The sequence below is a fragment of the Schistocerca serialis genome, chromosome 5 (assembly GCF_023864345.2).
Source record: "Schistocerca serialis cubense isolate TAMUIC-IGC-003099 chromosome 5, iqSchSeri2.2, whole genome shotgun sequence".
NCBI classification, from domain to species: Eukaryota; Metazoa; Arthropoda; class Insecta; order Orthoptera; family Acrididae; genus Schistocerca; species Schistocerca serialis.
Window position 1 is genome coordinate 198,857,912 of NC_064642.1, and position 144,179 is coordinate 199,002,090.

General features: G+C 40.2%; 1 protein-coding gene across 1 annotated transcript; it reads left to right on the top strand.

Moving 5' to 3' along the window:
• The first annotated feature begins 12,683 nt into the window (after window positions 1-12,683).
• Window positions 12,684-119,102, top strand: LOC126480867 (isoleucine--tRNA ligase, mitochondrial). The gene is made up of 17 exons (XM_050104245.1): window positions 12,684-12,948; window positions 27,390-27,512; window positions 45,687-45,846; window positions 68,968-69,116; window positions 77,397-77,446; window positions 80,960-81,282; window positions 89,267-89,436; window positions 93,659-93,895; window positions 93,984-94,150; window positions 94,250-94,379; window positions 94,461-94,618; window positions 99,306-99,440; window positions 102,494-102,710; window positions 102,805-102,911; window positions 102,992-103,137; window positions 113,279-113,463; window positions 115,428-119,102. Exons 1-17 carry the CDS (start codon window positions 12,739-12,741, stop codon window positions 115,671-115,673), a joined length of 2,913 nt encoding a protein of 970 aa, XP_049960202.1. The 5' UTR covers window positions 12,684-12,738; the 3' UTR covers window positions 115,674-119,102.
• Window positions 119,103-144,179: the final 25,077 nt, after the last annotated feature.

Consider the following 144,179-nt stretch of genomic DNA (forward strand, 5'->3'; position numbering starts at 1 on the left):
CGCATATTTACGCATTAACAACAAAACATGAAAAAACTCAATTATGTTGTACACTGGTTTGTGATAGTCCATAAATTGCACAAAAATATTTATTTACAATGCAAGATACTTCTCATATTTCAGCATTTGTTTTATTTCCTTAGACAGAGTGTATTCTTTGCCAGAAGGATAGAGTGGGATGGCAGATTGAACTTTTTGGCTGCACTGCATCGAATTTGCACTCATAACAATTTATTATGGCAGGGTTTTTATTAAAAACATGAATTTAAATGGTTAGAGTGTGTAAGTAGGCTGTTTAGGTTTTTTTATTGGTAACGCCACCTCTGTATGAAAATCACTGGCTGTGCTGTGGGCAGTCTGTGTCGGCTTTGCATTGTTGTAATACTCGCCATTGTAGTGTTGGGCAGCGGCAGCTGGCTGTGAACAGCGCGTAGCGTTGCACAGTTGGAGGTGAGCCGCCAGCAGTGGTGGATGTGGGGAGAGAGATGGCGGAGTTTTGAAATTTGTCATGAACTGCTATATTTATATATGATGATATCAAGGTAAATACATTGTTTGTTCTCTATTAATATCTTTCATTTGCTAACTATCCCTATCAGTAGTTAGTGCCTTCCATAGTTTGGATCTTTTATTTAGCTGGCAGTAGTGGCGCTCGCTGTATTGCAGTAGCTTGAGCAGCGAAGATTTTTGTGAGGTAAGTGATTTGTGAAAGGTATAGTTTAATGTTAGTCAGGGCCATTCTTTTGTAGGGAATTTTGAAAGTCAGATTGCGTTGCGCTAACAAAATATTGTGTGTCAGTTTAAGCACAGTCCTGTATAATTGTTCAAAGGGGACGTTTCATATGTCGACCCTTAGCCTAGGATACCTCACTGGAATCTTCTGATTTTTTCTTGTAGTTTGTGTATTTAGTGTAGCTTTTGTTTATTGCTAGCGCGTAATTGTGGAGAGAATCCCCTTTGTAATTGTAGCCTTTCATTGTTGTACAGTAAAACAGTTGTGGCATGCATATAGATTTGCACCAAGTATTTCGCAGCTACACTTGCAATTAACTAGATATTATTTTCAGTGCTATGTTAATGTGTTCTCCTATTTTTGCACTTCAAATTGTGCTTTTCTGTGTTATCATGTGAAATATTGTGACAATTATGGCGTGTGAAAAACGTAACTCTAGGCTCCAAAGTAAATTGAGAAATGATAGTGACGACGAGCGTAGCTTGCCAGCACCACTGGGTAATGAATTAACTAATGTTCAAAGTAGTAATTTGGTAATTGCGCATAGGGAAATGGAGCGGGCGGCAAACAATGGTGTAGACAGTGAAACAGGTAGTGAACTGGGAAGCGTTATCGATCGATTGGTCGGCAACAGCTCGCCTCAGGAATCGGGAATGACAGAACACAATATTGCAAATACTGCAGACTCAGGTTTTGGGTTCTCACCGTTTTCTCAAATGAGTCAAGACACATTTTCTGCATGTCAAAATGTCAATGTTGCCGGTGCAAATTCACTGCCGAAAAGCACTGAGGAACATGTTTCAGACACCAGTGCATTGTTATTACAATTAATGCAACAAATGGGACAAAAGCTTGAAAAGTTAGACACAATGGAACAAAATCAGAGACAAACACAGCAAAAGTTAGACACAATGGAACAACACCAGAGACAAACACAGCAACAGTTAGACGCAATGGGACAAAATCTTCAAAAGTTAGACACCACACTTGAACAAACACGTGAAGATTTAACTAGTGAGTTACATAACATTGAATCGAAATGTCAAAAAGTCTGTAATGACATAAAAACACAAATTTGTGAGCATTTTCAACCCATTTTTTCGCGGCATGAAAATGTATTACAGAATCACGAAGCAGCCATAAAAGAACTGCAAACCATTGTTCATGAAAATCACAACACCTTGCAAGCTAAAATTGACTCAGTTGCATCTACCGATTCGGTTACGCAACTTGCAAAAACTCAAGAAAACTTAAAGGACACAGTAGATACGATTTCAACACAAATGGACACTCTGAAACTTGGTTCAGAAAAACACGCTGAGGAAATGTGTTCACTATCGGAGAAAGTAGCCGAACTTTCGGATAAGGTCACTAACTTATCTACAAAGGTAGATGATGATCTGAATGACACAAGACCTGTAGCCTTCACTGACACAGAAGAGTATGAACAAATTAGAAAATTCAAACAGAATCAAAATCAAATCAATACACAGTACAAAAGAGAAATCCGAGAAGTACAAGATCAGCTGACACAGGTAATACAAGAATTACGTATTTCAGAGGATACTCGCGCCCCAATACGGGAAGAGGGACACAGAAATACGGAACAGCCACAAAATAATAACACAGGGCATTTCGGAAGTTATGAAAGAAATTGGCAATGTGCACCGAATTTTGAGATGGAACGGCCGACACGACCTAACAGTGACCGATATGCGACTCGCCGACATGATGATTTTGACTATAAGCTGTTCATTACTACACGTAAATTCAAAACATTTAAGAATTCTGGCAACGACATTCATCCACAAGCATGGCTTCATCAATTCTCGCATTGTTTTCCTCCCAACTGGTCGTTACAACACAGATTAGAATTTATGTGTGGCTACTTGGAGAATGAACCAGCTGTAAGAATGCGATCGGTAATTCACGATTGCCACAGTGAAGGAGAGTTTTACCATGCCTTCCTCTCAGCATATTGGTCTCAAGCCACACAAGATCGAGTAAAACATAGCATCATGATGATGAAACACTTTGAACAATCTGAATTTTCCAGTCTTGTCAAATATTTTGAAGACATGTTGCATAAGAATCAATATCTTTCAAACCCATACAGCCCCTCAGAACTCATCCGCATTTGCTTAATCAAATTGCCTGAACATTTACGACACATTATTTTAGCAGGACGTTGCAAAGACGACATTGAAGCATTTCAGGGACTGTTACAAGAACTGGAAATTGACACAGACCGTTGCGGGATGCGAAAACAGGAAAACAATCACTACAGGTCACATACGTCACAATTCCGCGATGACAGAAACAATAACTGGACACGACAAGGCTATTCTTACAACGCAAATCGTGACCAAAACAGACACCACCCATATGACAACCGTTGGCAAAGTAGTAATAATTACAGAGAAAGATCGCATTTCCGTAGTAAAGAATATGACAGAGCTTACCTTAGAAACAGACAATATGGGAACCAAAATAATTATTATCGAGGGAGACAGAATAACTTCAGACGCAACAGTTCAGCGCGCAGTTACGATTCAGGGAGAAATTCTCCACCACTTAACCGACAAGAAAGAAACTACAGGAACTACCGACATGACGACAGACGATGTGATCGTAACGACAGACCTGAATTGCATCAGAACTGGCGAGCTTTAAACAGAGCTGGGCCCTCTCGGCAAGGCGAATTTGTAGAAGTTACGTCTCCTAATCCCAATAACGACGCGCGCCAACAAAGAGGCAGACAATGACTCGCGCCGCAGGCAGCCACCTGCGCCGGCTGGCTCAGGAAAAAATAACATAGACGCTAACATTAAGAAAAATTCCAGTATTCTTTAACGACGTATACCGCATGATAATTGCGTTGAAGTTGAAACGCTGCGCACTAGAAAGAGTAAAGGTTTACACCACATTTCACATGTAAAAGCGTTTATGGAAAGATAATCTGCTTTTTAACTTTGTCTTTGCCATAAAACTTTTCACTTCACATTTCTAGTATGCTTTGTCAGACTTAAGAATCTGTTAACATGCAACAATGTTTCAAGTTAAATATCCAGTCAAGAACCAAGAGAACTTATTTAAACAGAAATTACGAATGCACTGTTATAGTGAACAGATGACACAGTGTTGTATTTGTACATTCTTGCTTGTTAGTTGCACGATTACGTAACGACTATCAGGCTTACATACTTAGGACACATACTGGTACTGCTAATGAGATTTTAATGCAACATTTTGATTTACTTGAAAATACATTCTGGGTTTAATGTACTTTCTGTGAGATACCAGACGACACAGTGGTTAGTTTAAGTGACAACTACACGGTTTTATCACGACGCTTCTAATGAGTGACAATTTACAATGTTGCTTTTGTAGTGTTTCTGTTTTATTTCTACACAGTTTTTCTGTTTTATTCTGCAAAGTAAAACATGTTTTAGTAGTAACTTTTGTGGTATAGCTACAATGAGATTGCCTTTTCCGTAGCACAACAATACGTTACAGCACAGTACTTTCTTCATCATGGCAATAAGCGTAATAACTAAGATATCTATCTATACATAAAGCATTTCACTTTTGTTTATCATGAGGTAAGTACATTGACTTCTGCAGAACTTAACTTTCGGAGGACGATAAGTACGACACTTCCACAGAATTATCTTACAACAAGACGCACATTTAGCGCTACAGGACACGCATTTGAGTGATTAATTTTGTACTTAAAACATTTATTTTTAAAGATATTTGAAGTACAATGATACAAAGGTTTTCAGTGATACATTTCATTTCATTGCTGTAATCTGTAACACCTGAGGGTATAATTACATTAATCCTCAGGGGGGTACACACTTACTTTGTGTACCATGTGTGTGGCAACCACAAGGAACCCTAGCTAATATGGTATTTGCTTATACAACTTTACACATCGGTACCATATTTCTCTAACACACAAATTACACAGCTATCTGATCATGTAACTGAGAGATAAACTTTTTTTATTACATCAGTGACATATGTTTACGCAATTACAGAGTTGGATTACTTCACACTTACGAAATTGTATTTTGTCTGTACTGTGTGATCTGTTCATATTTTTTCGGAACCATTGTGATACTATGAGAGCTTTGAATGATATATTTGGTAAGGGAGCATGATTTTAAAGTACGTTTGAGGCAGATGACGCTTTTGACATGAGCAGAGAATTTTTTTCAGGCTTTGAAATTATTGGAGAAAGCTACGACGATTTTGAGACTTGACTGAGGTGCTATGATGTTATTATTACGATGACTATGTGTATTATGCTGTTGAGGTATGTTTATGTCAATAAGATGATGCTACCATATATGAGGAATGTGATTACGTGTTTATATGTATATGAATAATGAAAGAAGTTAAGGAATCTTGACTTGTGAAAAAGGATGTTGGAAACCGAGAATCGTACTTTAAGAGTTATGAAATGTGTGTGTAAATGCGTGAATGTATCACAATGCCGGCGAAAATTTTTTTGGACACTGTTATATTCATAGGATTTTGCTTCTACACACTTGTGAAGTAAATTTTCGACCTGCGAAATTTTCATATGAGACTGTCACTGTAGCGGAAACTGGTGTCGTAAATATTTCCGTAAGAAAGTTAAGTGACCACCTGCACGTAATGCGTCGTGGGCACACAGCTGTGTCAAACACCTGGAGAACAAGCCATTAGGGTGTGCCTTTCCGGAAGCACAGGTAGAAAAAAAAGAAAAAAGGCAGGCCTTTATCCTCGCCATTGACATTCCTTTAGAGAAAATATTGCAAATGCGACACCCTCATTACTTCCATTAACCATGCTATTGACATTTCCTTGTTGAAAGCATACTGTGGAGCTCGTAATTTATGATATTTACTGAAATGCCTAATAAAATGACAAGAAATATTTTTACATCTGCACACCTGATTATTACAAGCGTCTTTCTATGAGAGTTGAGAGAATTTCTACTAACTTATGAAATGTCACATGACTACTGAATGATATTTTTATGCTTTGCTTTTCATAGTTGCTTATTTCATTTGATATCTGGTTTCCAGCTGTGTTGCAGCATTGCTTTTATAAAATGAAATGCATTTGCTAATGTGAACACTTTCTGTCAGCAGATCTATTAAATAATTATTTTATGATCCACATTCTTTAAAAAAGGAGCACTTGGAAAGGAAAGAACAATAAGAAGGAACTAGTAACAGTAACACATAATTTTCTTTTCAAGTACATGGTAATATTTCTTTTTACAATCAGTTGTTGTGGTGCACCACTTTAATTACATAGATATTAAGATGTGAATATACATTTCCCTTATCTGCATTGTTGTTTTTACTGTAATATTTTTTCTGCTTGAGCTTTGTCATGTATAGATATAAGTTTTATATTTTTTATACTTTTTATATTTGCTGCTGCTGTTTGCCAGGCATAGTGCTACTGAATTTTAAATTGTGTTACTCTGTTAAGCTAATTTTACTACTGACTTATTTTTCTTGCTACTGTACATTGGCTCATATTAGTTGTAATGTTGCATTGCTTGGTAATTTATATTTACTGTAGCTTGCTTTGCAATTTTCCATTTTTTTTGCATTGCTGTTTGTGTTAATTTGTTATGTGCTGCTGCATTGCCTTGTCCCTTAGTTTAGTATCTGAGCTCAGTAGATTTAAGTTAGCTTAAGAGGAGACTATATAAGAAACTAACTATTATAAATTTATAAGAAATGCATTGAGAAGCTATCAGAAAATGGTCTGGCAAAATAAAAAGGATACTGTACAGTGGAGAAAAACTATTATTGACAGAGGATGTGAACAGAATACAGAAAGCAGAGAGAAAAACTATTTTTGACAGAGGATGTGAACTAAATACAGAAGGCAGGCTTAGATAGGACTTTTGGGAATAATGATGTATGAAGGGAGATCTCCAAGAAGCAAAGAAAGTTTTGTTTGCAAAATACTGCAATGAAACAAACCCTGTCCTTTCCTTTTGTATTATTCCACTATGTGTTTGGGTACCCTTGTGTATATATGTTCTTCCTGTCTTTATATGTTTACCTCATCAGACTTTTTTTGTAGAATTTTTCTCATACTCAGCTACATGAACTATGATGAGGAATACTGTTATCCTCAAATATAATTTGCGTTAATAATATGTTATTTACTTTGTAAAGATGTTAGACATTATTAATTCTGTTTTGTTTTAATGCTCATGTGTAAAGTTGATGTTTCAAAAGTTATTCTGATCTTTTATGTATTTACTTATGTCATAATTCCTGTAACACTGATGTATATGTTTATTTCTATTCTTTTGTAAAGCCCCTATTACTACAAACGTTATCTGTATTATTATGTTTATAATGGTGTTTCCTGTATCTTTGTAATTGTATTCTCATGTTATAAAATTGTAATTGTCACCATTCATCATATTATTAACTTGTTAGTTACATTTCACTGCACACGTTTCTGTTGGTCATAGTATATGGACAATATGTGAGAAGTAGGGACTGTTAGTGTTTGCACGTGTGTTAATAATTCAGCAAGGGACTGGATAACAGCATTGCTGGTTGTAAGGACAATTCCAAAAACTTTGTGAGTGCACAAGTGGTGGTTTATGGACTTGCTATATTATCCGCAAGACTCTTCAATGGTGATTGTGCACCTGCACAGTCACAACAGATGGCTGCTGGCTATCTCTTTAAGGACTACAGTGGGTCTGCATCTTTGATGACCCACCAGTACCATTATCTCTACAAGGACTACAGTGGGTCTGCACCTCTGGTGGCCCACCAATACCATTATCTCTACAAGGACTACAGTGGGTCTACATCTTTGATGATCCATCAATACCATTATTTCTACAAGGACTGCAGTGGGTCTGCACCTCTGGTGGCCCACCAATATCGTAATCTCTACCAGGACTACGGTGGGTCTGCTCTGTGATGACCTACCTACCAATATTCATCAAAACTTCGACTGACTCTGCAGTGGGTTTGCTCTGTTGTGAGCCAATACTTGTCTGCATGTCGAGAGTCAGCACTGTCTTTCCGTTGGAAGGACAACACTACTTCTTCAAGATTGCATGGAAATCCACTACTTCCGTGTGCATTTTATTTTACTGCTCAGACTTTGAAAAAAACACTGCAATTCAACGATCAGGACTATCTTTATGGACTGCGACAAAATTTTAGCTTTTGACCAACATTGTATCAATAAGTGTGTGCATTTGATTTCTTTGTTATTGTAATTATGAAAAATTTTTTCAAATCATTATTGGCCACTGCCCAAAAATATTTTGTAAAATTTTTTGTGGGGAGCATGGGGGCTATGTAAGTAGGCTGTTTAGGTTTTTTTATTGGTAACGCCACCTCTGTATGAAAATCACTGGCTGTGCTGTGGGCAGTCTGTGTCGGCTTTGCATTGTTGTAATACTCGCCATTGTAGTGTTGGGCAGCGGCAGCTGGCTGTGAACAGCGCGTAGCGTTGCGCAGTTCGAGGTGAGCCGCCAGCAGTGGTGGATGTGGGGAGAGAGATGGCGGAGTTTTGAAATTTGTCATGAACTGCTATATTTATATATGATGATATCAAGGTAAATACATTGTTTGTTCTCTATTAATATCTTTCATTTGCTAACTATCCCTATCAGTAGTTAGTGCCTTCCATAGTTTGAATCTTTTATTTAGCTGGCAGTAGTGGCGCTCGCTGTATTGCAGTAGCTTGAGCAGCGAAGATTTTTGTGAGGTAAGTGATTTGTGAAAGGTATAGTTTAATGTTAGTCAGGGCCATTCTTTTGTAGGGAATTTTGAAAGTCAGATTGCGTTGCGCTAACAAAATATTGTGTGTCAGTTTAAGCACAGCCCTGTATAATTGTTCAAAGGGGACGTTTCAAGTGTCTTTCAGGTTGAGATTCTGTTTATTATTACTGTGTCTCAATGCAATAAGTCCCTTTGTAATGCCCATGGTTAAATCATTGAAAGGCCAAGTGTCTGCAGTGCAAAAACGATTGCCTCCAGTTTTGGTCCCCATTGTTATTACCTGTATCCTAGTACAGAACTGGATCTGGCATTAGCTGAAGTTATAAGTCTGCCTCTATGATGTGATTGGCCAGTTGTAAGACAAATTTTGCTGCAGAGAAGTCTAATATCAGCTACTAAGCTGTAAATGATAAGGGGGGGGGGTGTTTTACATACCTGTCCTTTAAATCTTATTGTCAGACTGGCCTGTAGTTTTACAGTCTTACTTCACATACTTGCAGTACCTTATGTTCCATATGTAGTGACTGGTAATGTAGGCACCATTTTCTTTTCAGAAATCATTGTGGAAAGGCGGTCGAAACTGAAGCAAATTTGACTTCGGAATCAATTATTGCTACGTTATTTATGTCCCCTATTTGAATAAAAATAGCCAGTTGTCTTTTAAATGTCCTTAACTCTAGAGAGCAGTCAATTTAGCGACTACAAATTATTTCAATTGCATCTATTTAGCCGCCAACACATTATTTACTTTTCATTTAATCAGTGATCCCCAGTGTTGAGAACAAAAACGTGTAAATTCATGTAAGTCACATGAAGATTTCAGAAGCTGCAAACTAGTTGTGTGTTAAATAAAATCACCTTCTATTGTGACTGGTAGCAGCTACTGTTCTACAGCCTATGTGTCTGTGCATTAGTGTAGGCTGTGAGCTGAGTATATGGAACTCTTAACATTTTTCAAAGTAAGAGGGTTCCAGTTGCAAAAGAGCTAAATAAAATGATATCTATCTTCAACTTACTGACTCAGTTATCACTGATCTGGACAGTTACATTTTAAAATACATGCATATAGCATGTGTAGAAAATATGCCACCAAGATTTTTGTATAAAAAATTATTCATAGAACAAAATTTATCTACTGTTCCATTGCTTTATGTATTTGAAACAGCCATGTGGATGAAAATTATCAATGCTGTTTTGTTGAACAGACATACATGCACACATACATACTTGTAATATAGGATTTAGAAATATCATACATGTGCAAGACAACTTCATTTGGCTAACAAGATACCTATAAATGCCACTCGCATTTTACGAAACAGACTTCCAAACTGTGCAGAATGATAGACATTACTTCAAAGCTAAATAAAAATGTTGCTTAAGTAAGTATTTAGAGCTGAGTTATCAAAGAATTATTTAGAAAAAATTAGAATCCTCCAAATATTGAAAAACGTTCAGCTGAAAAAGTAACTAGTACTGTAAGATGGGTGAAGTGATACAGTTTGAAAATTAAAAATGTATTAACACATTTAATTTTTTTTAAATTTATTTATACCAGTGACTCATTAGATCTATGCTAGGAGTATCTGTCCATACAATCCTTTTTATTTTTGTATTTTTTTACCCATTATTTTTTTAAAAACCCCTTTTATCACTTCACCCCAGTTAAGGGGGTGAAGTGACACAACATGTGAAAAAGCTGCTGTATCATGTTCTGACAGTGTTGGGGTGAACTGAGACACATAGCATGTTTCTAAAAAACTATTTATTCACAAAAAATTATAAAAACATTTTTTTTGGAAACTGAAGGCAACCATAGTGAAGAGTTGCTGGCTTTGGGAGACATGCAATAACTTCATGAGGATATACAACACCTGACTCCTTGATTTCTGGCCATACAAAACAGTCTCTATGGCATCTCTACTGTTTTAGAAAACTTACTTCTATAACCTTATTACTAGCACTGCTGCTTTGTGACACACCTGAGACTTGCAAACAATATAACTTGTCCATTTTGTGATTTGGTAGTTTAGTTTCACAAGTGAAAAGTTTCCTACAGTGAGGGTCACGTAATCAGCATCTGTGATTGGCTCAACTACATCAGTTTCTTTCTCACTTTCTTCTGAGGCAGCCATATAGTATTCCTCATCCTCATCATTGCTGTCATGAAACGTTTCCAACTCTTCTTCTGATTCTGGTTTATCTTCCCCAACATTCTTGACACTTCTTCTTGGTTCAATGTGGAGCTTTTGCATCTGCCTGGTTATTTGTCTCAGTGATTCTTTCCCATAGCTTAGCTCCCAAAGCAGACCTTTTACAGATTCATCAATTTTTTCTTCAATACCAACAGGATTTGAGTTCACTCCTTTGTTAGGCAGCAGATTCAGTATTTCCTGGTGACATAGTGGAACAATGCCCATTTTTCTGAAACCACTCCTAATGTTGTCTCCACATCTTTCATTCAGCTCTTCAATGAGTTTCTTGAATATAGCTGGAAAGTGTATCTTAGACCAGAGAGCCTCAGCTACCCTGGTTTCTCCACATTTGGAGGAAATGACCCACTCTTCACCTGGTAGATTACTTTTGTAAGTCTTCACACTCCTGCCCTTGCTTGTCCAAATATCCTTTAACAACAACACGCAAATACATGTGTGTTAATGGAAAACCCCATTCTCTGAGAAGAAAGATTTTCTTTGAAAATGCAAAATGTTTAAATAGCATTGTAGGTTTGTGTTATTAGATAATTTAATTATAGTATAGGACACTTGACCTAGTTGGATTCTGCCTAAACATGGTATCTACAGTGTTGATACTGGTACTGTAATTATCTACAGTAACTGTTTAATAACTTAGAATGAAACTGGTACTTTACTGTACTTTAGCGCAGCAAATTAATAGGACCTACGTTTTAAAACAGACTCTTCCACAGAACTCAAAATTGTCTGCCCACTGGGAGAGTTTTGATGAATGTTTTTGCATTTTCGATATATTTTCATCTTGTCTATGTGATACTTTTCTGGAGCAGCACACAAAGTTAATTTTCCGCCTTTTACTTCATTCACAGCTTTACCTAAATCAGCATCATTGTACTGATTCGACGGTTTTGTCCCAGGGGGCCTCTTGTAATTAGGCAACTTTTTCTAGCCAAAACAATTAAAAACATTGAATTCGCAGAATTTAGGTTCAATGGAGTGAAATGATACATGTGCCACTTCACCCCAGGCAAGACAATTTCTTTTTAAAGTTTTAAAGAAACCTTTTTTTAAATGTGTAATAACAATAGCAAGTTAATGATCTTAGATGCATTCCTTATCTTTAACAAGAACTTCAGCTTTATTCAAATGCAGGATATGTGTTAGTTGAGTAAAGTTTCCAGTACTTTAAGGGGTAAAAAAAGCACAATATAACCTGTCAGAGTAAATGACACAACTGAGTTGCAAAATTGGCGGGAAAAATCAGTAGACTGTCACAGCTTTAGAGTAGACCTAAATGGTCAGAGAAACATCATTGTTGCCAACATTTACTTTTGTATTGCTAATACAGAGTTATAACAAAAGTTGTATTTTGTCTCAGTTCACTCCATTATATCACTTCATCACAGATTAAGGTACGTATTTTCGTTTCTGCATGAGACTGCAATATAGTACTTTATGTGGTTAGAGGCGATAAAATGATTGTGCTTTTCGTGACGTGTATCTGCTCCAAAAATTGTAGCTAAATTTATGCAAAATTTAGTGTTTATGAATTAAAATAAAGCTACAAATACGTAAGAATATCATTTCGGTTCACGTTGCACAAGCCAGAGTCTTCAGGCTGTAATGTCGTACCAGTCATGTGGAACGCAAGTCTAATCGTACATTTTAAAAACAAGCTGTGCTATTCTGTAATAACTGAATTTATTATTGGGTTATCGCGTGTGCACGAGAACGATTCACTAATATAGTCAAGATTGGAATGATTCCATTATTATGAAACGCCAAAAAAATTACATTGTGTGTAAAACTGGGTATAATTAATGCGTATGCAACTGAAGTTGGTGATTTCTGCACAATATCGGTTCAAACATCGAGTATCACAATATATCAAAGATGAAAATACAGACCAAGGGGGTTAGATGTTCTTGAAACTCTTTGGTATAAATGTGTATGTGTCTTTCTTTCAAAGTCTTTGCCAAGTGTAATTCAAATCCAAATGTAAATATTTTGGTTTTGTGATGTGCTATGCATCAAAATGACTGGATTTAATTATTTAGTGAGGAGGCCAGTGCATTATCGTTGTTTCAAGAAGTTGAACCGTTACAGTTCTTCTGATACAAGCGTCAAACATGAAGGAAAGGCTGTTAGAAAGAAGTATTCGGACACAGTGAACCTTCCTAATACTAAGTTTCCAGCAAGGATAGAAGGCAGAAAAAGAGCTGAGCGTGACAGGTTTATTTACGAAGTACGATACATATTACCTTATAAGCGTTAAAAAGAGGCTTATTATTAGCTATATACTTCAAATGTTTCTCAGTTGTTCTTGCTTGAAGCAACAGCCGTGGTGTAATGTTCGTACCGGTGAATTCTTCCTTCGTCTAGACTCACCTGAAAATGTTGTATCCGTATTGCGCACTTCATTATTTTTCTGTTATATTTGCGTCAATTAGGCTAGACTACAAGAGACATTATGTAGATACGCCTAAAGGCATGTTTCATAAGAAGAGAAACTGTGTCGTTTGTTTGGAATTGCAGCTGTTGGTAATTGCACTTGACATGTTAAAAGATGCTGAACAGCATTTATCTTAGTTGTGGGTGGCCCGGGAATGTCACGGTGGGAATAAATCATTTGCTCGAACTACAGTTGATTTTCAGTCAACGGAAATTGTGATTTGATACCCGATTACAGAACATTTCACCACCATAAATGAATAATACATCGAATATTATGATGGTGACTACATACTTCTTTAATTTCAAAATACTAATAAAGGGCGGAGAATTTGAATGTTCGAAGCAATTATTATATTATTAATTTAAAATTACTAATGAAGGACAGTGAATTTGAATCCCCACCAGAAGATGGTATGTTTTTATTTTCACCACTGTATTTATACTGGATAGGACTTTGTGATATTTTTGTGTTGGTTTACCCTGTTTGCTGAACTGCAATGTAGCTTTGAGTGTGAATAGTTATTTAACTGCAATATTCAAAAGGAAAGAACAGAATGATGCCTAATAAATGCAATTTACTTCTCTGTAATTGTTTTCGTATGACTGGTTTGATTCCCATCTCTGCATCTTCAGTCGGCATCACACGTTATTTAAAACTAATAAACCACTGTTGTTCTGTAGTTGTTGTCAAGGAAAGGGAGACTTATATAGATTTAGTACAGTGAAAAATCTTGGCTTATTCCTTTTGTCAGACACGATTTCTTTTTGTTATTGGGTATAATATTACATTATTGTACAGACAATTTAACTTTCTGGGATTTTCACATTTTGCTGCCATAGTGGTGGATGGAATTAAGGAAGTGTTTGCAAGTTATCAATATGATGCAGATATAAATGTTAGTGTTCACTACTGGTCAGTTTGTTACTTCAACCAGATTTTCTGCTTTCACATGCATTGAATTTGCCAATTCACAACCAAATTGTGACCTTCCACTGTAACCTAGCCTGGGCTGCACTACAGATCAGTATGTCACCACAACTAAGATTTCAGAGTTGGGCCAATATCACATTTTAACTGATAATTCCAGATACTATAACATGATAAAAAATATTACTGAAGAATTAAAACTGTGTTTGAAAAATGTGATAATGGTCCACCAGTGGTAATATTTAGATAATAATCTTCATTAGATACAAGTTTTTTTCTAAGTGATTGTCATTTGGTAGGGTGATCTGTGGTAAATTTGAACTGCTCACAAGTGTAGTTTGTATTTCACGTAGCTGACCATGGTTAATTTGTGCACTAGCTTGCTGGCCCTACAGTATTTTTTTTTCAGTTTAGGATCCTCTTACAGCCATTTCTCATCCAAGTAAAGTCCTCGGTGTCTACAGGTAGTTGTTAATTTTGGAAACATTTCATGTAATGGATGTTCTCAAAGTTTCCCATTCAGTACCAAAGATGCAATTTTGTGCTGAATTTCTTCTAATTTGTTCCAGCTCACCATTGGCATGCTCTCATAATATCCCACTACCAATGTATCACATGTATTTTTAGCGATTTCTTTCATTCCTTTGTCCTTATCCATTTTTAAGGAGGTTACCAGACCTCAGAAACATGTTCCACATATTGTCCTTTATGAGCACACTTTTGCAATCTGCACGATAGTTTTGTGCAGTCTGTTCTATCATTTGACCTTTACAATAATCTGTGGAACATTGATACTATGTTGTGGTAATTAAGAATATGCCAAGAACCCATAGTGGCGGTGGGGGGGGGGGCAGTTAGTTTCATAGAGCTTAGAGAATGATGGAATTGGTCACACACTTCATCCTGGCTCCTCTATGATTGGTGGAAGTCGACTGACTTCACACTGCTCTGGAGTGTTTACGCTCATTGCCAACCTTAGCTGTGTAACACTATTGTGTGCCGTAACAATAAATAACCGTTGAGAATATAGTGTCGATCCATTGTGGTGTTGTGCATAGTGGTTGTTAATATTATTTAACAAAAATATGAGCTAAGACGCTGTAGCTGGTGCTTTTAATGACTTAACCATCAACATCCATGTCAATTCTGTCATGAGCTGCCTGCTCTGGGAGGACAAGTTGGGGGTTGTCTCAGTAGCTAATGTGCTAAGAGCAGATTGCAAGCTTCCACTCATAGTACCCACTGCTCAGGGGCCAAGTAAAAGCTTGTGATCAGTAGTTGTGGTATTTCACAAGATATGGCTCTGTGTACTCTTGCTACTAGCCAGTATCTATTACCTACTGTAGTTTTCTTCAGACTGATACTGAATTGATACATATGCCTGTTAGTCAGAGAAGTTACACACCATCTACAGAATAATGATACAGGGCCAAGGCTGTTATGTCAGTGAGATTCTGAAATTAGTAGTAAGAAAAAGGTAACTGGATAATGAGCAAATTCAGTTCCAAGAAAAACTTCTGTCTCCTTTTTTGAAGCTGAAGTAACTGACAGTTATAGATCCACATATCTGTGCACCATTACTTTTTGTTGACAACAACTTAAGTGGATCTGATACCCGGTCAACATATGCCATCACAGCACTAGAAGCAAACAGGATTTTAATATGGCAAGGCAGAGACTAACAAAGACTAGAAACTCTCACGAAATAACATGTTAAAATTTTTCGAGTAACTTCTAGGCCACTGACCTTATGTTTCTAAAGTTAATATTTACACCTATGATTTACTGTTGGAACACCTGCTCTGCAAGATAGCAGAGCTTTTTGAAATAAACACTCTTTAACATGGCTTTTTAATACTATTGATACTGAAGTAAACTGAATTTTTAAGGGTCTTCCTGTAGGGAAAACCACTGCTGACAACTGTGTGTTGAATAGCTATGCACATATTCTCCTCTGAATGGTCAGTGTTTTCTTATTTTTTCCTGATTCATTCAGTCTTCGCGTATCACTTATTTTGAAATGCTCAGCTGCCACTGGCTGTTTCAATTCATGATGCAGGTCTTCTGTCTTTAATTACCTACTTTCTGCAATTTCTCCAGTTTTAAGCTATAGTCTACAAGCAGTAAATTATGATCAGAATATACATCTGCCCATGGAAATGTTTGCAGTTCAAATTGTGTTTTACCAAAACATAATCTATCCAAAGTCTTCTTGTATCTGCAGGTCTATTTCCGTGTGTACAACCTTCATTCACAAATCTTTTTTAAAAAAAGTGCTTGAATTAATTAAATTGTTATGTATAGGTCTAACATTCTACTAGGTTTAAAATGTATTATGTATAGGCCTAACATTCTATTAGGTTGCTTCCCCTTTCATTTCTTTACCTATGTCCATGTTCTCCCATTGTTTTTCCATTCCCTTATTTTTCCTGCTATTGAATTCTAGTTCCCAGACCACAGTTAAATTTTTGTCTCTATTAATGAATTGAACATTTTTTTATGACATCATACATTATTTAGTCTCATCATGATATGCAAAGCTAGTAGGCATATACACTTGTACTACTGTGGTTGTTATTGGCTTTGTGTCTGTGTTGGCTATGGTAATGTGTTCACTCTGCAGGTAATAGGTCACCTGCAGTCCTATTTTTTATTCATTATTGGTCCTACTCCTGTGTTATACCTATTTGATTTTGCATCGATAACTGTATATTCATCTAACCAGAAATCTTAACCGTCCTGTCTCTGCTCTTCACTACTTCCCACTATAGGGTCATTCCACACCAAGTGGTCTAAAACTGAAAAAAGTTCCCACCATCATGGTCTCCAATTTTCGTCAAATTTTAACTGTAGCTTTAGTCAAGTGTTGAAGTAAGTTTCCCAAGATTTCAGGCCTCTAGCTGCAATAGCTGCTGATCTAGACCCCCTTGTCTGAAGTGTACTTAGTCCGTGTGCATGCAACATAAAAAAAATGTCATATTTGGAGTCTAATAAAATCGAAACTAATTCATAAGAATGGTTAGTAAGATGCGACCCTGTACAGTTTTTTTTGCTGATTCCAACGAAATTATGTATAACATTACTCATGCAAACCCCGGTCAAATAACTCGACTCAAAGTATACTTCAAAATTTGTCGTGACACAACGCGACAAATTTTGACCAATATTAAGACTGCAATGATTTCCTTGCAGTTGAAGATATGGACTTGAACTTTTGGCCAAGCTTCATGCTTGTGCTAGACATAATGCAGCCGGATTTGCAATGATCCAGGCCATATGGTCGCCCTGCAGTATCTCTTCAAATTAGGCAGTGTCAGCACAAACGGTAAAATTTACCAAAGTTTCAAGCCAATTACTAAAAAATAGTTGGCCTGAATCTGCTTGTGAATAGTATCACCTAAAAGAGAAACTCTTGCTCTACAAGACTGACATTTGTTTTTTTTTTGCAACGCGACCATTAAGTACTCATTAACTCACATCAAAGTTGTTATATTTTGTATGCGCGATGCACTAATTTTTCTTCATTTCTAGGAATTTGAATCTTAATAGTCGCTTAGAATTACTGATATAATTGGATATTTCATTCGTGTTTTATTCAGTGATTGGCCAGTGAGAGATGTCAGAAGTTAATGAAGAAGAAGAATCGTTGGCCCCCTGTTCAATTGGAAAAGATGCTGCTGCATCGAAGTGCCATGTTATCTTCTATGCTAAGAAGACTGGATTCAAAGCGTTTAGTGATTTCACAGAATGTGACCAGAAATTGCTTGTTTCGCGTTCAGAAGCCAAACTTGACGAAAATTCCATCATTTGCTTCCACCATGAAGCCCTCTTCCTACATGAATATCAAGCGATGCAAAAGAAATGTTGCAATCCATTCAAGAAGAGGAATCACAATGTAAAAGCTGGACTTAGACTGCTTGATAATGAAACAGCTGCCAAACTTTGCCTGTTAAAGAAAAAAGAAGTGATTGATATAAAACCTGGTCAGAAGCTTTGCCCTCGCTGCATGTCGGCACTGAACCAAAAGCTAGAAGATTCATCATCACTATCAACCCAATCTGAACAAGATTTCACAACGGATGAAACTGAACCAGCCATCAACAAAAGTTTATCATTTATTGGTGCTTCACCATTGAAAAGAAGACAACTAAGTAAAAGAGATAAGCAAAGCTATGCAAAAAGAAAGATCTTGGATGCACAAAGTTTAATTGGGAATCAAATTGCTGCTGCTGTAGGAATCAATTACGATGAACAGCCAAGTTCAAGTAAAAGTCGCCCATGCAATAATTGTGCAGATCTTGATAATCTTATAGAAGAGTTGAAAGAAAAATGTAAAGTGTCAAATCGTAGGACAAAAGTTCAAATATTGACCTTGGTTCCAAGAAGCTGGACAATTAAAGATACGACAACAGCATTTAATGTATCAGAAAGAATGGTAAAGCAAGCGAGAAAACTGAAGAATGAGCAAGGTGTTCTAGCTTTTCCAGCAAATCGGCAAGGAAGGAAGCTTTCAGATGAAGTTGTTCAGAAAGTACATGACTTTTTTCAAGATGACGAATTCAGCAGACTTTGTCCAGGGAAGAAAGACTGTGTGCCTGTGAGAATTTCAGGAACAAAGGTGTACAAGCAAAAGCGGTTGTTGCTTTGCAATTTGAAGGAAATGTACGTGTCTTATCAGAAGCAAAATGGACCAGAAATTGGCTTCTCAAAGTTTTGCGAGCTTAGACCAAAATGGTGTGTTACAGTTGGCTCTGCTGGAATGCACTCAGTTTGTGTCTGTACAATACACCAAAATGTCAAGCTTATGCTCACTGGTGCATCAATCAATGAAGACTACAAGGAAATTCTTAGCAAAGCTGTTTGCAGCTTGGAAAACAAGGATTGTATGCTTCATCGTTGTGAAAACTGCCCTGGTCCAGAAGGTGTAGAAGCAGTTATTGCAACATATTTTGAAGATAATGACCCTGAAGAACTGATTGAGTACAAACAATGGATTCATACCGACAGGGATACTTTAGAAACAAAGTAGCTTTCAACAGAAGAGTATGTTGAAGATATTGCAGCAAAAATTTGGAACCTGTCTTGTCATCACTACATTGCCAAGCATCAAAGCCAGCACCTGAAAGCTCTCAAAACTGATTTGAAAGAAGGCGAATTCATAATACTAATGGATTTTGCTGAAAACTATTCATTTATTGTTCAAGATGCAGTGCAAGGCTTTCACTGGGAAAACAGTCAAGCAACAGTTCATCCATTTGTAGTCTACTACTGTGAAAACGAAGAGGTGCAATGTGTGAATCTTTGTGTTATTAGTGACTGCCTTCGACACGATACGATTACTGTCCATGTTTACATTGGAAAAGTAATCAATTACCTGAAGATGCAATTTTCCAAAATAAGCCACATCCACTACTTCAGTGATGGTTCAGCTGCACAATATAAGAATTTCAAGAATTTTCTCAACTTATGCTATCACAAAGAAGATTTTGAAATAACAGCAGAATGGAATTTCTTTGGAACAAGCCATGGAAAGTCGCCTTGTGATGGCATTGGAGGCACAACAAAACGGTTGGCAGCAAGAGCAAGTTTGCAACGTCCATATGAAAACCAGATTCTAACACCCAAAGATCTTTTCAACTTCTGCAATGATAATATCAATGGAATCAAATTCTTTTTCATCAGCAAAGAGGAAGTTGAAGAAGAAAAAGCTTCTCAAGAAGAAAGATTCCTGCAAGGGCACACTCTAGCTGGCACAAGAGAAAACCACCATTTTTTGCCCATTGATATGACGACAATTAAGGTCAGTAGAGTTTCTAATGATGCGACATCTTTTTTGGCCAAAATTAGTGCTGCTGAAGTAGTAGTTCAAGTCATGGATCTTCAGCCTGGGCAGTATGTTGCTTGCATTTATGAAAAGAAATGGTGGATTGGAAACATCGTTGAAATCTCAGTCGAACAGAAAGATGCTTTCATAAGCTTTATGCATCCTCATGGTCCTGCAAGTTCATTTTATTGGCCCTTAAGACGTGATACTTGCTGGATTCCAGAACAACTTATCATTGGTGTTATTCCAGCTCCATCAGTGACATCATCTGGTCGGCAATACAGTTTTCCTGAAAGCATTCTCTTGCAAATCAACGATGCTTCCAGAATGATGAAGTAACTGAGGAAGACAGGCTTGGGAACCTGCATAAAGAAACCCACAATCAGGCTTGGGATCCTGTGGTAAAGACACCCTGTAATCAGGCTTGGGAACCTGCAGTAAAGATACCCACCCGTGGCTGTTACTGCATGGCTATCGGGCGTGGCCCCTATGGCGATGGGGATGCTGGTTTTATTGTGATAACCAGTAATGGCTCAGCCATCATGGACCAACGCAGGGCACTGCGCACACAAAATATAAGATACTTTGACCTGAGTAAATAAGCACTTAATGGAAGCGTTGCAAAAGAAAAATATATCCATCTCGTAGAGCAAGAGTTTCTCTTTCAGATGATACTATTCACAATTAAATCCAGGCTGACTATTTTGTAGTAATGGGCTTTGAACTTTGGTAAATAAAGCCATTTGCGCTGACACTGCCAAATTTGAAGAGATTTTGCAAGGCGACTATAAAGCCTGGGTAGTTGGAAATCCAGCTGTATTATGTCCAGCACAAAGATAAGACTTGGTAAAAAGTTCAAGTCCATATCTTTATCTGCAAGGAAATTATTGCAGTCTGAATATTGGTCAAAATTTGTCGCATTAAGTCACGACAGAATTAGGGGTACACTTTGAGTCGACTTGTTTGACCGGATTTTGCATCAGTAATCTTATAATTAATTTCGTTTGAATCAGCACAAAAAACTGTACAGGGTCTCATCTTACTAACCATTCTTATGAATTGGTTTCAATTTTATGAGACCCCAAAAATGGCATTTTGTCTGATGTCGCGCGCATGCGAACTTACTACCCTTCAGACAAGGGGGTGTAGATCAGCAAGTATTGCAGCTAGAGGCTTGAAATCTTGAGAAACTTAATTTAGCACTTGACTAGTGCTACAGATAAAATTTGAAGAAAATTGGAGACATGATGGTGGGAAGGTTTAGACCACTTGGCATGGAATGACCCTATATCTAACTTCAACATATCCATTCCCCTTGCAAAAGTTCTGTAATCCACCTGAATGGTTAAGAATCTGATGTTCCACTCTACAGCCTATAGAAAACCAGATTTCTTTTTCCTTGTGGAAACTTCTTACCAAGCAGTTCTCACCTGGATATCAGAACAGAGGACTTTTTTTTACCTCCAGAGTATTTTATCCCAGAGGATGCATAATCATTAAGCCACACAGCAGAGTTGCATGCCCTCAGGAAATATAATGGATTCAGTTTCTCTTTGCTTTCAGATGTTCAAAGTAACAATATAGCAAGATCATGTGGACTAAGGCTACAAGTCCAGATCAGCCAGTCATCCAGTATGTTGCTATTGCAGGTACTGAAGAGGCTGATAGATATACACAAACACCTTTCTCTAAATACCAAAAAAATATACGTTTAGTGGGAGACCTGCTAAATCACACACACATACACACACACACAGAGATATCTGGTTTGATGCAGCTCTCCATGCTAATCTATCCTGTGCAAGCTTCTTCATATCCCAGTAACTACTGTATGATTTTGACCCTCCATGCTGCCTTCCAATACCAAATTGGTGATTCCTTGATGCCTCAGAACATGTCTTACCAACCGATCACTTCATCTAGTCAAGTTGTGCCACAAATTTCTCTTCTCCCCAATTCTATTCAATACCTCCTCATTAGTTATGTGGTCACCTCATCTACTCTTCAGCATTTTCCTGTGGCACCACATTTTGAAAGCTTCTGTTCTCTTTTTGTCTAAACTATTTATCATTCATGTTTCACTTCCATACATGGCAACACTCCACACAAATACTTTCAGAAAAACTTCCTGATGTTGAAATCTATGCTCTATGTTAACAAATTTCTCTTCTTCAGAAGTGCTTTCCTTGCCATTACCAGTCTACATTTTATATCCTCTATACTTGGACCATCATTAGTTATTTTGCTCCCCAAATAGCAAAACTCATTTACTACTTTAAGTGTCTCATTTCCTAATCTAATTCCCTCAGCATCACCCAATTTAATTCGACTACATTCCATTATCCTTGTTTTGCTTTTGTTGATGTTCATTCTATATCCTCCTTTCAAATGGCTCTGAGCACTATGGGACTTAATTACTGAGGTCATCAGTCTATCCTCCTTTCAAGACACTGTCTATTCCGTATAGCTGCTCTTCCAGGTCCTTTGCTCTCTCTGACAGAATTACAATGCCATCAGTGAATCTCAAAATTTTTATTTCTTCTCCATGGATTTTAATTCCTACTCCGAATTTTCTTTTGTTTCCTTTACTACTTGCTTAATATATAGACTGAATAACATTGGGGAGAGGCTACAACCCTGTCTCACTCCCTTCTCAACCACTGCTTCCCTTTCATGACCCTCGACTCTTATAACTGCTATATGGTTTCTGTACAAATTGTAAATAGCCTTTCGCTCCCTGTATTTTACCCCTGCCACTTTCAGAATTTGAAAGAGAGTATTCCAGTCAACACTGTCAAAAGCTTTCTCTAAGTCTACAAACGCTAGAAACATAGGTTTGCCTTTCCTTAATCTATCTTCTATGATAAGTCTTGGGGTCAGTATTGCCCCATGTGTTCCAACATTTCTACAGAATCCAAACTGATCTTCCCCGAGGTTGGCTTCTACCAGTTTTTCCCTTCGTCTGTAAAGAATTCATGTTAGTATTTTGCAGCCGTGGCTTATTAAACTGATAGTTTGGTAATTTTCACATCTGTCAACACCTGCTTTCTTTTGGATTGGAATTATTATATTCGTCTTGAGGTCCGAGTGTACTTCGCCTGTCTTATACGTCTTGTTCGCCAGATGGTAGAGTTTTGCCAGGGCTGGCTCTCCCAAGGCTATCAGTAGTTCTAATGGAATGTTGTCTACTCCTGGGGCCTTGTTTCAACTTACATCTTTCAGTGCTCTGTCAAACTCTTCATGCATTATCATATCTCCCATTTCTTCTTCATCTACATGCTCTTCCATTTCCATAATATTGTCCTCAAGTACACTCATGCTCATAAATCTAAGGGTAATTACAGAATGTGGTGCCACACAACGTGGCACTACACAAAACTGGTGCTAATTGCATAGGCACATAGGGAACACACAAATCACAGATCTGTAAGTCCACAGTGTTAGTGATAAATTGAGAAATCCATACTGAAACACATGTGCTACAAAAATCCCTTGTTTCCTGCACATGTACTCCGACATCAGTATGGGATATGATCACCATGCACACGTACACAGGCCGCACAACGGGTTGGCATACTCTGGATGAGGTGACTGAGCAGCTGCTGGGGTATAGCCTCCCATTCTTGCACCAGTACCTTTTGGAGCTCCTGAAGTGTCCTAGGGGTTTGAAGACATGCAGCAATATTTTGACCGAGAGCATCCCCGATGTGCTCGATTGGGTTTAGGTCTGGAGAACAGGCAGGCCACTCCATTCCCTGATATCTTCTGTCTCAAGGTATTCCTCCATGATGGCAGCTCGGTGGGGCTGTGTGTTATCATCCACCAGGAGGAAGGTGGGACCCACTGCACCCCTGAAAAGGCAGACATACTGGTGCAAAATGACGTCCCATTAAATCAAACCTGTTACAGTTCCTCTGTCAAAGACATGCAGCGGTGTACATGCACCAATCATAATCCCACCCCACACTATCAAACCATGGCCTCCATACAGGGCACTTTCAAGGACATTAAGGGGTTGGTATCTGGTTGCTGGTTCATTCCAGATGAAAACTCGGTGTGAATCACTGTTCAGTCTATACCTGAACTCGTCGGTGAACATAACCTAGGACCAATGTTCCAGATACCATGTACTGTGTCGATACCAGGCTTTGCGGGCTCTCCTGTGACCAGTGGTCAGTGGAATGCACATTGCAGGTCTCCAGGGAAATAAACCATGTCTGTTCAGTTGTCAGTAGACTGTGTGTCTGGAGACGACTGTTCTAGTGGCTGTGGTAAGGTCCCGAGCAAGGCTACCTGCAGTACTCTGTGGCTGTCTGCGGGCACTGACGGTGAGATATCGGTCTTCTTGTGGTGTTGTACACTGCGGACGTCCCGTACTGTAGCTCCTGGACATGTTTCCTGTCTGCTGGAATCGTTGCCGTAATCTTGAGATCACACTTTGTGGCACACAGAGGGCCCATGCTACGACCTGCTGTTTTTGACCAGCCTCCAGTTGCCCTAGTATTCTACCCCTCATAACGTCATCAATATGTGTTCTTTGAGCCATTTTCAACACACAGTCACCATTAGCACGTCTGAAAACGTCTGCACACTTACTCGCTGCACCGTACTCTGACATGTACCAACACACCTCTGCATATGCCGACTGCTGCCAGCACCACTGCGCGACAACCACAGGTCAAATGCACCGCATGGTCATACCCGAGGTGATTTAAACCTGCAAACCGCCCACCAGAATGTTGTCACACTGTATCAACATTATCCTTAATTCATGAGCATGAGTGTACATCGCACTTGTACAGACCATCTATGTAATCCTTCCACCTATCTCCTTTCCCTTCTTTGCTTAGAACTGGGTTTCCAACTAAGCTCTTGATATTCATACAAGTGGTTCTCTTTTCTCCAAGGTCTATTTAATTTTCCTGTAGGCAGTATCTGTCTTACTCCTAGTGTTATATGCCTCTACATCCTTACATTTGCCCTCTAGCCATCCCTGTCGATCTCATTTTTGAGACATCAGTATTCCTTTTTGCCTGCATTATTTACTGCATTTTTATATTTTCTCCTTTCATCAATTAAATTCAATATTTCTTCTGTTACCCAAGGATATCTATTAGCCCTTGTCTTTTTACGTACTTGAGCCTTGCTGCCTTCACTATTTCATCTCTCAAAGCTACCCATTCTTGATCTACTGTATTTCTTTCCCCCATTCTTGTCAATTGTTCCTAAATGCTGTTCCTGAAACTCTCTACAACCTCTGGTTCTTTCAGTTAATCCAGGTCCCATCTTCTCAAATTCCCACCTTTTTGCAGTTTCTTCAGTTTTAATCTACAGTTCATAACCAATAGATTGTGGTCAGAGTCCACATCTGGCCCTGGAAAAGTCTTACAATTTAAAACCTGGTTCCTAAATCCCTGTCTTACCATTATATAATCTATCTGAAACCTTCCAGTATCTCCAGGCCTCTCCCATGTAAACAACCTTCTTTCATGATTCTTGAACCAAATGTTAGCTATGATTAAGTTATGCTCTATGCTAAATTCTGCCAGGCAGCTTCCTCTTTCATTCCTTACCCCCATTCCACATTCACTTACTATGTTTCCTTCTCTTCCTTTTCCTACTATCGAATTCCAGTCACTCGTGACCATTAAATTTTCATCTCCCTTCACTATCTGAATAATTCCTTTTATCTCATTATACATTTCGTCAATCTCTTCGTCATCTGCGGAGCTAGTTGGCATATAAACTTGTACGACTGTGGTGAGCTTCGTGTCTGTCTTGGCCACAATAATACATTCACTACGCTGTTTGTACTAGCTTACCTGCACTCCTATTTTTTAAATTCATTGTTAAACCTACTCCTGCATTACCCCTATTTGATTTTGTATTTATAACCCTGTAGTCACCTGACCAGAAGCCATGTTCCTCCTGCCACCGAACTTCACTAATTCCCACTGTATGTAACTTTAACCTATCCATTTCCTGTTTTAAATTTTCTAACCTACCTGCTCGATTAAGGGATCTGACATTCCACGCTCCGATCCATAGAATGCCAGTTTTCTTTCTCCTGATAACGACATCCTCTTGAGTAGTCCTTGCCCAGAGATCCAAATGGGGGACTATTTTACCCAAGAGGACGCCATCATCATTTAACCACACAGCAAAGCTGCATGCCGTAGGGAAAAATTATGGCTGTAGTTTCCCCTGGCTTTCGACCATTCACAGTACCAGTACAGCAAGGTCATTTTGGTTAGTGTTACATATACACAAGAAAATTCCACATATTTGGAGACCTGGGTAGTAAGTATAGACAGGCAACAATTATTTTAAGAGAAAAAAAACTAGAATTAATTGTGAAACTGGTCAATTTTTATATTGCTGGAAGGCAAATGTGTATATCTTAGATTGTTGATAGAAGCAACATGACATTTTTGATCACAGAATTGCAACGGCGTAAGGAGCACACCCAGTGTGCTCAAGTGTCATCAGGTTTAAGGAGATATCCCCTGTACTACAATCATTGCTGTTATTTTTAAGTGCAGGGTGTTTATACATTAGGTATACAAAAGTAATCTTTAATTATGAAAAGGGTAAATAACTCACAGAATTGTTTGATACAGCACTGAATGCTGTATACTTTTAGGTTTTATTTCCGCGTAACACTATTAGTTCCCAATGTTCCCACCAGGTGGCATGCATGAGTAAGTTATTCCAACAGTTGTCATGGAGTCATATAACAGTGCAGAATGAGCACAGTGTTGTTTATGCTTTCACAAATCCAAATCTACTACTACGCTCCAGAAACAGTTCAGGACTAAATATAACAAGCCACCACCTCAAAGACAAGCTGTTATTTGTGAAATTGTTTCGCTGAAACTGGACGTACATCACATAGCATGCTGCATTTGGGACATTAGGATCGGTCAGCACTTTCCAACGATTGTACCAGTTAGTAACAGTTTGTCTTTGAGGTGGCAACTTGCAATATTTAGTCCAAAATTGTCTCTGAACAGTAGCACTGTTGTACAACTCCATGATGACTGTTGGAATAATTCATTTGCGCATGCCACCTATCAGGGATGTTAGGAATTAACAGTGTTAGGTGGGAATAAAACCTGAAGATATATTGCTCTCACTGCTGTATCAAACATTTTTGTGTTATTTACCATTTTCACAATTAAAGGGTACTTTTGTACAAGTAACTTAATAAACCTTATATTCCACACCTGTCTCACATTATAGATAGATACATAGATAATGAGAATGTATATTTTGGTTATTCTGCTGTGTTGACAATTCCATTCTTCTACAGAAAATTTTGGCAACTAGATGAATAATCAAATATTGTGTTGAACAATGAAAATGTTATCTCAGCTGTGCAGCTGATAGTATAAACTATTTTAGGTACTATCTTTTTGAAGATGACCAGTGTTCTGTATCATCTTTGTTCATCATACTCATAATATATGGTTTCATTTAGAAATGCAGATTCTCCTCGTTATATTCATGGCAAAGAGAACACACTAAGGATCCAGAGTTCATACTGCATGATGGCCCTCCATACGCCAATGGAAAACCACATATGGGACATGCCATTAACAAGGTGGGGATATTAATTGTGAAAGAGAAAATATTTACTTAACATTGTAGCAAAATTATTTTAAGGCTAATTAAATCAGGTGAAATAATTTATTTATAAAATATTTAAATTAATTAAATGTAAAGCAACTGAAAGTATTGCTTGATTTTACTTGCATTACAATAGGCAGACATGTAGAACAGTCTCTTCCAAAATAAATGCTACTTTATTGTTTACTTAATTGTCATTGTATTTATTTACTTTCTTGACCTCTAACAAGCATGTAACTATATTTTTGTAACAGCATAGCTGTGAAATGTCAAACTAATGTTTCTCACTTTGTAGAGTAAACATATTTGAAAATTAAACAGTGGAAAGTCCGTATTGGGATATCAACAATTTTTCATATTATTGTAGATATATGAAAATTATTTGTGTGTACAACATCAAAAGTTACTGTAAAATGTTTAGGATAGTGATCCTTTTTTTGTGGAAAGTAAAAAGTCATGAAACAAGAAAATGGTTGTTGAGAATTACATCTCGGTAGTATTCAGACAGAATTACATTAACAAAATATAATCAAGGTTAAATTAAAACTCACTGTGTTTATGGGGGGGGGGGCAGTTTTTAGGTATAATGGTATGAATAGGATTAAAAATAGTGTGTTTGTTAATGTTAGCACTAATATTATATACATATTCTGTAAACTCACTTGTTCCACATCTTTTTGATAAATGAATTGTTCAAATGTTCGATGGTACATGTAACTGTCTAACTCTCATTTTTCAAAAGGCTTCAACCTTTCACTCATGTAATTTGTAGCCCTTGTTAGGCAGACAACCAAATTACAATCATGATTATTTAATTAGCACTCTTTTTCATTGTGCTTTAGTATTTTGTTGTGATACCATTCTTTTATTTTCACCATTGCTTCTTTGAAGTACAGATTGACTGCATACCTGTCTTTACCCTTTTTAATCCAAGCTTTTCGTTTTTCTTCTTCCACTCATATTATTCCCTCTTGGTTCTTGTACATATTGTATATTATCCATCTCTCCCTACAGATTACCCATATTTTTCTTAGAATTTTGAACATCTTACAAAATTTTACATTGTTGAACACTTTTTCCAGGTTGACAAATCCTATGAACATGTCTTGATTTTTCTTTGGTCTTGCTTCCATTGTCGACTGAAACATCAGATTTGCCTCTCTGGTGCCTTTACCTTTCCTAAACCAAACTGATCGTCATCTAACACTTCCTCAATTTTCTGTTCCATGCTTCTGTATATTATTCTTGTCAGCAATTTGAATGCCTGAGCTGTTAACCTGACTGTGCGATAATTCTCCCACCTGTCAGCTCTTGGAGTCTTCGGAACTGTGTGGATGATATTTTTTCGAAAGTCAGACGATACATTGCCAGTCTTGTACATTCTACCCACCAATGTGAATAGTCATTTTGTTGCTACTTCCCTCAATGATTTTAGAAATTCTGATGAGCTTTTATCTATCACTTCTGCCTTATTTGATCTTAAGTCCTCCAAAGTGCAGTGTATTGTCATGTTGTGGCCTGCACTTACAGGAAGACATATGTTGCTGATGACAAAAGAGGTCCTGACTAATTCATTTATTGAGAATCATACACTGCATTTTATGTTACACTCGTCCAATGCATATTGCATTTGTGTAAGAACAGACTAATTATAAGTGTAAAATTAATGGCAAGAAATAAATAGCTAAGGGCCCATAAATACTTGAGTCATATGTGGAGGAGAGAGTATACAGTCCTTGAATATACAGTGCAAGGAAAATGGTGTAGTTGGTGTGATTTGACCCAGGACAGGCATATTATTGGTTTCGCCCAACGTATTATTTAATCATCCTAAATCGTGGTGTGAGGTTGGAAGTGTGGCAGGTCATGGAAAGCACTCAGTTCTCAGTCATCTAAAGAGAAATCAAGTATAACTGGTAGCTACAAAAAGCTGAAGAACTGCAAAAATTATCTGATGACTGTGACCTACAAAACTTCTATGCAGGCGTGAAGGAGATATATCATCCAATTCAATCCTCATCTAGAACACTGAAGACTGCTAGCAGTTTCATCATTTTAACTGAGAATAAAAACTTAGGGTATTGGAAGGAACATTACTCTGTGATTCTAAACTGTGCCTTCAATGTTCTATATAATGTCCCTCAGCAACCCCAGCCATCATGGATGGCACTTCCACCCACATACAGAGACTTTATCAAAACACTCAATCAGTCGAGACCAAGAAAGACTCGTGGTCCTGACAACATTCCTCTGGAACAGATACAAAATAGAGCTACACCCTTCAAGATTAGACTTTTTATACTGATCCTCTTAATTTGGGAAACTCGAGAAGTACCTGATGACTGGAAGAATGCTACTATCAGCACTATCTCTAAGAAAGGTGACCGTAGTGTGTGTGGAAACTACCATCGTATATTGCTGTTGTCAGTTGCAGGTAAAATTCTCTCAAGAATTCTATTAAATAGGTTCCAAGATAAGATTTTGGCAGAATCTCAGTGTGATTTCCAAACCTCCGGAGGCATGACAGATATGATATTTTGTACTAGACAGCGCCATGAAAAATGCAGAGAGCAACAGTAGTATCTATATTTAGTTTTGTATGTCCTTGAAAAATCCTTTGATTCAGTGCCTATATCTGCCATGTGGAAGGTAATGGACACTTTGGATGTCCTGAGCACTATGTGGATATGGTTCAAGCTCTACTTGATTTCGTGTCTGGGCAAGTTCTTCATGGTAACACTGCACTGGGTTTGTTTCCAGTCAGTCAGGATTTGAAACTACGCTGTGTGCTTGCTCCAACCCCTCTTTTCTCTGTTCATGGCTACCATGCTGTATTAGTCATCTGCAAACAACCAAGGCATGATGATTAAATTTCGTTTTTATGGAGGTCTCTTCAATCTGGCAAGACTTTGTTCACAAAGACGTGTTCAGGTTACCTGGGTGACAGAACTACAGTATGTTGATGACACTGCATCTCCTCCTCTAACACCGCCAAAGTTACAGCTGTCAGTCAGCTGCTTTAAAACTGCATATGATTGCTGTGGTTGAATCATCAATGCGGGGAAAATGAAGGTACTCAGAATTAACTCTCCCTTAATTCAATATCTCTATCGTAGACACAGCACTAGAGCAAGTTGAGCACTTGTCATATGTTGGAACCATCTTTTCTAAACCTTTACCTGTGAAGATGTTGATAAAAGAACGGGGGTTGCCCATACAGCGTTTGGACAGTTAACAGACAGAGTCTTCATAAAAAAAAAGGCCTAAAGCTGCATACCAAACTCATGGTGTACCGAGCTGTTGTCACTTCTGCGTTGCTGTACAGCTGTGAAACTTTGACACTCTATTGCCATGATATCAAGAAACTTGAACACTCCCCCCAGCAAAAAGGCAGACACATCTTGAACATTAAGTGGGACAACCACGTTACCCACAATGCGGTTCTTGAGGAAGCGCATCTAAGCGGCATTGAGGCAACCATCATCGCTCAACAACTGAGAGGTTAGGCCATATTCATCACATGAGTAATGCAAGGCTTCCCTGCCAAATCCTTTATGGTGAACTCTGCTCAGGCAGTAGCGCTTCAAGGACCAGATAAAACACATCACGAGGACAACTGGCATAGAGATACAAACATGGGAAGAATGTGCTGTGGACTGCTTACTATGGAGGAACAAGACATACACTTCTGTCAACTTTTTTTGAGGGAAAATGCGGCGAAGAGGCCAAGTGACAGGCAAGGAAGCTCTGTCAGTTACAACTCTACCCTCCTCCAACTATCCTGTGTGATGTATGTGGATGAATGTTTCGTGTCAGGATTGGTCTGTTCAGCCACCAGAAACACATCCATACATTGAATTGAAATGCTCGTAATACGCAGGAAGAAGCTGTGCATACTTGTAATCAAGTTGCAGCTGACTCGACCTAGGGTGTCATATGTGGTTAAGTTATCTTGATATGTCTCTTGGTGTGAACTTGCAGCTGCCTCCCACCTATTGCTCCACAAAAACCCTCCTGCTAATTTACACTTAACATCCAGTGGATGAAGATAATGTCAAAATTGCCAGATGCTTTTGGACTAATTGCAGAACAAAATTTCTTGTTTTACTGATCACATCATGGTCAGGAAGAGATTCCAAAATCAGATGCTGAATTGTAAGGCATACCTGGGAGGAGATATAGATTCAGAACACAATGTAGTAGTGATGAAGAGTAGGCTGAAGTTTAAGACATTAGTCAGGAAGAATCAGTATCCAAAGAAGTGGAATACAAAAGTACTAAGGAATCACAAGATACTTTTTAAGTTCACTAAGGCTATAGATACAGCAGTAAGGAACAGCTTAGTAGGCAGTACAGTTGAAGAGCAATGGACATCTCTAAAAATGGCATCACGTAAGTTGGAAAGAGAAACGTAGGTGGAAAGAGGCTAACTGTGAAGAACCCTTGGGTAACAGAAGAAATACTTAAGTTGATCGATGAAAGAAGGAAGTACAAAAATGTTCAGGGAAATTCAGGAACGCAGAAATACAAGTCGCTGAGGAATAAAATTAGTAGGAAGTGCAGGAAGGCTAAGATGAAATGGATACATGAGAAATGAAACGAACTCAAAAAAGAAATGATTATAGCAGGGACTGACTCAGCTTGTAGGAAAGTCAAGAAAACTTTCGGTGAAATTAAAAGCAAGGGCAGTAACATTAAGAGTGCAAGAGGAATTCCACTGTTAAATGCAGAGGAGAGAGCGGAGAGGTGGAGGATGTACATTGAAGGCCTCTATTAGTGTGAAGAAATGTCTGATGTGATAGAAGAAGAAACGAGAGTTGATATGGAAGAGATAGGGGATCCAATATTAGAATCATAATTTAAGAGCGCTGTGGAGGTCTTAAGATCAAATAAGTTAGTAGGGATAAGTCCATCAAAATTCCTAAAATCATTGAGGCAAGTTGGGGGAAGTAGCAACAAAATTACTATACACGTTGGTGTGTAGCATGTATGAGACTGGCGATGTACCATCTGACTTTCGGAAAAATGTCATCCACACAGTTCCAAAGACTCCAAGAGCTGACAAGTGTGAGGATTATCACACGGTCAGCTTAACAGCTCAAGCATTCAAGTTGCTGACAAGAATAACATACAGAAGAATGGAAAAGAAAATTGAGGATGTGTTAGGTGACGGTCAGTTTGGCTTTAGGAAAGGTAAAGGCACTAGAGAGGCAATTCCGGTGTTGCGGCCAATAATGGAAGCAAGACTAAAGAAAAATGAAGACATATTCATAGGATTTGTCAACCTGTAAGAAGTGTTCAACAATGTAAAATGTTGCAAGATGTTCGAAATTCTGAGAAAAATGTGGGTAAGCTTTAGGGAGGGACAAGTAATATACAATATGTACAAGAACCAAGAAGGAATAATAAGATAGGAAGACCAAAAACGAAATACCCAGTTTAAAAAGGATGTAAGACAGGTATGTAGTCAATCTGTACTTCGAAGAAGCAATGATGGAAATAAAGGAAAGGTTCAGGGGTGGTATTAAAATTCAAGGTGAAAGGATATCAGTGATACAATTCACTGACAACATTGCTACCCTGAGTGAAAGTGAAGAAGAATTACAGGATCTGCTGAATAGAATGAACAGTCTAATGAGTACGAATATGGATTGAGAGTAAATTGAAGAAAGATGAAAGTAATGAGAAGTAGCATAAAGGAGAACAACAGGAAACTTAACATCAGGATTGATGACCACAAGTAGATGTAGTTAAGGAATTGTACTATAGTCTGTCGGTAAACTGAAGAGTGAACGAGCGAGTCCCCACTCTGCCTACATTGCTACGTCACAAGGCGCTTCTACAGGCTGTTTCACAACGAAGTACCGTCCCTGCCGTGGCGCGCGCTTTAAATCTGTGTCGACGCCGTGTACAGAAACGTCTCGGCTACGTTTATTTTTAGACAAATGGATTAAGAGTATAAGGAAAACAAAAAACGATAGCTTCTTCGAAACAAAACATTGTAGAGTAGATACTATTAACATAAGAACGGAAGTCAGGATTCTACTACAAACATACAACCTAATGCCTATTCATGTGTGAACGTATGTTCCTCTATTCGTAAGACGAACCAGATATAGTGCAATAAATCTGTAGAATTTAAGGTTTGTTCTTACTTTGTGTTTCTACTAAAAGGTAGAAATTTTCTTTGAAGGGCTGCATTGAAACATAACAATTCTTGCCACACGAAGAGTGTTTAAAAGGTAACCGGAAATTTATAATTTCGTGTGTTGTATTAGTTCGATTCGCACTGCTTTTTTTTGTCACTGTCTTCGTAAACATGTCTGAAAAGTATTTCCAAGTAAATCCCATTTCACACAATGTCTTGTGTAAAACATCTTTCTGCCAAGGAAAGTGTATTTTTTGTTTCACGGCAGTAAGTAATTTCCGTAATGTGGGCACTATTTTTTGGTTTATGCAAAAGGCCTCGATCGTTTGTCGAATGATCGATTTTGTGAAACTGTCTATAACGATGGGTTTCCTCCCTAAATTACTAGTTTTCTTTCGCGGCTATTCAAGTAAACCATGCGCCTTGTTTTCGCGTTCCTTCCTTGTGTGTCCTATTGTGGCGAGGCTGACGTTTGCATAAACTGCAGCCCTTTGATTGGGACTGGTAATATTAGCCAGCAGTTCTTTTTGTTTCGCCTCCCGAACACAGGCTGTAATAATGTTAGAGACGATCGAACGCCCGTTATTCCGCAAATACCTCATCCTCTTCGTATTCAGCACATTTTCTTAAAATGCAGGGCGATTATCCATCACTTCCGTGTACTGAAGTATATCAGTGAGTACACAAAGTCAACTGACTGACACTGGCAAACTAAGATCCCACGAACAGAAATGACGTATATCACTGCACGCCAAACTACACCGCTAGACAGGTAACGGGCAACTGATTTTGGGTGGCCCTGTAGGCCAGTGGCAGGGTTCTTCCGGGAAAGGCCACTTCCCCCACCAAAAGCGGTGCTCGCTCATGAGTTTACAGACAGACTATACATAGGCAGTAACTAATGACGGATGGAGCAAGGAGGACACCAAAAGCAGACTAGCACTGCCAAAGAGGGCATTCTGGCTAAGAGAAGCCTACTAGTATCAAACATAGGCCTTAATTTGAGGAAGAAATTTGTGAGAATGTTTGTTGAGAGCACAGCACTGTATGGCAATGAAACATGGACTATGTGAAAACTGGAACAGAAGAGAATCAAAGCATTTGAGATGTGCTACAGATGAATGTTGAAAATTAGGTGGACTGATAAGATAGGGAATGAGGAGGTTCTGTGCAGAATCAGGGAGGAAAGGAATATGCGTAAAATACTGACAGGGAGAAGGGAAAGGATGATAGGACATCTGTTAAGACATCAGAGAGTGATTTTCATGGTAGTAGAGGGAGCTGTAGAGGGCAAAATCTGTAGAAGACAGAGACTGAAATCCATTCAGAAAATAATTGAGAACACAGGTTGCAACAAGTGCTGCTTTGAGATGAAGAGGATGGCACACAAGAGGAATTCATGGTGAGGCTCATCAAACCAGTCAGACGACTGATGACTTAAAAAACAGAAAAAGTATATATTTCACTCTTTATCCACCACTACAATTCTTGTCCTCTATGGCTCGCTCTAGTACCATAGAAGCTATTATCTGGTGCCTTAACACATGTCCTATTGGCTCTCACCCTTTCCCTTATTCTAGTTTGTTTTCCACATGTTTCTTTTCTTGGCAATTCTCCAGTGAACCACATTTATCACCTTTGTTGTTGTTGTGGTCTTCAGTCCTGAGACTGGTTTGATGCAGCTCTCCATGCTACCCTATCTTGTGCAAGCTTCATCATCTCCCAGTATTTACTGCAATCTACATCCTTCTGAATCTGCTTACAAGGGAACCTCCCCATCGCACCCCCCTGAGATTTAGTTATAACTTGGCACAGTGGATAGGCCTTGAAAAATTGATCACAGATCAATCGAGAAAACGGGAAGTAGTTGTGTGGAACTATGAAAAAATAAGCAAAATATACAAACTGCGTAGTCCATGTGCAACATAGGCAACATCAAGTACAGTGAGCGCTTAGGAGCGCCGTGGTCCCGTGGTTAGCGTGAGCAGCTGCGGAACGAGAGGTGCTTGGTTCAAATCCTCCCTCGAGCGAAAAGTTTACTTTCTTTATTTTCGCAAAGTTGTGATCCGTCCGTCCGTCCATTCATTGACATCTCTGTTCACTGTAAAAAGTATAGTGTCTGTGTTTTGCGACCGCACCGCAAAACCGTGCGATTAGTAGACGAAAGGACGTGCCTCTCCAATGGGAACCGAAAACATTTGATCCCAATGCCATAGGTCAACCGATTCCTCCACAGGTAAACACATCTGATATATTCTATACGACACTGGTGACGGCATGTGCGTCACATGACAGGAATATGTTGTCGACCCACCTAACTTGTACACTTGGCGAATGGGTAAAAAGATTCTGCTACCTCACCCGATTTAGGTTTTCTTGTGGATGTGATAATCACTCCCAAAAAAGTGATAAAAACATAAGAGTTTGTCACATAAAGTGCAACAAATGAATGCAACAGTTTCACAGTCGCACAGTTTTCCCTGTGCTCTGTCAAAACACACAACGTTAAAACATTTTTAAATTTTTCCATGTGTAGACCGTCAAATCCTGCATATGTCCAAGCAAATCTGAACATGTCCTGGAATTTTGGAGAGCGAAGTTGATTATGTTTGAGTGCCTGAACTTTGATAATTGACACACAATCACGTAAACAGTGCTGCTGTGTGTACCTGTGCAGCTTCGCAAAATCATAGAATCTTTTCACAAAGTATTTCACTTGCCGAAAACCAAACACATCTAACGGTTGCACAAGAGGTGTACAACCTGGAGGAATGGTAATCACGTCTACTCCCACACTAAACTTGTACGGACAGATTAGTCTGAAAATAAAAAATTAAAATTTTCACTCGAGAGAAGATTTGAACCAAGGACTCTTCGTTTTGCAGCTGCTCACGCTAACCATGGGACCACGGTGCTCCTGAGGTCTGCCTATCCTTGATGTTGCCTATGTAGCACATGAACTACTCAGTTTGTATATTTTGCTTATTTTTTCATAGTTCCACACAACTTCTTCCTGTTTTCTCGATTGATCTGTGTTCAGTTTTTCAAGACCTATCCACTGTGCCAAGTTATAACTAAATCTGAGGGGGGTGCGATGGGGAGGTTCCCTTGTTAGTATATTCATCTCTTGGTCTCCCTCTATGATTTTTACCCTCCATGCTGCCCTCCAATGCTAAATTTGTGATCCCTTGATGCCTCAGAACATGTCCTACCAACCGGTCCCTTCTTCTTGTCAAGTTGTGACACAAACTCCTCTTCTCCCCAATTCTATTCAGTACCTCCTCATTAGTTATGTGATCCACCCATCTAATCTTCTTCTGTAGCACCACATTTCGAAAGCTTCTATTCTCTTCTTGTCCAAACTATTTATCGTCCATGTTTCACTTCCATTCATGGCTACACTCCATACAAATACTTTCAGAAATTACTTCCTGGCACCTAAATCTATGCCCGATGTTAACAAATTTCTCTTCTTCAGAAACGCTTTCCTTGCCATTGCCAGTCTACATTTTATATCTTCTCTACTTCGACTATCATCAGTTATTTTGCTCCCGAAATAGCATAACTCCTTTACTACTTTAAGTGTCTCATTTCCTAATCTAATTCCCTCAGCATCACCTGACTTAATTCGACTACATTCCATTATCCCCGTTTTGCTTTTGTTGATGTTCATCTTATATCCTCCTTTCAAGACACTGTCCATTCCGTTCAACTGCTCTTCCAAGTCCTTTGCTGTCTCTGACAGAATTACAATGTCATCGTCAAACCTCAAAGTTTTTATTTCTTCTCGATGGATTTTAATACCTACTCCGAATTTTTCTTTTGTTTCCTTTACTGCTTGCTCAATATACAGATTGAATAACATCGGGGAGAGTCTATCACCTTATACTTCACTTAATTTTCATCATCCTTCTGTAATCCTGCATGTAAATGATTTGATTCTTTTCATTTCCAGCTTTCTCATATTCTGTGATCCCTTTCTATAGAACACTGCATGCCAAATGTACAGTCTCAGAAAGTTATTTCTCAAATTAAGAACTATGTTTAATGCTAGCTGGCTTCTTTTGTCAAGGAGTGCTTTCTTTGCCTGTGCAAGTCTGCTTCTTATGTCCTCCTTACTTCATCTGTTACATGTAATTTTGCTTCCAAGGTAGCAAAATTCTTCACTTTTTGTCAACTCTGCGTGCCAGTTTTGATGTGACATTCAATGCTAATCTCTTTTCTGCTACTTCTTAAGCCTTCCCCATGCTTTTTTGTTTTGTTTACTATTAATCCCCCCCCCCCCCCCCCCCCCCCCCCCCCATGAACCATGGACCTTGCCGCTGGTGGGGGGCTTGAGTGCCTCAGCGATACAGATGGCCGTACCGTAGGTGCAACCACAACGGAGGGGTATCTGTTGAGAGGCCAGACAAACATGTGGTTCCTGAAGAGGGGCAGCAGCCTTTTCAGTAGTTGCAGGGGCAACAGTCTGGATGATTGACTGATCTGGCCTTGTAACATTAACCAAAACGGCCTTGCTGTGCTGGTACTGCGAATGGCTGAAAGCAAGGGGAAACTACAGCCGTAATTTTTCCCGAGGACATGCAGCTTTACTGTATGATTAAATGATGATGGCGTCCTCTTGGGTAAAATATTCCGGAGGTAAAATAGTCCCCCATTCGGATCTCCGGGCGGGGACTACTCAGGAGGACGTCGTTATCAGGAGAAAGAAAACTGGTGTTCTACGGATCAGAGCGTGGAATGTCAGATCCCTTAATCGGGCAGGTAGGTTAGAAAATTTAAAAAGGGAAATGGATAGGTTAAAGTTAGATATAGTGGGAATTAGTGAAGTTCGATGGCAGGAGGAACAAGACTTTTGGTCAGGTGATTACAGGGTTATAAATACAAAATCAAATAGGGGTAATGCAGGAGTAGGTTTAATAATGAATAAAAAAATAGGAGTGCGGGTTAGCTACTACAAACAGCATAGTGAACGCATTATTGTGGCCAAGATAGACACGAAGCCCACGCCTACTACAGTAGTACAAGTTTATATGCCAACCAGCTCTGTAGATGACGAAGAAATTGATAACATGTGTGATGAGATAAAAGAAATTATTCAGGTAGTGAAGGGAGACGAAAATTTAATAGTCATGGGTGACTGGAATTCGTCAGTAGGAAAAGGGAGAGAAGGAAACATAGTAGGTGAATATGGATTGGGGGGAAGGAATGAAAGAGGAAGCCGCCTTGTAGAATTTTGCACAGAGCATAACTTAATCATAGGTAACACTTGGTTCAAGAATCAGAAAAGAAGGTTGTATACCTGGAAGATTCCTGGAGATACTAGAAGGTATCAGATAGATTATATAATGGTAACACAGAGATTTAGGAACCAGGTTTTAAATTGTAAGACATTTCCTGGGGCAGATGTGGATTCTGACCACAATCTATTGGTTATGAACTGCAGATTGAAACTGAAGAAACTGCAAAAAGGTGAGAATTTAAGGAGATGGGACCTGGATAAACTGAAAGAACCAGAGGTTGTAGAGAGTTTCAGGGAGAGCATAAGGGAACAATTGACAGGAATGGGGGAAAGAAATACAGTAGAAGAAGAATGGGTAGCTCTGAGGGTTGAAGTAGTGAAGGCAGCAGACGATCAAGTTGGTAAAAAGACGAGGGCTAATAGAAATCCTTGGGTAACAGAAGAAATATTGAATTTAATTGATGAAAGGAGAAAATATAAAAATGCAGTAAATGAAGTATGCAAAAAGGAATACAAACGTCTCAAAAATGATATCGACAGGAAGTGCAAAATGGCTAAGCAGGGATGGCTAGAGGACAAATGTAAGGATGTAGAGGCTTGTCTGACTAGGGGTAAGATAGATACTGCCTACAGGAAAATTAAAGAGACCTTTGGAGAGAAGAGAACCACTTTTATGAATATCAAGAGCTCAGATGGCAACCCAGTTCTAAGCAAAGAAGGGAAGGCAGAAAGGTGGAAGGAGTATATAGAGGGTTTATACAAGGGCGATGCACTTGAGGACAATATTATGGAAATGGAAGAGGATGTAGATGAAGATGAAATGGGAGATATGATACTGCGTGAAGAGTTTGACAGAGCACTGAAAGACCTGAGTCGAAACAAGGCCCCAGGAGTAGACAACATTCCATTAGAACTACTGATGGCCTCGGGAGAGCCAGTCATGACAAAACTCTACCATCTGGTGAGCACGATGTATGAGGCAGGCGAAATACCCTCAGACTTCAAGAAGAATATAATAATTCCAATCCCAAAGAAAGCAGGTGTTGACATATGTGAAAATTACCGAACTATCAGTTTAATAAGTCACAGCTGCAAAATACTAACGCGAATTCTTTACAGACGAATGGAAAAACTGGTAGAAGCGGACCTCGGGGAAGATCAGTTTGGATTCCGTAGAAATGTTGGAACACGTGATGCAATACTAACCTTACGACTTATCTTAGAAGAAAGATTAAGAAAAGGCAAACCTACATTTCTAGCATTTGTAGACTTAGAGAAAGCTTTAGACAATGTTAACTGGAATACTCTCTTTCAAATTCTGAAGGTGGCAGGGGTAAAATACAGGGAGCGAAAGGCAATTTACAATTTGTACAGAAACCAGATGGCAGTTATAAGAGCCGAGGGGCATGAAAGGGAAGCAGTGGTTGGGAAAGGAGTGAGACAGGGTTGTAGCCTCTCCCCAATGTTATTCAATCTGTATATTGAGCAAGCAGTAAAGTAAACAAAAGAAAAATTCGGAGTAGGTATTAAAATTCATGGAGAAGAAGTAAAAACTTTGAGGTTCGCCGATGACATTGTAATTGTGTCAGAGACAGCAAAGGACTTGAAGAGCAGTTGAACGGAATGGACAGTGTCTTGAAAGGAGGATATAAGATGAACATCAACAAAAGCAAAACGAGGATAATGGAATGTAGTCAAATTAAGTCGGGTGATGCTGAGAGAATTAGATTAGGAAATGAGGGGCTTAAAGTAGTAAAGGAGTTTTGCTATTTGGGGAGCAAAATAACTGATGATGGTCGAAGTAGAGAGGATATAAAATGTAGACTGGCAATGGCAAGGAAAGCGTTTCTGAAGAAGAGAAATTTGTTAACATTGAGTATAGATTTAAGTGTCAGGAAGTCGTTTCTGAAAGTATTTGTATGGAGTGTAGCCATGTATGGAAGTGAAACATGGACGATAAATAGTTTGGACAAGAAGAGAATAGAAGCTTTTGAAATGTGGTGCTACAGAAGAATGCTGAAGATTAGATGGGCACATCACATAAGTAATGAGGAGGTATTGAATAGAATTGGGGAGAAGAGGAGTTTGTGGCACAACTTGACAAGAAGAAGGGACCGGTTGGTAGGACATGTTCTGAGGCATCAAGGGATCACAAATTTAGCGTTGGAGGGCAGCGTTGAGGGTAAAAATCGTAGAGGGAGACCAAGAGATGAATACACTAAGCAGATTCAGAAGGATCTGGGTTGCAGTAGGTACTGGGAGATGAAGAAACTTGCACAGGATAGAGTAGCATGGAGAGCTGCATCAAACCAGTCTCAGGAATGAAGACCACAACAACAACACTATTAATCCACATTTTGTGCACAGTAGTCTGTTCATTCCACTGTGCTTGGAATTCTTCCTGTATTTGAAAGAGGATATTGATGTCTTCAACAAATTGTATCAACAATTTCTTGCTGGATTTTGATCCCACTTCCAAATCTTTGCTTTATTTCCCTTATTGCTTCTTAAATATAGATACTAAATAGTAGAGGAGGAAGACCATGTCCCTGTCATACACTTATTTAATTCAAGCTCTTCTGCCTTCGCATTCCATTTTTGTTGCCACTTTTGTTTCTTTCAGATGTTGTATGTTACTTGTCTTTTTTGTAGTGTATACCCACTTTTCATATGGTTTTGAACATCTTACACTACTACTTTGTGGTATCAAATGCTTTTTCCTTTCACAGCAAATAGATTGTCAGAAAAGTCTTGATTTTTGTGATTATCATATGTAACAATAGAACCACCTCTCTGGTGCCTTTAAATTTTCAAAAGTGAAACTGATCATCATCTAACATATCCTTAATTTTCTTTTTCTTGTTCATTATATTTTCCTCGTTAATGTCATGAATGCTGGAACTGCGCCGGCCTTAATGGCCGAGCGGTTAAAGGTGCTACAGTCTGGAACCGCACGACCGCTACGGTCGCAGGTTCGAATCCTGCCTCGGGCATGGATGTGTATGATGTCTTTAGGTTAGTTAGGTTTAAGTAGCTCTAAGTTCTAGGGGACTTATGACCATAGCAGTTGAGTCCCATAGTACTCAGAGCCATTTGAACCATTTTTTTTTTTGCTGGAATTGCCAAGCTCATTGTGCCACTGTTCTCATGTTTATCTGCCCTTGTTATCTTCCAGATTATATGAATTATATTCTTTCTGAAGTGTGATGATATGTCTATAGCCTTGTACATTCGACATGTTAACTTGAGAAAAATCGTTTGGTTGCCACTACCCCCACTGATTTTAGAACTTGTGGAGAAGTGTTGTGACCAGAAGTCCTCCATATCTCTGTCAAATGCTGATTCTCATGCTAGACCCCTTAGATTCTCCAAACTGACATCAGTTTCTCATTTTAGAATATCAGCAACGTCTCTGCTTTTAAATTTTCTGAAATTTATTGTGACTTTCCTACAGGCTGAATCTGTCCTCCTGACAAACATTTTCCCTTAGCTTCCTTGCACTTCATATCGATTGCATGATAAGTTCACACTAAGTAACTTACTCTGCTATTTCACTTCCTTTTCCAGAATTTTTTTGTAACTGAAGTATTTCTTGTGTTGCTCAGTTTCTGGGCAGTAACACATAAATTTGTCCATACAACTTCTGTTATCACCCTTTTTAGGGATGTCCATTCTTCTCAACTGAATTGTCAGCTCTCACATTCATTTCTTTAGTACCTACAACGTGAGAGAACTTAAAATGCTCTTAGTCATTCCTCAATACTTCAGTTTACCACTTTATTGTATGTTGAGTCTTCCTCACAATTCTTGAAAAAGTGCTCTTCATTATTATTAAATTATGATCTGAAACTCTGACAGCTATTGGGTAAATCTTACAATGTAATATCCAATTTTGGAAACTCTGTCTCCCATGACGTAATCCATCTGGGATCTTCCTTTAGCTCTTAGCCGTATCTGAATTTACTCCCTCCTCTTGTGATTTTTGCATTTTTTATTTTTTATTATTAACTGATGTTTATTACAGAGCTCAAGGGGTCTTACTCCTCTCTCATCGTTATTCCAAATCCTGTATTCTTCCACATTTCTGCTGTTCCTTCCCCTAATATAGTGTTTCAGTTCCCCTCTTGTACTCGCTCTTTCTCATCATCTTCTGCTGTTAGTGTCAGCATGTATACTTGAAGTGTAGCTGTTGGCATTGGTTTGATTCTGATTCTGTTCTGAAAAATCCTTTCACTGAATTGTTTCCAGTAACTACCTCTTTGCCCTGCCTTCCTGTTTGTAGTGAATCCTATTCCCATTGTATAATTTTTTGATGCTACTGCTATTAACCTATATTTACCTGACAATTTACCTCTGTCTGCTTACCATTTCACTTCACTGACTTTTATTACATGTAGATTCAACCTCTGCATTTTCCTTTCTAGATTTTCTAGCTTCCCTACCACAATTCAGACATCCGACAGTCCACAATTTGATTATTCTGCAGAACACATTACCTTACTGACTGTTGTATTTCCAAAGGCTACATAAAACTTTCATAAAAATGAACACCTAAATGCATAGTACTTTCTGCTCTGTTTATTATTCTTTGTTCATATATTTGATTAATAAAATAGAAGGAAACATTCCACGTGGGAAAAATTATATATAAAAACAAAGATGAGGTGACTTACCGAACGAAAGCGCTGGCAGGTCGATAGACACACAAACAAACACAAACATACACACAAAATTCAAGCTTTCGCAACAAACTGTTGCCTCATCAGGAAATCCTGATGAGGCAACAGTTTGTTGCGAAAGCTTGAATTTTGTGTGTATGTTTGTGTTTGTTTGTGTGTCTATCGACCTGCCAGCGCTTTCGTTCGGTAAGTCACCTCATCTTTGTTTTTATATATATTTGATTAATAAGACGTGTGATATTTTTGACTGTGCAAAACTGAATAAGCTGTGTTTCTTCAAAGTTTAAAGGCAACATATTTGTGTAAATGCCTGTGTAAGCTCTCTGAGCTTCTGTGTCATACAACACTAGACCTGTTATATGGGATTCCTTGGAAGAAAGTGATGTCCACCGCAGGTGGCTCTTTGCTGCAGCCCCAGCAAAGAGTGCTAAATAGGTGCCAACATTTCTGAAACGCATGTTGCAATCGAATCAGCTCAGAAGTAGTGCTCACACTTATAATTGTGGTGCCATCTTTTCTGAGAGTCAGGCTCAAAATTGAAAAGAGCTGGCAGAGATTATGATTCATAATAATTAATAAGGTGAAATTTGTTTCCATGTGAGTAAACATAAAATTTATGTGCATGGCACAAATTGTTACCAGGTGCTGTTTTGTGACAAACACATAATTGACTTGAGCTGCATTTCATGTTTTGATTGTGAATGCAGTGGTTTGTTTGAATTTATTGGCACTTGCATGGAACAATATATGATACCCATGCAGTAATCTGTGATGCATCCATCATATATTAAAAGTGTGCAGTAATGGCCGTGGCTAAATATGGTGCATATTAGAGTTTAGACTTGAACCTAAAGAATACCATGTCTCCTCATTTGTTAATGAGATAAATTCATCTGTGTCCGCTTTTACAAACAAAGACCTTCTTAAAGTTTGTTTGGCTGTTAACAGGTTTGTGAATTCAGAAGTGTAAAAATGTTCAGGCGACTGCCAGTGCAAATGACTGCAGAACAGTCAGGACTCAAAGTAAGAATGTCAGGTACACTGTAGGTGGTTGACTAAAGGAGTTCAAATGCAGGTAGTTGTAAGATAATGCAATAGCCTGTGGAGTTGAGTGCAAATGAATACTGAAGTCACAGTTGTTAGTGAAAGCATGTATCAGGCTTGCTCAGAAATTGTTCCAATGACTGTCTGAAGCCCAGAAAATACAAATGTTGTGACAAATGTTGTGTCTGCCTACTTTCATGTCCTTGCAGCTTCCTGCATGTCATTCTGGGAATACCTGCATCTAGCTTCTTCTTCTTCTGTTTATGATAGTGTCTGTTGGTGGTTGACTTTGGAACTCACTAGTCGGTCTTCTTCTCATCTCCTGAGGCTCTGGTATTGCTGCTCCCTGCAGATGACTTCTTGGAGTCTGCTGTGTAGTATTTCTAAATCCATCGGTCTTTACATGGTTCTTGATCTTGGCCAGCAGCCAATGTTGCACTTGAAGATTATTTGTAAAAAGGGGAGGCAATGGGAACTGCTGTTCAGGCCACTGTTCCTGACATCTGCGTGCAGTTACAGTGAGTAAATTCCAAACTTGCTGGTTCCTTACTGTTGCCAAACCAAACCATAGTGGAGTGCTGAAGCAAGTTAGATATTACATGACAGTGGATTCACAGGTGTACGCTTCCTATGCATATACCTTGTAAGTAAAGTAATGTGGATTATTTCATAAGTTCTTGTTGCGAGCATTTGATGATGATTCTTGATTTCTGAACATTGGCATCAACGGACATTGCTAGACAAGAAAGGGATGTGCCAAGAACGAAGTATCGTACACTCTAGAAGTAGCGCTAATTCAGAGATGAAAATTTATGCAGACTTCAACCCAAAACCCAACTGTTCTAGTAGGCCTCCCAAGCTTGCCTCCTGAAGTAATTTTGACTTTGTTGCAGTTTTCATATCCAAAGAAGTGTTTGTAACCAAGCAGATTGTATCAACAGTAAGAGATAGCAAAATTGCCAGACATAGTAATAGTATTAGTTTTCATTTGTTAAAAATATCTCATACTATTAATTCTATGTTTTGCATTTACAGATTATGAAAGACATAATATTGCGTCACAAGGTACTTCAAGGTCAAAGAGTGCATTTTATTCCGGGATGGGACTGCCATGGTTTGCCCATTGAACTGAAAGCAGTGTCCAGTTCATGTGGAAAAGAAACAAAGCTTACACCAGTTGAAATAAGATATAAAGGTGATTTGAATAGCTGTTAATGCATTACATTGTGGCTTCAGATTATCTTTAGTGATGAACTATTTGGCAATCTAAGCATGTTATCGCGTTTTTGAAATGCTGCAGTTACCAGAGTTTCCATGAAAGTAGCAAGTGGGTCTCATAGGCATTAGCAAATAATATTGCAGAATGTAGGAATAGTTAAACATGTATTATATTTTTGCTGGAGATTGCAATTACAGATTGATCTGGAAACTGCTCTTCATATTTGCTTGTTACGTATAGGTTACAGAATCAAGAAACAATAAGAAAGGCTGGATTTTTGGAACATGGGGAATGAGAGGGGGCAGAATAAATGTGAGGCAGTAATTGCCTTTTTATGGAAGTGTTACTTCTCTAGTAAGCTCAGTCATAAAATAATTTTGAGCCATTTGTTAATTACCTTGTTAATGTGGAGGGACTCCTTTTATCATTGTTTTGGTGGTGGCTTTGAAAGCTACAACCTTACTAAGTGTTTTACATGAAAGTTTGGTGTAAAAGTGGCACTGATGTTTACTTGACATTGTATACCTCCAGTTAGGCCCTCTTTATTTTTTTTTAAAAAAAAAAAAAGATCTTTACTAAGGTCTAAAAATGTTCCTGAAGTGTGCATGCCCCATTCTACAACACTGCGTATTTCATGGTCCGATAACAATAGTGGCTGTGCTTGGATCTTTCGTTAATCTATTCCGTGATAGGCAAGAATTCCAGGCCTTGATTAGTGGACGGACTTCAAAAGTGGCCAGGTGATTGTCTGAACGCTCACGTGCAGACATACATTTCCACACTCCTAAAACATCCCTCGGTCCACTGTTTCCAATGTGATGGTGAAATGGAAACGGGAAGGGACATGCACAGCACAAAAGCGTACAGACCGATCTCGTCTGTTGACTGACAGAGACTGCCGACACTTGAAGAGGGTTGTAATGTGTAATAGGCAGACGCCTATCCAGACCATCACTTAGGAGGCATTCCAAACTGTTATCAGGATCACCTGCAAGTACTATGACAGTTAGATGGGAGGTGAGAAAACTTGGATTTCATGGTCAAGCGGCTGCTCATAAGCCACACATCACATCGGTAAATCCAAACGATGCCTCGCTTGGTGTGAGGAGGGTAAACATTGTGTGGAGTGACAAATTATGGTACACAATGTTCCGATCCAATGGCAGGGTGTTGGTATGGCTAATGGCCGGTGAGCGGCATCTGCCAGCATGTGTAGTATCAACAGTAAAATCAGGGATGGTGGTGTTAAGGTGTGGTTGCATTTTTCATGGAGGGGCTTGCACCCCTTGTTGTTTTGCATGGCACTATCACAGCACAGGCCTACACTGATATTTTAAGCACCTTCTAGCTTCCCACTGTTGAAGAGCAATTCGGGGATGGCGATTGCATCTTTCAACATGATTGAGCACCTGTTCATAATGCACAGCCTGTGGCGGAGTGGTTACACGACAATAACATCCCTGTAATGGACTGGCCTGCACAGAGTCCTGACCTGAATTCTATAGAACACATTTGGGATGTTTTGGAACGATGACTTCATGCCAGGTCTCACCGACCGACATCAATACCTCTCCTCAGTGCAGCACTCCATGAAGAATGGGCTGCCATTCCCCAAGAAACCTTCCAGCACCTGACTGAACATATGCCTCTGAGAGTGGAAGCTGCCATCAAGGCTAAGGGTAGGCCAACACCGTATTGAATTCCAGCATTACCGATGGAGGGCGCCACGAATTTGTAAGTCATTTTCTGCCAGGTGTTCAGATACTTTGATCACATAGTGTATTTTATTGAAGTTGAGAATTAGTGACATGGACATATAATTTGAATCTCTTTTATCACCTGTTATGCCATGTCATAGACATGCTTATTTTTAAGGCACTTGCATTCACACATATATTCCTTTACCACCACATCTGAGGCACCATACCAGCCAGATGAGTGTCTATTCGTTAGCTTTTGTATTATGTTAAATATCTCCTGTTCCTTCAACTTCACAAATTTGAGCTCTGCACAATGTATGGTTTAATTTGGTTTTTAGCCTACATATCTGTAATTACATCATTGTTTGGGACCTGAAAAGTCTGCATTTGTGATAAATGCAAATATAGTTGAGATTTCTAGTTGTCAACAAATGAGGTGATTTTAAATTCGATTACACTCAACATTTTATGTGTCATTAATTCACCTTGTTGCTTGTGATTTTGTAGCCATAGTGGCCCTAATCATAGATTTGTCTGTTAGCTGGCATTGGTGGTGATCAGTAAGCAATCAGTATGGGTCGATGTCATTTGATTTCTATTGATTCAGTTATACTATGTCACTTGATTTCTATTGATTCAGTTATTCTGATAAGCCACCATGGTGTAAGTCCAACTGGAATGTGCACATATAATGCAGTTCTCCCCCTGCGGGTTCGGTGGTTAGAATAGTCACGCGGTATTCCTGCCTGTCGTAAGAGGCAACTAAAAGGAGTCTCAAAATTTTTCCGAAGAGCGAGCCGATTGGGGAAGGGCACCTTACTTGGTGCATTGTGTCCATCTAGCGATCAGACCATTCGCCAGCTTTGTCGTTGCATTGCAGTCCTGCCCGCTCTCCATCTCTTGGGCATGGATACGTTCCTGCGTGCACTTTCCACCTTGCGCTGTGCAGTGCCACTTTCTGCACTGACGGCGACCATGGACCACATGTCACCTAACATCCAGCACGGTAGCCAGTCCGTTGTGGTGGGGCCGCCATGTACCCTGTTGGTTGTAGCCCCCTGACAACACAGGGATCGCTCTACTAATGCCTGCGCCGTTAACTCCCCACGTATGCCAAGGAGTAGATGCCCGTCTCCCTGGGGCATCAGGACTCCCGGCAATGGCCATCCTGCCAGGTGGCTATTGCTGCGGCTGGTGGCACCCGTGGGGAGTGCCCTTGGTTGGAGTAGGTGGCATCAGGGCGAATGACCCGCAATGAAGCATGGTACGTCATCTCTCGCTGGCGGCCAGCCGCCAGCAGTCTCTAAGCGTTCTCGGGCTCAATTTAATGCTCAGAAGTACGATCCAAAAACGTTCCCCTCTCTGGCCACGCCGTTGGAGGAGCATAAGTCTCAGGATGGAGGTAACAGTTATTCGCCCCGATTCTTAGTTTGCACGAGAGCTGATGGGGAGTCTTTTCTATCCACAAAGCCTCAGTTCTTTGTCGAGCATTTAGAGGACAAGTTTGGGGAGGTGGAGGGCTTGTCCAAAATGCGCTCTGGGTCAGTACTGATACAAACGGCATCCTCCGCCCAGTCACGCAGGTTACTTGCTTGTGACAAGTTGGGGGATGTTAACGTTACCATTACACCACATAAGAGTTTAAATATGGTCCAGGGTGTTATTTTCCGTAGGGACCTACTTTTGCAGTCTGATGACGAGCTGCGCACCAACTTAGAGCGTAGAGGTGTTCATTTCGTCCGGCGCGTTCATCGGGGCCCGAGGGACAATCAGTTTGCTACCGGTGCCTTCATCTTGGCCTTCGAGGGTGATACATTACCGGAGAAGGTCAAGGTGATGGTCTACCATTGTGACGTCAAGCCCTATATCCCTCCCCCGATGCGGTGCTTTAAGTGCTGGAAGTTCAGCCATATGTCTTCCCGCTGCACTTCCAGCCTCACATGTCGAGATTGCGGACACCCATCACATCCCAATACTCCATGTGCCCCGCCTCCCATCTGTGTCAACTGCGGAGAGCATCATTCACCTTGCTCGCCAGACTGCAAAGTCTTTCAGAAAGAGCGCAAAATCATGGAATATAAGACCCTGGACCGGCTGACCTATACTGAGGCCAAAAGGAAATATGACAGACTACATCCTGTGCGAATGACGTCTTCTTACGCAGCTACTACAACAACTGTGCTAGCCCCATCAGTTTCGAGACTTCCAGCCAGATCGATGAGCAGTACAACTACTCCTGCCCCCTTGCCTGTGGGGGGGGCTCTACCCAACCGGTTGCTCCTGCACCACCTATCTCAGGAGCAACATCCTCCCACACATCGGGGACGTCTGTCCCCGCTTCTCAGCCGGAGAAGTGTCTCACTTCTTTGGCTGCTCTCGCCCGTAAGGGTTCCCTTGGGACCCTCCCTTCCCAGGCTTCCACCAGCGGGAAGGATGACGCCCGACAGTGGCATAAGTCCCCACCAGTGGCTGGTTGTAGGGCTTCGCGATCCTCCTCTGTCCCGGAGACTGATTCGGTGAGGCCTTCCCAGCCGGTGAAACCCAAGGTTCAGCGAGAGAAGTCCAAGTGCAAGACCTCTAAGGCCAAAGAGCTTGCGGTGGCACCGACCCCACTGCACCCTTTGAGCTCTGTGTCTGAGGATGAGGTCAAGATTCTGGCATCCACTGAGGACCTTGATCTCGCCGGTCCCTCAGACACCATGGGTGTCACTCGCACAGGTACTGAATCGGTGGCAGTGAGTGAACTAGTGGTGTAAATTGCCTTCCCAGACCCTTCACGCCTTTCTCAGCCATGGACAATATCATCTTCCAGTGGAACTGCAGCGGTTTCTTCCACCATCTAGCTGAGCTCCGACAACTTATCAGCCTTCACCCTTTCTTCTGCATTGCTCTTCAGGAAACTTGGTTTCCAGCAATGCGAACCCCCGCCCTCCGTGGCTATCGGGGTTATTATAAGAACCGGGCAGCTTATGAAAGAGTGTCTGGTGGCGTCTGCCTCTACGTCCTTCACACTCTGCACAGCGAGTCTGTCCCTCTCCAAACGCCTTTAGAGGCTGTCGCTGTTCGGGTGTGGACGCCACAGGCTGTTACCGTCTGCAGTCTTTACCTTCCACTGGATGGTGATGTCTCGCAGCATGTCCTGGCTGCGCTGATAGCCCAATTGCCGCCACCTTTCTTGTTACTGGGCGACTTCAACGCCCATAACCCTCTGTGGGGTGGGTCAGCGGCAACAGGTAGAGGTGCCACCATTGAGCATTTATTGGCACAGCTCGATCTTTCACTTTTAAATGATGGTTCCTTCACACACTTCAGCGTGGCGCATGCCACGTACTCCACCACTGACCTTTCGATCTGTAGCCCTCGCCTCTTACGTCTGTCCAATGGAGTGTGCATGACGACTTGTGTGGCAGTGACCATTTTCTGATCCTTCTGTCACTGACACAACATCATTCTTCTCGGCGCCCCAGCAGATGGGCTCTGAATAAGGCTGACTGGGACTTGTTCTCCTCCATTGCCGCTATTGAGCCTCTCTCTAATGACGACATTGATGCGGTGGTTCACTCAGTCACCACCAGCATCGTTACTGCCGCAGAATCTGCCGTTCCCAGTTCTTCTGGGTCCCCTCGGCGGCGGACTGTTCCTTGGTGGTCGCCCGAGATCGCTGAGGCGATAAAAGATCGCCAGCGGGTGCTCCAGCGTCACAAGCGTAATCCCTGCATTGAACACCTCATCACCTTCAAACGGCTGCGTGCGCGGGCCCGCCATCTTATCCGCCAAAGCAAGCAGGAGTGCTGGGAGCGGTATGTATCCACCATTGGCCTCCATGTCTCTCCATCGCAGGTCTGGGCCAAAATCCGACGCCTCTGTGGCTATCGGACCCCTGTCAGCGTCCCTGCGCTCTCCCTGAATGGAGTAGTTTGTACAGACTCCGACGAAATAGCCAACAGCTTGGCAGAGCATTTTGCTCTTAGTTCCGCTTCTTCCAATTACCCACTGGCCTTCCGCTCCATTAAAGAGTGGATGACACGTCGGAGCCTTTCTTTTCGCACCCACCATTCTGAATCCTACAACGCTTCATTCAGTGAGTGAGAATTTCACAGTGCCCTTGCCGCTTGCCCTGATACCGCTCCTGGGCCAGATTGCATTCACTATCAGATGCTGAAACACCTTTCAGTGGACTGCAAGTGACGCCTCCCTCGAGAGTGAGTTTCCGTCGCATTGGCGGGAAAGCATTGTCATCCCCATTTTGAAACCGGGCAAGAGCTCTTTGGAGGTGGACAGCTACCGCCCCATTAGCCTCACCAACGTTCTTTGCAAGCTTCTCAAACGGATGGTGAGCTGGCACTTGAATTGGGTACTGGAGTCTCGGGGCCTTCTGGCTCCCTCTCAGGGTGGGTTCTGTAAAGGCCGCTCCGCCACCGACAATCTGGTGAGTCTGGAGTCGGCCATCCATACTGCCTTTGCCCGCCGTCAGCACCTGGTCGTCTTTTTCGACATGCGGAAGGCGTACGATATGACATGGCGTCATCACATCCTTTCTACGCTTCATGGATGGGGTCTTCGGGGCCCTCTGCCGATCTTTATCCGCAATTTTCTGTCGTATCGTACCTTCCGCGTGCAAGTCACGGCCTCTCGTAGTTCCTCCCGAGTCCGGGAGAACGGGGTACCACAGGGATCAGTCCTCAGTGTCTGCCTGTTTTTAATAGCCATAAACGGTCTCGCTGCAACAGTGGGAAATTCTGTCTCCGCTTCCCTGTATGCTGACGACTTCTGCCTTTACTGCAGCTCTACTGGCATTGCAGCTGTTGAACATCAGCTACAGGGCACTATCTGCAAGGCGCAGTCTTGGAATGTAGCGCATGGTTTTCAGTTTTCGGCTGCCAAGACCCGCGTTATGCATTTCTGCCGGCGCCGAACAGTCCATCCTGAGCCGCGGCTTTATCTTGCCGACGCACTCCTTGCTGTGGTGGAGACCCACAGGTTTTTGGGTGTAGTTTTTGATGCCCGGTTGACTTGGCTGCCTCATATTCGGCAGCTTAAACAGGCGTGTTGGCAGCATCTCAACGCTCTGAGATGCTTGAGCCACACCCGCTGGGGCGCCGACCGATCTACCCTATTACGGCTCTACCAGGCGTTAATCCAGTCCCGTCTGGATTGTGGGAGCCTGGCTTATGGCTCAACATCCCCATCTGCGTTGCGGGTACTGGACCCAATCCTCCACAGCAGGATACGCCTTGCCACTGGTGATTTCCGGACCAGCCCAGTGGACAGCATACTTGTGGAGGCGGGTGTCCCTCCACTGCGATTACGCCACCAACGTTTGCTGGCTTCTTAAGCTGCCCATGTTTTCAGCTTGCCCGCGCATCCTAACTATCGGCTACTATTCCCACAGTCGCACGTCCATCTTCCAGAACGCAGGCCCAGGGCTGGATATACGATCGCGGTCCACGTCCGAGAGCTTCTCTCTGGGCTTGGGGCTTATCCTCTTCCGCCTCCTTTCCGGGCATCTCTGCATACACCCCCGTGGTGTGTGCCTCGCCCTCGCCTTCAGCTGGAATTGGCACAGGTCCCGAAGGACTCAGTCCCTCCGGAGGCTTTCTGCCGCCACTTTCTTTCCATCCTCGCAATGTATCAGGGCTCTGGCATTGTTTACACTGACGGTCGTGTCGGTTACGCGCTAACTCTAGGGGACCATTCCGAACAACGTTCCTTGTCGGCTGGCTGCAGCGTTTACACTGCTGAGCTGGTCGCCATCTTTCGTGCCCTAGAGTATATCCGCTCCTGCTCAGGTGAATCCTTTGTTATCTGTAGCGATTCCCTGAGCGGTTTACGAGCTCTCGACCATTGTTTCCCTCGTTCCTGTCTGGTGATGGCTATCCAGGAGTCCCTGCGTACTCTTGCCTGTTGTGGCCGCTCTGTGGTCTGAGTGTGGACCCCAGGCCATGTTGGGATACCCGGCAATGAGAATGTTGACCGCCTGGCGAAAGAGGCCACCAGTACACCATCTCTGGACATTGGCCTCCCGGAGACAGATTTGCGGGCGTTCCTATGCAGCACAATTCTAGACCTTTGGGACACTGAATGGCACGCCCTGCCTTCACGAAACAAACTTCGGGCCATCAAGGAGCCTACCGGTGTGTGGCGCTCCTCCTTGCGGGTCTCTCGCAAGGAGTCTGTTGTCCTCTACCGGCTGCGCATTGGGCATACATGGATGATGCACGGCCATATATTGCGACGTGAGGACTCACCTTTATGTCGCTGCGGCTTCATTTTGACAGTGGCCCACATTTTATTGGACTGTCCACTTTTAGCTGTGCTCAGGCAGTTGTTCGCACTTCCTGACACGCTCCCTGCCATTTTAACAGATGACTCTGCTATGGCTGATGTAGTTTTACATTTTATTCGGGCAGGGGGTTTTTATCATTTAATCTGAGTGTTTCTGTTTTATTTTATTGTTTTGTGTTGATTCTGGCCTTTGGCCTACGATTTTAAACTGATTTTTTAATGTGTTTCTAAGTGGTTGGCTTTTCCTTTTTTATTTCTATGGTCGGCCAACCACCGTCAACATCTGTGTGATTTTAGTTCATTTTGTGTGGTCTTTGTCTAAGTTTCTCTTGTTCTGTGTCGTCTGTGATCTATTCTGTTCATCGTTTTTATTCTCTGTGGGTGTTTTTAGTATTTGGAAAACGGGATCGATGACCGTAGCAGTCTGGTCCCTTTAATTCCACAAACCAACCAACCTATAATCGAGTTCAGTTCTACTTCTAACACCTTGTTGGTTCTATCTGTATTCTGTAGTGTTGTTAGATATGGTCCACAATACTTTGTATCACATGAAAGTCCTTAGTGGTATGCTAGTTAGGACTTATATGCTACAGACGTGAAAATACCATTGTGTAGGTTTTGCAATTGTGGAGTGGGGTGGGAAAAAAAGACAATGCTGAGAGACACACAAAATCAGAGAAGCACTCTTCACCAGTGAGAAAATGCTGCTGCTTCTCAATGAAATCAATCATTAGTTGTTGAAAGCTTGAACAGTGGTAAAAGAACAACACAAGACAAGAACAATTTTGGAAAAAAGTTGTTGAGGCCTCAAACATTCCATTAGGAAATTTGGAAAATCGAGCCATATTGTCATGGATAACTGAATTCTTGAAAAAAGATACTATGCATGAGGACTTTGTGTGCCAAATATTTTTGAGGTAGATTATTTGCTTTTGAGGCCTCAGATTATCGTGCATGTTAAAAATAACAGGAAAATCAGCCATTAGGTTTAGTGCACTAACTCTTATGCACAGAACAGACAATTTTTGTGCGCATCTCTTTGGTAGGTAATTAAAGTGCAGACATAAGTCTCCTATTTGCTTTTGGTACTCCTTAAATTTTGCAAACGAAGTTATCAAAGTGAGAGATACACAATCTAGAATATTCATTTTTCTGTGCATATGGGTACACGTTTTTTACACTCTGTACATCATAATAACCGGTTTATCTTGCCTTGGGTCTCTAAATTGAGAAATACAAAAATCACCTACATACAACAGGAGCATACTGCATACATAATTGATGTTTCCTTTGTTACTTCTCAGGTTTTTTATGTGGTACTTGTCACAATCTGCAGTGCTGTTGATCATATAAGATCTGTGAAGAAATGTGGAAAGTTAGTTTCACAGTGCACAAAAAATGCATATACTAGATGTACTATTGACGTACCAGCACCTTATTCTCAAAATTAGTAGTTTCATACCAGTATTCATACTTATTAAAATATTTTCTGCTACCAGTCATGATTTCTTTTTTACTTTATCCTATGTGCAATTCATTTTGGTAAATAAGCCCCATTGTAAAGTGCATGTTTTAAGTGTTATGCTTGATACCATGTGTGTGAGCTGCTGCATTTTAGTGGTGACTTTAATGTAGCGTGAACACACAAAAATTATGTGTGTTTTTTCTCCATATACTGAAAATGGAGAAGTGATTGTAGTTACAAAATTTTGTACATCCTCTTATACAGAAACGCTCATGCTGTCATCTCTTTCACAGTTCATTTAATGTTTCCTGATTACCATTACTTTCTTGTTTGCGACTAACTATAAAAGATCAGAAACTGAGAAACTGTAAAACTTTCATGTTCTTGGATAGCATTACGGTCAACACATTGCAGCAGTTCACACACAGGAAGCATCACACCTAAAGTGTCACAATACAGTCAGAAAACTTATCTGATGATGGGAATCAAGTGCCTTAATATGTCTTACACGAAGTAAATAAAAATTTGATGAAACCATTAATTTTTATCATTGTAAGCTTATGTCATAGTGGATAAAATGAAATTGTAAAATCAGGCCTATGTCAACTTTGCTGCCCAAGTAACTTCTAGAGCTACTGAAACTTATGATAATCTTGTGGCTGTTGTGTCAAAAGTGTTGTTTGATAACTCTTTTTTGTATTCCTAGAAATTGCTTCCAACTACAAGAAATTTATCATTGAAGCTGTAGATGGAAGAAAGATAAACATCGTTTGTGATGAAACTGCAGGCAGAATGGGACTGTGTTTTCATTGTTCTTTTTGAAGTATCAGTGCAGATGAATGGAAGTTACTGAAAGCCCATATTGATGATATTTCGTTGAATGGTTTGCATGCTGACACTTGTTGATGACCCAGCATTGAAATTTGGAGCAATTTATGGAAGGGTTGCACTTCTGCCATGTTGAACGATTCTGTTCGGTCATCATTGGTCCTGTTCTTGCACGATCTTTTTCTGGCTGCTGCAATGTTGGAGATTCGACATTTTACAGGGTTCCTGATATTCGTGGTACACTCATGAAATGGTCGTATGGGAAAATCCCCACTTCATCGCTATCTCAGAGATGCTGTGTCCCATCGCTCATGCACCAACTATAACACCATGTTCAAACTCACTTAAATCTTTTTAACCTGCCATTGTGGCAGCAGTAACTGATCTAACAACTGCGTTACATGCTTGTTGTCTTAAACAGGCATTGCTGACTGCAGTGCTGTATTCCGCCTGTTTACATATCTCTGTATTTGAATATGCATGCCTATACCAGTTTCTTTGGCACTTCAGTGCATGGTCAGCTGTTGTAGTCGTGTGTGTCACTTATACTCGGTACATCAGTCCTCCACAGTCCTGGTAGTTTGACCAATATATGACATGCCACAACTACATGGAATACCGTAAAAATCCACATTTCACAACCCAAGGTCATCTTTTGAGGAAGCTAAAAGAACCCTAATCTTAGCTGGCAGTCAAAAAACTTATTTAACTTAATATTTCTGCAAAATATGACCAATCCTGTTGGAAATGTTCCCTGAGTAAGGCAGAAAAGCCATAGACCTTGGTGCCACTTCGGTATTATTATCACACACCTGGTGCATGGTTGGTTGATATTGCAACACATATGTGATCTGCCTTTCGCTTTAACCATTCTGGCGGAAGGTGGCCTCAAGATGGGCTAACTCAGTTGACAAACTCTCAGGGTCCGAGGTGAGTGGGTCCTGTGAACCAAGGTGCGAAGTACCCCTTCCCACTGAACCGAATGGTGACAACTATCAGCCTATGGATACAAGTCGGTGTGAGTAGGCTTCCCGTAAGTGGCATGCTCCAATGTACTATCAGTCTTTCTACTGACCAAAATATAAAGAAATGGAGGGCAGCCATCCTTTTCCACTTCCATCATGGCACAAATATTGGGGTCACTTGATTCAGGTGTTCTAAAAAGATGTTCAAATTCTAACTGCCATGAGGCCAAACAACAAAAATATCATGTACATATCTGAAAGAAACATGCAGGATTCAAAGCCACTAACTCCAAGTCATGTTCCTTGAAGTGTTCCATTAACAAATAGCAGCTATATGTGACAACGAGCTTCCCAGTGCAACTCCATCTGTCTGCTCATAGTACTTGCCATTGAATAAGAATGGAAGTCAATATGTCTAAATAGGGTTGTTAATTCAACACCAAACCTAACCTAATTTCACTTTAATGAATCAGTCAGAGGAATGAGGGTGAAGAGAGAGAGACCAGATCAAAAATGGCTGGAGTATCAGAGTTATTCAAACACATTTCTTATAATCAACATAAGAACTCTCCTGTGTTCTTAATGTTATGCTCACACCAACCTATTAGTGGATTCAACAGATTGCAAGATACATGATTATATGAATGTGTGGTGTCTGCTATTTTGGACATGTTCGAAAGAACACATACCACGCATTCATATAACTGATATGCCTAGATGGGCAGTGGACCCAACTTCTTCAGTGGGGATGCACAAGTTCATCCAATCGCCTGCAGGATTCTCAGAGTGGCAAGCATGGAGGTAATGGACAAGGACTGCAGATAGATGGCACTCGGTGGGAATGTGAGTTGGCCATGAGACATGCTGAGATATTCTATGCATTTGCAATAAACAGAGTGTCCTGGGTGGCACATTGGTTAATGCAACTGCCTAGTAAACAAGTGATCCCAGGTTCGAATCCCGGTCCAGCACACATTTTCACTCATCACCATTGATTCTGCACAATGTCCCAATGCAGCTGACATAATTAATTCCTTCCCTTCCCTTTATCCACCCTTCTCCTTCAGTTCAATCATATGTAGATTAGAAGGTGTTTTGCTTCACGATACATGAGAGCACCAATGTTACAATCGACCTAAGGGGAACCCATTCCTTGTGGACCTTTGGAAGGCATATAACATAGAAACAGTACAATAAGTGTTAAGACTCTTGATAGTCTTATGCAATAAGGAACTTTTCTGGAAGTCACTGTTAGTCTCTCTCTCAACACCTTTCGTGGGATCAGCACCATCCTGCAATATTCTGAATCAGATAGCAAACACTGTGTCTTTTGAATGTAATCTTGCTTGTCCAAAACAATAATAGCATTGCCCTTGGCTGTAGGTAAAATAACAATATCTGGATCAACTTTAAGTGAATTTAAAGCAGTCCACTCCTTTGCTGTCATATTACTCTGAGTGGACGTGCCCCAGTCAATACACAACATGCCTCCATCCTAGACTCCTCTGCAGCATCAAAAGGTAGTTTAAAAATGGCCTTTTCAACAGAACTAATGAAGTCAACCACTGCCAAGTGCTTGGCCACTGGTGTAAAATTCAAACATTTCCCTAGTGCGGATAAAGCTGTGTCATCAAAACTTTTCGCCATGAGATTTATCATAGAATGTCAAGATACAGTATTAGACTCTGAGCCATGGAAACGTTTAAACTTTGCCAAATGCCGAACAGTTAAAGAATGAAATTCCCAGTCAGATTGCGACCATAAAGCACTGTCCAGCCAATCCCAAGAAAAAGCCAAAATTTTTGAAACAATCATTAAATGAAGCCAAAACAATCCCTTGGAAACGAAATCTAGATGCCATGAGTGTAATGGATCCTTCCATGAACAAGAGCTAGGCCAGATCTTTGCTTGATGTGATTGGCAGTAGGAGAATTAATATGATGCACAACTTTGGCAAATGTTGGAACAACATTTGTATCATGAAACATCAGTGAAAATGACAATGCACATTGCAGTCTTATTCTAATGCTGTGAAGTTTGTTCAACCTGTGCAAGCAGTGATAAATTTCCTCCCCTTACAGAAAAACAATGTGAGACCTGAGTTTCTCCTACAGGTACACACCCAGTCATTTTCAAAGCGAAGGTGCAGCAAGTAAGTGCTAAGGGAGTGTAAAACCTTGGTTTGCAGAACAGTTCCAGAAACACACACACACACACACACACACACACACACACACACACACATATTCACATGCAACTCACACGCACACACGACCACAGTCTGTGGCTGCTGAGGCCAGACTGCCATTCATAATATTGTCATTATTCCATCCTGGATTTTCCATACTTTGGTTATAGTGAAAGATAGATCAGATGTGTATTGCTCTATCAACCTACTGTGCACCAGGTCAGTGATGATAATACTGAGGTGGCTCCAAAGTCTATAGCCCATTTGCCGTACTCAGGGAACATTGCCACAATGATTGGTTGTATATTGCCAAAGTATGATGTTAAATGTGTCTTTTTGACAACCATCTAATGTTAGGGTCAGTTAAGGTTCTGTGAAGGATGATCTTTGTTTGCATAAGGCAGGTGCACAGTACTGCACCTAAAATATTTGATCATTCACCCAGTGATATAAAATGTCTGACAGACACCAAAATAAAATTTGAAGACAACCTGAAAAAGTTTCTCCTTGACAACTCCTTCAGTTCCATAGAAGAGTTTATATTATTGTATTTAATAATTATAAATAAAACAAAAACTTGACCAGCATGTAGCATATTTACAAAATAATTTGTGTTGTAAATGTAAAATGACTCATTCCACATAATTATGGTTTATTATGAAAATGATTCGTGGAACATGAAACTAACTACTTAGTGTGTCCAGAGAATTCATTCTGTCTTTCCACATAACATGCCACAGAATGGAATAAACACAATGGCCATTTCGTCCTGAGATTCTTGTTCTGTTTTCACTGGTTGTACCTTTGGTATAGGATGTAAGGCTATCTGAATTTGCCACTCTGTGTAACCATTCTAGGATGAATTCTCTGGAAATGCTAAGTGAAGATAGTTCTACACCCACCAGCTGAAACACAGCACTGCTTGGTTTTGTATTTAGATTAACTTGGATCACAGAAATCAGATATGCTCCCATTGTGGCATGACATATATATATTAGATGGTGCATACTGCTAAAGGTTGTTGGTGACAACACCAATGGTACACCAGAATGCAGTAGCTTATCAAGCCAGTAATCATGGAACATTGCCTATTGGTATTGCACAGAAAGGATGACGACCATCCTAAGGTACTGACACAGATGTCTTAACTTGTCATTAAAGAATCTGTTAAGATTTGAGTAAGGAAACCGCTGAACAGTCACGATAGTGGCTACATCCTTGGTAAGGACTGAGAACCTACAATCAGAAGAAGGATATATTCCACAGTGAACTGACTTTGGGGACAGGTGGAGGAGCAGCGGAGATGCCACCACACATATTCCTTGTCACAAAACATGGAAAGTGTGATTTTGTTATGGGAGGAGGAGGAAGAGATACTGGACACGCAGCCATCCCTGGTTGTGGGCTGTGAAAAGAGCAGCACGTCAGAGGGATGGGGGTTATGAAAGTGCTGCCTCAGCTCCTAAGCAGTCAGTTCATCAGCGCACACGATGATAGCAACATGATCGTCTGCAGAAATAATGTGCACCTTGGACACTGACATCTTGCGGTTCAGCAATGAAATGTTTCATTACACAGATAATGGTCTCCCTTAAGGTTTCATTTCCATTGCTCTGTAGTAATCATATTGGTGACACGCCTAACACACAATTTATTTATTTATTTATTGTTCTGTGGGACCACATTAAGGAGAAGTCTCCATGGTCATGGAACGAGTCAATACATGAAATTACAACACGATTGTAGAAACAGATAAAATGAAATATAAGAAACATATTCAGTTGTAGATTGTAGAAACAGATAAAATGAAATATAAGAAACATTCAGGCGACACGTCATTAGTTTAAATAAAGAAAATCAAGAATAGAACACTGGAATTTGCTTAATTTTTTAACTCTTCCAGGAGCTCCTCGACAGAGTAGAAGGAGTGAGTCATGAGGAAACTCTTCAGCTTAGACTTAAAAGTGTTTGGGCTACTGCTAAGATTTTTGAGTTCTTGTGGTAGCTTATTGAAAATGGATGCAGCAGAATACTGCACTCATTTCTGCACAAGAGTCAAGGAAGTGCATTCCACATGCAGATTTGATTTCTGCCTAGTATTAACTGAGTGAAAGCTGCTAACTCTTGGGAATAAGCTAATATTGCTAACAACAAACGACATTAAAGAAAATATATACTGTGAGGGCAATGTCAAAATTCCCAGACTATTGAATAGGGGTCGACAAGAGGTTTTCGAACTTACACCACACATAGCTCGAACAGCCCGTTTTTGAGCCAAAAATACCCTTTTTGAATCAGAAGAATTACCCCAAAAAATAATACCATATGACATAAGCGTATGAAAATATGCGAAGTAGACTACTTTTCGTGTTGAAATGTCACTTATTTCAGATACTGTTCTAATGGTAAATAAAGCGGCATTTAGTTTCTGAACAAGATCCTGAACATGGGCTTTCCACAACAGCTTACTATCTATCCGTACGCCTAGGAACTTAAACTGTTCCGTCTCGCTTATAACATGCCCATTCTGTCTGATTAAAATATCAGTTCATGTTGAATTGTGATTTAGAAACTGTAAAAACTGAGTCTTAGTGTGATTTAGCATCAAATTATTTTCCACAAGCCACGAACTTATTTCATGAACTACATTATTTGATAATGTTTCAATATTACACACAAGATCCTTCACTACCAAGCTGGTGTCATCAGCAAACAGAAATATTTTTGAATCACCTGTAATACTAGAAGGCATATCATTTATATAAATAAGAAACAGCAGTGGCCCCAGCACCGATCCTTGGGGAACGCCCCATTTAACAGTGCCCCATTGGGACTGAACATCATTACCACTCTCAATATTGCGGAGAATTACCTTCTGCTTTCTGTTCTTAAAGTAAGAGGCGAACCAATTGTAAGCTACTCCCCTTACTCCATAATGTTCCATCTTCTGCAGTAATATTTTGTGGTCAACACAGTCAAAAGCCTTCGTTAAATCAAAGAAAACACCTAATGTTCACAACCTTTTATTTAATCCGTCCAAAACCTCACAGAGAAAAGAGACTATAGCATTTCAGTTGTTAAGCCATTTCTAAAACCAAACTGTACATTTGACAGCAAATTACGTTAATTTAAATCCTGCAGTAACCTTGTACATACAACCCTCTCGATAACTTTAGCAAACACCGATAGCATAGAAATAGGTCTATAATTATCAACAATATCCCTGTCTCCATTTTTATAAAGTGGCTTCACTACCGAGTACTTTAATCCATCAGGAAACCAACCACTCCTAAAGGAAAAGTTACAGATATGGCTAAGTACTGGGCTAACATACATGGAACAATACTTCAGTATTCTGCTAGATACCCCATCATATCCATGAGAGTTCTTGGTCTTTAGTGATTTAATTATTAACTCAATCTCCCTCTTGTCAGTATCATGGAGGAGCATTTCAGGTAACAGTCTCGGAACACTTTTTTCTACGAGCGCTGTATGATTCCCTGTTGGGACTAGGTTTCTATTTAGTTCACCTGCTATATTCAGAAAGTGATTATTAAATACTGTACGTATATGCGACTTATCAGTAACACGGACATTCCCACTACATACTGATTCTATATCCTCGACCTGTCTCTGCAGACCAGCCACTTCCTTTACGACTGACCATAGACCATATGGTTTTAATTTTATCCTGAGACTTGGCTATTCTATCTGCATACCACATACTTGTTGCCTTCCTAATAACTTTTTTAAGCACCTTACAATACTGTTTGTAATGGGCTATTGCATTTAGATTGTGGCTGTTTCTAACATTTTGATATAATTGCCACTTTGTTCTACAAGATATTCTTATACCTTTAGTCAGCCACCCAGGCTGTCTATTTATGCTAGTACCCTGTTTTGAACGTTCTAACGGAAAGCAACTTTCAAAGAGCACGAGAAAAGTCTTGAGGAAAGAACTATATTTATCGTCTACTGTATCAGCACTATAAACATCTTGCCACTCTTGTTCCTTGATAAGGTTTACAAAAGTCTCTACAGCAACTGGATCAGCTTTCCTAAAAAGTTGGTAACTATATTTAACATGTGTTGCAGCACAAAAATCTTTTAGACTTAAAATTTGTGCATCCAGATCTGAAAGGCCATTCACCATTTTACTAACAGAATGCCCTTCTAGTAATGACGAATGAACAATCAAAGAAATTAATTATACCAATGACTGGGCTGTCAGTACTCGTGTATTATTATGTCACCATAAGATCAATCCCATCACAGCTTTTCATGTCCTGCATAGCATTGCCCACTTGAGTTAAACCAAGAAATTGTTCTTGTGAGAGAACACATGATAATTGTGAGTGGTCAGACCTTCCCAATTCATCAATATGTTCTATATCTTCAGGCTAAAGACTTTCATTTAGGATAGCCGTTGATCTTTTTTTTAGTCTTCAGTCATCTGGCTGGTTTGATGCAGCACACCATGAATTTCTTTCCTGTGCCATCCTCTTCATCTCAGAGCAGCACTTGTTGCAACCTGTGTCCTCAATTATTTTCTGAATGCATTTCAGTCTCTGTCTTCTACAGTTTTTGCCCTATACAGCTCCCTCTATTGCCGTGGAAGTCATTCCCTGATCTCTTAACAGATGTCCTATCATCCTGTCCTTTCTCCTTGTCGGTGTTTTCCACATATTCCTTTATTCTCAGTTTTAAAGTTTTTAATCTCCCTCTGGTGTTGGGGCAGGGCGGTGAGTGTTTGGGTGTCTCCCACTGTAGGCAGTGTTCAGAGATTCCCGATTCACCTCCCTGACCGGAATCCTCTTTTCTTTCCCTTTTACTCTGTTTTCACCCCTTCTTTTTAAGGCTTGGTTAGTTTTTCTATTCCCATACGTACTTTCTGCATTATAGCAGTTGTACCTTTTAAGTCACAGGTGGTCTTGCCTATGCTGTTTCAGCATAGTGTTGGGTTCGTTCTCTTGCCAACTTCCCTCATTTGTTTTTACTAATGACAACGTGACTGCCCTTTTACGTTTCCCCTTTATCCGTTTTATTTTCTGACTATACTGAGATGTCCCGTTAGCAGAATGGAGTCTATTTGAAACAAGGGACTGATGACCTTGCTGTTTGGTCCCTTTAACCTCAAACAACCAACCAACCAACCACATATTCCTTTCTTCTCCAATTCAGCGCAGAACCTCTTCATTCCGTACCTTATCAGTCCACTTAATTTTCAACGTTTATCTGTAGCACCACATCTCACATGCTTCAATTATCTTCTATTCTAGTTTTTCCACAGTCCATGTTTCACTACCATACACTGCTGTGCTCCAGATGTATGTTCTCAGAAATTTGTTCCTCAAATTAAGTCCTATGTTTGATGCTAGTACACTTCTCTTGACCAGGAATGTCCTTTTTGCCAGTGCTAGTCTGCTTTTGATGTCCCCCTTGGTCTGTCTGTCATTGGTTATTTCGCTGCCTATGTAGTAGAATTCCATAACTTCATCTACTTTCTGATCATCAACCCTGATGTTAAGCTTCTTGCTCTTCTCATTTCTGCTACTTCTCATTACTTTCATCTTTCCTCAGCTACTCTCAATCCATATTCTGTACTCGTTACACTGTTCATCCGATTCAGCAGATCCTGTAATTCTTCTTCATTTTCATCCAGGATACCAATGTAATCAGTAAATTGTATCACTGATGTCCTTTCACCGTGAATTTTATTTCTACTGCTGAACCTTTCTTTTATTTCCATCATTGCTTCTTCAATGCACAGATCAAACAGGTTATCTACCCCTTCTGCCTTATTTTATCTCAAGTCCTTCAAAGCTCTCTTAGATTCTGATTCTAACACTGGATCTCCTATCTCTTGTAAATCGACTCCTGTTTCTTCTTCTGCCACATCAGACAAATCTTCTCACTCATAGAGGCCATCAGCATACTCTTTCCAGCTCTCCACTCTCTCCTCTGCATTTAAGAGTGGAATTCCCATTGCTCTCTTAATGTTACCACCCTTGCTGTTGATTTCACCAAAGGTTATTTTGACTTTTCTATAAGCTGAGTTAATCCTTCCGACAATCATTTCTTTTTTGATTTTGTTTCATTTTTCGTGCAGCCATTTCATCTTAGTTTCCCTGCACTTCCTCAGCAACTTGTATTTCTGTATTGCTGAATTTCCCTACACATTTTTGTACTTCCTTCTTGCATCGATCAACTGAAGTATTTCTTCTGTTACCCAAGGGAATCCAGTATCTGATTTCAGAATATCTGGCTGACCATGATGTAATTTTAGATCTTCCTGTAACACCCCTATTCCAAGTGTACCTCTTCCTCTTTCAATTCTAGAACAGAGTATTCGCTATTACTAGCTGAAGTTTATTACAGAACTCAATTAGCCTTTCACCTCTGTCATTCCATATTCCAAGCCCATATTCTCGTATAACCTTTTCCTCTACTCTTTCCCCTGCAACTGCGTTCAAGTCCCCCATGACTATTAGATTTTCATATCCCTTTATTTACTGTGTTACCCTTTGAATATCCTCAAATGCTTTCTCTTCTATCTCTTCATCTTCAGCTTGCAGCCTGAACTATAATTGTGTTGGTTTGCTGTCAATTCTGATAAGAACAACCCTACCACTGAACTGTTCACAGTAACACACCCTCTGCCCTACCTTCCTATTCACAATGAATCCTACTCCTGTTATACCATTTCCTGCTGCTGTTGATATTGCCCTATATTCATCTGACCATAAATCCTTGTCGTCTTTCCATTTAACTTCACCGACACCTACTACTTCTAGATTGATCCTTTGCATTTCCATTTTCAGATTGTCTAGCTTCCCTACCACATTTGTGTCATTGATCACAAGTTTATAACATCTTAATACCAAGGAAGAGCGAATTCTAACCTTAATGGTACATAGGAGCTCTAGTGGGAGCTTTATTGCACCCATTGTCAGCACATGTTACGGTATCCACTATTGTACCTCCTTCTAACTTTGACTTGCCCTGTAGGATAAGGTTAAAAAAAAAAAAAAAAAAAAAAAAAAACAGGTGAAATACACGACGTGCAAGAGAGAGGGATAGCATACCCAGTATGCCCACTAGTATTCATTTGTTACCTGTCACATTTACTAAATTATTTCAATACTTTGGATGCTACATGTCAAATTAAATTCTTTGTAGCATTCACATACTTTGAATATCAGTTGAATTTTTTAAGAATAATTTTTTGGTAATAGAAAGGTTTTTCACATGGTAACCATGTACTGTTAACTATATGAAAATTCACGTTGTGTAGCCTGTTATTGACTGAGAGAAGTGGCGCAGTAAGACGATCTTGTGAAACCCAGCTTTCTCTGTTCATCCACGAGACCAGTAGATACAGGCGGACAAATTGATGCCATGTTTATTGACTTCTGGAAGGCTGACTAATGAACAAATTACAAGCATATGGAACGTCAGTCCAATTATGAGAGGGGATTGAAGAATTTCTAGCAAACAAAACGTAGTGTGGCCTTCTCAATGGGGAAAAATCTTCAGTTGTAAAAGTAACTTCCATCTCACCCCAAGGATCTTTATAGGACCATTACTTTTAATGATACGTATAGATAAATGATGTTGTGGATAAAGTCAGAAGATCCATGAGGTTTTTAGCCAATGGTATGGTGTACAGAGAAGTTGCAAAGCTGGAGGAGTGTAGCAAAATGCAGGAGGACTTTCAGAGTATTGACGGTTGTTGTAGCAAGTTGCAGTTGACCTTCAACAAAAACAAATGTAACATATTGCACGTATATAAACAGAAAGACTCAGTATTGTAGTATGATTACATGTTTGCAAAACAATTATTTCCATAAAGCATCTCTCTCTCTCTCTCTCTCTCTCTCTCTCTCTCTCTCTCTCTCTCTCCCTCTCCCTCTCACTCTCTCACTCTCTCTGTGTGTGTGTGTGTGTGTGTGTGTGTGTGTGTGTGTGTGTATGGAGCGATGTGAAATGAAACAACCACATAAAATTGATTGCGGGTTAGGCAGATGCCAGAGTGTGTTTCATTGCAAGAATCTTTGGAAATGTAGACTATGAGCAAAGGAGGTAGATTGCAAAACACTCATTCGACCAATACTCAAGTACTGCTCATCAGTCTGGGATCTATACTAGATAGGATTGGTAGAGGAAATAGAGAAGATCCAAGGAAGAACAGATTATTTCATTACATGTTCATTTAGTAAGCGCAAGAGTGTCACAGTGTTGCTCAGCCAACTGGAGTCGCAGACACTGCAAGTGAGGCATTCTGCATCATGGTATGGTTAATTGTTAAAAGAGCGTATGTTCCTGGAACAGTCAACCAATATATTTCTTCCTGTTACATGTGTCTCATGAAAAGACCAGGAAGATCAAATCAGAGAACTTTGAGCTCACATGGAGGCTTACCAACAATTATTCTTCCCGCAAACTGTTCATGACTGGGACAGGAAAAGGGGAAGTGACACTGGTATCCAAATTACCTCAGAGGCTATGTGAAGCTACAAGGTAAGCAATCCGAGCTGTTTGAGACTAGGCATGTAAACAGTTCAGTGACTTGTATTGATGTGGGCTGTTTACTTGCATCTTTCTGGAGAGCCACCAGCAGCCCACAATACTGGCCTGGTATGCAGAGCAGTATAGTCCCAAGCTCCCAGTGGGGTCAGGGATTTTCTCTGCCTTGTGATGATTGGGTGTTGTGTGATGTCCTTAGGTTAGTTAGGTTTAAGTAGTTCTAAGGAATGAGGAGGTTCTACACAGAATCGGAGAGGAAAGGAATATGTGGAAAACACTGATAAGGAGAAGGGACAGGGTTATAGGACATCTGCTAAGTCATGAGGGAATGACTTCCATGGTACTAGAGGGAGCTGTAGAGGGCAAAAACTGCAGAGGAAGACAGAGATTGGAATACGTCAAGCAAATAATTGAGGACGTAGGTTGCAAGTGCTACTCTGAGATGAAGAGGTTAGCACAGGAAAGGAATTCATGGCGGGCCGCATCAAACCAGTCAGTAGACTGATGACCAAAAAAAAAAAAAGTTATAGGGGACTGATGACCATAGCTGTTACGTCCCATAGTGCTCAGAGCCATTTGAACCATTTTATAGTCCCAAGCAGATGCAGTACCATGATTTCCTAAAATTGATCTAGGTGAATGCTGGGATGACTGCTTTCAAAAGATACAGCTGTTCCCCCTTCCCAGTCCAAACATGTACCCCATCTCTAGTGACCTTGGTGTCAGTAGGGCATTAAGCACTAATCTTGCATTATTTCCTTTTGCTTGACACTTTGTGATGTTGTTCTATTAGTTCAGTTGTTGACAATAAGTTGCATATTTCCATGATAAACTTTTGAACACCAGCAGACATTATTGTGTGCAGTGCCAGAAGCTGAAAACGGGGAAGTTACTGTGCATCCTCTTTGTAAGTGACAAAACTTCTGCAGAAATGCAGTGAGAAATTTGTACAATTTTGCTGTGAAAATATGAGAAAGAATTTTTGTTTTCAGAAGAAAATAGTGCATGTTATTTTTTTTTATTTGCAAAATTTTTTTCTTCTCTAGATAGTTTGTGGAAATCACTAAAAGTTCTTTATTCACTGAAGTTATTTATGCTGACAATAAGAGCAGCATTTGAGTATATATTATCTCATTTCAGCACGGAAATTTGCTGAAGCTGCTATTGCAAATCAGAAGACAACTTTTAAATCGTGGGGAGTAATGGGTGATTGGGACCATTCTTATCACACATTTGACAAGAAATATGTGAAAAACCAGATTAAGAAATTTTACGATATGTTTGAGAAGGTATGTTATTACATAGTGTATAAATTATTGTTTAAGTACTCGTAAATGTTGTTCATAGTCATGTGAAATTTTGTAAAAGGCATCGTGGCCACCTTTGACCATAAAATTCTTTATTTGAACTTCTCACTATTACAGTTTTGCTTGTATGGCCATTATCAAGGGGAAACGGTATGCTTTAACTTGTGTCAAAACTTAAAAATCACCTGACATATATGCACATTGTCAGCATTTGTGTGTTGTGTCTTTTAGGTATAAGACTACATCTCCATTAGATAAGAGTGAAGCTAGGCACATTGTGAAAATGATCCTTGTACTGTTGGTTTGTAACATCAGATTGTTGCACAGTACACACTCTCATCAGCAGCTAATGAAGTAATGTTGTTGCTGTTGTTGTGGTCTTCAGCCCCGAGACTGGTTTGATGTAGCTCTCCATGCTATTCTATCCTGTGCAAGCTTCTTCATCTCCCAGTACCTACTGCACCCTACATCCTTCTGAATCTGCTTAGTGTATTCATCTCTTGGTCTCCCTCTACGATTTTTAGCCTCCACGCTCCCCTCCAGTACTAAATTGGTGATCCCTTGATGCCTCAGAACATGTCCTACCAACCGATCCCTTCTTCTAGTCAAGTTGTGCCACAAACTCCTCTTCTCCCCAATTCTATCCAATACCTCCTCATTAGTTAAATGATCTACCCATCTAATCTTCAGCATTCTTCTCTAGAACCACATTTCGAAAGCTTCTATTCTCTTCTTGTCCAAACTGTTTATCGTCCATGTTTCACTTCCATTCATGGCTACACTCCATACAAATACTTTCAGAAATGACTTCCTGACACTTAAATCAATACTCAATGCTAATAAATTTTTCTTCTTCAGAAACGATTTCCTTGCCATTGCCAGTCTACATTTTATATCCTCTCTACTTCGACCATCATCAGTTATTTTGCTCCCCAAATAGCAAAACTCCTTTACTACTTTAAGCCCCTCATTTCCTAATCTAATTCCCTCAGCATCACCCGAGTTAACTCGACTACACTCCATTATCCTCATTTTGCTTTTGTTGATGTTCATCTTATATCCTCCTTTCAAGACACTGTCCATTCCGTTCAACTGCTCTTCCAAGTCCTTTGCTGTCTCCGACAGAATTACAATGTCATCGGCAAACCTCAAAGTTTTTATTTCTTCTCCATGGATTTTAATACCTACTCCAAATTTTTCTTTTGTTTCCTTTACTGCTTGCTCAATATACAGATTGAATAACATCGGGGAGAGGCTACAACCTTCTATTACTCCCTTCCCAACCACTGCTTCCCTTTCGTACCCCTCAACTCTTATAACTGCCATCTGGTTTCTGTACAAATTGTAAATGCCTTTTGATCCCTGTATTTTACCCCTGCCACCTTCAGAATTTGAAAGAGAGTAATATTAAGTAGTATAACATCTGCACTTTTAACACTGGAGAATGACACATGTTGAGAAACACCACCTGTAACTTACATGTTGTCAAAAGTGACAGAGATAATTGTGACCAGTGTTGTTCAGAAAGCCCGGAATATCATCTTGTCTGCTTCATGCAGTTTGAAAGATGAAGTTACCATATTTAATTAGATATTATGCTGGAAGTGTAAAAATATTGACAGAAGTATAAGAATTGATTAATGAATGTCGAGCACTATTAAAAAAAAACCACATAAGAAAAGAGGCAAGAAAAATAAGATAGGAGGGAAGAAGAAAAGAAATGCACTGGATGCTGTATCCTTGTCTTGCCTGTGTACATCAAAGAGGGTGCGGTGGCTCTAGATCTTCGTAGCTAATGTGCATCTGTTGTTTCATCTGGGATGGAGTGACAAGTACTTGTGTGCGCAGTCACTCTGACATCTCTGGATGCAGTGGCCCCCTGATGTGAGTAGCAGTCTCAGCTGAAGTGGGTACTGGGGACACAGAAGCAGCAGGGAAGGAAGGGGGTGGCATAGCAGGCTAGGGGTAGGGGACAATACTGTAGTATGTAGTGCGAACCGTGTGCAGGGATGTGGCAGGGACAGTTTGGTGGGCTGCTAGATGCAGTATTGGGAGAGTTGTGCTTGAGAGGGAGCAGGGGGAGGGGAGGGGGGTAGGTGTAGTGGTAGTGAGAAGCAGAGAAAGAAGGTACAGGACTATGCAAGTGAGTTGGGGGTGGGGGGGATATAAAAGGTGTATGTGAGACTGGAGTGGGACCAGGGAAGGGGACAGAAGACAGAAGCAGATGGAGGATAGGGTTGAGTACACATACTGCTCTCAACCTTTGCTAGCTGGTCCTCTCACTCGACTCACGGAAATCTCAGTGTCAGAGTTATTTTAACTGGAGTATAACTATTGTTTTGCATGTTATATTGTGGATTCCTCCACTTAGGCCTACTTGCAAGTCACTGTTTTTGCTGTCACTCTAGCTTATTTAGTTATCATCTCCTATTTTTGCTAAGTTTGGTTGCATTGTAAACACAATGTATATCACATTTTTGTATGATCTAAATACATATGTGCTGAGTCTGTTTTATTCATAGAGGGGTGTCTGGGATAAACTCTGAGCTTGTACCTGACAAGGGACTATGTTCAGGGGAGGAGAAAGATGAAAAGAAGGAAGGAAGTAGAGGGAGAGGTAGACTGCTGTAGAACTAATAAACTGAAGTAACAAATGATATCATTGTACTAGAATTATGGTAGAGGGTTGACGCATTTTTATTTATTATTTGTTCTGTTTTTGTGTGTTTAATGATTCAAACTATATTTCCTTTCTTCACTTTTATTTTTGCTCTCCAGCTCATCTCGTCATTTCAGTATAGCTGCTGTATCCTACCAGCATGAACAATCTGTCTTATATAGGCCCTGCCCATACATTTCTTACCTTCCATCATCCATTCAAATAAATTTTTCAGCATCAGCTCATGTTTTAACAGAGCCCAACCATTCAATCTCTGTGATTCATTGTGTTATTTACTAGATATTTTTTCTTGCCATCTTCTTCGCTCTCAACTTGATCGATCCACTTTGCCCAAGCAGTCTCCTGTAAACAACATTTCTAAGGCTTTCTGTCATTCATTTGTCTTTGCCATTTGTCCACATTTTGCACCCACACAGAGGCATGCTCCAAGTGTAACTTTTTGCGAATCTCCTCTCAGTGTTTATATTTTTGGATATCAACAGCTGTTTCTTTTTATAGAAATTTCTTTTACTTGGTGCTTTCCTTGCTGTCATGTATTTCTTATATCTTCATTTTTTTTTTTTTTTTTTTTTTTTTTTTTTTTTTTTTTTTTTTTTTACTTATGTGAGGTATCAGGTCTTGACCATGTTCATCATTTAGCCATTCATTGTATCTGCTTGGGATGCCCACAGTTAACTTAACAACAAAAACAGTCAATTATTTCACACAATTATTTTATTGGATAGATAAAATATCTACTCACCAAATGCCGGCAGAACACTCACATAAAATATGGTTGTAATTAGCAAGCTTTCAGAGCCAGTGCCTCCTTCTTCATGCAGAAGGGTTGAAAGGGAAGGAAGAATGATGAAGGAAAAAAACTGCAGATGTCCAGGAAAAGTGGTAGATTTTCAGAAAGTCACCCAGAACTGTGGGTCAGGGGAGACTTACCATGCAGGATGAGAGGGAAAGACTGAGTGTTGGGGACTGCATCTGACAAGATTTGAAAACCTGAGAGCTTAAAGGTGGAAGACAGGATAATATGCAGACTGACATTAATGCTTAAACATCAGATGTGAGTTAATAAGAGTGGAAAGCTAAGTGCATTGTACGTAACAGATGTGCAAGGGGGGCAGTGAAAAATAGACGGGAAAAACAATGAAAGACATAGAAAACTGAAACGGAGGGAAGCAAAGAGTAGTTACAGTGAAGAAGCACTGGGATAGAAGAAATTAACATAAATCAACACCAGGTAGGTGGCGATAACTAAGGACATGTTATAGTGCTAGTTCCCACCTGTGGAGTTCTGAGAATCTGGTGTCTGTGGGAAGAATCAAGATGGCGCGTGTGGAGAAACAGGTGCCGAGTTCACGAATGTCATGTTGAAGAGCATGCTCTGCTACAGGATATTGCAAGTTGCCAGTATACACCCTCTGCCTGTGTTCATTCATCCTAATTGATAATTTGGTGGTAGTCATATTGATGTAGAAGGCCAAAAAGTGTTTACATAACAACGTTTTATTTTGTAGGTGGCTCTCCGTTTGATAGTATATGTTTTACCAGTTACAGGGCTGTTATAGGTGGTGGTAGGAGAGTGCATAGGGCAAGTCTTGCAGCAGTGACAGTCACGGGGGTAGGGGCCATACAGTAGGGAGATGGGTGCAGAAGGAGCACAAGCTATGAAAAGAATATTGTGGAGATTGGGAGGGCAACAGAAAGCTATTCTAGGTGGGGTGGGCAAAATTTTAGATAAAATAGATCTCATTTCAGGGCATGATTTTAGGAAATCATGGCCCTGTTGAAGTAGCTGATTAACACGTTCCAAACCAGGATAATACTGAGTCACCAATTGTGTGCTCTGAAGCTGTTTTTTGGAGAGATCAGAAGTACCAGGATTGGATGTGATGGCCTGGGATATCTGCTTTTTAACTAGGCTGGTGGGGTAATGAATGCTGAGGTGAGAATGGTGGTGTATTGCTGTAAAGAATCTGCATCTGAACAAATACATTTGCCTTGTGTGCCATCACTGTATTGGAGGGAACATTTGACATGGAAAGGTTGGCAGCGGTCAGAATGTAAGTACTGTTGTTTGTTGGTAGGTTTAATGTGGACAGAAGTGCGTAGCTGCCCTTCGGTGAGTTCGACATCAACATCAAGGAAAGTGGTATGGGATTTGGAATAGGACCATGTTAAATTTTTGATTGGGAGAAGGTATTCAGAGATTCCAGGAATTGTAGTGGGTCAGCCTGACCATGAGTCCATATGGTAAAGATGTCATGTTCGTATCTGAACCAAACTTGGGGCTAAAGAATAACGGATCACAGGAAGTCCCTTCCAAGTGACCCATGGATAGGTTGGCATAGTAAGGAGCCATCATTGTTACCATTGCCGTACCCCTGATCTGTTTGTATGTATGCCCCTCAAAGGTGTAGTGGTTGTTGGTAAGTATAAAGTTGATTAAGGTGAGTAGGAAAGATGTCATAATTTTTGAATCAGGTTGGTGCTGATTGAGGAAATGTTCAGCAGCAGACAGACCATGTACATGGGGGATATTGGTGAAGAGGGAGGTGGCATCAATGGTGACAAGCAAGGTGTGAGGTGGGAGTGGGATAGGCACAGATTTCAGACGATTTAGGAAATAGTTGGTATCTTTGATGTATGTGGGGAGTCTTTGTGCTATGGGTAGCAGGTATTGGTCAAAAAAGGCAGATATATGTTCGGTGGATGCTTTGAAGCCAGCAACTATAGGACGGCCAGGATGATTGGGTTTGTGGTCTTTAGGAAGAAGGTAAAAGGTGGAGGTGTGTTGTTTGGGTGGGGTGAGAAGATCTATGGATTGAGGTGTTAGTCCTTGTGAGGAGCCTGAGGTTTTAAGGAAGGACTGCAGGTCACTTTGAATCACAGGGATGGGATCTTGATGGCAGATACTGAATTGTAGTGGTGTCAGACAGCTGGCATAGACCTTCACTAACATACATCTTTCGGTCAAGTACTACAGTGGTAGATCCTCTTTCTGCTGAGAATATAATGGTGGAGTCATCAGCTTTTAGGGAACATAGAGCCTGGAGTTCTGCAGAGGACAGGTTAGGGTCATATTGTAGGAACCTGAGGAAGGGTTGTGAAGCAATGCTGGATGTGAAGAATTTTTGGGAGGCTTGTAAGGGATGATTTTGAGGTAGTGGTGGTGGATCAAGTTGGGATTGTGGTCTGAACTGTTCAAGGCAGGGTTCGACATCGGGGTTGCTGTTGTAAAGGTTTTGGAAATGGGTTGCAAAGTGATATTTCTGATGGATATTATGTGTGAAGGAAAGTAGGTCCTTCAACAAAGCAGTATGATCAAATGCAGGTTTAGGGCTGAAGGTGACACGCTTAGATAATACAGATAATTCAGGAGTGGAGAGTGCTTTAGATGAGAGGTTAAGGACACTGTAGTTTGTGACTGGTTCTTGGGATTATGGGTTATTCTTGGTCTGGGAGGTAATGGTGAAGAACGTAGGATGTGAAGGTCATTGGCCAAGCTCGGTTTGTAGGAGAGGATTGGTGGTTGATGGTAAGGCTGTGTAGGGAGCTACAGAGGGACAGGAAGGGAAACACCATTGTTCAGGCAGTTTAAGAGAAGGTGGGATAGCTTTTTGAGGTGAAGTCTGGCATGTTGTTGCAGTCTGAAGTTGGCTAGGCTGATGATAGATAACTTCAGGATTTTGTAGAAGGAGAGAAGTCTGATAGAGTGTAAACTGGCCTAATGAGGCATATAGGTCATTTACTAGACTTCTGTCCACATTAAACCTACCAACAGACAACAGTACTTATATTTTGACAGCTGCTATCCTTTCCACATCAGACGTTCCCGCCCATGTAGCCTTGGCATCCGAAGCAAATGTGTTTGTTTGGATGCAGACTTTTTACAGCAATACACCACCATTCTCAACTCAGCTTTCACTGCACGTAATTACCTCACCAGCCTAGTTAAAAAACAGATATCCTGGGCCATGACATCAATCCTGGTACTGCCGATCCCTCCAAAACGCATATTCGGAGCACACTATTGGTGAATCAGTATTATCTTGGTTTGGAATGTGTTAATTACCCACGTCAACAGGGGCTTGATTTCCTAAAATCATGCCCTGAAATGAGATCCATTTTATCTGAAATTTTGCCCATCACATCTAGAATAGCTTTCCGCTGCCCACCCAATCTCCACATTGTTCTTGTCAGGCCCTATGCTCCTTCTGCACTCATCTCCCTACTGTATGGCTCCTACCCCTGTGACTGTCACCACTGTAAGACTTGCCTTATGCACTCTCCTACCACCACCTATAACAGCCCTGTAACTGGCAAGACATATACTATCAAAGGTAGAGCCACCTAAAAGACAACATGTCATGTAGCAGTTGTTATATGAACACTGTTCAGCCTTCTACATTGGCATGACTACAGCCAATTTATCAATTAGGATGAATGGGCATAGGTAGAGGGTGTATACTAGCAACTTGCAATATCCTGTTGCAGAGCATGCTCTACAACATGACATTCATGACCTCGGCACTTATTTCACCACATGTGCCATCTGGATTTTTCCCTGAGACACCAGTTTCTCAGAACTCCACAGGTGGGAACTAACTCTACAACATGTCCTTGGTTCTCGACACCCACCCACCCTTAATTTACATTAATTTTTTCCATTCCAGCACTTCTTCACTGTAGCTACTCTTTGCTTCACTCCATTTTAGTTTTCTAGCCTTGCATTATCTTTCCCATCTATTTTTCACCAACCCCCTCGCACCTCTGTTATGTACAGTGCTGCTGCTAGTTGTTGAGTAGATTTTTTATATATCCAATTACACAATTAACTTAGAATTTTTTTGGTTTATGGAGATATTATAGCCATTTTTCACCATTGATACACTTAACAATGACAGTTTTATTGTAGTGCAATTTGACATGTGATATTTATCTCTGGTTTTGTTATGTAAATGCTAACATGCGCCCTTGAAAAAAATACAAGTATTAAAACAATATGTTTTGCACAAGAAATGTTCACACATCTCTTGTCAGTATTTCTTTTTTTTAAATTTTGTATAAAAGTCTCAAAACATGGCTGTGGTTGTGATCTAGGCCATTGTGTGTGAATAGTGCAAATTAACATGTAGTAAGCAAAATTTTGCTGTGGCCATTAGGGCATAGGCAAAGGTAGACGTAGGTAACAATCTGCAGAAAAAGTAGTTAAATTCAAAGCTATTGCCCTGAAATGTGTGAAGAATACATAATGACATGACTGTATGTAATTACATGTGATTAAAATTGAGTGTTTCTAAAAGTTGGTGGGCTTTCAATTTATCAGTGCCACAGGCTCTGTATGTAGGGGCTAAGAACAGCTAAAAGTTGGAGGAAAGAGGGAGAGGGAGAGAGAGAGAGAGAGAGAGAGAGAGAGAGAGCAGGAGCAGGAGCAGGAACAAGAACAGGAGCAGATACACACAGTTTTATTCTTTAACTTCCACACGTGGTCAGGTACTTACTTTCAATACATTTGAAAAATATTCAGTTAAAAGACCATGTTCTTAAATGTTATTGCATTTGCTTCATATGGCAATATTTGTTTTCAGGGTTTGATCTATAGAGCATATAAACCAGTTTTCTGGTCTCCATCATCAAGGTAAGTAACTTCTTCTTTTTATTATATGTGTGACATTTAAGCTAATATATGGGATAAATGGTGTCAGTTACATATTAAGACAGATTTAGCATTAGCCATGAAAGTGAAATGATTTTTTTTATGTTTCTCAGTTTTGTGTAACTGTAGCTTTTATTTGTTACTGCTTCTTAATAAAGTAGTTGTGTGGTGCTTAAGTTATGGCTACAAATCCAGTCTCCAGTTAGTCTCATGATTATTTTTTCTATCACAGATTGCTTTCTTTCACAACTGATAATACTTTGTGTGTGTGTGTGTGTGTGTGTGTGTGTGTGTGTGAAAATGGCAGGATATATCATGGCTCAATGTTCATACTAAACTATAGGCTCCATTATAACTGGCTGGTAAATCAGTTCAGAGACTGGAGGAAGGCAACAGCATATCACCTCCAATAGGGCCATGGCCAGTGAAGCACTGAGGTGCTCATCCAACCTATAGGTTGAAGACAGTTTTATTATTATTATTATTATTATTATTATTATTGTTGTTGTTGTTATTATTATAGTAAGAAAGTTCTGGAAAAATGTACATAATTTAATACAGGAGTGTGCCTTTTGATGACACAATGCTTCTGGTATTCAGGCAGTGGTCTAGTTTACTCCTAAATTATTTTTAATAATAATTGTGATATCATTTTTATTATTGTAGTATATGGAAAACAAAAATTAGAATTTTACTCACTGCAGATCTGTCATTAGTGATACCTGTTTTCACCTATTTTTTGTATTACTAATTTGTGAATGTAAAAACTTCTCATTGATTTTTTATAACATTTTTATTTCCTCTACTGCTTTTTGTATTAAAGCTAATTGTAAGATTTCTTCATCTCCTCAAACATGTCCTGCTCCACAGTCTTGTAAGATTGTAAAAACTTCCTTTGCTCTGTACTTACGGTCACTTTTATATTTTGTGACCTGAAATATTAACTCAGTGCTATGACCCAAGTTTTATTTTCTAGCCCAACTTTTTATTTAGTTTTAATTTATAGAATTTGTGAATAACTTTGAATGAATGATATGACCTCTTACCAGATGATTTCCTCTGGCAATACCAGTTACATACAAACCACTGAGCAGTAAATAATGTACGTCTCAAGTCAAGAGGGTGCTGCTGTGTGCAGTTGACGATATGTATAAATAAAACCAGGATGCAAATGTTATTGGACCACTGTTATTTAGATCTGAATTCTCTTAGCTGAATGCTGGGGACAGATTCTTCAGTTAGGACACTTCTCTTTCTGGTCTCTTGCCTTGACATTTTGACTTCATAGTTGTAAAACAAGCTTCCTATTCTGCCATGAAGTAACCCTCTAAACGAGTGCCAAATGGGGTGATAAGAAATGGAACTCGTAACTGAGGAGATGAAGGTTCAAATACCCATCCAGTCATGCACGATTTGTGTGTTTTATGGTTTCTGTAAATGGCATTAATCAAATGCTGGCATGGTTCTGTGAACAAAGCAATGAATGATTTCTTTCTGCACTCTTGTCTGTCCGACATACTGCACCTGTTAGATGACCTCTGTCAGAGAGAGGTTACTGTTTGTTGAGCTGTACTTTGGCTTAAGTTCAGAGAAAAGGGCATTTCAGTTTGTATACTAACTCTCCACAGTATGGATCCCCAGTACAGAAGGAAATAACCCAATGAAAATCTTCTATGTTTGACAGGATTGGTTGTTATTGATGCAAGTTTTGATTTCCCAAGGAAGTTTAAACTTGTTTAGATTTCCCAAGGAAGTTTAAACTCCAGTAAATGGATTCAAAAGTGGTCTTACATGTTATAAATATCTTCTTTACAAGCAAAAATAATTGAATAAATTAATGTAACTATTCTTCATATGGTTGAAGCATTGAGCAGTTGACAGACATGTAAACAAGACTGAAATCATCCCTAATATTGTGGACAATGTTATTTCTTGAGGGGGGGGGGGGGGGTGAGGAGGAGGGGAGGAGGAGGAGGAGGAGGAGAAGATTAGTGCTTAACATCCCATCAACAAAAAGGGCATTACAGACAGAGCACAATTGGATTAATTGGATTAGGGAAGGATGGGGGAGGAAATCAGCTGTGCCCTTTCAGAGGAACGGCACCGGCATTTGCCTGAAGGTAGAACGGAAAATCACGGCTATTTCTTGGAGCTAACAGACTAACACACAAACAATTGCTGTGACACTGGAGTCAAATGGGGATAGTTGCAGTTGACCACTTTATTCCTCAACTATATGGTGAGTAGTTACCTTTACTTTTTGCATTATTGTATTCCACTCAGAATTTTCTAGAGTAAGGTACAGTAAGACTGTAATGATGATCCACTGTGTGTTTCAGAAAAGACTCAAAGAGTGAGCCATGTCACTCAGTTGGCAGATCCAAAATTTCAAATAACCAGACAGGGGTGTATGTGTTTTAGTAGACATGAAACTTCATTGTGTTGCTTTCTGCATAGCTGGATGCATAATGAGACATTACACAGTAAAAAAGTACAGCAGTGTTAGGCAAAATTATAGTTATTATTGTGAATGCATCAGTCATTTATAGTATATAATTTTTTAATTTTTAAAAATACTTATTGCTCCTGGTAGAAGTCCCCCTTTTAGCCTGTACAGTTAACAGAGTATGCTGAGTGGGGTGCATAGGACTGAGCCCACCTCTATCACACCCTCCATCTTATCAGAAATGAAATCCACATCCATACTCAACCCAGCCTTCTCAGATGTTGCCTATGTTTGTAGTGTAGGTCCAGTGTTCTTCGTATTATGTATTTTAAAGTTCTATGTACTGTGCTTCATAACCCATTTTTTGTGATTTAGATGCTTTGGTTACATACATTACAATAATTTAAGAATAAATTGGGAAACTTTCCTTGTTTCTTTAAATTTGTAGCCTCATGTCATTTTAATGTTTCTGAGGTAAACATGTGGAGCCCAGGATGATTTGGAATTAATACACTTCTCCACATAAAAACACACAGTTCACTCATATTGAATAATTACCCTCAGAGATATAACTCCATTTACAGATATGTGTTGAATCTGTTAAAGCAAAAGTTCTGGCTGGCATGAATGCCAGAGCAGTGCTGGCATAGACGTTTATCCTTCCTCTTTAGAATGGTGACACTGTGCCATTTTTTAGCTGAGTTATTGAAATATTAAATTACTTTAATATAGCTGTAGATTATTTGGACATAGGTACCTCTCCAACTTTGGCACTGATTTTAAACTAAAAGTTAAAGTGTTTACTCTGATGAGGTGCCTTCATAGGGGTTTGACTTTGGTTTGTGTGTAACTGCACAGTTGTGCATGTGACCCTTACATGATGAGAATAATTCTTCTTTGAGCCAGATATCAATGTTGAACTCTCCTGCCTTAAAGTCCCATGTTACTACCGAACTGCAGAAGTCAGCCAAGTGAATATTTTGTCTTTAGCTAATACTGATCAAAGAAAACTTCATTTTTATTTAGTTTTAACACCCAAAAATTTTCAGGACAGCACTGGCAGAAGCTGAGCTGGAATATAACCCAACTCACTGCAGTCAGGCTGTTACGGTACGCTTCCTGATAAAGGACCTACCACCACAACTGAAAAAAATTACACCCCAACATGTATCACAAGTGTATTTGTTAATATGGACCACAACTCCTTGGACTCTGCCAATGACAAGTGCAGTATGTTATAGTCCAGAGATGACATACAGTGCAATTCATTTGGACAATTCAAAAGATGAACTGTACATTTTGGCTTCTGAATGTATGAAGGACTTGCTAAACAAGACTGGAGCACAAGCAGAAGTTATCTCATCTTTTAAAGGTAAATTAATTCTCTGTACTTTCTATACCTGCTTTTTAACAGGGCGACAGCTGCAGAATCGAGCAGATGTGTTAGGAGCAGCACTAGTTTCTGTTAATAAGCAGAATTTGGTTTAAATTTTGTTCTCACATGCCTTGGAAAGGAAGTGAATAGCATGTGTGTATATAACTGTGTTGACTAGTGTATATTAATTTACTCATATTCTAATTTATTGTAAGTTTTTCCACAAATTTTAATACATTTGCATTGTGTGAGCTAATGTTGGAGTGCTGTGAGAATGTGAAAGGCAGAAGTAGCATAGCAACATTACTCCTTGGGTTAGTGATATGTTCTTTGGTATAGACAAACATTGATGGATAGAGAATGCATCTGTCGTGTATGGATGCAGGGGAGAATTGGCCACTGTCCATAAACAGTAGAAAGCTGTATTGTCCACAGTGGATGGGCCTCATTGTGCTGTCCTGGGCTGCAGTGGTGTTGGGTAACCTGTGACAAATGTTATGGCACCTGGGTGCCTACAGCATCACATGGGATCCCTGATATCACAGAGACTTTTAGCATCCTTGTTCTCAGTCAGTGTTCACCTGATGGTGAATGGTGAACAGTGGCAGGGTTGCGAATCTCTTGTGTTATAGGTAACAGTTAGTACTGGCTGAGCAGCTGTCCCCTTATACCTTAAAAACAAGTTTGAGTTATTTCCCTCTGCTGAAAGTACATCTGAGGCAGTATGGAATGCCTTGCTCATTTGGACTGTAGACAACCTTCCTAAAAAGGCCTGAACAAGTGTAGAGGGTGGGATTGCTTGTAATTGGAAGCTCAAGAGTTAGGTGGGTGGTGGAGCCCCTTAGGGAAAAAGCAGACAGGTTAGAAAGGAAGGGCAGTGTCAACTCTGTTTCCTTGTCAGGTGGGAGGGGGATTGCATCCAAGATGTGGAGGAGGCGTTACCAGCAGCAGTTGAGCATACTGAGTGCACACAGCTGTAAATCATTGTTCATATCAGCATGAATGACACTTGCTTGTCAGCATCAGAGGCCGTTTTCGAGTGCTGCAGACAGCTGTCTGCTTTGGTGAGGACAATTAGTCTTACGAATGGCATGAAACCACAGTTAGCATTTTGTGATATGTTTCCAGAGCTGATCATGTAGTTTGGAGCCGAATGGAAGGTTTAAACCAGAGGCTCAAACAATGTTGTGATTACCATGAATGTTGCTTTCTTGAACTTTGCTGTTGAGTGAAGAATTGTAGGAATCTCCTCTCCGCCCCCCCCCTCCCCCCAGCCCTCCCCCCAGCCCTCCCCAACCCAGCACCCTTCGTAGGTCAGGTGTGCACTATATGCAGGAAGTGGCTATATAAGGTTAGTGAAGTATGTGTTATGTGCAAATGGTTGTTTTCTTTAAAAGGGTAGCAAAATTGCTCCACCAGCTCTGTATGATCCATTCTCACTCCAGAAATAGAATAATACTATCTTCTTCTTATTTTTCTTGTGCCTTTATTCTGTATAGTCATGGGGGGGGGGGGGGGGGCTTGTTTTAACATGTCTTCGCTTTGTTAATGAATTAGGTGCTGGGTGCCCTTCCTGTCACGTTAGTGTGTGTGAAAGAAGTGCTCCCATTCCAGCGGCAGTGTACTGTAGGTGTCTGGAGGAATGAAGTGTTCCTACTGATTGGAAATAAGTGCAGGCTATTCCTATTTTCAAGCAGGGCTGTCGAACAGATGCACAAACTGCCGGTCTGTACCTATGATGTGATGTGATGTGAATCTGTTGTGGAATTTTTTATGTTTTACACTCATGAAAATATCCTCTGTAGGAATCAATGTGGATTTCATAAACAAAATCTGTGCTCACTCTGTTTGTCCACTAGACCAAGAAAGAAGATATCGTTGCTCAGGTTGATGCTGTGTTCCTTGCTTTCACATACCAAATTAAGGAAAGTTTTAGCAACAGTTGGATTATATATCAGCAAGTAGTATAAAGCCACCCCCCAATCCGGTTGTACAGGCAAGGCATATCTGTGCTACAAAGTTGATGATGATGTCTTGAAATGGCAATATGGCTGATGTTTGTGAATCAGGTGGCCATTGCAAACAGCCAATCATTAATTTAAATTCACCACCGCTCCTGTTAATCTTGTCCTCAAGAGTTTACCTTTAAATTCATTGCAGATGTTGTTGGTATAACACTAAACCTCCTGGAGAATCTAATCTTTCTTTCTGATACTCGTGGTAACTCTGATGAAGCCGTATTTGAAATGGGGGTGCACTGTTTATATTGACAATTGGTATTGAAGCCCAGGCCTGTTCCTCTGGCTTCATAACCATGGAACGGCCACATATGGTACTGTTTTTAGGAACATGCGCAACTAAAATGAGGAAGGATCTAGTTTGTGTTCACCAATATAATGCTTATGCCTAAGTGGTGGGACTAAAGAGAAATGTGGATGTTGACCATGTGTAATACCGTGTAGATGTTTCTGGTGAAAGTCTCAAGAAACCTCAACATATTACAGATTATAACTCAAGCATAGGAACACTTGATTGTACTGATATGCTAATGAGTCCCCAATCAGTGTGAAAGATGGTGAAGAGGTATAAAGAGTTCCTTTCCCACTTACTCTACTCATGTGTTTTAAATGCTCATGCTCTCCACTGTGTAGTAACAGGGCAAAAAATGTCAACAGGAGACTTCCCTTTGCTCCGGGAAGAGAAATTATAGGCTTATGCCACAGAATGGAAGCAAGGTGACAGGGGGGAGTGCTTTGATGACAAGAATCCTCTACAATTTACTTGGAGGCATTGTCCAAGTATTATTGAGAGTGAACATTCAAAGAAGAGTATACCAATGCAGAGATGCACTGTTTACTTTAAACAGAAAGTGCACCAAGAAACAAGGTAAAAATGCAAACATGAAGTTTACACTGACATGTCTCTAAAATTAAATGAAAAAGAAAATATGAGGACAGAAAAATGTTACTAACCACAGATACATGCACAGGAAAGGTAACATTACATTGAAACGCCACTAAAACTCAATGAAAAACAAAAAAATGAAATCGAAAGAAAATCAGACTAAGAGCAGCCGACCAGTTGCAAAGGATAAAGTAATCTTTACCTAGGTTTCAATAGATATAAATCTATCTTCTTCAGAAGACGGCAGTATTATAACAACATGAAGTGATATGTCCTTATCGTTTAGGCAAACATCTGCATAGTTACATTAATCATGTAAAATATAGCCCTGAAAACAGGGTTTGTCAGACAAATAAAATAGGTACATAGAAGTTGCAGAGCGCCTAAGCGCAGCTATGTTTAAAGTACTGAAATCGAAAGAATGTTATTAACCTTGGATACTGACACAGGAAAGAGACAATACACTGATATGTCTCCAAAACTAAATGAAAAACAAAAAATAGACACAAAAACATTGAAAAGTATTTTTAACTTTATTAGTGTTGGTTCAAAGCCTGGATCCAAAAGAAGGATGGAAAATGTGTACAGATGGTGTGGAAGCTACTGTAACATTTAAAACATTCTTACTTTGAAACTTCTATCCAGACGAATTGCCGCTTTCACAAGCATCACAAGCAAAACAGTCACAGTTTCAAGATGCTTTAACATTGGTTTTGTATGTGACATACAAGAATTAAAACCACAGCTTTCATTGTCTCAATGTAACAAGATTATATATAATTGCCAGTTCTCAGTATGCAACTATTATTTGGACACAAGTGAAAAGTATTTAGAAACCAAGGTTATATGGCTTTGGAGATTGCCTAGAGAATTACACTGTCATGCAAATGCAACTCAAACACGTGACTGCAGTCTCAGGCAACTGAAAGCTCGCTGAGTGTGAGTTGTGTTTGCTTGATGGAGAGAGTGTGTGTGTGTGTGTGTGTGTGTGTGTGTGTGTGTGTGCTCTACTTTTGAAAAAGGCCTTATGGAGGACAGCAGGTGTTATGGGAGAGTAACTAAGAAAGAACACTCAGATTAATCCAAAGTGACATAGAGCTTTCATCACAGACTACTAAAATTGTACTAAAAACTATAAGAAAGATTTAATTCTTAGGCACAATGCAATATTGACATACCTTTGTGTTTGTGCAGTAATTCATTTCTAGAGGAGCTTTAAAATGACATTCTTTAGGTGTCAGAGTAACTATATTTATTTTGTATTGGAGGGAGGGGGGGCAAAACCCAGAGTGGCAGACAGTCATCATCCCCAGTGCTCCAAAAATATGCAGCTCAGGTGAGCCAGTCTGTGCAACAAAACCAATCACAGGAGCGGCTCAAATGCTATCTCTCAGCACAGGTAACAGTATTAGCAACAACAAAGCTGCCCTCAGCATGGAATGCAGCAAGCATGTTTGTTGTAACAGTGAGAGGCTTAATTTCAGAAGAAACTGTGAAAGACCTTGGAGAACATATAAAATATAAACAGTCCTAACTATGATATAATTCTTCTGCAGTGTTAATCTTACCCATTGTTGCATTCTAGAAACACAGAGACTTCTCTCAGACTATGTGAATGGTATTGCTATAATATGGTGAAGAATATGGTCATACCACAATTCAGTATTAATATCATAAGTACTTTATGTGTGGCTTGGTAGCTCAGTGGATAGGTGTCAGATTACAAACCAAAAAGTAGTGGCTCGAAAAACTGGCTGGGTAAGCTAGTTTAAATGTTGGGGAGAGGTGGGGGCTTATTGCCCCCTACAGGACCATGCCTAGTAAAGCATTGTGCTCAAACCAGTCTTCAGGTTGTCAACAGACTTATTTTTTTAAGCACCTTGTGACAGATTCTGTACATCTGCAGTTTTCATGTGTGTATCATTGTTATATAAAGATTACTAACAAATTAGATACACAGCCACATTTATTTTACTTTTTTCACTCAGTGTATTTACCTGTCCTTGGAAATTTCCCACAAAAATGTACAGTGACACCCTATTTTTTGTTCCCACATTTTACGTTTTCCCACTTTCTACGTTCATTTTTGTCGATCTCAGCAGAAGTCCTGTTGTCTCAATGCACTTTCCCATCATTAATGATTCTGTGTTACAACATTTCCCAGGTTTTAGGTTTTCTTTGATGATATCACAATGTTTAACACTGATTTTCATATAGATTTCTGCAAAACGAACATTGTATTCCTACTCAAAGTTAGCCTTGGAATAAAGCAGAAAATGCAGATTATATGCAAAATTATTGTTCACATAACTTATCGTTATTGCGGCAATCAAGATTTTCATTGTTAGAGTGTTGGGACATGACCACCTGCATTATAAGTTCATAATGTTTGGAAGGGTGGGAAAGTATGCTGAGTCAATGCCTTATGATAATCACAGTTTGATGACAGTGACTCCAGTAGCAAACTTTCTTTTGCTCATTGCGTTGTATTACAACAGCTTTAATTTAGTTTCACACCCATTTATACAAATAAATGTTGCTTTTGAACATGGCTGTCTCTATAATGTTCTTATATGAATTGTTGTTACTTCCACATGAAGTATGATAATCTGTACTAGGCATGCAGTCTTAGGGTAGTATGACCTGATGGCTGATGTAAACATTCGTCCTAAAGATGGTCCATAACATGATGAGAATTTCTGCCCTCTCTCTCACACGGGATATCCCTAAACCAAGTGACCTTGTCAGCAGCAAGCTGTAGGTTTCATGCTTCTTGTTCCTGTTTCCTGTCAACTTTAGTGTTATAATCAGTATTGTGTTCCAAGTTGTGTTTACCATAATTTTATGATGATTATCGGTAATAAGTCCCACATGAGAATACAAGTATCTCTTTAATATGGCCTCACAAAAGACTTCTCCTTACATTTTTTTTTACACCATTAGACAGTATAAGAACAAAGGGGGAAACCTCTGCGCGTGTTTGTTTGTGTCAGCACTCAGCCACTGCTATTACGACTATGACGAAGGTAGTGGCTGAATGCTACTATACACAAAAACACATTTCCTACTTCGTTCCAGTCATGTCCAATGGTGTAACTAAAAGATAGAAGCAAAACTCTTTCGTGACATTAGGCCTACATTCAAAAAATATTTGTGTTTTACTGTGAGGCTTATTATGATAATCATTATCAAATTATGGCAAATAAAACTTGTGACACAATGTTGGCTAAAACACTGAAGTTGGCAGTCTTTGTAAACAGAGAACATTAGGCACAAAATCTCCAGCTTGTTGTGTTTCCTATGCTTTCCTGTATTGTACACTTTTGTGTGTTTTACACTTTTTTGTGCCAGTCTGCTGAAATGTATAAAAAGCAAGTTTTACTGTATTTTCAGATAGCATTTGGCAGCTGAAGGGGTCTTCATTTTTAGAAAATTTGTCTTTTTAGGTATGTTTTACATTCAGAAAGAAGAAAGAGTCACAAAGAATCAGATCAGATTTATGAATATGATGACCAATAGCTTTTGAAGCCAATTGTAGCCAGCCAATATACATCCTGAACCATTACACTGAGGTGTTGCCCTGACAAAAGAACCATATTTTGAGCCCAAGTCTTGGCTGAATGGTGTTAAGGGTCTCTGTCACAGAGGCAAGCATTGTTGCATGTTTCATATTTCGTGTTACTTTTGTGTGCAACATCACAAATATCAAGGCTCCTCTTATGATAAATAGGTCTCTGCCTTTCTCTTCTCGCCAGACAAAGAATATTTGATTACAACAGGTGTACTGACCAACTTTTTGTTTCACAAATCAGTTGGGGCATCAAGTTACATTGTCAGTGCCTGTAATAGTGCTATTCACATTGCAAGAGGTAAGGTTTCCGAACTTTATGAGCAATACTTTGTTTTGAGAGATGCATGTTCTGGTATCAGGCTGCGCAGAAGTTGAATGCCTGCCAGAGCAAATGGATCTCGATGGACAATAGAGGACTGTGTTGCTACAGCACTGCACTCACCTAGTGAGTGCGCCACCATCTCACCACTTGAATACATTGGCCCATAGCGACCCTCTTAGCTGGCATAAATAACACTGCACCTCAACCACTCAGTCAGTCATGTACTTCATTTGATAGCGTTTGTCACTATCTCCACTGTACTGCTGTCTATTCGTAGAGAACTTCCCTTTGGATTGTGGCTCGTACTTGGACTGTTGACAGCATTGTATTGAACTTAGATTTGCACATTGTTGTTGCATAGTTGTTATTGACTTGGTCTTGTTGTCTCAGGTCTGCCGTCCAGTCAGCCTGGTTGCTCAGCTCCGGCATGGGTTTGAGTTCCATTCAGAGGCAGTCTTCTCGCCCTGTGTCATGACCGTTTCTCTCCTGTTTTCAGTTGTATCCTGCCACTTGCTGACACAGCACCTGTTTCTCTCTCACACAGTGTGATGTCCATGAAGATCATAGCTTCCTCACTTTAATCTGATCTTGCAGAGAGACTTGAATTACAGGTTAGTTAGGACCAAGTGTAATTGTTTCTGGTGGTTAGGCAGGCACAGGTCTTCAGTGAATAATGAAGAAGATTGACCTGCACAATGTGTATCCTCAGTAAATCTAAAAATACATTAGAAGCACCTGAATATTGTAGAATTGTGTGTGTTGTATGAAGTCTCCTGCAAGGATGATCAATCCCAGCCTCCCCCCCCCCCCTCCCCCCCTCAAAAAAAGAAGAAGAAGAAGAAGAAGAAGAAGAAGATAAATAAATTCTCCAGTGTGATATTTCTTGCTAATAACTGACTACAATAGTCCACAAGTTTCTCTCTGTGCATGATGATAGTTTTTCATTACTGAATTGTTTTACGTTAATTTTGGCAACAATTGTTATCTGTCCCTGGCTGCAAAAGTTATTTACAAAATCACCTCAAGTATTAAACTCATATTGTTATCTAGAATTCCTAAGACAAGGTAAATTTCTTTGGTATCCTCAAATTACTTTTAGCTTTACATTTTGAAACTCAAGTGATTATTATTTCTTTTTGCACACTTCAAATCAGTTTTAAATCCTTTTGTCTCTACTGTTGTAGGTGACATGTTGAGGAATACATTCTATGAGCATCCTCTAAAGCAAGGATGCAACTTGCCTTTGCTTCCTTCAGACCATGTCTCAACTGGCAAAGGCAGTGGATTGGTGCATACATCTCCAGCCCATGGCCACGATGATTTCTTGGTTGCTTTAAAACATGGAATTTCCTTGGTTTGTTCTTCCTTTTTCGTTTTCGTATGTTGCAATTTGCTAGTATAAGTGGCAAGAAAATAAAAAAAATGTTATTTACTGTTTAAAGTTATGCCCTCTCTTCCATTGATTAAGCATTTCACAAATCACAATATGTTTCACCTTGACTAGTATTAAATTTGTATACTTATGGTTGCAATTTTGGCATGTGGACCATTGTCAAGTAATAGTTCACAATGAAATATTGAGGCATAATGAACTATTTTAAGAGGACATCGTCCTTGTATCAACCATATATCATACTTTGGTATGGAAAGTTCTTGCAAAATGTAAATAATTTAGGAGTTAATAAACTAAATGGCTTATAGAAAAGTAGGAGTGTGGAGTCATTAACAGGCACACAGAACTTCACTAGCTTTTGTATGAATCCGTCTTGAGGTAGAGTATACACACACACACACACACACACACACACACACACACCTGTACAGGTACATTGTGCTGTCTGAATTCATATATTTGTGTGTGTGTGTGTGTGTGTGTGTGTGTGTGTGTGTGTGTGTGTGTGCAAGAATGTCTAAATTTATGTAAAACTGCACCTATATGTATCACTGTTTGTGCACCAGGTGTAAGTGCAGTATTTATGTAAATTTGATAGTAATTATTGTATGAAGTGCTGTGCCCATTTATGTAGATGACAAGGATGCTAGAGACTAATGATTTTACTTATTGACTCAACCTCTAGCTGCACTGTTACTGGTGAAGTTTTGTTCTGCAACTTACATAATTGTATGTATTGTTGTTTTCCTAACAAATTTATTAATCATTTCTTCTGTTAGTGTACTTGATCTCACTTGTACTATTACCACAGTTGTGGCAGTCTGTATTACCCAGAACATATCTCTTTGTTTTTCATTGTGGAATACAACTGTTTATTTCAATAGTTTGTAAAGAAGAAATCACAAAATGTCAAACCAGAGGTCTACAAGGAACCTGGGACAATTAACCATTTATCGTAATATAGGTCTTCTGTGGTTTCCCAAAATCAGTTCATCCAAATACTGGGATGATTTTCTGCTCCATCTTTCTGTTTACGACGACATGGTATATGTCTGTATATCTACAATAGAATAATTTCAGTACTGTACTTTGGTAGTGTAAGCTGTAATATTGAAATAATTATAATAATATGAGTGCGTAGGCATTTGTAGGCATACAAGTTTTACAAGTGTGGACCCACATCATGTTGTAATGAATATGGATGAAACTGATGTTTTGGCTGTGTTTAAGAGAACTTTCTCTTTATCCATATGAAGGGCCTTTACAAAATATAATTGGGGTCTCAGCAACATTGAACAGAAGTTTTCCCATTAGTAGACCCAGAGGAGAGTTAGTACAGTTGTGACCAAAACATCAGTTTTGCTCATCAAGTGTCAGTTGTTTCACATGTGACTCTTCACTCAAAAAATGTTATGGAAAACAAAGAGGGAGATAAATTTACTCACAGATTAGATGGTTAGCGTCAGTATAAAATCTCTGTTTATCAACATGCCGTTAGAGTAAACTGTTCATGTACCAGCCAGACACATTTGATCAGGTTCAGTTAGATCTGTCAACATATGTTAATAACAGGTATTTTGTCAAGGGCTACCCATGGCTATAGGTTGTTGGCTGGGAATATTTCTGCTAAGAATATGCAGCCTTAAGCATAATATTTTATTTTCTTATATCAGTGCAATGCCTTTCAGAGCTACCTTCCAATTTCCAGAACTGCAGTGACATTTTTTGGGTGTCACTTTTGCTTAAGTTTATCATCTTCACTGGTACATGAAGTGTTCATCTTCTAGGTCAGTGAAAAATTTCCGCAGTTGCAGTTACAATTCCAGTAATATAATGTGCACACATGGAAGTTTTTCACTGATGAAGGAAATGAACATTTCATGTTCAAATGAAGATGATAAACTGAAGTATATGTGACATGCAAAAAGAATGTCACTTCAGTTCTTGAGAATGGAGTTGTAGCTATGAAACATCTTGAGCTATAGCAAGAAAATTAAATACCACAACTGAAGACGATGTACTAATAACAAAAATATTCCTAACTTGTCATCAGCTTACTTCAAATCATCATCATCATCATCATCATCAATGTTCTGCCAAAAGGCAGGTTTTCACATGGTAGTTCTCCAGGCTGTCCAGTCTTCTGCCATCCTCTTCAGATCTGCACTTCGAATGGCAGAAAAAAAACTACGACATGACAGATGGTAGTAGTGCTTCCCACCATATCTCCATTAGGCATCTGACATATTGACAGTCAACTTTGGATCATTGATGCTGAGTTTGATTCCATTACACCCACACTGCTCATTCAGGTCTCTGAACAAAGATTCAATTTATGGTCCAATGGTGTATCAAAGCTATATAACATTCACAAATATTTGCATAACCTGCATGGAAAGGTTCAGTTCATGTTTGAATTAGAGGAGCATGATGTGATTCCATTTCTAGATGTGAACACATGTAGGACATTGGATGGCAGGCAAGGGCACTGACAATACCAGAAGCCAATACAAACACACACAGATAAGTATTTAGGTGCCACATCCCAACTGCACCCAGTGCAGAAGAATTTGGTGATCCACTCGTTGATGACTCATACACAGAATCTCAGTGATGTTCATGATAGAACACAGGATCTTAAAATCGTGTGTACTACCTTCTTGGTCAGTGACTGTACAAATGCTTTGCTCACTGCAGACATGTACAAGATGTGAAGAAGAATAATTGAAGGCCAATAGCAACACAAATCCTGGAACATGAGCAGTATTTTCAAATGCCACTTCAAATCAGCTCTGATTGATGCTGGAAAGAGCAATCCAGGTAGATAAAATTTAATCAGAGTTGTATACTTGCCAAACATCCAGGAATGATGTAATGTATAATCAAGGAGGCCATTGACATACTAAAACTTCCTAACAGTATGGATAGAGAAGAATGCTTTAGGTTTGCACCATACCGTATGGCAGCCACCAGAGCCCAACAAGCCACACTGATAGTTTGATTTATGAGTGTTACTGGCAAGGAACTGCATTTGCGTGTCCAGTAATCCACATGAGGAAAATAACACTCATAGTAGTCAAAATCCTATTCGTCAAGTGCCTGTCAGTCGTTGCGTGTATTGAATGAGGCAATCAGCAACACCAGATCTTCACTCTGACCACTAAAGGAAACCAGCCAGATATAAGATTCCCATTCCCTCCAGCCCAGTAAGCCAGTTTGGCAATTTTTGAAACTGTGACATGATGCCATGTGCAGAAGAGGAATCATAACAGAATATTATTGGGCATTCACTAATACGCTTCATCAGTTTCTACATTAGTAGACCCAGAGAAAGCCCACTGCAACTGGGGTCAAAATGTTGGTTTTATCCATATAATGACAGCTATTTTATAACATGATGTCCCTCTACACCCAGAAAGCTTTTATATTAATTTACAATAATATTTAATATATTACATATTATGTAAACTTTACAGAGTAGGAGCATTCCCCGTAATTTGTCGAAAAGCACAATGTAAACTTTTATAACAACTTCTTGTCCTAGGCACTGTTTATCCTTCAGTCCACTTTATACTACATATGGTAGATAATAAGCTTGTACTAATGAAGTGTAACATTTCTATCATTTCCATCAACTGCAAATCCATTAACAAAATTTGTATGATCTTGGGACATTACGTAGTTTCCTTGAGTTGAATGTGAAGTTAAGATTTTGGTTTGCAAATGGTATGGTGCTAATACCAGAAACACTGGAACTCTATGTTCACTCCTAAAATTTGACAAATGCAAAACTACAATATTCAGTTGTACTTATTATGGGGTCCAAATTATAACTATATCTCCATTCTGGAGGATTCTGCACAGTAAATGGCAACCACTGTATAGTGGATGACAGAGGGTTGGCCTGTTACGTATCAGTGGTGCTCATGACCGTTCTTGCCCCCATTAGTAAATGGAATTAGATAAATGTGTGTTTCTGTACATGGTGAGTATAGTTTTTTTCTACTTTCATATTTGTCTGTTGACAGAACTTGAAATTTCACTTCCTCAAGATAAGTAGTCATCAGCCATTCAACTTACTTGTGAAAAATAAATGTTCATACCTTTTACCAAATGAGCATCTTAGCAAAACAATGTTTCCTTCAGTGTGTTAGTTCATACAGTACTTTTGTTTCTCTTATAGGAGTGTTTGGTTGATGAAGATGGCTGCTTTATGTCTAAAATTGGGCCAGAGCTTGAAGGTTTACCTGTGTTGTCTGCAGGCAATGAAAAAGTGTTGGTATTGTTGCAGAATGATATTTTGCATCAAGAAAAGTATACACATAGTTATCCCTATGACTGGAGGACAAAGCAGCCAGTTATAATCAGAGCTAGCAAGCAATGGTTTATTGACACTGATGCAATTAAACAAACAGCAATTGTAAGTCTTAGAACAAAACATTTTTTATACTTCTTTGTATCACATTAAATGTTTTACACAGTCTCTGATTGATGTTATTAAATATTAGAACAAACTCAGAGCTGTTAACATATTGCCAGAAAAATTCAGTGGAAGTGGTCAGCTAATATCGCTGCTGGACAGGCGACCGTACTGGTGTATCTCAAGGCAGAGAGTTTGGGGTGTACCGATCCCAGTTCTTTACCGACATTCAAATCAGGAAATCTTGGTAACCAGGTAGAGCCTAAAATTTTTTTGTGTTATATGTCAGTTGAACATGTTCATTATACATGACCTAATAATTAGTTTGTAATATTATTATACAATAATTTTTAGACCACTGATCGATCACTTCTGTAATCTTTTGGAAGAACATGGTCCAGATTTCTGGTGGACACTGCCTACTGAGAAACTTGTTGAAGGTTGTGTCTCAGATGTAGATGTACAAGACATAGAAAAAAGTCAGGTGTGTAACATATAATACTGCACTTCATTAGCACAGTTTATCTTTTTTTGATACATTTAATATTTTCTTTTTCTGTTTTAGGACATCTTGGACATCTGGTTTGATAGTGGAATATCATGGTCTTCTGTTTTGGATCAAAAAGTGGCTGACTTATATTTGGAAGGTGTAGACCAAATCACTGGTTGGTTCCAGTCTTCACTAATGACATCAGTTGCACTGCGTGAGGAGCCTCCCTATCGGTTAGTGAAATAAAGTGCTCACTCTGTTTCCTGACACATAAACATTGCTCTTTGTTCAAGTTTATCAGTACTAATAATGAAACTGTGGAACCATCGCATCTGTCTGTTTGAACATGCTAGTCTCCAAAAACTACTAGCTGAATTTTCATGGGGCTTTCACGGGTAACTTGAGTATAGCTCCAGGCAATGTATAGGCTTTATTTCATCAAAACTGGAACTTGCAAAAGAAATATACCATAATTTAAAGTTCTATGTAAAATCATCTGCTTAGCTTAGTAATTTGGATTCTTAATTGTAACAGCCGGCCGAAGTGGCCGTGCGGTTAAAGGCGCTGCAGTCTGGAACCGCAAGACCGCTACGGTCGCAGGTTCGAATCCTGCCTCGGGCATGGATGTTTGTGATGTCCTTAGGTTAGTTAGGTTTAACTAGTTCTAAGTTCTAGGGGACTAATGACCTCAGCAGTTGAGTCCCATAGTGCTCAGAGCCATTTCTTAATTGTAACAGTATAATACACGAAAGAACCAGTAGGTGATGCTGTTTGTTTTGTAGTACACCAAAGAACCAGTAGATGTTGCTCTTAGGTTTTATTTATTTATTATTATTATTTTTTTTTTAACTCAGTGTGAAGACGCAAAGTAGACCTAGCTATGTTTATAGTAATGTGCATTTTACCTTGTATACACGTTCCTGTAGAAAAGTTAGTAATGATGAAAAAATTCATGTATGGATGAAAGGACTTGGTGTACTTGCTGAAACTGTAGCTCTAACTGGAGATATTACTTTGTATTATAATTATTAATAAAGGGTGATCCTTGACTCCTGTAACCACTAATCGTACATCGCGAACCGGGGGCTCAAGGATGCAACAGTTTAAAAAAATTACCAAGCATAGTGCCGCACTGCTTGCTGAGTGCCTAGCGAGTCGGTGATGCAATGTTCCCGATTTGGCTCGGTGCCACATGGTCTGGACGCACCAGCGGTGCGCGCTGCTAGAGCTACTACAGTGCGCATCCGGGATAACACTCCGGCTGGTGCACGCTAAGAAAAAAAATAGATTGCTTAAGTTTGCTTTGTGACTTGGGTGCCAACTCATGACATTTTGATTTAGTGTTGTTTGTGAAAAAAAATGTGTAGAGAACAGTTTAGTCTTGCTGAATACACAAGAAAGGCTGAAAAACTGGGGACAGTGCAGTCTCAATAATCCATTGAAGATCATGAGGTGAGACTTACAGCAGCTCGAGAACTTCAAGCTGTAACTCGCTATTTAGAAACTCCTTCCAATAGCAGGGCACAACGTAACTTTAATCAAGAGCATCATGAATTATCTCACCCATCAGAAAGAATACTTACCGTACAGCGGAGGTGCTGAGTTGCAGATAGGCGCGTGCGCACACACACACACACACACACACACACACACACACACACACACCTGCAGTCTCGGCAACTGAAACCACACTGGGAGCAGCAGCCCCAGTGTGTGATGAGAGCGGCGACTGGGTGGGGTAAGGAGGAGGCTGGGGTGGGGAGGGGGAGGGATAGTATGGTGGGGATGGCAGACAGTGAAGTGCTGCAGGTTAGATGGAGGGCAGGGGAGAGGTGGGGGGGGGGGGGGGGGGGGAAGTAGTGGAAAAGTAGAGACATAGAAAGCCTAGGTGTGATGGTGGAATGATGGCTGTGTAGTGCTGGAGGGAACAGAAAAGGGGCTGGAGGGCTGAATGGGTGAGGACAGTGACTAATGAAGGTTGAGGCCAGGAGGGTTGCGGGAACATAGGAAAGGGAAAGTTCCCACCTGCACAATTCAGAAAAGCTGGTGTTGGTGGGAAGAATGAATATGGCACAGGCTGTGAAGCAGTCATTGAAATGAAGAATACCATGTTTGGCAGTGTGTTCAGCAACAGGGTGGTCCACTTGTTTCTTGCCCACAGTTTGTCAATGGCCATTCACGAGGACAGACAGCTTGTGGGTTGTCATGCCTACATAGAATGCAGCACAGTAGTTGCAGCTTAGTTTGTAGATCACATGAATGGTTTCACAGGTCGCCCTGCCCTTGATGGGATAGGTGATGTTAGTGACCGAATTGGAGCAGGTGGTGGTGGGAGGATGTATGGGACAGGTCTTGCGTCTAGGTCTATTACAGGGGTATGAGCCATGATGTAAGGGACTGGGAGCAGGGCTTGTGGAATGATGGACGAGTATATTGTGTAGGTTTGGTGGACGGTGGAATACCACTGTGGGAGGGGTGGGAAGGATAGTGGGCAGGATATTTCTCATTTTGGGGCATGTCAAGAGGTAATCAAAAACCTGGAGGGGAATGTAAGCAGTTGCTCCAGTCCTGGGTGGTACTGAGTTACGAGAGGAATGCTCCTCTGTGGCTGGACGGTGGAACTGTGGGATGTGGTGTGAGACCAGAAAGATAAGGTGTGGGAGATTTGTTTTTGTATAGGGTTGGGAGTATAGTTATAATCAGTGAAGGCTTCAGTGAGACCCTCAGTTTATTTTGAGAGGGACTGCAGATGCGATGACCACGGGTGGCTAGGATGTACAGAAGGGGCTTCCTGGTATGGAAGGGGTAGCAGCTGTCAGACTGGAGGTATTGCTGGTGGTTAGTAGGTTGATATGGATGGAGGTACTGATGCAGTCATCTGTGGGGTGGAGGTGAACATCTAGGAAGGTGGCTTGTTGGGTTGAGTAGGACCAGGTGAAGCAAGTGGGAATGAAGTTGTTGAGGTTCTGGAGGATTGTGGATAGGGTGTCCTCACCTTTGATCCAGATAGAAAAGATGTCATCAGTGAATCTGAACCAGGTGAGGTGTTTAGGATTCTGGGTTTCTAGCTAGGATTCTTCTAGATGGCCCATGAATAGGTTGGCATAGGATGGTGCCCTGGTGGGTGCCCATGGCCCTACCCAGCATTTATTTGTAGGTAATGCCTTCAAAGGAGAAGTAATTGTAGTGAGGATGTAGTTGGTCATGGCAACTAGGAAGGAGGTTGTTGATTTGGAATCTACCGGCACTGGGAAAGTTAATGTTCAGTAGTGGTAAGGCCATGGCCATTAGGAATGTTAGTAAACAGGGAAGTGGTGTCAATAGTGATGAGCAGGGCACTGTGTGGTAAAGGCACAGGAATTGTGGTTAGTTGGTGGAGGAAATGGTTGGTATCTTTTTCATAGAAGGTTAGGTTCCGAGTAATATGTCGAAGGTGTTGGTCTACAAGAGCAGAGATTCTCTCAGTGGGGGCACAGTAACTGGCCACAGTGGGGCATCCTGGGTGATTAGGTTTATGGACTTTGGGAAGCATGAAGAAGGAAGGAGTGCGGGGAGTGGTAGGGGTGAGCAGAGAGATGGACTCTGGGGAGAGGTTCTGGGATGGGCCTATGGATTTGAGTAGTGACTGGAGATCCTGCTGGATTACTGGAATGGGGTCACTGTGGCAAGGTTTGTAGGTGGAAGTACCTGACACCTGGCGGAGTCTTTCCACCAGGTAATCCTTGCAGTTCAAAACAACAGTGGTGGAACCTGTGTCCGCAGGAAGGATTATAAGGTCGGGATCAGTTTTTTAGATGGTGGATTGCGGTTCTTTCTGCAGACATAGTGTAGTTTGCATGTTGAGGGATTTGGGGAATGATGGTGAGGCAAGGTTCGAGGTTAAGAAATTCTGAAAAGTTAACAGAGAGTGGTTTGGGGGCAGTCTGGGTGGATCACAATTGGATGGAGGAGTGAACTGAGTTCCAGCCTGGATTTTCCATTGTTTGATCTTCAGAATACTTCAGCCACAAGGCTTAATGTTTTTTCCCTCTTGTACTTTTCTCCAGCGTAACACCATAGAAGCAGAAATTCTGATGAAAAGTGGCACAGGCGAGTGAGTTTTTATACCAGAAACTATTCTTATTCCTAACAATTCACCATTTTACTTTAAATGTGTACAGTTCCTGGTGAGCTTATGTTATACCATAAACTAAGCACAAGGCCAGACACTGCATGTTTTTGGTGTGGAACTTAGTGTCAGCTGGTTTTCCTACTGCCATTTCTCCTGTGTTAGTGAACCAACCAAGATCTTTGTTCATGTCCTAAATCATACAACTTCAAACATTGTACTGACAAGCTTTATAAGTAAAAAATAAACTACACGTGTACGAAGCGTCAGGCACAGCTTTAAATATATGCCTGGGCAATGCCAGGTTTCTCAGCTGGTGAGTTAATAATTTCATAACAGGTTCTTGGGAGTCTTCCATAAAGGAGATATTTTTAAATGAAAATAACAGTTTGTGTCAAAATTATAAATTTAATTGTGGTTTACATACATACACACACACACACACACACACACACACACACACACAAGGTTAATCGTTAATCTTATTGTAGCCACAAGTAGCTTTGTATGTGTGGTGTTTTGCTTTTTCTTCCAGTACTTCAATTATATGACAAGTGATTACATTTATTCCTTCTGATATGATTGTTGCTCAATAAGGTACATGATCCGTTCACCAAATTTTTATTTTACTTTCATATCATACATGAAACTAGTGTTAGTAAGAAATATTACAGGGTTTCATTAAGCAAAGAGGTCATTCTCTGTTATAGAACAGATTACATTATAATTATCTGTAGAATTTAGACAATCAAAATCTAATTGTTAAAGGCTGAAAAAAATATTGAAATGTACCTTTGTTTTGTAATTCACAGGGCTATATTTGTTCATGGATTTGCAGTTGATGGAAATGGTCGAAAAATGTCAAAGTCATTGGGAAATGTTGTAGATCCTGTTGACATTACTGAAGGCAGCAAGCACATACCAGCTTATGGGACTGATGTTCTCAGGTATTAGATCATATCAACTGAAACAATGAATCAAAACTAAAAATTAAGTGCAGCACATGCCTTAAGGTCAGTGGCCGGATTTTGAAGATTACTGTAGTTTGATAAGTGATGGTGCCAATATTGGAAATACAATGAGTGTTCAAGAAGTATTGCAACAAATTTTTTTTTTTTTTTTTTTTTTCTGAAAGCAGGTCAGTTTTATTCAGGATTCCAATACACAGTATTATTCCCCACTCCTTTGGCTACAAAACTCTAGTTCTTGATATAATCTCCATTAAGTGCACACTATCTTACTGCAAAGGGCTGTATGGCCACTTGTTATTACTCTACTGGTTGAGTTCAAAGCCAGTGTCATATTTCATCAGTTATGTCCCCAAAATCCATGTACTGCTTCTCGTGGAATGCATCCTTCACTCGGCCAAACAGATGTTTGTCAGAAGGTACAAGATCTGGGCTGTAGGATGGATGAGTAAGAACATTCGAATGAAGTATTGTGAGCTCCTCTCAAGTGCACAGACTTATGTGAGGCCTTGCATTGTCACGGAGAAGGAAAAGTTTGTTTGCATTTTTGTGACAACAAACACGCTGAAGTCATTATTTCAATTTCCTAATGGTATCAGAATACACTTCAGAGTTGATTGTTGCCCAGTGAGGGAGGACATCTAACAGAATAACCCTTCGGAGTCCCAGAAGACTGCTACAATGACTTTACTATCTAAGGGTGCGACCTTGAACTGTTTCTTTGGAGGAGAGGTGGTGTGATACCACTTCATGGATTGCTATTTTATTTCCAGTTCGAAGTGATGAACTCATGTTTTAAAACCGGTCATGACGTTTGACAAAAAATTGTTATGATCGTCCTCATAATGTGCAAGCAATTCTGCACAGATGGTCCTTTGTTGTTCTTTATGGTCTTCTGTTAGGCGGCGAGGAACTCAGTGGGCACACACCTTTGAACAACTCAACAGGTGGATGAGTGTTTCAGCACTACCAACAGAGACATCCAGTTGAGCAGTTTGGTGTTTCGTTGTGATCTGTTGATCACTTCGAACAAATCTGTCCACACACAGCTGTGTACAGCTGGACGAGACACGGGAGATCGGACAGATTTGTGTGATGATAAGATACCTCACCTAAGACTCACCATGCTTTTGTTTGCTGCAGGAGGTCACAGCAGTCATTCTGCAAGTGTGTATGAATGTCTGTGATGCTCTGTTTTTCTGCCAATAGAAACTAAGGACAGTTCTTTGCTTGGAATGCACCTCTGTTACAGATGCCATTTTGGAGGCTAGTTTTAGTGCCACCACCAATCAGAACTTAATGAAACTATAGTGGCTGAAATGGGAATATTCCACCCTGTCTTGCAACAAATTCCACATTTTTTCAATTTAAGTTGTCCAAGAAAATAATGTGTTGCAATACTTATTGAACACCCCTTATATATTTCAGTCATCAGTGTAAAAAGGTGCACGATCAGCCTATAATTTTTTAGGCAGTGTATGGAAAAAAACTCTAAAGAAGTTCTAATTATGTTGAACTTACTGCTATTATTGTCATTTTGTGTAGATGCATTGTGTACAGACCACTAGTGCAGCAACTTTAAACCCATTGGAATAGTCTGTGGGGTGAGGATTATTGTTTAAACTGATTACACACATGTTATGAAAAGTCCTGGTGTAATGTAAATAATATAGAATTAAAGGTAACGACTTACGGAATAGTGGAGCATTAATTCGAATCAGTGCTTCAACTATTCAGTGATTTGTTACCTTTACTCCTAAATTATCTGCAGTACACATGTCATATTTAGATCTTTCTGTTGGAATTCAATTTCTGTTGTGATCCATTGTTCATACCACAAAATGATATTCTTCTCATTGCAACAGTGACGATGGACTTGATAGTACATTAACAGTTAATTGAGACCTCAAATAATTTTGGAGGGTTAAGAACTGTTGTTTCATACCTTGGACATTATCATAGGGAATTAAAAATGGGAAGGGTCTTTGGAGGGAACAATGCTACAATTGCTGGTGAATAATGAGCTTATTTCAGATTGATTGGACAATGTATAACAATATAAGATGGTTGGGAAGTCAGCAGTCATATTTGTATCATGCTGCTAATGAATTTCAGTTGTGTACCCAAATATCATACAGTATGTGGAAATTTATGCTAGTGCCTTGCCTGCTTTAAGTTTTAGTATCGTGTTCTGATCGCTCACAGCTTATGTATGAGAAGATAACACTTTTGCACTGCAAATTGTATTCATTTTGTGTTTTGAATTCTACGAATTGAATGAATTGCTTGTATTTAGAGCAATTGTAAGTAACTGACTGTGTCTTCCAAAATTAAAGATTTCAGAAATTTTAGTGCTCTGGTAATGGCTTTCTATTCGAAATGCAGTTTAATTACTTTATTGCGGAGATGCTGAGTCACAATTATTCTTACATTCCATCTTGGATTTTTTATTGTTTGAGTTTAATTACTTTGTAATACCATCTGTCTTGAGGAAGTGTCTCGTCATTCCCTTTTGGTTTGTCCTGTATTAGGAAAATTGTGATTTTCTTTTGAAAACATCCCTGAGTTTACATTAATTAATTGGCACCCACTTCTACACAAAGCTATGTACATCAGAGATAATTCTTATTCGAGTGTGTTTATGAAGGAACAGAACACATCCCTCTTCCAATCACTTTCTTAACAACCAAAGTGCACATTCATTTTTAGGCACTAGTAGCAGTTTGTTTTCTTACAAAAATGTTCCTGTGTAATCTTTCACAGATGGCATATTGCACAGTGTGCATATCTAGAAGGAGAGTACTCTGATATGAAATTATTTTGCCTTCCATTAAAAACATTCTGAGTGAACCTTGTATCCAGCAATTTGGTACCAGTTGAATGAATGTTTTTAAACTCTAAAAATTGATCAATTGGTCAGTATCAGTAATATGTGACACATTTTACAGTCTTATTTCACTTACTCATCATATTGATTTTATGTTGTGCAATAATTACATCTTTTTCCCCAAATACCGTACTTTCAATTACAGGTGGTGGGTTGCTTCGCATGGTACGCATCATGGTAACATAAGTATAAGCAACAATTTGTTGGACAGCTCTGCAGATTCTATCCAAAAAATACGCATTGTGCTGCGCTTTATCCTTGGGTCCATAAATGATTTCCAGAATAAGAGTGACACTGATGCTGTACATTTATACAACTTGGACAAGTACTTGCTCAATCTGCTCTTTGGTTTGGAAAAAGAGGTACTTGTTCCCAACTAAATCTTTTATTATGGAAGTTCAACTTTTGACTTAAGATCTGTTTATTCTTATACATTCAAGGATCATCTTGTTTTAGGTTGTGGCAATGTATGACACTTATCAGTTCAACCATGTTTGTAAACTCATGACAAACTTTGTCACCAACGATCTATCAGCACTATACTGTCATCTCATAAAAGACAGGTGAGTGGTGAAGTCATTTTCTTTGTTGTTTATTTTTATCTCAAACTAATGGTAGAGGCAATAATACAAATAATTTTCAGACTTTATTGCGAATCATCTAACTCTCCTAAGAGAAGAGCTTGTCAGTTGGTGCTGAGCCACATACTGGAAGGTGTTACACATATGATTGCCCCAGTTTTACCATTTCTTGCAGAGGAAGTTTATCTCCACCATCCCTGTTTTGTCGGTGAGTTCAGTGCCTAACTTTCTCTCTGTTTTCTTCTTGTTGTATTTTGTGATGCAACTTGTTGTTCAGTAATTTCTTCTTGTTGTATTTCGTGATGCAGGTTGTTGTTCAGTAGAGGCCATGGATTAGCATTATTTCTGTAGAGAGAAATTTCTCTGTGGGACAGTGCATTATTTACTTGAACTTTATCTTTTTTTGTTCTGCACGTTTGATGTAACTGATTGTTCATTGCCCCCCCCCCCCCCCCCCCTTTTAATGTAACATGCGCTTCTCAAGAAATTTGTTTGAAATAGATCAGCTGCAACTAAATTAGAATGTGTGTAAGGACAAATGGTCATAATTGTATATTCGTAATTCACAGTATTCAGTCATTCAGTTAGCTAAGGTGAACTAAAGTGGAGTGATTCCACAAACAGCATGAATATTGGTGTAATAAATGTCATAAAATTATGTTACGAAAAGGATAGGTTGCTACCAACACGTATAGAAGAGATGGAATCACAGACCGACACAATGAAAAGACTGCTAAACTTTTAAACTTTCAGACAAAAAAGTCTTCCTTTGGAAATGGGAAACACGCACACACACACACACACACACACACACACACACACACACACAAAATACTTTTTTGTCAGAAAGCTTAAATGTTTATCAGTCTTTTTCATTGTGCCTGTCTGCGACTTAATGCCACCTGTACGTGGTGAGATGCTGTGTATCCTTTCCATAATATTGTTAGGATTCCAACCTAGAATTGCATTGTTTCATAAAATTGTGTGGTAGTTTTGAAGTAATGCTGATGAATTTTCATTTGTTCTCTAGTTAAAAATGAGCTTCAGTTACAATATGGTATTAAAATGTATAACTGAGGCAGAAATACCACCTAATATTAAAAGGTGAAATAGCATGTCAAAAGACATAAAGATCACAAAAAACGCTTGTAGAAAGTAATCTCTTATCACCTGGTACACACAGAAAATCCAGAGTACATCTACAGTTTCATATCGCCCTACTTTGTCCTCCTCCTCCTCCTCCTCCTCCTCCTCCTCTTCCTCCTCCTCTTATTCCACCACCTCCTCTGCCCCCCACCCACTCCAGCCTCTTCTCCTATTCCGCCACCACTACCAGCACCACTTAAATCCAAAGAATTTCAACCACAATCTTCAGCAGAGGTGATTCTGCCATTTGCACAGTGGATTCATATGTGGGAGGATCATTTCTGGCAAATGCCATGTTCATTTGTTTGAAACAGGCACGGCCAAATTCATTGCTGATCTGAAATTGTACTCTGTCTCTAATGATCGTGTTATAGAAAGGATGTTAAACCATGATGTTCCTGTCTTCTTTCTTTCATCATCATATCCTGAATTGAGGAGTATTCTTTACAAGACTTTACCGGGGCTCCCAACCTATGATATTGCAGTTCGTCCATGTGCCACTTCTGCCCCTAGAACTGTGCACCATGAAGCTAAGTGCTTTTAATGGCCCAGGTGTATGACATACATACTGTTCCTGTCTATCTCTCCCTATACTGATTTATCTCATTAAATATAGAACTGAATATAATCGAGGGAAACAATCCCGTTGGGAAAAATATATCTAAAAACACAGATGATGTGACTTACCGAACGAAAGTGCTGGCAGGTCGATAGACACACAAACAAACACAAACATACGCATGAAATTCAAGCTTTCGCAACAAACTGTTGCCTCATCAGGAAAGAGGGAAGGAGAGGGAAAGACAAAAGGATGTGGGTTTTAAGGGAGAGGGTAAGGAGTCATTCCAATCCCAGGAGCGGAAAGACTTACCTTAGGGGGAAAAAAGGGGTATACACTCGCGCACACACACACACACATCCATCCGTACACACACAGACACAAGCAGACATGAAAATGTCTGCTTGTGTCTGTGTATGTGCGGATGGATGTGTGTGTGTGTGCGCGAGTGTATACCCCTTTTCCAGGACTGATATCTTGTTAGTAGCAATGTTGATAACAGGCAAAAGTCCTCAAGACTCTCAATTTCCAGAATGGATGAGCTGTCTGTATACATAATTAAGTTTTTACAGAAGCCTCAGAGCACGAGTCCTGCTCGCACCTGGCCGATATTTTTTATATCTTCAATTATTCATTTACATTCAGTCAGTTTATGAGGTTGCTTGTGTAATTTCACCACCTCCTCCACTGTGCCTTTCAACCCCTCCTTCTCCCTATTCTAGGCAACCTTCCATGAACTTCCTCTACCTTCCATTCCTGCCTTTCCAGACTTCAGAAGCCAAACTTCAGCTCATGCTAGTTTCGCTGAAGATCAGAGCATGTGTACATTTCTGCATTTAATCCTCCTGTTTTGAAGATAGCAGATGTCAAATGCATAAATAAGCAGTAATTTCCACCTTTTTTCGGCATCTCTACCCAAGGTCAGTAATGTGTGCCACTGAGCTGATGTTCAGCCTTGTGTTGGTTGTTGAAAGAAATGTTCATCACCAGTATTTAGCCAGCTGTGGGAAGAGGTTGCTACTTGCTCTTCATTTTACAGAAGATTCTGAGCAGTTTAAGGTTCATCATTCAATTCAATTTTACTGGTTTGTCTAGAATGAGTGCACTTCATCCAAAAAAGGTCAGAAGCACCATTTTTGAGAAAAATGGTTGGAGTAGCTGGTCTGAAGCACCGTATACATGTGAATAGGAATACTCTATGTTTGTGGGGTTGGTAAAAGGGGAAGGGGATGTACTTAATAACAGATGTAGGCTAACTGCTTTTTGTCTCATGTAGTTGTAGTTTTGAAATACTGAAGGGAGTTATGGGATAACTTAGTCATGACTAATGGTAAATATATTTACATACTTTTTGTGAGCTTCAAAATTTTCATCACCACATGTGCAGGAAAGTAATATCTTTTACAGTAGCTGTGTTTATTATGCAATAGCTGTTGTCTAGAACCAAGGTGGTTCATCTTGTATGTCTGCATTTGGAAGGATGTGTACATGTATCAATAGCTTCGGATAACTGATGAGGATTATTTGGAAATAAAATGTTGTTTTGGTATTAAGTCAATTCATATCTTACTAACTTGGAAGTATACAAAAATTGTCATAATTTTGAAACTATTTAATACAACCACGTGTAACTGTTGTAACTGAACAGATAAAGTTTTCGTGTGGTAAGACAAATGCCAATACCAATTTTCATCTACCAGATGAGGACTTTATGGGTATTTCTACAGTTGAATCACAGTCTCAGGTATAGAAATGCAGCTTACAAGAAAGAGAATGTTCTTGGAAAGTCTTCATAGCTTAGCACGTTAGTTTTTATGACCTCAAACTTTGGTTGTTGAAATTGTTTCCCTGGTGAAACACTGCCATACAAAATCTGTTATTTCTCATGATATGTGGAGGCCCAGTTGTTGACCCTATTTATTTATTTAATTTTATTTTTTCCCCACACCACCTGAAAAAATGATACAATGTTGATATTTGAATACTACAACATCCTATTTAAAATAAGCAAAAAGAACATGTCCATATGTAAGGGACCAATGACACTTTTTATGGACTGAATAGCAACTCCCTATGAATGCTCCACGTCTTACAATAAGTGATTCAGACAAACTACTTTTGCATCCTTTGAACACTTAGTTCTTTGCACCGTATGCATCTTTTGGAAATTGGGTGAGTGGTGTTCATAGGAGATCCAATGTGTGATCAACAGGCGTTTTCTAAGTGCTTTTTTCACCTTGTTTTAAGAGTAATTTGTGCCAGTACAATGCATACTCATGATAAACTTAAAAAAAAGGTAGCAGTTTTTTGGTTGATGCATTTTAGACAAAAGCTAACACTTTTCTCTAATGATGAGATGAAACAAAAAATCAGATTCATACAGAATATTGAAAGGCAAAAAATTTTTAAAAAATTATTATAATGATGTTTCATATGTACATTTGCAATCTGCAAGCCACCACATGGTGTGTGGCGGATTACATAGAAAACTGCTTACACAAAATTTTAGAGTGTTTAGAGGAGATAAAAAGAAACAATTTTCTGTGAAAAAATGTCACAGGTACATTGTTTTCTCATTAGGAGCCCTTGAAGTTTTGATGCTAGTCAGAGGTGGTTTTCCAACTGCTATGTGATGAATATTGTAGAGATGGTGCTAACCGTCTATGGATTTCTTTTTGTGGGAGGGAGGTGAAGTGTTTGGTGCACAAGACATCGGTATACACTCAAGAAGACCCCGTGGCCCATTTATCTGAAGCTGATCCATTATTTATTGCAACATCTGGTTGTTTTGAGCATTTTAGACAATCATTAGCACACAGATGCCAGTTGTGCTTTAATATAGATGGGCATCATCTCTAAAACAATACTCATCAAATGACAGTTTGAGCACTTTCTCTGATCATCACTGCATTCGGCAGGACGACGGTTCAATCCCACGTGTGGCCATCCTGATTTAGGTTTTCCGTGATTTCCCTAAATCGCTTCAGGCAAATACTGGGATGGTTCCTTTGAAAGGGCACGGCCGACTTCCGTCCCCATCCTTCCCTAGTCTGATGAGACCGATGACCTCGGAGTTTGGTCTCTTCCCCCAAATCAACCCAACCCTCTGGTCATCACTAGCATAAAACCTTCATATACCTCTAGCAGTGAAATGGAACACCTACGACATTTTTCTCACACAAAAATTTGTTTCTTTTTATCTAATCTAAACATTAAAATCTTGTATACATAGTTGTTTTACACTCTACATACTATACAGACACACTGTGTGTTATACTATTGTCGCATAAGAAGCTGAGTAGCACTGTGGTGTAGTGATTATGATACTAAACTGTTGCATGGAGGGTCATGGGTTCAAAACTCGCCTGGACTGTACGATTTTAATTTCCATACTCGGTTTGAGTGCATTCTAGGAGTATCCACAAATGTCAAGAATCATTCTACTGGAAGGTTCTGTAGCTGTATATATACTGTATGTGTTCTGGCCGGAGGCAGTTCACTCTGCGCTCCTGTATGTGCAAGTGCTGAATGAACCTTCTTCTACGTGACATTATTCTGGTGGACTCGCTGTGAGCCATATTCAACAGCCGCAGTCTATCGGAGACAGAAGAAGAAGAGGATGTTACGATGACAGCAAGTATGTGCCACCACATGAGACATCCATCCGGGTTCTCTGGTGACGATGGCCAAGATCTAAACAAATGGCTGAAGGTATATGAGCGTATAGCCAAATTCAACAAATGATGACACCGTGTGTTTGGCTAATGTATTCTTCTACTTGGAGGGCCATGCCAAGCAATGGTATGAAACAACGAGGAGAAGTTCACAAGCTGGGAAGTATTCCAGGCAGGACTGCGCAAGTATTTCGGCGACACACAATGGCAGAAGTGCAAGGCTGAAGATAAATTAAAATGCAGGGTACAGTGTCCAGAAGAAACTACAGCATCCTACATTCAAGACATCTTGGAGCTGTATAAAATAGTGGATCCTAGAATGAAGGAGGAAGATAAGTTTGCACATCTCGTGAAGGTTGTTGCCGAGGACATGTATCAAGCCCTCCCTACTCCTGAAGGAGGTTTTGACAGCAGACGACTTCAGAAAATGGTGCCAGTATTTCGAGACAATGTATCAAAAAAGAATTATGCAAGAAGTTTGAATGGCTTCCAAACTTCATATTGATGTCTGTGATGGAGGAAGCAACTGATTTCACAACTGTACTTCGTCAAATAGTGAGAGAGGAAGTTCAGAAGGCACTTGGATTGCACGGTGAGCAAAAACCCGAGGTGCTTCAAGAGGTCATAAGGGAGGAAGTGGAACAGACATTGAACCCAATCTCTCGTCCTTCATTTCCCTTTAAAACAGTGAAAAAGTTGAGACGCAGGCAGAATTACATTCCTACAATGCCGCATGAGGAACGTGTTTGAGCACCAAGGAAGATTGACGTCTGGAGGACCCAGGATAACCAGCCAATATGTTTCCACTGTGGACGATCGGGACATGTGGTGCGCTATTGTCGAGAAAGGCAGTGGATATTTGATGATGCCCTTGCCAGAAGACAGCAGACTGATATTATCCGACACCAAATCCGGGACGACGAAGGTGAACAAGTTGATGTGGGGGCAGGATGATGAAGGTCTCCATTGCCGCAAGCTAGCTGCTGGAGAGGACACTCCTCCACAAACTGATCTAGGTCTCCATCGCTGTTTAGAAGCTCCACCCAATGACCTAGCCGCCGCAACCTGGAAAACTAAAGGGTGCGACCTTCCTTGGAGGTGAGGCTGCTGAAGAGAAAACTCCTCCGCTTTCGTTCACTACAAAAATGATAGTGAACTACGTCAATATCCTCATGGATGGCCGACAAACCCAAGCTCTTGTGGACTTTGAAGCATCATATTCAGTCATTTCGGAGGAGTACCATCGCCAGTTGCTGAAAACCGTATTCGTCAACAACAAAACATCTCTCCTGAAGGTGGCTAATAGGAAATATGTAAAACCTACAGGAAGATGTACCATTCAAGTGGGTATAAGTGGCCATACATAGCCCTTAGAATTCATTGTCTTACAAGAGTGTAGTCATGACGTCATTCTCGGATGGGACTTATTGAAAACTTCTCAGGCAATTATAGATTGTGGTCGCACGAAGATTATGCTAGGCGAGATGAGATACTGTGAACAAGAAGATGCACATTTGAGTGTGTGGAGACTATGTGTGCTGAAAGAAGTGACCATTCCTGCATTCAGCACTAGAAAGGTAACTGTCACGAGTCGTGCCATGCATCAACCCATGGATCTTGTAGTGGAATATAAGAGAAGAATACCACTGAAGAATAACTTGGTCATCCCAGCCTCTGTCATCTCGTTTAAGAACGGATTTGGTGAATTGTGGATAGTTTACTGTCGCTGAGAACCGCAGATCCTTCCAAGACCTGTGTGCGTAGCAAATGCTGAGCTGTTAATTGAAGAACAGCTGAGTGTCGTAGGAACCTCCTGAGTCTGTGGGCGAAATTAGCACTACCACTATGAGACAAGATCTTCTAGCTCGACTATCACCAGATCTCACTGAGGAACAACGGAAGAAGCTACTTGCCATTTTTCAAGAGTTCTGTGAATGATTCAGTCCATAGGCGAAGAGCAAATTAGACAGATCAACGGTGAAGCACGGGATTAGCACTGGAGACCATCAATCAATAAGCAGGGAGCATACGTGTGTCAGCAATGGAACATCAAATAATTTGCGATGAGGTAGAGAAAATGATGAAGAATGACATCATTCAGCCTTCACAGAGCCCATGTTCATCACCAGTGGTCCTTGTCAAGAAGAAGGATGGCAGTTGGTGCTTTTGGGTTGATTACAGGAAGCTTGATAAGATAACTAAAAAGGATGTTTACCCTCTTCCACGAATTGATGATACACTAGATTGTCTAAAGGGGGCTAAGTTTTTCTCAACCATGGGCATGTACTCAGGATACTGACAAATTGAAGTAGATGAGGCTGATTGTGAGAAAACTGCATTCATCACCCCTGAGGGCCTGTATGGGTTTAAGGTAATGCCGTTTGGTTTGTGTAATGCACCAGCAACTTTTGAACGGATGATGGATAATCTTCTAAGGCACCTGAAGTGGACGATGTGTCTTCGTTATTTAGATGACATTATAGTGTTTTCAGAGACATTTGATGAACATATAAAAAGACTGAGGGCCTTTCTTAAGTGTCTCCAACAAGGTGGACTGAAACTTAATCCAAGAAAGTGTCTTGTGGAGCAAAAGAAATCAAAATACTTGGAAACCTTGTGTCAAACGAAGGTGTGTGGCCAGACCCAGAAAAGGTGAGATCTATAACAGAATTTCCTATTTCTAAAAGTATTAGAGATGTGAGAAGCTTCCTCCGATAGTGTTCTTATTACTGTTGTTTTATGAAAGACTTTTGTATCAAAGCCAGACCACTCCAAGAGTTATTAAAAGCTGATGCTAAATTTATCTGGGGTGGAGCTCAACAAGCTTCTTTTGGTGTGCTGCGAAAAGCTATGACGACTGACCCTGTACTTGGTCTGTATGATGAGAGAGCACCTACAGAACTACACACAGATGCCAGCGGGTATGGGATCGGTGCTGTTTGGGTGCAAATTTCGGTTGGAAAAGAGAAGGTTATAGCCTATGCTTCTAGGATACTTACAAAAGGTGTGAGAAAATACTCAACTACAGAAAGAGAATGTCTTGCTGTGATCTGGGCCATGTGCAAATTTCGACAGTATCTCTATGGAAAGTCATTCACAGTTTTTACAGACCATCATTCACTTTGTTGGTTGACAGGCCTTAAGGGTCCAGCAAGATGACTCACTATGTGGGCACTACGTCTTCAAGAGTATGACATTACAATATTGTACAAAAGTGGAAGAAAACACTAAGATGCCAACTGTCTCTCAAGAAACCCTGTGCAAGACCATCAAGACTTTGATGAAGATAGGGATTGTCTCGCTGCACTCCAGGATCTCTCTGCTGAGCAGAAGAAGGATGCCAAGATATCTCAAATTATGCTTGCCTTAAATTGGTCAGAGGATGTGAAAGGACAATTTAAGGTAGTTAATGAATTACTTTGCAAGAAAAACTTCGATCCGTTTGGAAAGAGGTGGCTCCCAGTGATTCCTAAACACATGCATTCACTGTGTGTCACACTGTCTAGAGTGTCAGAGGAGAAAGGCAGTTCCTCAGAAACTACCTGGCCAACTCATACTGGTTCCACCAGCCGAAACGCCTTTCCATTGTGTTGGGATTGACCTCCTCAGATGATTTCCAATGTCTGCTAGTGACAGTAGATGGAATATTGTTTGCACTGATTATCTGACATGCTATGCCATTACAAAAGTCGTGAAAACAGCCGAGGCATCCGGGGTAGCCAAATTCATCATGGAAGACATTGTATTAAAACATGGTGCCCCAAGGTCGTTAATTACGGATCGAAGGAAAGTTTTTCAATCGCATCTTGTGACAGAGATAAAGCATCGGTGGAACATTACTCATCACCGACGACTGCCTACCATCCGCAAACTAACGGGTTTACTGAACGCCTTAATAAGACCTTGGCCGACATGCTATCAGTGTTTGTCAATGTTGAGCAGAGCAACTGGGATGAGGTGCTACCATTCGTGACATTTGCCTACAACACCGCCAAACAAGACACCACAGGATTTACGCCATTTTTCCTCGTGCATGGGCGTGAGGCAACTATGAGGATGGACACTGTGATTCCGTTACAGCCTGATCACATGGACGACGACTACATCGGCCAGGTGTTAACCAGAGCTGAGGAAGCTTGGCAGTTAGCTCAACTCTGCATGCTGCAGACTCAAGAAAATGATTGCTGAAGGTATGACACGAGCCACCGTCCTGTTGTCTACCAGCCTGGTGACCTCGTTTGGATCTTCACTCCTGTTGAGAAGGTTGGTCTCTCTGAGAAGCTCCTCAGGTGCTACTTTGGACCTTACAAGGCTGTAAGACAAGTGTCGGATGTTCCTTATGAAGTTGAAGATTTCAATGCCGACACAAGACGACCGAAGGTCAGAGATACGGTCCATGTCCTCCGAATGAAGCCCTGTAAGGATCCTGCAACCCAGGGTAAATTCGAAGCTCCAGCGACAGGCAACAAGCGGAAAGGGGACAAAGGGCGTAGCGACAACAGAAGTTCTAAAAAGATCACCGCCAGGGTGAGAATCAGTCATCGGGAGTCGGAGTATGCAGGACTGATGACGTGTTCCCGGACTAGGAGGACGTGACATCGAGAAGCTGCTCTCTTAACAAGAGAGCAATGTCGCATGAGAAGCTGAGTAGCACCATGGTGTAGTGGTTATGATACTGAACTGTTGCATCAAGGGTTGTGAGTTCAAAACTTGCCTGGACTGTACAATTTTAATTTCTGTACTCAGTTTGAGTACATTCTAGGAGTATTCACAAATGTCAGGAATCTTTCCACTGGAATGTTCTGTAGCTGTATATATACTGTACGTGTTCTGGCCAGAGGCAGTTTGCTCCATGCTCTTGTATGTGTAAGTGCTGAATAAACCTTCTGCTATGTGACACTATATTATATGTTCTCAATTAACAACTGCCTTTTATTCATTAAATTTAATACATTTTTTGTTCACATCAGGTACAGGTGTTTTCCGATCTGGAGTCTGGAAGCCTCTAAAGGAGTGGGAGAAAGCTGACATTGACAATATAATGTCAGCAGCATTGAAATTGCGTGATTTACTTCACAAAACCTCAGAAGAATCCAATACTTTGAAATTAAATGTGAAAGTTTTTGCAGGAGATAAAACTTTGCAGATATTGAAGGTAATTTTGAATTTGATTATATGACTCATATTTGGAGATACCTCAATTGTTTTAAGAATAGTTCTTGGTTGTTAAACTAATGTAAAACAGATTTCGATGTACCTGCTGGATGGGAAGATGACTTCGGTAACATGTAGAAGGCACAGTTGCTGTTGATGTTTGTACTGTGATCTCTACTCCAGTCACGTCCATTGCAGTTTCATCTCAGTTCTAGTGCCCTCAATTGCTTTTTTTAAGTTGTTAATTTGCTTGTTCTTTTGCATACCATCTCTGTTAATTAAGATTTCACCTGAAGCACTGAGGTGTGATGTCTCAAGTTTTTCCCGCTTGATTACATGATGGTGTGCTTCAGCCAAGGTGTGGTTCAGCCATCGCGTGGTTCAGTCAAGTTGTTGTTTGCATTTTATCCACAATATTATTACAACTGATCTAGACATCTTTTTCAGGTGCTGTAAGTTTTGTGATATGTATACTCGCAGTTCTGAAGATGATGACTGCATTGATCATCAAAACATTTTGCATAATGTAAAACCAGTAACATGGCTGAGCACCCAGAAGCACACCACTTTAAAGTTAATTATATGGAGCAATGTGTAAGGATAGTTGCCACATTATCTAATATGCAAAACCAGGTTTCCATGCTGGTGGGTTGAGCTGATGTATGACATCTAAATTGAAATCACTTCACAAAACTGAAATCACTCCACAGTCTCCACTCCTTCATACATATGACAGCATCAGAACTTACCGTTGGAACAACCTTCATAGATCAGCATTGAATTATATGCAAGGTTAATTTGGTCTGTGATATGGAATCCAAGTAAAGAAAATAACATGTTGGTCAAATTTGCTAGCTATTACTGCAGAGGCTATTAGAAGTAATGTTGCTCTTCTGAAGACATTTTTCTAATTCTAATTAGCTGTTACAATAATTGTCCTTGCAGTGGGATCTTTTGGCCATTGTAGCGGCAGAGTCCCATTATGCCAGTAAACGTCCTAATTAAAGATAGCCAGAGCTGGTGTCAATTTAGTATTTGACATCTCCCTTGTTTATGCATAATGACAGCATTAGTTTTGTTGCCATCTTGACCTGTAGTTGGTGATCAGTTGAATACTTTGCAGTTGGACTATCTGTTGTTGTGTCACAGATTTGCTGAGGTACATAGTTTACCAGTTCCCAGGTTTGTTGCCAGGTTCCCAGGTTTGTTGCAAGTGAAAAAGTTAATTTTGTGTGACAATGCGGACAACAAAGCAGTCTGGACAGAATTTACAATGAACAGTTTTTGTGGGACACAGTGTGGAGACGGAGTGCTCGCTTGTTATTGGTGTTTCAACTGGCAGAATGTCAACCATCACTCCAGCACGATGAAAGTGCTTGACACAGAGGACAGGGGGAGGGGAGGGAAGGAGTAGCAATAAGTGCTTTTCCTGCTTACAGTTGTCAATGTTGGGGGAGAGCAGCTTTTTGTTTACATTCCATCTGCTGTACGGACTCATTGTTTAACTGCGCACTTTTACTTTACTCATCTATTGCCAGGAAGGAGGAGCCAACTGACAACTATGTTGTATGAATATAAACTGGATTCTGATGAGGATGATGAGTACTGTCACCCTGTGAGAGACATATATGACACTTTCTAATGTTACTACTTTCTCAGCAAATACAATTTCAAAACACTGAGCCTCATTATATATTTTTCGTGTTAGATGTTTGTGTATTTGACGTACTTACTACGGGAGAAATATGTGTCCTTTGCTTCAGGAGTCATATGCTTGTAGTATGAATGTAGGAATTTGTGCTTTTATTAGTTTTTGGTATTCCGCATCAAGTAGTAATGCTGGAGTGAGACATGTGATAGCCATGAAAATAATTTGTTGATGTGTGCAGGAAAAATTCTGGCTTTTGTTGCTTTACAGTAAAGGGATAGACTTGTTGATTTAATCTTGTTGCACTTAATTTGCAGTTGTTCCAGGAAGAAGGTCGAAGTGATTTTTCTGAGTTGACAGAACTACTGCAGGTATCAGCTGTGGAACTGATCAAGTCTAATAAGCAGCTATCAGATAATGAGTTTGAAATTGTATGTGAAACATCAGAACATCAACTATGTCCAAGGTGCCGACGTTATACCTCTAAACAAAAAGATGTGCTGTGCTCCCGCTGTGAGAAAATAGTATCAAAACAACCCCTAAAACAAGTTTTATGCAGCTAACAGTGTATTTATTTGTATTTTAATCAGTCTCATGAGTGATACAGTGTCTTTTTGTGTTCAGTGTGTTATGTAAGCAATTGTGTATTCACTATTTTCTCTTGGAAGAGTTATTCTTTTCTATAATTTGATGTTATTCTTTTTTTTTTAAAAAAAAAAAAAATCCTGTGTGTTGGTGATCTTGGTAGCAGAGAGGTTAAGTGTTGAACCACAAGTCCAGAGGCACAGTTTTTGATCCGTGATTGCCCATAGAATTTTGCCTGGTAGGTAATGTGACTATCACCTGCCATAATGCAATGTGAAGGTGTAGAGATATATCCCTTTATGATCTGGATTCCATGCTAAACTGCAAGTCCTCATTTGATGAGCTGGGTGAGTCAGGAGGACATGGAAGTGGAGAAAGAGAAGAGTATACCACCTGCAGTAATGTTTTAGTGTCAAAGGATGGCAGCATACAATCTTGGGTTAAGTGGGTGTTGGGAGATTATGACTCACTAGTGGCTAGACGTAGCTTGTATCTCATGCCCCTCGAGAAGTGTCCATGTGCAAACTTCACACCATATTGCAAGCATGAACTTGCTGCCCTCTTAGTTGCTTGTAGTTGCTGTGTGTATACTATTACATAACGTTTATGTGTCCCCTGTGCCAAGTGGAATATGGACTCCATGGGGGTTACGGAGATATTTTTAAAAAGCATGATCTTTGAAATAAAAGAAATTGTGCCAAAGAAAATAAAAAATGAAGGAGAAGGTATGCAGTTAGAGTAACAAAGGATTCAGTCAGGTGTCAGCTCTTCGGCAGCACGAAATTCAGATCTATGCCAGAGATTCATTTCGCGAATGTAGAATTGCTATTGGTCACACTATTGGTGTCTTTTCTGCTTTGGGGAAAATGAACGTTCTTGAACATTTTAAAATTATTCATGATGCTCATTCAGTGTACTAGGAAATATAATTTCAATCATTCACTGACTTAAGATCACGGAGAGAAGAAATTGAAATGGAGTGTAGTGTTTTGTACATCAGATTGAGGGGTGTTGGAAACACCAATAGTTCAAAAATTTAGTTTCCATTGTCAACATCCAGGCACTTATGCTCCAAATCTGCCAATAAATGGCACATGACAACATAGCAGGCATCAAAGTGGAGGAATTTATGGATGGAACATGTCATGCTTCCTTTCGGTCCAGAATGTGATTTGTGTCATTTGCTCCTCAAGGAGCAAGAGAAAAGAAACTGCTAGTAAAATTGTGCCTTTGTTTCAGTGGATGCAATATCGAAGAAAATCATAAATTAAATTTTCTGATAAGCTAGACAGCTATTTACAAAAAGACCTGTACTAATTGTAATGTTGTTGAACATTAGGACATTGGAGCAAGTGTATTTGCATGGGTAAACAAAGTGCAAGAAAGTAAACAATTATATGTTTCTTTTTTGTACGAACCACCAGAAGAAGACTTCCCTCTACTCTTTTGCATTAACCAAAATGGGCGATGTACAATGTAGCAAGCTGCAGAAGTATGCTGGTGATGCATGGGCATTATGCATTATGTAAATAATTATGTTTATGAACTTGTGGCTACATTCACTATAAAAGAGCTGAGACAAGGTTTCCCAAGTGCACTTTTTTATATTAAATAGGACATACCAGACAGCATTGCCTGTATCTTTGGAGAGAGTGCATCAGGAAAAAAATAAATAAAATTGTTGCAGACGTATTTATCTGTGACATGGCAGATTATTTTTATAGTGGATAGCATGCTGCCATGGGTGTGCCGGAAAAGATACTATTATGCAGTTGGCATGTAGATGCATGGAGGAAAAAATCTCTCAAAAGTCAAAACAAAAGAGAAGCAAATGGAAATGTATAAAGTAGTCCTAACACTAATGAAAGAAAAAGACCACAATGTGTTCTACAGTTGTCAGAAGATTTTATGTGAAGACACTGATACTTCAGAATTTGCACAATATTTCATAAATGTGTATAATAATTAGAAAGAAATATAGGCATACTGTTATTTTCTGCACGCTATTGGTGACACTAATATACACACAGAGCAAATGCATAAAACTATTAAATATGTTTATTTGCATGGCAGAAATGTAGGATGACTTGATAAAGCTTTTAATGCCATTATGACTTTCATGAGAGACAGTTTGTGAGTGCCTCATTACCATGCATAAAGGCAAGTAACATCTAAAGCAAAAGTATAAGTTCACAATGTTAACTACTCTGGTTTCTGAAATTAGTGACTCTTGGAAAGTTGTGGCTTCCTCAGAAGTGAAGAAGATATACACCATTTGGCAAGTGAAAGAGTCAAGTGAAATTAAGTACTGAGTAGATGGCATGCATTTACCAATACATATGCAGCTGTCCAGATTCAGCAAACAAGTATAACATGTGTAATATGCCGAATGAAAAAGAACAGTTCTGTTGAACATAGCATACCTGAAAGAGATGTCAATGATTTATTAGTGATGGGAATTGATGTAAGTTGTAAGAAAGAGGTATTGATACTCACAGAAACACTGAAGAGGCAGAACACTACATTACTCTTAACAGGAAGAAGAAACTAACACTTAATTGACACAGCTGTCTAAATTGAGAATAAAGACAGATTCTGAAGAGGAGTTAAAGCAATCAAAAAGAAACTAGGATGTTCAAATTTAATCTCTCAGCAATGCGGCAAAGCAGATGCAAGTGCTTACAGGCATTGATACTGGACCTGACAATTAGAAAATTATCTCCCAGAGGTTATGTTTAGTAAAGTAAACAAAGAAGAAGGTGCAGAACATAATTTTGATATTGTCTACTGAAGAAAACCTCCATCTACTGTAGTCTCTTGTAAAAAAAAATGGCAGCAATGATAGGATACAGATCAGAATAAACATTTGTCTTATGTAGATGGGATTGAATGATGTGGAATGAAATGTAGAATTACTTGTAAGTGATTATATGTTGTGAAAGTATTTAGTGTTTGATTTTTGTGAAACGAGTTGTGAACAAAAATGGAAATGTGCTGTCAGAAGATTTAGCTTCATTCATTCATTCATTTGTTCATTCACACATTGGAGGTAAATGCTGCTTTGCCCATGGTGAATTGAAACAGTAAGGTATGTTTGAATATGCATTTTCTCATATAAGTTTTCAAAATGTAAAATGGATGTTTTAGCAAGTAAATAGCAAGCCACATGCTCTTGTATTCAGTGCATTGTCTAAAGCTTCAAAAAGTATCAATGTGTAACACTTCCTTGCCTTAAATATGTAGACCACGTTCAGAGGTTGCCACAGCAAGATCAATTTTGAGGGTGATTAACGACAGAAGCACTGCAGTACAACTAGACTTTTTATTTTATTAAGACTTTTTCATGACACAATTTGTATCATGCCATTAAACAACTGCTTAAGAGTAAAGCAACTTTTCTATGAATATTTACAAGGCGAACTCTTGTAGAGAGATTCTAACTTTTATGTATTTATTTTCTCTTTTCTTTTTGTCTATTGTCTATATATAAGAGCAGACCAAATGTTGCATGTGAATTAGTATATATAAGAATAACAAAAAACAGTTAGTATAACTAAGCATTAGGGTGTTAAGGGGGGGAACATACAATATGTACTTAAAAGTAACAATAAATGTAAATAATTCAAAAATTTATTTCACCATTTGGCCATCTGGCTCACAGGTATGTTTATCCGGAATCCAGAAGGCACATACTACTGGTCTACTGCACTATTCTACACTGCTACACTGCACAACACTATTCTACTTGGTATCAGAACAAAACTAGATTTAATCGTTTGTTTGGGTAGTTTGGCTTGGCATGCTGAAGCACAAGTCGGGAATCACAAGGGCTGTGCTGCCATGCAACCCAAGGTGAAGAGAGATGGGGAGCCACCTGTCAGCGTCTCAGGAAATCCTTCCTGGTTCTCCCCAGTGCTCAACCTCTAGCTGCTCCCAGAAGGTAGTTGTTGGTGGAAGTTCTGCTCTGGTGGGTCTTCTTGTCTTAATCTATGGCCCCTTCTTGATTTCTTTTCAGCATGTAGGATTGGAGTTCATAAACTGATATTTTGGTTGCCATCAAGTTCAGCTTGTGCCAAAGCTCCTCATTCCTTATTACGTTATATGAGTAGACTGACATATTGCCAAAGACATTCCTATCCTTGTCTGTCACAACTTGTCTGATGGCACATTCCCAGGTGATGTGGTCTGGACTGCCATTTGCTCCATATTCACAAGTATCTGTGTTGATTGTAGTGTTAAAGCAGGAACGTGCTTGACAAAGACAATAGTTAGTGAAAGACGACACAGGAGAACTCAAATAGAAGTGGCACATGTATAGAGACACTCCTATACTATGCATTGTTGACACAACAATGGCTACTTCCTACATTGGTGGTACCAAGGAACATAGAATAAAAAAGGTATGCCAGATTGGCTTTGTGCGCTCTCATTGGGCAGTGACTTGTTACGTCACCCAGCAGCCAGACGGCAGCAGTCTCCGTTTGTAGAATATGAGAGATTGCAAAATAACTGTTTTCACGTCTCTTCTCTTCTCATATAACTTAAAGTTTTACACTCACAGGGTTGAACACACTTCATGTTAATATTATATAGAAGGTTTCCGAAAGAAATGCGTTAAATATTAGTAGCAATGATGATATATCACCACGCAAAACTAGTGGCCGATGTTCGCATCCGCATTCATGCTCGTGTTTTAGGCATCTGACTACAGTAAATGTTTTACAGTTGGGTACTGCCTATTTTACACAAGTTTTTGTAAATAAAAAGACAGTAATCTTCGAACTTACCTTACAAAGCTGATGCAGAAGCTACGTCGAAGATGCCGAAGGCGACGCTGACCAGAGCCGATTCTTCCTTGCCGAATTCCGTTTCATTGCATCAATTTTGGATCTTTTGTTTAAATGTCTAATCCGTATAAAAGTTCTTGTTCTGACATATAACTGAACTATTTTCCTATTAAGTTCGGGAAATTTCGCACTTATATGATCTGCTAAGGTTGCCATCACTCTATTACAATGAGAAATATTTGATCCATGAAAAGCAGCAAATGTAATTTCTAACTCACGTATTTTAGCAAACCAGTCAGTAGAGGGAGAAATGAGGCCCCCTTTTGAAATAATAGTAATCCAGTCTTGCTCCAGACTTAATTCTGTATCAACAACACACTGCCCTGCTGTATTTCCCAAAGAACTGTCAACGTTTTTGCACTTGAATGCTATATATCCTGCTAGATATTTTAAAGCATCATCATTCACGTCTTCACTGGTACACACTGAATCACTGTGCTTGAAATCTAAGAGCAAGTTTTCGTCATCTGCAGCGACGTCAAATGATTTATCAGTTACTCTTATACATAATTCACTCGAGAGAAAACATGCAAAATCTTCCTCAGTTTCATCAGCTGGTGTCGGGTAGTTTTCAGAAGCAGAATTGTCGTTTCTGTCCTCTGAAGTCAAAGTACCAGAAGACAAAGGTATTTCACTTGCACTTCCAGTCAGCATCAATAAACGAATTCTGTTTTTCACCTCAAAAGGAATGGGATTGTTGTAGAAGACACCAAGGCCACGGATTCTGGAAAAGAAATTTTCCAGACAACCTTGATTAAGTCTGGCTGTCAATATATAAGTAGCTCTGGAATTTTTCATATCATTGTAAAGTCCAAAAAGTGAATTTATTGATGTAATGAATCCCTTCTGAAACGGGAGAAGACTGTTTCTTTTTCCTACTCGCATATTAGAACACATTTCAAGAAATCTTTTTATAGAGTTTTCCTGACTTCTGATATTAAACTCGTAACCACTCCTAAGGGGAGCTTTCTCATCTTGAGGGTATCTCGAATTCAGCACATCGAAAACATCGTTCACGAGCTCAATGAAGCTTCCTTCGCGATGTTTATGCAGAACATATCTCTCAGCTTGGGCAGTGTGACGTGAAAATATCTGTGCAGTCCTTCGGACATTCTGACGATCACGTCCACTAACGTTTAGATGAACCTCCGATATGTGGTGATTGATCGAAATATCGCCTTTCTGATGTCGAAGAAGATCTTCTATAACCATTTTTGTAATCACAGTACCATCAGTCAAAGTGATTCCGTCATCAAGAAAATGATTTCTTAATAACTTAAGCAAATGTGGAACATCAAAAATAACCCAGACTTTTCTGCTATGATCAACAGGGTTTGAAAAGAATGTCTTGGATGTAGACACACCAAGTTGCTTCCACACATTCATATTTTTTGGTCCCATGTCACACGTAACAGCTACGATACGGATTCCTGCTGTTTCAACTTCTTTTATGACATTCTGCAACAAATCACTAGACATTGCAACATCAAAGTCATAATACACTGACTGCTTCTATTTCGAAAACAAGCTGCAAACCATGGCGACTTGGACATTGCTGTGTGGTCCGAGCACTACATTGTCGGACGAATCGTAAGTCACACGAGCGTCAATGCTCATCTCGTCGAATCTTAGGACACCAATCGCCTCTAATGATATGAACATTTCTGACCTACCTTTAATTAACTCCAAAACTGTTTTCAAAATACCTGGTTGGCACTTGAACTGTTTCGTCCATGTCTGGAGTGTTGACCTGCAGGGAAAAGGATAATTCTTTCTCCTCAGGTAGGCATATGCTTTAGGAGACAAGGCTCTCAATGTGAGAGCATTTGCAATGTCCTCTAAGTACCACGTTACTTGCTTCCTCTTCTTTAACAGACAACGAATTTGTCCTGGTGTGAAACACTGAGAAAGTGTACTTCTCACATCCGAGCATACACATTTGTGCTTCTTAGTGTGAGACACATTACGTTTTATAGATGTAGCTTGCTTTATAACTTCTTTCATGGACTTAATTCTTTGTTCCAGTCGAACATTTTTAATCTTCAAACTAACCAATTCTTTCTTCAGTGCTTTCCTGGTCTTTAAGTGAAATTAGCGGATCAGTCAAAACGTCTGTGTTGCTGGGTTTGCCCAGCTTACTTTTCTTGGGAGATAAAGTTTTCAACGTTAGGAGAGCTCTTTTTTTTACTGTTCTAGTGTCACAGTGACGTTCTCTCTCTGTTAGAACACTACCGGTAACATTCGCGGTGCTGAGACCTGGAACTTTGAATATATTTCCATGCCAGTTTGGTATTTTCAGAGACGGAACAGCATTATCCTGTAGCAGTTTCTGTGTAGGTAGACCTAACAATTCATTCTGCAAGTCTCGTTTGTAATCGCTTTCACAAAAATGTTCAGAACAAACTCTTGCATTATTAACATTAATTTTGTCCTCTCGTTTACAACGAGCAATCCTCTTACGCTGTAGTTCACCATTTTTTGGAAAACGATGATAAATTACGCCTTCAGTCTTACATCCACTACTACTACATTCAGCAACTGCACAATATGACGTATTTGTAGACATAATTCCAAGAACGAAGCTACAAGACTCACGGAACAATTCCTTTCCAACTGAACACTCGGCAGGACAAGAATTACACACAAACTAATGTGTAACATGCACTCACATGCACGCCTTCGATAGAAACACTGCGCGACACCGTTGTAAACAAACTGCAGTAGCTGCCAGGTGATGTCACAGCTCGAGATTCATCATGGTGGATAAAGGAGTGCGAGGTCGCATTTGTACTCCCGTGGGTGGTACAAATTCACATGTTCTCTTGTGCAACATTATGATTGTGACATGAAGCTACATATCTTACATCTCTCCATAGCAGAAAATGTAATTTTTCTGAAAGAGATTTTGGTACAAAAAATAATTGAAAAATAGAAAATCAGAAAATTCTTCTACAATTGCAGAAGAGTTAATTACATAATTTGTAGATATTCATGAATATTGTTAAAACTGTTCCCAAAATTTTTAGGAGAGGTTACTATTCATACTCAAGAAACAAAAAGTATCAGAAATATATCATAAAAAATCCTAATTCAAACAATGGAAAATCTGGGATGGAATAATTCCAATATTATGAAAAAGATAGTTGCTACTCACCATATAGTAGAGATGCTGAGTCTCAAATAGGCACAACAAAAAGACTGTCAAATAAAGCTTTCAGCCAAACTGGCCTTCATTAGAATTGGACAACATATATGCACACATTCACGCAAATGCAACTCGCACACTTGTAGTACACTACTTGGTACACACCACAAATGACATCACAAGACATGACGACATAGACCTATTACAGTGCATTGTGGACAGTGTCACCACACTACGTGCAGCCAAGCAACATCTCTTTGTCTTATAATGCCTGCAACAGCTTGCCATTCATCCACCACCTCAAAGGATGCCAACACACTACCGGCTTCCACCTGCATGGACACTGAACAGGTTATTAAAGTGTTGTGTCCGACTGTACTGTGTGACTCTGACAGTGTATCGATTGCCCTAACCAGTGATTCCTCTCTACAATGTGCTGTGCTCTCAGCCCCTGGTATGCTCCTCACTGATAGGCCACACCCTTTGTGTATTCATGATTGTATTGTCCATCACATCGCTACTGCACCAGGTCCTCCCATCCACCATAGATCTTGACGCCTTCCCACCACAAACTGAGAGTGGTGAAGACTGTCGTGGACAGAGACATTTATCTCATTCCCAACCTACAGGACTTCTCACAAATAGTAGCAGGTGAAAAAATTCCACACAAATGTAGCAATGATTTATTGACAGGGACTTTTTTTCAGTTTATCGTATTGTTATACCTGTTTAGATGATTTCATTATACTCTCACCTTCATCAGAAGAGCATGATCACAGTGACAAGTCATCAACAGACTAGGTACCTGCGAGGTCATTAATGAGGATGAATGTTGGTTATGAGAAATTCGTGTGGCATTTATCAGCCAGCTAGTAGACACTTCAGCCATCTGTCTGACACCTGAAAAAACTGATTAGGTATGAGTCTTGCTACCACACACCAATTATCAATTATGCAGATTTTTTTGGTCTCATTAACTTCTACAGAAGACATATCCTGCACACAGCTGAGACTTTCCTTCCATTGACATAAGTTTTGTGTGGGAAGAATACATTGGGTAAATGTCACCTCAAGTGGATACAATCCATGCAAACTGCCTTTGATCAGTTCCAGGACAATTTACTGAACAAGACTACACTGGCTCATCCATCTCCTGAAGCACACTTTACCATACCATCAGATGCTAGTGACCATGCTAGAGATAGCCAACGTCTTTCAACCTCAGTAGTTTTTCTTACATGAACTATCAAACTCACAGTGTAAGCGATCAACATTCAGTTGAGAACTCCTTACCATCTAGAAATTTGTGCATTGCTTCCAAGATGATACAGAGGGCAGACATTGACCACTGCTCTGTGGTCAACATAATATGTGACCTATCCATGAACTCCACCTCCAGCCAGTTTTGTCACCTTGTCTTCATCTCACAGTTCACAACTGACGTGCCCTACAACAGGAGTGCGGATAATGTGGTTGCGGACTACCTGTCGTGCATTGCCTCTATTTTTGCCCAGTTTGATTATGAGCAAATCGCCAAGATGCAGACCGGGACTTACAAAACCTCCTTCATGATCCGGACATAGGCCTTAATGTAGAGCAATGCACCTTCCCCAGCTTCACCAAACCAATTTGGTGTGACATGTAATGCAATTGGGTTCAACCTGTTGTACCGCAATATTTCCACAAACTGATTTTTGATTCAAGTCACAATCTTGCACACCCTGGTGTGCAACCATCTATATCTTTAGCCATGGAGCACAGTGTGTGGCCCCACATACGAAAAAACTGTGCCACGTGGACCAAACCATGTGTCTGTTGCCAGCACAGTGAAATAGGCCAACACTTATGCTTCCTCCTCCATTGTCAGATTCCCGTTTCCCAAGGGGAGATTCCAGCACATGCATATTGACACAATCAGATCTCTTCCCGACTCAGGGGGATGTCCTTACATTATCTCAGTGATTGGTGAAGTCATGTTATTGCCGACATCTCTGTCGAGACTGTCACACTTTGGTTGTCCTGCAGCACTCATTTCTGGTTAGGGCAGACAATCTGAAGCCTCATTATTCAGTGAGCTGTGCAATCTTTGTTGCTGTCACTGTTCCGTACCACCACATATCATCCACAGTCCAATGGACTAGTGCAAAGATAGCACCAGACATTAAAAGCGGCACTAATGTGCCATTTGAAACCATGGACAGAGGCCCTTCCCTGGGTCATGCTTGACATATGTGCCATCTTTAAGGAAGACCCTGATCTCTCCGTAGCTCGAATCCTCTATGCTGAGGCAATGTGACTTCCCGCTGAGTTAGTTGTGCAGGTCGTGTCTCATGCTGACCGCAAACTGCCACTGCAATAGACAATGTATGCAAAACTTATATGTACTACCTCCATCCCACCATTCAATGCCTTGGGTCTTTTTACATAAAGACCTTTCTGTGGTGTCACCGCCAGACACCACACTTGCTAGGTGGTAGCTTAAATCGGCCGCGGTCCATTTAGTACATGTCGGACCCGCGTGTCGCCACTGTGTGATCGCAGACCGAGCGCCACCACAAGGCAGGTCTCGAGATACGATAGAGCACTAGCCCCCAGTTGTACGACGACTTTGCTAGCGACTACACTGACGAAGCCTTTCTCTCATTTGCTGAGAGACAGTTAGAATAGCCTTCAGCTAAGTCCATGGCTACGACCTAGCAAGGCGCCATTAGCCTTACATAGTTTGATAGTGATCGTATGAAATGTCTCATCAAGAACGTTGTATTCACAACAAGGATAAATAAAAGTTAAGTATTCGAGGAGCTGCATACTTTTCTTATTAGCATTCAATACTTATCCTGTTCCAGAATTCACTCCCGTCTGCGTTAGATAGCGTGCATTTCGGCCTCCTCTATCTACAAGGTGTTGGCACATTTGCCAACACATCACTTTCCACCTGCTCACATGTAATGCTAAGTGTCATTGCAGTGAAACCCATGGTACATCTGCTGTATACTGGCCCACATGAAGTGCTAATATGTGATGCAAACACATTTGGTATTAAGGTCAGGGGTGAATGATCAACAGTGTCTGTCAGTAGACTGAAGCCTGCTTGGACCATCACAGACCCATCTTATCAGCCACCCTCTAAATCTGCACCTGCTCCACCCTCTTCTACCCCTTTCACATTAGGAATAAACCTTCCAGACTTCTTCCCTGATGACACATCAGTGACACTCACCGATGAAAATCTTGTCTCCATGCTTTATAAGAACAGGAAATGTGTACTCAGCATGATTTCACATCGCAACCTCCACAACTCTCCTATACCATCCAATGTGGACACAGCAGAGTTGCTGTCCTTTCTATTTACTTAGGGCTCCATCATCATCATGTTAGGCCTACACCACAGCTGTTCTGGCAACAGAAGACAATGGCATCAAATAACCCGACACCCCTCCCATGCGGACGATGTCGATGACCTCACCAACACCATTGCACCGGCCGTGGCTACTTCACATTATGGGTGTGTTCTCCAACCCCCTGCTCACCTCCAGGACTATGAGGTCTCCCCGGCATCACTGTGGCTGCAGCACTACCACTGCCTAACACCACTACTTCAACATCTCACACTGCTTCACTTCTTCTCATGCTTTGCACTACAGGGGGACACAGGAACTCTGTGGCAACACACCAGCTGTGTATCATCTCTCAGTGTTTATATGAATATCACTGCCCTAAGCAGCAGGGAATAGTAACATCTTTGACTCTGATTTCAGTTCACTCTGTACCTATGACTTCAGTGTCATTTTTTACTCTCCTAACAAAGTATGGAACTGTCTACTCAGTACCAGAGTGTATTATTCTGTATATACACTTACCAGTACCACACTTCTTACAACTACTATGCCATGCAACAGCCCCGAAAAATCAATGTCAGTCATTTGGAATTGACTGATAGAGGAGCATCTATTTCCTGACTGGTTGTACCGCACAATATTTTGTACGCCTAATGGAGGTGTGGTTTCCAGAAGCAGAAAAGAAACTCTGAAAGGAAAATTACTCCAGGATGTTATTAACAGATGTGAGTATGTAAGATTAAAAAAAAGTTTGTGAAGTGATGGATAAGTGGATGACTTTCTTCTGTGGTTAATTTGGTATAAAACAGGCGACCATCTAGACGCAACGGGTTGGGACTCTTATTTTCCATCTAGTTGGCAGTGGTGTGATTTGTCAAAAAAAAAAAAAAAAAACAAAAAAAAAAAAAAAAAAAAAAACCATAGTTGTTGGGCAGCCTTAATCCAATAATGTGAAGCTTCTGCCATTTCTTCTACCAAAAATTCAACCTGCAAATTGAACTTATCTGTAAGCTTTCTTTTCAGTTGGAGAATATGAACTGTGACTCACAGTAGTTTCCAGAATGAACTAAACCTTTCAATATCTCTAGTATAAGGGGTGCCTCCATGAGAAGGATGTGGGGATCTGAGTGTGTGTTTAGTTTCCAGCAAAGTAGCATGTGCAAGATATTTATTTGGCCAGCCACAGGGATGTTGTGAAAGCCAAGGTGGGCTGTGCCACCATATGTCCTTTGCATGTAAGGTTTGTGGTAGCCTTCATCTGGAGAGATGATCTGCAGGATTGTCTCTACCTGGACAATGCCTTCACTGGGGTTGCGAGGTATACCCTTGAATTACCATGACAGTGTTACGTACAAAAGTTTCCCAAGTATTGTGATTACCTTTAAGCCAAGCGAGTGTCACCATGTATTCAGCCCAAAGAATTGTTCTACTCATGTCTGAGTTGGTAGCCTTGCAGTAGTAACGTAAAAGTCTCATCCCCATTAATGATGCTAGCAGTTCCAGTTGTGGCAGCGTAATCCTCTTTATGGATGCTAGTCTGCTTTTGCTACACATCAGTTGCATGTGGGACCCACACCTGACAGAAAAGACCACACAATATGCTCACTCTGATGCATTACAAAATACATGGGTGCAGGTGCATCCCTCTTTGGAGTCTTTCATCCCTCTTGGTACGTAAATGTGTGACGTGTGACGTGGAAGCACTGACACACAGATGTGCCAATGGGCGACAAGATGCTGAGGCAGAAGTTCATCTCACCCTAGTCCAAGTATCTTGATACATAAGTTTTTCTACAGTGGACTCTGGGATTACTAAGCCAAATGGGTCGTTTGTTCGCTACTTCATGTTGATCAAAACAAAATATATCATCTACTGTCTCTCACTGAATTACCAACTTGTGTGCAGTTCTTATGATCTCTTGTCTTTGTGATTTCTATATTACAACCAGTCACTGTGAGGTCGTTGCCCATTTCAACGTAGGTAGCTTCGTTTGATTCATGAGTGGAGTCAGTTCATTGTAAAGAGTTATCCTTCTATTTTCGTTTTCAGCCCCTGCTGCAAAGTCATCCATGTAGGTGTTATGGTCTAATAAGGCACTTGTAGGAGGAAATTGCAAACGATGTGTTGTGCCCAGGTGAGACTACATTCATCTGGTCATATCTGTGGGTTCTTTGATTGCTCTGGGAGAAGGTTCATCAACTGGAACACATGAAATATTAGTTTACGTTATTACATTAATGAAAAAAAAAAGAGTTTCTTAGCTTTGACATATTTTTTTGCCACAGGACTGCATGTTAATTTACAGTTGTCATTTACTATGAAAGCATCACTTCAAGCCCAGGTTAAAAAATAGAGTTGTCCTCTTGCAGTACAAAATGTAACATTTACAAAAGAACGTTTTATCAGACACTTTATCTGTCACTGACCTACAGGATGATGATGACTGCTGTAACTGAGGTCAAACAACAATGTATTCACCTCAGTGTAGGGGCAATGCAGTGATGGGGGGAAGGCTGGGTCTTCAGGAGTGCCTCTCATACATTGTTGTGGATTGCTAACATCTGTTGATATACGTTGATGACTTTGTTGTGGCACTGTGATCTCTGAATGACGCCACATGATGCATGCTTGCCATATCCCTCAGTGCAGCTGAAAATAGGAACACATTACATTTAAGCTCAAAGGGAAGTCATTTAAATTGGCCAACAGCTCTGCTCTGCATAGTGCTGGCCCCATTTTCTCCATGATTGTGTTTGCAACACCAGAGGTACCTCATCAGTTCTCTGTCATCTGGATGAAGAACTAACTGCAAAAAGGCATTGATACCCAGGTGGTAATGGCAAAATGCTGCATTTTAAAACATGTGAGTACTGCAGTTACTTCAGGAAGAAGGTTAGTCCCTGTTTATAAGACATTAAATGACTGAGAGCCGTTTTTGTGCAAAGATGCATTGAGTATGATTTGCCACTCTATGGTTCCATGTCCCTTTCTCATCACAGTTTTATGGGGCAAATAAGAGTTGTCAGCTGAATTTTGTGGTGGAGCCAGTTAGAGGTGTTCATTTTGGATATGATTTTTGTCTCCAACTCGTACACAGCATTGTGGACGCCATTCTTCTCTAGACATCTCTACAAAGTAAGGAAATGTTTTTCAACATTATAGATGTTATTTGGAAGAATGGCTGACTTTTTGTGTGCCACTGACCACTCTTCGCTGATCCTCGATAAAATATGAAATGAAATGTGAAACTCTTCGAGAAGTGCTGAATCACTTGCATTCATTGAATGTTTCTGATAATTGCATATTCCTATTGTTTCGAAATCCGAGATGTTTTTGAACTGTGTTGTCAAGTGCTTGACTGAATGACAGCTTAATGAGGTTAGTGACGGCATAATTTTCAGAAATCTTTTGGCAGCTTCCACTAAGGACCCATCCAAATTGTGAAGGCATTAAAACCAGAGATGGGAATACATGTATCAGTGCAGTATCCTTAACAGTTTTTCAGTAGTGATCCATTCCAATTAGTAGCTCAAAGTGAAAATCATATCTGCCATGTGTAAATTACTATTGTGTTGCCCTTTGGACTCGTGAGGTTACGATAGATATCTCAAAAACTGGTGAAAACTCTCGAAGTATATAACTGTAATATGATAATTGTTCCATGTGCTTCTCATTGTCAGACAGACCAGATGATGAAAGTGTGACATAGTGAATAAAGACAAAAAGGTATTGATTGCCAGTGGGAGATTTGCAGCAACTTCCAGTTTTAAATTGACCATCAACAATCTGCTGAAGCTTGACTGACTGCCACTACCAAAACTGCAGTGTGTAAGCCTGGTTACACCATTGACCCTTTTACATGCATATGTGATGTTTGGAGACAGGTGAGTCGTAAAAATTTGGTTTTCACATTGCCTACTGAGGAGTAGGAGTAACTGATGAAGTAAGATGTTCCAAATTGCTGCAGGCTGACTTGATGACTTTTTTATGCAAAAGACAAAATACTTTCCTTTCTTTCTACATTATTTCACTATGAGACACCAATTGAGACAGAGACAGCACCTATTTCTAGCTATCAAAATTGTGGGATTGTCATTGTATATCCTTCACTTACTCTCATTCTTGTGCCTAGTGACCACACTGTTCATGTACATCCTGATATACATTGAACGTTAAGGGCTGTAAGTTTCTCCATGAATGTTATAAGGTGTCATCACCCCATATACCTCTTCTGACAAGAACTCCATCAGTTTCAGGACGTTTCCTTCTCACAACTGTACCCTTTTTGTATGAATGATTCAGTGTCTACATATGTCTTCTGGAAAACTGAGAAGTATCTTCAGAATTAAAGCTTGACCATAAGCCTCTACATTCTCCCATAGTGTCTGCAGAGCTCTAATGCTTTTACTGCATTCAGTAATTACTAAGAGATTCTGGGGAGCCAGATGTTACAGAGATGACATTTTACAGATAACCAAAATGTGCCTCAATAATTCTATTTCTAACACAATAATGTACGCACAAAATTTCCATGGTTTATTTCCATGCTGCATTACAGCAATGTCTTGTATCGAACTCAGGTTCACCATCCAGATAGCCTCAAAAAATATATGTTTCTTTCAATTGACAAGTCTGGCTCTGAATCGATAGAGAATTCGAACTTTTCCCAAAAACTAGAATATGGCTCTAAGTTGATCGGTGGTAGTCAGCCACTTGTGATTGCGGGAATGCATAGAAACCCCATAAGTCATCCTGTCAGCTATGGCGTCTGATGGTCTTCCCTCAGTACTGTACTTTGCCTTCAGGATGGGCCATTTCACTCACTTTGTATAGTCTTCGTACGCTATGATGTCAGTTTTGTATTCCACGTCGTCAGGTAAGTCTTGGATAGCATTGTTCAGGGTCATTAAACTAGCCAAAGTTTCCTGCAGTCAGCTGCCAACATATTCTGTCTCATTTTTGGGCATGGATTAATGAAGTGTATATCGTTGGAACGCTGTGTTTCTCATTTACGTTTTAGCTTAGAATAACAGTTGGTTGTTTCAATATATTTTGTGCTTATGTTTAGTCATAATTGTAGCATTGGTAAAACGTGGTAGCACTTGACAAGCATTAATATTAAATTTTCTAGCCAGAGGTTAGATAGGTCTTGTTATGTAATCAGATTATTATTCTACATTCCACTCAGATACACTACTGGCCATTAAAATTGCTACCGAGCGAGGTGGCGCAGTGGTTAGCACACTGGACTCGCATTCGGGAGGACGACGGTTCAATCCCGTCTCCGGCCATCCTGATTTGGGTTTTCCATGATTTCCCTAAATTGTTTCAGGCAAATGCCGGGATGGTTCCTTTGAAAGGGCACGGCTGATTTCCTTCCCAATCCTTCCCTAACCGGAGCTTGCACTCCGTCTCTAATGACCTCGTTGTTGACGGGACGTTAAACACTAACCACCACCACCACCACCACCACCACCATTAAAATTGCTACATCATGAAGATGACATGCTACAGATGCGAAATTTAACTGACAGGAAGAAGATGCTGTGGTATGCAAATGGTTAGCTTTTCAGAGCATTCACACAAGGTTGGTGCCGGTGGCAACATCTACAATGTGCTGATATGAGGAAAGTTTCCAACCGATTTCTCATACACAAACAGCAGTTGATCGGCGTTGCCTGGTGAAACATTGTTGTGATGGCTCATGTAAGGAGGAAAATGCATACCATCACGTTTCCAACTTTGATAAAGGTCGGATTGTAGCCTATCGCAATTGCAGTTTATCGTATTGCGATATTGCTGCTTGCGTTGGTCGAGATCCAATGACTGTTAGCAGAATATGGAATCGGTGGGTTCAGCAGGGTAATACGGAATGCCGTGCTGGATCCCAATGGCCTCGTATCACTAGCAGTCGAGATGACAGGCATCTTATCTGCATGGCTGTAACGGATTGTGCAGCCACGTCTCGATCCCTGAGTCAACAGATGTGGACATTTGCAAGAACTGCACGAACAGTTTGACGACATTTGCAGCAGCGTGGACTATCAGCTTGGAGACCATGGCTGCGGTTACCCTTGACGCTGCATCACAGACAGGAGCACCTGCGATGGTGTACTCAACGACGAACCTGGGTGCACGAATGGCAAAACGTCATTTTTTCAGATGAATCCAGATTCTGTTTACAGCTTCATGATGGTCGCAGACCGTGTTTGGTGACATCGCGGGGAATGCACAGTGGAAGCGTGTATTCATCATCACTGTACTGGCATATCACTCGGTGTCATGGTATGAGGTGCCATTGGTTACACGTCTTGGTCACCTCTTGTTCGCATTGACGGCACTTTGAATAGTGGATGTTACATTTCAGATGTGTTACAACCCATGGCTCTACCCTTCATTCGATCCCTGCAAAACCCTACATTTCAGCAGGATAATGCATGACCGCATGTTGCATGTCCTCTACAGTCCTTTCTGGATATAGAAAATGTTTGACTGCTGCCCTGGCCAGCACATTCTCCAGATCTCTCATCAATTGAAAATGTCTGGTCAATGGTGGCCGTTATTATGGTCAGAGGTGGTTGTTCTGGGTACTGATTTCTCAGAATCTATGCACCCAAAGTGTGTGAAAATGTAGTCACATGTCAGTTCTAGTATAATATATTTGTCCAATGAATACCAGTCTATCATCTGCATTTCTTCTTGGTGTAGCAATTTTAATGGCCAGTAGTGTATTATTCCAAAGCTAATTTATGGGCAGTAAGTTGATTAATTTCAGTAATGAATACAAATAAGTTGAAGATCACAATGTCTAGATGACGTAGCTGGGAGCGTGCATTGTACTTTAAGCGTGAAGGTATACCGTCATGTTGTCACTCAGAATCGATGTGTAAGTTCTATTGAAGCACCACAGATATCCCACAGATCCCTAAAGTTTCCATCCCTATCACTTTTTTCCAGGTTTAGGCACCATAAATTATGCGGGAACAATTAGAAAGCATTTTAATGTAACATAATGTACAACTTTGTTTGCACGGAATGCACATAATTTGAAAATTGCATAACGTGTCATTAGCAAATGAGAGATATAGTACAATTCAGAAATATCGTTTAACAGTTTGCCACATTCTGTATTATCTGTTACAAAAAGTGCTTCACAATGTGGGGATAGCGCCCCAGAGGCAACTTCTGCTGTACACTCTGCTAATGTAGTAGCAAAGTCTTGCTGAATCAGCATGTACTCCGTTATAAAATATCCGATTCTGTTATATAGTAATTATAATTTGTGGACTACATTAGTTGATAGAAATACTTAGAAAAAACATAATACAGAGGGAGTAATTGGAATTTGCGGTGTAACGAGGGAGCACTAGGTAGGCCTACATGGGAGAGATCACACTCCATATGCATTCTTTAATAGAGGAAACGTTCTAGAGCAGTAGTCGCTAAACATCTTTGTTGAAGTGTCAATAGTGATACGGTTAGGTGGCACCTCGGGCAAAATACATAACAATCTCATAATTAAATGGTAACTCACCTAAATTATATGTTATGAGCTCCAATAGATTGCCCATAGTAAGCGTACAAGATAAGTCGACCACCGGCTCTCAAGTACTGATCGTTAAAAGTTGGCACTATTTGGAACACATAGTGTTGACTGTTCTCTGTTTCAGATTGCTACCTTCTTCAGCAAGCCCAGAGTTGTGATGCTGTAATTGCCTGATGAAATGATGATGCCTTCATGAGCGAATGATTAATTGATTAATAACAGGAACTGTACTTGTATTTAAAGACATTATGCAATATGAGTCCACAGCTTTTGTCTCGTGGTAGTGTTCTCTCTTCCCAAGCACAGGGTCTCACCCCAAGATGACTGGGTGTCGTTGTGTTGTCATCATTCATCCCCATTACGGTCAGAGGAAGGCAACGGAAAACCACCTTAATTAGGACCTTGCCTAGTACAGCAGTGCGGGTCTCCCACATCATTGCCCTGTGCTCTGTCAAGAAGCATGGGACTTCATTTCCATGCAACATGAGACATGATCATATGTATTTACTGTTGGGAGCTTGAATTAAGTCTTATTGCTGACGAAGTGAGAGCAGCATAGGGGAAAGAAGTACTGGATCTATTTAACAGTAGAAACATTAAGCTTTCAGAGCTGTCTGTGACTTTAGAGTGGAGTGGGAACAACAGACCTATTTAGTGCCTCGAACACATTCAGCTTTTGTGCATACAAAAGGCATTTGTGAGAAGTGTTAGTCTTCTGCTTTCATTTCAAGAAATCTACTTTGAAAAGTCATCATTTGCTAGTGGTAGCATAAGGAAAACAGACAATGATTTTGAACAGGTGACAAAATGCATCCTGGTCGGTGTGGTGCACCATGAGCTGCTGGAACCAGGTCAGATTGTGGGAGCTGAATGCTACAAAGCACGGTTACTGAATTTGATGTACACACTTAAAGACAAATGCCCACTATATACTCAGAGTCATGATGAAGTCATTCAGCTTCATGACTATGCCCAACCACATGTTGCAAACTGAGTGAAGAAAATCTTGAAGAGACTTCGGGATGTCTTAGCCCACTTATCATCAACTCTTCTGACTGCAATTTGCTTTGGTCTATGCAACATTGCCTTTCTCAGCAACAATTCACATCTTTTAACACTCTCAAAAACTGGCTCCATGAGTGGATAACTTCCAAAAGGTCATGAAATTTTTTATCACAGAATCCATTTGCCCCCCAAAAGTGGGAAAAGGTTGTTGCATCTGATGACATTGCTTTCAGTAAATGATCTTATACCACACTATTAAAATAAACATTTTATGCCCAACAAACAGTGAGAATTAATTAAAGTGCCAATAAATGTTTCGAATGTCATTTTTCTTTTCTGATGAAATGAAATGTTCAAGTTAGTGGTTCTTGAGTGTTTTGAAAAACAAGAATAAGGTAATTGTCTGTGAACAGCATCATGTAGGAAACTGGAGACTACTGACAAAAACATGACTTACGTGGTGCTATGACAATATAGGAATAAATTTGGTTTGGATTATGCAATTTGAACACAAATAACAAATAATTTTGAGTATTTTGGTGGTGTGTAGAAGTAATGATTGGAGGTAGGAAGGAATTAATTATGCACAATAGGCTTGTGGAGGAGGGTAACCGAGAAGTGTGACTGTTTTCCTAATGTGTATGAATGAAACAGCAAGCAGCGATTGCTGGGTTAAGTCATGAATTTTGATGGGAAATACTAAAGAAATGTATTATGTAATGAGTGAAGTGAAAATGGAGTAGATGAGAATACAACAATTAGTGAGAAAATGGATGAATTAAGATGAGCAATGATGATGGGAGGATTATGAGATAAAGAGAAACAGAGAAGAGGGAGATAAGAGGAAAAGTAAAAAATATTACAGGTTGACATTGTTAGGGACCTTGCTGTAATGTAGTCAAGAGGACTGAATGGAATTCAGTATAGAATAAAGTGGAAGCAATGTGAAATTATGTATTGCAGTATCAGCTAACAGTGTGGGAAGTGATGATTACTGTAGTGGTATGCATCATAAGAAACAAGGTGGGCTAGCTGAAGTGAAACATCAAAGAAAACATATTAATAATAGAAAATTTAACATGCTAACAACTGATGAATCTAAGTAAGACACAGTTTTGTAAACTTTCCCCTAAGAATGTTGTACATTTGTAGCCATATAAGGTAAATGTGGCACAGACAAAGGATGTGAATTTGATGAGAGGAGTAGTTACTGAATGTAGGACTTGCGATCCAGGTGATGAATACAGTTCCAATATTGCTGGCTTAATTGTGGGAGGTATTTAAGGATACGTTCTAGTATATAGGATTTTACATTATAACGGATTCAAATATTGATTTTTGTAATGAAAAAGTAAGATGATGCATGATGTGAAATATGTAATAATATGACAAAATGATTAATTTGTAGTTTTGGCAATCAGATTCAAGTTGTTATTGCTCACTGATGGGCATTGACTCCCAAGAGATATGAGATAAAGCAGGAAAAACACATGGAATAACAGTTTGTAAGGGAATCTATTTTTTGAGTGCATTAAGACAACATATGAGAAATTACTATGACTGTGATCCAGTGATATAGAGCCATAAATGTGAAGTGGAAAGTAGGAATGTTATAAGTACACTCGAATTTGTGTGGAGAAATATGATATGTAATATAGGTATGAGAACTGACTAAGTACACTTAATTGTTATCACATAAATTTATTTTTGTAATTTTTTTGTTTGATTCTGATTTGCAACCTGTCTTACTTTACTTAGAGATAATACTGAGAACATAATCTTAATGGTTTCTTTCATTACTTGATTTCTTAAACACCACTACTCTGTAAGAAGGTTGTTTAGACCTGTTTTTTTTGTTACATAAGTTTCATAATATTCCATGACATATTTGATGACTGATTTTTAATGATACGAATATTATTTTTGAATAGTACAGTACAAAGAAGTACACCCAGAAGCATTAACTACTTTTATGGAGTCACGTGTCTCGTATGTAGCAAAGACACTTTATCATAAGAGATTCTGGGGAACACCTCATGATAAAATGGGAGGCACACATGAAGCCATTCCAAACTGCGAGTGATAATTTTTTTTTTCTTTCACCGCTTTTCACTCTTTGTATGGACCTTTGATGGTTCAAAATATTTATAGTTTTGTCCTAGAGAACAAAATATACAGCTACATTTTTACTTTATTTATATTACAATATGAATTTATTTTTGAGTATGCAAATATTTCAGTTTTTTTCTTCACATTATTAGCCATTATCATCTTTAGCTTATATTGTAAACAGGGTGGATCACCGAAAACTTGTACTGTAGAAATTGTGGAAATGGAACGTGTTATTGATGTGCAGTTTTCACAGACTGGGTTAATAGTCAGGGGCTTGTATTGTTAACCAATCAGCATAGTGGAATAACACTTAGAAAGTGTATTTTTATGCAAACATACACTTTTTAAAAATGGAAGAATGCCTGCAGACATTAAGAAACTGAAAGTAGGGCAAATTAGAAAGTCAGTGGTGTTTGTTGCAAGATTCTAGTGCAAGTCATTTATGAGATACCGTATTTTGAAAAGTTCCAATTCTGACACTAGTAAAATATCTGCATTAGCACACACTAATGAACCACACAAATACATACACTAGTTGTGTAGATTCTAACCAGCAAGACAACTGACCATCACAGGTTGTGTTCAGAATGACCATTTGCAGCAGTAATAAATGCTTGCAGCATGGTGTCAAATGACTGTTGCACAGGTGCTAGCATTTCAGCAGAGAGTTCTGAGCAGGCTGCATTATTACGTCATTGCATATCATTGGTGTAGTCGATATGTCTTTCACTTTCCCCACGGAAATAAGTCTACAGGCATCAAATCCGGGGACTGCGCCACCCAACATACAGGTCCTCTGTTTCCAATCAACGATTTGGAAACAATTTGTGAAGTTATGCTGTAGTACTTCATGCACTATGGGCTGGACAGCCATCATGTTGGTCCCATAGATGGTTTCTAGTCTGCAGAGGAAGGTCTTCTAGTATCTGTGGAAGATTATCTGTTAGGATGCTGTGAAAATTACATGTGTTCAATTTTCCTTCTATTGTAAAAGGGCATATGAGCTGATGGTTCACTATCCCACACCTCACGTTTACACTCTGTGGATGTTGGCATTCCAACAGACAAAGTCAATGGAACAGACCAGCAGTGCATGTTAAGCAGTTTACCTGGCCATAAATGGTAAATGTGGCTTCATCACAAAACAAGATACATCTGTAATATTCTGTTTTAATTTGCATGTACAGAAGTTAACATGATTCTCATAATTGTCTCCATGCAGCTCTTGATGTAGTGAGATGTGATAGGGATGGAACCTATGTTGATGGAGAGTGTGTAGGACAATTGCCTGACTCATGCCACCTCCTCATACGATTGCACCGGAGCTAACGTGTGGATCAGCTGTGGCAGCAGCAGCAAGAACATTAATTTCCCCCGTTTCTGTCGTCACTTTTTGCCTTCTATTACGTTGCCATGTCTTGCACTACCACTTTCACGTAACCGATTATTGACATTTATTCAGATATTTTAACACACACACCTGACAAGAACGAACAGCATTCTCCCTACACTCTCCATACACAGTGAGCATGTCGGCTTTTTTTGCATTAGTAAATCCCATCATCCACTCACGAGCTACTGCTTGGACTGTCACACACTAACTAACTAGTAAGACGCAATGCACTCATGGAACACATAAGCACACTATAGGCAAACATAACATCATCATACCAAGCAACTACACATGTTGAATACCACAAAAAAGTGTTGGTGTGCAAACTTTTCAAAATAAGATATTTCATAAACGACTCGCACTAGAGTTCTGTAACAAACACCACTGACAATCTAATTTATCTTTCAGTTTTTAATGTCAATAGGCATTTTTCCATTTTAAAAAAATGCATGTTTACACAAAAACTACACTTTCTAAGCCCTATTACAATCTGTTGATTGGCTAACAGTGCCAGCTCCTAACTACAAATCCATTCTGGGAAAACTGCATATCAGTAGCACTTCCCATTTCTGCTACATTTGCGGTGCAAATTTTAGATTATTCACCCTGTATATATCAACATATTAACGTAATACATGAATGGTTTCCTGGTCATTGCACACTATCATAACGGCTCCTGATGAACATGACGCCACTTGCAAAGACGCTAAGAAAGCATGATGTATGCCTCGGAGCTCATAAGATGACCAAAACCAAGGGTGTTCTCACAGTTCTTTTAAGTACAATGGCCTCCCGATAGCTTGAATTACAGTAGTTGTGGCTGGAAGATGTGGCACACTTCTGTAATTCAAGCTACTGGGCAGCTGTTGTACCAGGGAGAACTGTGAACGCACCCACCATTTCGATTATCTTGTGAACTCAAGGAGTGTGTTGTGCCTTTTTGTGCATTGGGCAGGCGTTCTGGCCTTTCCTTGGGATACATATGGTTTTTTTTTTTTTTTGCATCTTTGGAAGTGGCCTGATGCTCGGATGATGACGTGATGATAGTGTGCAATGGTTCATAAAGGTATTGATACAGTTAATATGATAGTATGAGGGTTGGAACTGTAACATTGGCAACTATTTATTTACAGCTTGTACAAAATAGATATATGTTTCAAAGTTGTACTAACCTTCAAAGTAGTCACCAGCATTGCAAGCCACAGGGCTTTAACCATTTAGCCCATCTCTGCACAATGCCGCTGATGTGTGTGAAATGTGGCGGTGCACACGATAGCCACACATGCACCCTCAAGAAGGACAAGATGCCTACCTGTGGGCTCTGTGGTGGCCCTCACACAGCCAACTTCTGGTCCTGTCCAAAGCACAGGGAAGACAGTCGGAAATGAAGAGGACTTCCACACTTTGGTAAACTTCCGTGACACCACACCGACGTCAACCTCCACTGCCGCCACCGCCTCCCACTGGCGGGCACTCTGGCCTTTGCTAGACGCACGCAACGTGGCCCATGCACAGCTATGACGGCGTATGCCGCAGCAGTATCACCAGCACAGTCAATGGCTGCACCCTCTGCAACGGCAGGTCGTCCTGCTACCCAGGCCCGCCAACCTACGTCTCGGAGACCTTGTCACCCACCACCCATAGCTCCGCAAAACGACGGCACATCGCCACCACGTTAGCAGATGTCACGTAGCAGCTGACGCAGCTACCAAACACCATCGCCTCCGCAGATGAATCGGTGGTCTCCAGAACCATCAAGGCAGCCACTGAAGTCACCGCACCACCCCAGCATGGCTAGAGCACCCAGGCTGGATGAACTGAATATTGTCGTGTACAATGTGAACGACCTCACTCACGATATTGCCAAGCTGTAGCAGTTCCTTTTCGAACACAACATAGACATCTGCCTCGTGGATGAAACTTTCCTTAAGCTGGGCATCCACAGCAACATTGCCAACTACCGTTGCTGCAGGACAGACTGACCCATGCCTGCAGCCTTGATGAACCTACACGCTACCCTTCACAAGGAGTGCCTGATGTCATCAACATTGCCATTACCAAGGGGATTCTGCAGTTCTTAGATGCTGAGGTGATTCACGCACTCAATTCGGACCATCTTCCTGCCCTCTTCTGCCTCAGGGTGGCAACAGAACATCTGCCTGGACACCTCAACCTGCGCCACATGGACTGGTACTGCTTCCACATTCACGTCGACTTTGCAGTTGCGGTCACCGCATCAAGGAGGAGGAAGCTGCCACTGAAGCCTCGTTTGACAGATTCGCTGAAATCGTCACTGACGCTCTTCGCAAGGCCACACCACCGCTGCAGTCGCCTCGCCCCATGAAGCCCAGCCTCCCTCTGGGCATTTTAGCCTCTATCCAGGCAAGGAATGGACTATGCCATTAGTGGCGCCTCAACCGCAATGCAGCTTTCAAATGCTGCATCAAGCAGGAAATATGGGCTGACATCGCAGCTCATTATAACCTGTGGTGGGCTGACAAATTACGCAGCTTCACCACAGACCCATTTGGCTGGCAAACTGTCAGCCACTTCACTAACAGGAGTAAGCGAACACCACCCCTGACATTTGGTGATCGGACAGCTTACCACCCAAGTGAGAAAGCTGATATGTTGGCAGATGTGTTTCAGGCCAACTTTCAGCCACTGCACAACAGAGTTGACCTTCAATGCGCTTCTGCTATTGAGAGAGACGTTGCTGCAGTTCTTCAGGAAGATGTTGAGGAAGAGAACCCCATCACTCCAGTCATGCCTGAAGAGGTACAAGTGGGCATTCAGATGCTGCTGAGCAACAAAGCTCCTGGATCTGATGACATCACTGACAGGGTCCTGAAGCAGCTCCCATGCTCGGCGATCGTCCATCTTGCCGCCCTGTTTAACTGGATCATCACAACGGCCACCTTTCCTGCTGCATGGAAGCATCCTGTCATCATCGCTGTGCCAAAACCAGGGAAGAATAAGAAGCACCCTACTAGCTATCATCTGATAAGCTTGCTTCTGCATGTCAGCAAGCTCTTTGAGCATCTCTTCCTCTGCCGGCTCCAATGTCTGGTTATGCAGCTCCACATCCTTCCTCCAGAGCAATTTGGGTTTTGCAGCAACCATTCTACCACACAGCAGATTCTCCAAGGAGTGGAATACATCACAGACACCGTCAACCAGCCAGAATTCTGTGGCGCAGTTATCCTTGATGTTACAAAGGCATTTGACAGTGTCTGGCACATTGGACTGTTATGGCAGCTGCAAACCTTCGGACTTCCCAGAACATATGTGAAGCTGGCCACCTAGTATCTCAAGGATCAGACATTCATGGTCCAACTCGACAACACCATCTCTCAAGTCTAGCACATCAACGCAGAGGATCCCCAGGGATCAGTCCATGGACTGGTCCTTTACACGATCCACACCTCACACATGCCCATGGTACCAGGAGTGGAGAAGGCAATATATGCAGATGACACCATGTTGTACTCCAGCAGCAGATGGCGAGAAGTTCTCATTCCATGGCTACAGAGTGCCCTCAACCCACTTGAAGACTGGGCAGCCCACTGGAGAATTGTATTCAACACCACCAAAATGCAGGCCACTATCTTCACTTTGAAGCATTCTGTGCCACAATGTTGACTCTGCCTTTATGGAACAGAGCTCCCTTGGCTCTCATCTGTCTGGTACTTAGGATTCATCATGGATAAAAGGCTTACCTGGTGCCTGCACATCGCTGATGTCCACAAGAAGATTCAACATTTGGGAGCTCTGTACCCTATCATTAATGAGCAATCGGAACTGTCCACTGCCAATGGACTTCTTGTCTACCGTCTGTTCCTTTGCCCCCTCTTCGATTACACTTGCAAAGTGTGGGGAGGAGCTGCAAAGACACACATCCAATGCCTGCAGTCGCCCCAAAATAAAATACTTCGCTGGGTCTACCATGTCCACTGCCAGTTCCCACATGAATAGCTGCATGCCGCGGCTGAAGAACTGGAAGTCCTTCAACATCACCAGAAGATAACGTGATGTTTCTATGAGAAGACACGCATGTCCACCAACCCCCTCATCCGGAATGTGGGAGCACCTCATCACCCTCGAGAACGTCACCGATGACCCGTTGCACTGCTCGACCATTGAAACACCGCAACCTTAAGAGGATGATGCACTGAAGAAACAAGTAACTCAAAATAAATTAAGTTCCTAGACACATTCAAGTATTACTGCTCAGGATTACACACCAAAATAAAGATTAACACATTTCCCACCCCTCTGAAGATGAAGGAAATGCCTGCCGGTAAACCCTTCACCCACGAGACTGAAGAAGTGGAAGTAGTGCCGTGTTACACATTTTCCTTTCTTCTAGATTGATGATAATATATTGTTATGATCATTTTGTACAGCAGGGGGAAGGCGGTCAGGAAGCGTTTTTGTGGGAATTAGGGATGGATGTCGGTCATGTGTTGAGAGGACTTAAAAAAGTTAGTTACACATGTCTTTCCACGTTAAAACAACGCAATAAGAGTGGTGCATTTTCAGAAGAGACTACGTGTTCTGGGTTTCCTGTAGAGGCAGTTCTGCTGTGGTACAGAAAACAGGTGCATCACAGTGTGGGAGTGAAATGGCGTGGCAACTGGGAACGTACTGCAAAGTTGAAGTACATACGACAGTATGATTCTTATGGGTAAAACGTTTAAGTTGCGCGCAGATTCACCGTGAAATTCTGGCGGAATGAGGACCGCCGGCAAGGGTGGCCGAGCGGTTCTAGGCGCTACAGTCTGGAACCGCGCGACCGCTACGGTCGCAGGCTCGAATCCTGCCTCGGGCATTGATGTGTGTGATGTCCTTAGAGTAGTTAGGTTTAAGTAGTTCTACGTTCTAGGGGACTGATGACCTCAGAAGTTAGTCCCATAGTGCTCAGAGCCATTTGAACCATTTTTGAATAAGGACCAAATACAATGCCGCGTCCAGTCGTAGTGAAATGGTGTTAACAATTTGACTAAGGCTGCGCAAACGTGGCTAATACTTATCTGGCGAGAGAGGCCATCGACATCGATCACAGGCGACAATGTGCAGGCACTCAGCGAATTGATT

Excerpts from the sequence above, each read along its gene's own strand:
- LOC126480867 (XM_050104245.1), top strand. The coding sequence starts at position 12,739 with ATGACTGGATTTAATTATTTAGTGAGGAGGCCAGTGCATTATCGTTGT. Across the intron at positions 12,949-27,389 it reads GTGACAGGTTTATTTACGAA|AAATGCAGATTCTCCTCGTT; the intron begins GTACGATACATA and ends GGTTTCATTTAG. Across the intron at positions 89,437-93,658 it reads TAAAACATGGAATTTCCTTG|GAGTGTTTGGTTGATGAAGA; the intron begins GTTTGTTCTTCC and ends TTTCTCTTATAG.